At 38.4% G+C, this 144,179-nt stretch overlaps 2 protein-coding genes across 2 annotated transcripts; both read left to right on the forward strand.

Annotated features, from left to right (window-relative positions):
* The first annotated feature begins 2,726 nt into the window (after positions 1–2,726).
* On the forward strand, positions 2,727–76,943 carry LOC108384091 (kelch-like protein 4). The gene is made up of 12 exons (XM_073227768.1): positions 2,727–2,850; positions 6,961–7,019; positions 33,022–33,189; positions 33,561–33,697; positions 45,417–45,613; positions 49,589–49,801; positions 58,639–58,825; positions 61,914–62,138; positions 63,651–63,813; positions 72,015–72,227; positions 75,976–76,147; positions 76,828–76,943. Exons 1-12 carry the CDS (start codon positions 2,761–2,763, stop codon positions 76,885–76,887), a joined length of 1,884 nt encoding a protein of 627 aa, XP_073083869.1. The 5' UTR covers positions 2,727–2,760; the 3' UTR covers positions 76,888–76,943.
* Positions 76,944–118,813: 41,870 nt separating this feature from the next.
* Positions 118,814–123,873, forward strand: LOC140847365 (PWWP domain-containing DNA repair factor 4-like). The gene is given in 4 exon segments (XM_073227534.1): positions 118,814–119,076; positions 122,374–123,009; positions 123,011–123,602; positions 123,604–123,873. Coding segments are annotated over 4 exon segments (1,761 nt in total).
* Positions 123,874–144,179: the final 20,306 nt, after the last annotated feature.

Raw genomic sequence — 144,179 nt, forward strand, 5'->3', positions numbered from 1 at the left:
GTGAATCTATTTATAGGGATTTTATAGATGGGCGTCTAACTGTTCATAGATCGGAGTCTAGCTTATGCCAATGACAATTTATTGACCAGTTAACAAGCCTAGGACCAGAAAGGAGCTGAAGGGACGTTTCTAATAGGCTCATAATGACTGAAAGGTGGCTCTGTCACTGGTAAGAGGGAAAGGAAGAATATTATAATTTATTGTTTTAACTAAGATAAAAATCCTTCCTCTCTTGGCAATAGTTGATGATACATCGTGAACGAACTGAGACTTAATAAAGACTTGAGCAGTTTTTTACCACTTGCTTAGTTTAAGTCCTAGTCGGTCGATGAAAGGAATGTGCCTATCCACAGTTAACTTTCTGAGGAGATTGATAGGTGTAAGAATTTTTTGTGGCTTTTTGTAGATGGGCGTCTAGCTTTTTATAAATGGGCATCTAGCTTGGGCCAATCACATTTTATTGACCAGTGAGAATAGCCTAGGACCAGAAACGAGCTGAAGGGCCGTTTCTAGGAGGCTCATAATGGCCGAAGGGCGGCTCTCTCACTGGTAAGAGGAAATGTAAAAATATTTTAATTCAGTGGTTTAACTAAGATAAAAGTCCTTCCTCTCTTGGCAATAGTTGATCATACCGGGTGAATGAGCTGATACTTACTGAAGACTTGAGGAGTTTTTTTTCCCGCTTGCTTAGTTTAAGTCCTAGTATGTTGATGAAAGGAAAGTACCGATCTACACTTGAGCTTCTGAGGAGATTGATGGGCATAAAGCTTTTTGTAGGGCTTTTTGTAGATGGCCATCTAGCTTATGGTAATCACACTTTATTGAACAATGAGAATAGCCTAGGACCAAAAACGAGCTGAAGAGGCATTTTTTACCAGGTCCCTAACGGCAGAAATGCGGCTCTGTCACCGGTTAGAGGGAACGTAAAAATATTATAATTCATTGGTTTAAGATCAAAATCCTTCCTCACTTGGCAATAGTTGATGATACCGGGTGAATGAACTGATAACTTAATAAAGACTTGAGCAGGTTTTTTACTGATTGGTTAGTTTAAGACTTAGTAGGTCAACAAAAGTAAAGTGCAGGTCCACACTTAAGTTTCTGAGGAGATTGATGGGTGTGATGCTATTTATAGGGCTTTTTAAAGATGGGCGTCTAGCTTTTCATAGATAGGCATCTAGCTTATGCCAATCACATTTTATTGACCAATGAGAAAAGCCTAGGGCCAGAAAAACGATGAAGGGTCGTTTCTAGCAGTGTCGTATTGGCTGAAAGGCGGCTCTGTCACTGGTAAGAGGGAAAGTAAAAATATTATAATTTATTGCTTTAACTAAGATAAAAATCCTTCCTCTCTTGGCAATAGTTGATGATACAGGGTTAATGAACTGGTATTTAATAAACACTTGAGCATATTTTTAACTGTTTGCTTAGTTTAAGTCCTAGTAGGTCGACGAAAGGAAGGTGCCGATCCACAATGTGAGGAGATTGATGGGCTTAAAGCTTTTTATAAAGGGATAAAGTAATACACGGAAAACCTTTTTATGACATTTGCAGAATGCGGAGGAATCTCGGGACCAAATTAAAAAAAAGAATTCACATAAGTTACACCAGGTCAAGACAGACACCAATGTCTGAGGAGAATTTTCCCGAAACTAAACCTAGAAGATGGAGATTTTGTTACAGATAAAATTAAAACTCCTTGATGCTGAAAATCTGTCTGTATTAAGCTAGGAACACATAAAGTTTAGCTATAGTCCTCAGAGAGAAAAATAAATGTCATGAATGTGTAACTGGACTTTTGCTTCTTTGTTTCCTTTTATTACCTTTTGTTTTTCCATGGTGTCTTAAAAAAACTCCCGAAAAATACTGATCATAGGAATTTCACAAAATGTCCTCTAAAGTTAGCTTTTAAAATGCCTGTAATAATTCCAGTAGGAAAAATTGAGAATGGGAAGAAAATTACTTTGCTCAACCCTAAATCTCTTTATATATGTGATGATATTGCTATACCAAAGGCTCCTGAGCCAAGATAATATTCTTAAAAATATTTTTAAACGTGTGAGTGTAACTGGCATTGGTGGTGAATGATTGCCTTTATTGTTCCCTTAAGTGTAGAAAATTAAATCTATTTTAAAACTCTATTTGTATAAGATGAAATATATGGATGAGCCAAATTATAAAGTTCATAATTGTTTAGTTTGTCTAAAGGTTTCCTTAAAATCAGTTAAAATCTTTATAGCTAAAATTTTCTAATGCAGTTGTAAGTAGGCCTCTATAGCTTTCTTGTGAGGTGTTTGTTTGGTTCTCTCTTTAACATCTATATAGATAGGGTGTTTCTTTTTAGACCACGTGCTGTTTTTAATAACTTTCATATTTTTCCTGAGGCATTATACTCTATACCATAAGAAACAGAAGTGCCAGTAATTGCTACATTTTGTAATTGATAAAGAGAAATTCTCGAGAGTAGAATTTCAAACAAATGTAGTTGACTTGCAGATGCCATAGTGTGAAGAAAATTTTCGTCACTGTTTTTGACTACACAGTGTGAGAAACTTACCAACAAAGGTGAAATACTTCCTCTTCTATTGTAGTGTGTCCTTTTTATCAAGTCTTTCTACTTAGAACACATGTAATTTTAGTTTCTATAACAGATATCTTTTGAAATTTTAGGAGATTTGTTAAACAAATAAATCTTACAGTTCTTATGTTTCTTGAGGCAGATTTTTAATATTCTTCTGTTGGCATTGGAGTATCATTAGAATGAGCTTCCAAACGAACTCAACCAATGGCAAGGTTAAAGGTTCGAGAAGACGACGAAGAGAAAGCTCTTCCCTTACAGATGAAGAAGAGGTACTGTGGTCTCTGGACCTAAAATATCATTTTCCTCTTCCATTGTCTATGGCACTTGAGATTACACGCATTATAGTGTTATCTTTATTTATATTACAAGAGTAATATTCAACCAGACCCAGGGAGGGTGGGAGTGGATAGGCAATGCCATATCAGGATCTCAAAGCACAGCTGGAAAAGAGAGAAGAGAGTTACATATTTATTAAAAGAGCACATAGAAAATGGTTGGGAATTGAAACAATTGTTTGGGGATAACTGGCTAATTATTTCAGAAAATAAAAGTAGAACCTAACCTCACACCATTTATGCACTAATTGCCACTGAATTAAAGACAACTTTAAAAAACAAATCAAATATTATAAGGATAAGTAGAAAAATATTTATATACTTTTTAGATAGAGGAGACCTTCTTATGCAAGACAATAATTCCAAAAGCCATAAACAAAAATAATTTGTTTTAAAAAATATATGTGTATGGCAAAAGGGAGTATCATTCAAGTCAAAAGAAAAGTGAATTTGAGAAATTGACTGCAACACAAAACAAAGTGTTTTCATTGTAAATATTTATCATAATAAATATTCAAAAGTCACCTACAAATTATTATCGATAAAACAACCAATCGTATGTCAAATGGGTGGAAATATAAACAAGCAGTTCATAGTAGAGGGAATGAAGATAAAAAACACCAAGAATGCTAAACTCCTCTAATAATAAACAGGAAAATTAAAACAACGGTAAAATAACTTTTTTCTCCATCATATTGATAAAAAATGTCAAATAACTGGTAAAAGAAGATGAATTCGAGCAAAATTACATGAGTTTAAATAATAGCTGTGATCTTAGGCCGGTTAAATTTATTTCTGATTCTGTTTCTTCATTTATAAATATGGAGATGATAATGTTTCCACATTTCAGAACTATTTTGTAATTGATTATGCCAAAATTGTGTGCCATAGTTTCTGGCATTATAAGTCTTAAATAAATGTTAACTATTGTGATTCTTGTATTGTCATAATTATTGATAACAATGTTACTAGGACATATATTACTTAACATTTTGGGGAAATAATCCAGCATTGTTTCTGAAACTATAAACTCACATCCCCTTTGAGTCTCATTCTGGAGAGTTTACCTGAACAAATATATTATCTCTATGAAGGAGACTTGACTAAGGTATTTATTTCCATGTAGTTGCAATAGTAAAACTTGATGTGCCCATGAGATCTATCAGTAGGAAAATGAGGCAATAATATGGTATTGTGGCAATGGAATATGACCAAGCTACTGAAAAGGATATGGTAAATTTATATGTAAGTACTTGAAAGAATGTCCTCAATGTTTTGTTAAGAAGGGAATAAACCCAGTGTTAATAACATATATAGTATGATCACACATTTGTATAAATCAAAATCAAATATCTATATGTATATGCTTATATAAGGAAAAGAAAAAGTATGAAAGCAGAGGTGTCAAGTTATTGACAATAGTTATCTTGGGGGATGGGATGATAGGATGACAGGGAACCTGTTGACTTGACTTTAGGCATTTCGGGCCTTTTACGACTTGAGAGGCAGCTCTATGAGAGCAGGATCTGATGTCTTATTCACTGCTGTATATTCAGGGCCCAGTAATAAATATTTGTAGGTGAATAAGGAAACAAAGTTTAAATTGTCATAAGGGTATACAGAACCTCTGCAATACAAATTGTATCTTAGTGTTTTATAAGACATTTAGTACTATAAAATATATGTTACTATTGTAGTCATAGCTCTGGCAATAACTTTGACCTGTTTATGACTTCTGAGCCTGTTTCTACATCTCTCAAGCGTACTGTCTTACCTTCTGCAGATGTGTAAAATACCACCTGATAGGCATAGTCCTGTATATCAATCATCTGATAAATGAGCAACAATTACAGTAAAATAAACGTGTGAGTGTAAGTGGCGTTGGTGGTGAATGATTGCCTTTATTGTTCCCTTAAATGTAGAAAATTATATCTATTTTAAAACTCTATTTGTATAAGATGAAACATATGGATGAGTCAAATTATAAAGTTCATAATTGTTTAGTTTGTCTAAAGGTTTCCTTAAAATCAGTTAAAATCTTTATAGCTAAAATTTTCTAATGCAGTTGTAAGTAGGCCTCTATAGCTTTCTTGTGAGGTGTTTGGTTCTCTCTTTAACATCTATATAGATAGGGTGTTTCTTTTTAGACCACGTGCTGTTTTTAATAACTTTTTCTAATTTTAAGTTCATTCTTAATTAAAATTGAAACAGGGCATGTGGGTCAATAACCCTCCCTTGTTTTCTTTTTCCATTTTAGCAACCACCTATATGTTATGCATTCTGTGGTAATTCTTCCTACCAATGGAAGGGCTTAGGCCATTGTATTTGGGGCGTTGGAGTTACCAAATGTTTTCATATCTTTTTTCTCATTTGCACCTCATACAAATTCTGTCATTTACTCCACTTTATAAAATGGAAAACTGAAATTCTGAAAAGTAAATTGCTCAAAGCCTCACACATAATAGTTGTTCCTGAAAGTACTCTGAGAAGCATAATTTACAAGATTATCAGTGAAACTGCTTGCTAACAATCCCTGCTTAGGAAGTCTAGAAATGGTTTGTGGTTTGTAGCATCATATGCCTAAATAATTCTTTTTTACTTTCTCTTTTCTTAAATGAATGTGCTCATAATCCACTTTGAAGTGAGTGGACATAACAGGGGGTAGTGCAGATTTCTTGATTCTCATTTATGATTACATAAATATATAAAACAAAACCTTAATCCAAGAGGATGTAAAAATATGAAATTGTGCCTCTTGTAGTTTTAGACAGTGCAACCACATTGAAGGGAATTAATATATTTTCGTGAGGGAAATGTTTTCCATATCAAGATATAAATTTCTGTGGAACTTACTAACTGTAATCCCATAGATTTGGGCAGTGAGCGGTCACCTTGTCAGAAAGGTACAGCTGACAGCTCCATTTACACACATTCCTGACAGAAGCAGATAAGAAACATAGTCTCTCTCCATTGCGATTTCTATGTATTGTCAATGCTCTATTTTGTGTAGGTCATTTTTTGTACTTGTTACTATGGTTTGCCTTTCCTGTTTCCAACAAATGGAAGTGTGAAAGAAGCTTCTTTTCTTTACTTCCTGACAGTATAACAATACCTGGCTAGTGTAGGTAGCAATTGGACACCAACTCCAAACCTTCAAAAATTCCATTCACAACCAAAGCTACATTCTTTTTCAATTCAATGACTCTCTACAACATGGAGAAACAATGTATTTCCATAAATGTTTGTAAATACTTAAAAATTGGCATTCAAAATGGAAATCAATATTTAGGAACTCCTGAAAACACTCGCACGTACTGCGCGCACACACAAACACACACACGTAGAGAAAACAAGAAATTGGGAGAATTATATTTTACTATAAGGTTAGAATTTAGTGTTTTTAAAATTTAAAAATTTAGCATTATAATATAGTTTAGAATCAAGAAAAAGGAAGACCTGTAAGATGAATTACAAAAAGAGTTAATAGTAATATTACCACAGTGAAGACTGGTAGGTGAGGTATGTAAGTTGTAGTAATGAACATTTTTAGACATTAAAATGTTTTCCCAATGCACACATTTCTCAACATGGAAAATTTCAAGATTCAGTTATTTTTTATTGACCTATGTGCACCAAATCATGTGAGACTTATGGAAACTATGTTTTTCTTTCCTTGTTTCCCTGTCTTTCATTTTGGCATATTTGGCATATTATGGCATTTGTATTTGAGTTTATCAGAAGCTTACATCTTAGCATGATGAATGAGGTAAGGTAAAAATATATTCAGATTACGTGAGAAAAGTCTCAAAGACTTTAAAAGTGTTCAAAAAACAGGTATGAAAATAACCACTGAGACTCTTAGAAAGTTTTTTGAAGTGGTTGTGAATTTTTTCAGAGTTATATACATCTTTAACATTTGTAAAGGGTGGTGTGTGTGTGTGTGTGTGTGTGTGTGTGTGTGTGTGTGTGTGTGTGTGTGTGTGTGTAAAGGGTGCTAGGGTAAAGGTAAAGATTGTTATTCAGTTGTCTTTTTCTCTCTCTTAGAATTCAGGACGAAAGACACTTAAGCTCCTGGAAGAAGAGAAAAACTCAGCAAAATTCGGGTATGTGAATCCTTTAAGAGCTCTATTCCCATCTAGAGGCTTATATCCAGACTTTATTTCCCGTTTGCCATCTCGGATCCCTCTCGACCCTATCCATTATCACCTTGATATCTGTGTTTCTGGCCCCATCATGGCAGCCTGACCTTGAATAGTGCTATTGCTTGAACAGTTAACGTTGGTGTTGTTGATCTCAGGCCATTTCAGAAGAGCAATTAAGCCAGCCAAATTGTTCACCTGTAAGTATCTAAGTCTCTCCATTACAATCTAATGGTTAGACTATTTAATGTAACCTCTTCTTTACTCTGAAAGGTTTGAAGAATTGTACATTGCATATATGTGTTTCCACTTCCATGGGAAGCAGATTAATATGGTAAAATGAGACCAGAGGTCATGCTTTCTTTGAGCGTGGGATCAAGTCATGATTTTGTGTTCTGGGATGTTATGTGACTGGGTTGTCTACTTCAGGGCCTACCAGAAATAATTGTAACAGTCAATTCGAGGCAGCAGGGCATAGCTGTAAATACCATGGCCTCCAAAGTTGGACTTTGAAATGCTGAAAATCCTGCTTGAAATCCTGGCTCTACATTACACGTAGTGTTACTTTGGAAAACTTACTTAACTTCTTTGTCCTTCAGTTTCCCATCTTTATAGTGGAGATGACATTTGTACCTGATAGGGAACCAGTTCTGCTGTGTCCAAGGTCCTTGCTTCCCATTACACCATGCTGAGCATAACTTGTGTTGAAGCTCATTGAGATGGACAAAGTAATAGGAGTTTAAAAACATCTACAGAATGAGAAAAAGTGTAGTGGTCAAAAAGAGTGAATAAATAAAATATGCTTAAGAAAACTCACCTTGCCACTTCCCTGAGGTAAACCAGCTATTTGAAAAAAGTCCTTGTTTTAAACTTTGTTTACAACAAAAACGAAAGTGAATATCTGTCAAACCTTAGCAGGCAGGAAATGCCAAAGATGTTGACCTTCCCCTGGAAATATGTGACTTACATTGTTGGCTGTGTAAATCTGGGACTTTTGTAGGAAGGACATGAGCATATCTTAGTTATCATGATGCTCCATAAGTATCCAGGTTTAAATCATGCGAGACTTCATGGATTATAGTCAGACTTGGCAGAGCTGGTAAATTAAAGAGAGTGTGAACTTCTGAAAAAATATTCGATTTACCCACCTACTGAAACTTAGTTTCTAAGGTAAGTGTAAGCACAAATAAACAAGAAAAATATGTTTATGTAACTGCAGAACATCAAAACCACTGACCTAGTCAAAGAAGAAAACCAAATGTTGATTTTAAAAATCTAAAACAAAAACAAAAGGAAATGTGTTACTATTTATTACTGGTATTGCATTGATGAAACTGGTTAAGGGAATCTTCTTAATTTTTAAAACTGAGCCCTGACTGTTTATGAACATTTTGACCATAACTTCTGGCCAAATTAATCACCCAAGTTCATCTGTTATGGTAGTGTGACGGGCATCTGCAGTATTCCGCCACTCGTGCTGCCATAATAGCTGTTTCCCCAATCCCTGAACTTCTTTCTCATTACAGTACATGGGCATACCACCCACTGTGTTGATCAAGACAGAAATCTAGAAGGCTTCCTTGATTCCCTTGGTTCTTTATTGCCCATAATGAATTCATCACCAATTCTGTGGGTTTTACCTCTGAAACATCTATCTTTACTCTGGCCTCTTCTTCACATCTCTGCTGCCGCCAACATAGTCCAAGCCACTATCATCTCTAGCCTGGACTGTCCCAGTGGTCTTTTATATGGTCTCCCTGCTTCTGTGCTTCCTCTCCTGACCTCCTCTGATCCATTGTCCAAATAATAGAGAGATCTTTTAATCAGACCAAGTTACCACCTTGCCTACAAGTGGTTTTCCATTGCAATTAGAATAAATTGATGGGAATTTACATTTCAAAATATCAAAATACTCCATGTTTCTTATTTTTAAATAGTTAAATGGATATTCCCAGTCATTCTCTACACAGGTGTCCATTGTTAACTTTTTGTATATATCTGTCACGAAATTCAAATATATCTTATTTCTGAGTAATTTTGGGGATTTTATTCTAATTTGGCCATTGGTTCTCTTCCTTGATATTAATATGGTTACCCATTTTCAGGTGTTACTTATCTACTCAGATGCTGTCTCTAATTAATTTCCAAACAAATAAGCACTTTATTTTGTGTGGCCATTTAAAAGAAAAGCAAATATACACCCCAAACAACAAAGTCTTGAGGAAAGATATACAAATTAGGCAATTCAGACCACAAAAAAGCACACTGGGCTCAATCAATTCTTAAAGTGGTCTTATGTTGGGTGGGCTAGAGGATTCCCAAATCATAATTTTTAAAAAGTCTTTGATAGGTCCTAAATTACCAAATTGGAGAAAACTGTGTTTTTTATTGTTAAATGTTATCAGGCAATACAACATCTGCATGAACAAATTCTATGTATAATAATTAAGAAATAGTAGCTACCCAGAGTAATTCATTTTTAGAGAAATAGCTGCTGAACCCCAAAGGGTTTTTGATGGAATGAGTCCAGTAACTTAGAATAAGCTAGGAATAAGCTAATCTGGTAGACCCTTCACGTTGGACTATAAATAGATGTACTCATTCATACTTAACTGGTATTTCAGAATAAAATATTATGGAATCAACAAGCTATTAGGAGCAAGACATAAGTATTTTCACTCTGTGTAAAATCATGGTGCATTTGTACCCTTACAACAGTATGTGAATCTGCTTGCTTTGCCTCAGGAAAGGCAGAGTGGAATAGGTTTAGAAAGTATGAATATACATAGTTAATTGATGCGGGAGCTATTTATAAAAATAATTTTTAATTGATAATTTTAACTCTACCAAAATAAAATTGGAAAGAGAATACATATCAATTGAAAATATTAAAGTGCAGGAAAAGAAAGATTACTTCTTGCTAAAAAGAGTGCTGAATGATTTAGGACAATTTTATCTTAATTGGTGCTTCGGAGTGTATTAGTTGATGAGAATTTTTCCTTCAAACTAGGTTATACAGATTTACACTATAAAAGTTTTATAGATCATTAGATATGTCTATTAATGGTTTATTATGTGAATCTGGTGTTAGTTTTCATCCATATCCTTTAAGGTTAATCTCCTGAAGGAGAGACATGCCCACCCTACCTGCCACTGCCACAGAAAAAATCCTCAGATTACTCTTTCAGGGTTTATAGTAACTTAATTGGATACTGGATCAGATATGAATGTAATAGTTATAAGGAAGGATATATAAAAGTATAGTTAATGGGCATAAAATTAAAGGAGATTTGTCCTGTGCCCTATGACCCTGCTTCACTCTTTCCAGGTGCGGTTTCTGCCAATATTGCAGATGGGCAGCATTCTGCCATGCTCGCTAAGGATTCTTTCAGTTACCAAAGGGTAGCCACTACAATGCCTGTGAAATCAATTGCCTTATACCTTGGGTGAACTTCACTGCTCACTTTATTCAGACATGGCAGAGACCAAGAACTTAAGACCAGGACAACGATGACACTAATTACTCTGAGGCTCACGACTTTATATTTAAAGAGTCTAATTTATATACCATCTGAGAGCTTACCTGGCATTTGATCTACTACTTGTTTGAAGCCTGCTGAGCAGGGGATCATACTCTGTAAGCATATTTATAACAACCTTGCCTTTTAATATTCTTCCTGTATCTTAAAGGGGGAGCAGGTTAGAATAAGACACATGGACACCTAGGTGTTTTGAGGTGAAGAGGGTCAGGTTACAAGGCCTGCGGGCTTTAAGCTGGTATTCAGGTATGTGCTGGCCTTCACATTCCCTCTGACTTGATCCAAAGCAACACTCAAGAGTGGCTCAGCTATTCATTACTCATGGAATTTAATAGTCATGTAGGTAGTCCATAAATTAATCTCTTACTACATTAATGCTTATTTTATGGTATCATCAAAGTTATGTTATTCTGTCAGGATAATATAATTAATGTATGGCCTCACTGGACTAGTCTTTCGTCAAAAGTAGCAACTATTGGTCCATTTATGATGAAGAGGTTTGTGTTTTTCTAATTAATAGAGTATTTTCAGAGCGATTTTAGGTTTGCAGAAAAATTGAAAGTTCCCATCGTCAGTACCACAGAGTCTTGATTACTGACTATAATAAGAATTCAAGTCAATTTAGGGGCAGTTCAATGAATTTGTTGTTCTTCCATATTGTATTGGGTATTTTGTATCTTTCACTTTTCATATAAACCTTAGAATTAGTTTATCAATAGACATAAAACAATTTGTTGGGATTTTGCTTGGGGTTGCACTGAATTTATAGAGGAAGTTGGGAAGAGCTGATAGCTTTGCAATGTTGAGTCTTCCTATCTATATGGAATATGGAATCTGTCTATTCATTTAGATATTCTTTGATGTCCTTCATCAGAATGTAGTCATCTTCATCATACAGATCTTGTACATACTTTGTTAGATTTATACCTGTGTACTTCTGAGTACTTTGGTGCTAATGGCAATAGTATTGTATTTTAAACTCAAATTGCTCATTGTTTGCTTCTAAACAATTGACTTCTGTATAAAGCAATTGACTTCTGTATGTTAACCTGTGATCCTGCAGCCTTGCTTTAATCACTTACTAGTTCCAGGAGATGTTTTTGTCGATATTTTGGGATTTTTCTGCATAGACAAACACGTCATCTATGAAAAAAGACAGTTCTATTTCTCTTTTCCCAATATATATACCCTCTGTTTCCTTTTCTTATTGCCCTAGCTAGGATTTTCTATTTAGTATTGACTAGAAGTGGTGAGGTGGTTCATCCTTGCCTTATTCCCAATATAGGGAAACAAGACCTAGTTTCTCATCATTAAGAATAATGTATGCTGTGCTGCTTTGCTTAAAAATAATGTATGCTATGCTTGTAGACATTCTTTATCAGGTTGAAGATGCTCCCCCATTCTTATTCTGATGAGTTTCTTTTTACCAGAATGAATGGTGTTAGGTTTTGTCAAATGCTCTTTAGGCATCTATTGATAAGCTGTGATCATATGGTTTTCTTCTTCAGGTCATGATGAACTGCATTATTTATTTGCCTATGTGGAATAAATCATACTTGATCATAGTGTGCATTTCTTTTTATACATTGTTGGACTCAGTTTGGTAGTATTTCATGAAGGATTTTAACATCTATGTTCATGAGAGATACTAATTTATAGTTTTCCTTTCTTGTAATGAATCTATCTGGTTTTAATATTAGGGCAATACTGGCCTCATGAAATAAATAAGAAAGCATTCCCTTTGTTTCTATTTTCTGGAAGAGATTGCAGAAAAGTGGTATAATTTCCTTTTAAAAAAATATTTGGAAGAATTCACCAGTGACCTCACCTTGTTCTGTTCCTTTCTGTTTTGAAAGTTTACGCATTTTTCATTCAGTTTCTTTGACACATATAGACTTATTCAGGTATCTATTTCTCCTTGAATGAGTTTGTTTCAGCACATTACGTTTTCCAAAGAAATGGTCATTTCATGTAAGTCATCAAATTCGTATTTTATGACCAATAAGTGCTAATAATATTGTTTTATTATCTTTTTAATGTCCATAGAATCATTATTGATGGCCTTTCTTTCATTTCTTACATTAGTAATTTATGTCTTCTCTCCTTTTTTCTTATTTAATCTGGCTAGAGGTTTATCAGTTTCATTGATCTTCTTAAGAACAGGCTTTTGGTTTTCTTGATTTTCTTTATTGAATTCCCACTTCAAGTTCATTGTTATCTTCTCCAATTTTTACTAATTTTTCCTTTTGTGCTGCTTATTTTTTATTTAACATATGCTTCTTTTCTAGTTTCTTGAAGTGGAAACTTAGGTTATTGATTTTAGATCTTTCACCTTTTCTAATATATACATTTAATGCTGGAGATTCTGTCTAAGCACTGCTTTCACTGCATGCAACAAATTATGGTAAGTTATGTTTTAGTTGATTTAGTAAAAAATATTTTTAAACTTCCCTTGAGACTTCTTCTTTGACCCATGTGGTATTTAGAGTGGTGTTGTTTAACCTCAGGATATTTTAGGGCTTTTCAAGCTACCATTCTTTTATTGATTTCTAGTTTATTTCCACTGTGGTTTAAGAGGACACATTCTATGATTTCTATTCTCTTCAGTTTGTTCGGGTATATTTTATGGCTCAGATTGTGATCTGTTTTGGTGACATTCCATGTGAGCTTGTTGAACAGAATGTATCTGCTATTGCTAGTTGAAAGTCTATATGTGTTAATTAGATCCAGTTGATTGATGGAGTTGTTCAACTGTCTTTACTGATTTTCTGCCTATTGGAGCTGTCAATCATTAATATAGGAGGGTAGAAGTCTTAAGCTATAATAGTGGATTCATCTGTTTTTCATTGCAGTTCTGTGAGGTTTTGCCTCATGAATTTTGATGATCTGTTGTTAGACACATTGGCATCAAGGTTTGTTATAGCCTATTAGTGAAGTGACTCCCTTATAATTATGCAATGCCCCTCTTTAGCCCTGACAATTTTCCTTGTTTTGAAGTCTGCTGTCTGAAATTAATATAAGCAACTTTCTTTTGATTAGTGTTAGCAGATCTCTTCCCTTTACTTTTAAGCCATATGTTTTTACATTTAAAGTGGGTTTCTTATAAACAAAATAGAGTTGGGTCTTGTTTTTGATCCATTCTGATAGTCTCTATCTTTTGATGTTTTTTAGACCACTGACATTTAAAGTGATTCCTGAAAGTTGGACTACTATCCACCTTTTTTTTATTGTTTTCTATTAATTGTTCTTGTTCTTCTTCTCTTTTTTGGTTTTTCACTCTTTTCCTGCCTTCTTTGCTTTTAATTGAGCATTGTACGTCACCCCATTTTCTCTCTAGTCAGCATGCCAGTTATCTTTCCTTTTTTCCTTTTTTACATTTTTTAGTTACACCTCAAGGCTGCCCTTGAGTTTGCAGTATACATTGACAGCTAATCAAAGTCCTTTTTCAAATACAGTACACTTCTTGGTTAGTGCAAGTACTTTATAGAAAGTATTCTTAATTCCTCCCACCAGTCCATTGTGCCATTTCTGTCATTCGTTTTGTGTATCCACAAGCTTTAATTACTAAACAGTTTTTTGCTGTGCTTATTTTGAGCAAACTGCTATCTGTTAGAGTAATTAAGTACAAGGAAGATAAGGATTTTATTTTACCTTATTATTTTTGAATGCTCTTCATTTCTTTATATATTTGAGTTTCTAACCTATACTATTTTCCTTCTTCCTGAATAATTTATTTTAACATTATATGGAAGGCAGGTGCACTGGTGACAACTTCTCTCTTTTGTTTTTGCCTGAAAAAGTCTATTTCCATTTTATTGTGAAGGAAAATTTTTGTGGATACAATATTCTAGGTGGATGGCGTTTTTTCTTTTATTTTCCAAAACTTTTTCCAACACTTTCCACTTTTTTCTTGATTGCACAGTTTCTGAAGATAACTCCATTGTAATTCTTATCCTTGCTTCTCTGTAAGTAAGGCTTTCCCCCAACCCTGGCTTCCTTAAGGAATTTCCCTTTGTCTTTTATTTTCTCCAGTTTGAATATAATATGCCTGGATGTTGATATTTTTGGTATTTATCCTGCCTGGTATTTTAGGAGCTTACTGGATCTGTGGTTAGATATATATTTTTAATTTTGGGAACTTGTAGGATTATTGCCTCAAGTGTTTTTGCCTGCTTGCCCTTCCTTCCTCTTCCCTTCTCTCTTTCCCTTTTCCTTACTTCTTTCCTCCCTTCCTTTCATTCATTCACCTATTTCGGCATTCCCACTATGCCCACTTTACAACTTTTTCAATTGTCTTTTGAGGTTCTGTTCTGTCTTTGTTGTTCTTCTCTTCTCTTTGCATTTCAGTTTTGGAAGATTTTATTTAATTTTATTCAGGCTCATCGATTCTTTCCTTGTCTGTGGTCTATTCTATTGATCAGTCATCAGAGGCATTCTTCTTCTGTTACAGTGCTTTTGATTTCTGGAATTTCCTCTTGATTATTTCTCAGAGCTTCTGTCCTTCTTCTTGCATTACCTGTCTGTTTCCTGACTTGTCTCCACCTTTTACTTTAGAGCCTTTAACATATTAATCATGGTTGTTTTAAAACCCTGGTCTGAATCTGTGAGCCATATTTGAATATGGATCTCACGTTTGCTATATCTCTTCAAACTGTGATTTTTTTTGTCTTTTCGTATATCTTGTAATTTTTTGTTGAAAGCTGGGCATGGTATACTGGGTAAAAATAACTTGGGTAAAAAAACCGTTTAGTGTGAGGTTTTATGTTTATCTGGCTAGAAGTTAGAATCTGCACTGTTTGCTGTAGCAGTAGGTTTCAGAGACTTAAACTTCCTCAAATGTTCTTGTTTTTGTTTCTCTTATTGCCGAGTTTCTCAAAAGAGTTCTTTTTAAATAATGTCTGAAACATGCAGTTCTTTCAACTGTATTCTTATGTTATTATACAGGAGCTTTACTGATGTCATAAGATATGGGGAAAGGAGGAGGAAAATGGAGGAAGCATTTTATTATCCTACGAGTAGGTATAAGTGTTTTAGTGAACTTGCGCCCCTGAGCTGTAACCTTTTAGGTGCTTCTTAGTCACTAATGCCCCCCTTAGGTGAGATGGGAAGGCTAGCGGGGGCTGGAAGTGAGTATTTCCCTTCTCCCATACTAAAGGCTGGAATGCCGTGGAGTCAAGTATTTCCCTCCTTTGGATTGGTTTGGCTCTGTAAAACCCCAGCAGATTAGGCGTTTATAAAATAGTTTCCCTTGAGGACAGACTTTGTTAAGAACAGAATGCTCTGGGTATGTTTCAAAAGTGGTACACTTTCCCTGTCTCTTAAGGAAGCAGGAGAGGATTTTTCTCTGATCTTCACTATGAGAACCTGGTGGGACTCCGAGATAAACTAACAAACTCGTGGGATCCTCTTCAGGTTTTAACTCAGACTTGTCCACGCTAAGCCCCCAACACTGTCTCAGTTACAGCTTATATTTTCCTGCCTTGGTACTGGTTCTCGTGGATGTTTGTGCTCCTCAGGTTCTGCTCCTGTGAGTTGTGATTCTCTGTATTGACCTCTCTGGCATTTCCAGTTTTGGAGGCCGTGATTTGCCCTGTGACATCAATTCCATGATGGATCTAAGAAGAGGTGTTGATGTTCAGGTTTTTCTGCTTGTTTTTTGTGGGAATGGAAGTGACAGCTTTAGCCTAAGAATTTTCTACGCTGAACTGGAAACCAAAACTAATTGTGTTTGTTTTGTTTTCTGGTGTGAGCAGTTTCTTTGGTTTTGCTTAAGTAACCTATGTACCAACAACACCTGACAATTATTGTCTCCAAAGCAACATATCATTTTTCTTCATGATTTTAATAAAATCAGTGTGTATACGCAATACATGAGTACATGTTCGTGTGGTTTTCTCCCACTTTAAAACTGTTATTCTGGTAAACAGAATTACAGATATTTAAGTTATTCCTTAGCTATCTGTCATTCTGCTGTGAGTATTAGCAACTATTTGTTCTTTAGCCAGTGCACCTACCTGCCCCCTGCCTCCAAGTCAAATAGTATGAAACTATAAAAACGTACAAATAGTTGATTACAAATTTATTCAATAACTACAGCTTAGCCTTTGAAGCTCACAGAAACATAATATATGGCAAGTAGAATATATTTCCAAGAGAAATGAGGCCAAAGGTTATAAAATATGTGCCATAAGGAGCTCCCAGTTTTCCAGTGCCTGCACAATTTTCACGTTCATACTAGCAGTGTGTGAGGGTTCCACTTTCTCTACCTCATTGACAGCACTTACATTCCTTTTACTTTTCTTTAAATTATAGCCATCTTCGTAGGTACAAAATGGTGTCTCACTGTGTTTTTGGTTAGCATTTACTTAAAGGCTAATGGTGTTGACCGTCTTTTTGTGTGCTTGTTTTCCATTGGTATGTACTCACTGGAGAACTATCTGTTCAGATCCTTTGCTTTATATGAACTGTGTTGTGTGTCCTTTGGTGTTTAATTGTTAATGTTCTCTATATGCTATAGATACAAGTCCCATATCAGGTACATAGCTTGAAATACTCTATTTTATATGTTGTCTTTTATTTTCTTCATAGTGTCCTCTGGAGGACAAAATGTTTAGTTCAATTTATTAATTGGAGGATGTCCAATTCATTATTTTTTTCTTTTGTTACTCCTAGTTTTGGTATCATATCTAGGAAACCATTATGAAATCCAAGGTAATGAAGATTTATCCTATGTTTTCTTCTAAGAGTTTTATAGTTTTAGCTCTTACATTTAAAATCTTTGATTCATTTTGAGGTTTCCTTTTTCTTTTTGTACATAGTTTAAGGTAAGGGTCCTAATTCATTCTTTTGTATGTAGATACTCATTTTTTCCAGTTGAAGAGACTGTTCTTTCCCCATTGGTTTTGGCACCTTTGTTAAAAATCAATTGACTATAGACGTATAGATTTGTTTTTTGAAATCTCACTTCTATTCCATTGGTCTATGTGTCTCTCCTCATGCACCTACCACACTGTCATGATTACTGTAGCTTTGTAGTAAGATTTGAAAACAGGATTTTGTGCCTGTGAACTTTATTTTTCTTTTACAAGATTGTTTTGACTAGTCAGTGCTGTAACTATTATATATACATTTTAATATCAAATTTTCCATTTCTACAAAAAATATAGATGTAGTGATTTTGACAGGGATGGTACTGAATCTGTAGATTGCTTTGGGAAGTGTTGCCATCCTAAAAATAGTAAGTCTTTCAATCCATGAAAACAAGATATCTTTCCATTTATTTATATCTGTTTCAATTTCTTTCAACAAAACTTACTTTTTATCATTGTGATGAAATACATGTAACATAAAATTTACCACTTAACAAGTTGTATCTGTATAATTCAACAATATTTAGTACATTTATACTGAAACTTCTATCCATCACCAGAACCTTTCATCATCTCAAAATGAAGCCTCTGTACCCACTGAACAACAATGTTGTATCTCCACCACTCAGCCTCTGATAGCTACTGTTTTTTTCCTATGTCTATGAATTTCACTATTCTAGGTACATAAGTGGAATCACAATATTTGTCATTTTGTCTGGCTTATTTCATTTAGCATAATATCTTCAAGATCCATACACGTTATAGCATGTATCAAATTTTCAATCCTTTCTAAGGCTGAACAATATTCCATTGTATTTATATGTCACATTTTGTTTATCTATTCATCATTTGGTGAATATTTGGGTTGTTTCCACATCAGCTGGTAGATATTTGGGTTGTTTACACCTCTTGATTATGGTGAATACTGCTGCCATAAACATTGTTGTACAAATACCTGCTTGAGTCCCTGCTTTCACTCTTTTGGGTATATACCCATAATTGGAATTACTGCAACATACAGTACTCATGTATTGAAAAACTTTTTGAGGAAATGCCTTTCACAGTGGCATCATTTTGCATACTCACCAGCAATGTGCAGGGTTCCAATTTCTCCACATCTTCACCTGTACCTGTTATTTTCTGACTGAGTTTGTTCATTTCATTTCAGGTTTTGTTGTCCTGTTTTTTTAAAATTGGAATATAGTTGTCATACAATATTATATTGGCTTCAGAAGTAAAACAGTAATTTAAGAATTGTATACATTACTAAATGCTCACCATGGTAAGTGTAGTTACTCTCTGTCACTATACCAAGATATTACAACATTATTGGTCTTATATTCTGTGTTGTACTCCCATTTCTGTGACTAATTTATTTTATAATTTGAAGTTTGTACCTCTTTATCCCCTTTACCTATTTCATCAATTGCTTCACCCCCGTCCCCTATGGTAACGACCAGTCTGTTGTTAGTACTCAAGGTTTTATTTCTTTTTGTTTGTTTGTTTTCATTTTTAGATTCCACATGTAAGTGAAATCATATGGCATTTTTGTCTTTCTCTGTCTAACTTATTTCATTTAGTATAATACCCTCTAGGTCTATCCATATTATCATGAATTGCAAGAATTCATTCTTTTTTTATAGCTTTGTTTTATATGTATATGTATATATATAAATCACATCACATCTTCTTTATTCATTCATCTATTAGTGGACATTATGGTTGCTTTCATACCTTGGCTATTATATGATATTGCAATAAGCATAGGTGTGCATATGTCTTTTCATGTTAGTGATTTTGTTTTCTTTGGGTAAATTCCCAGAAGTGGAATTGCTGGGTCATATGGTATTTCTATTTTTACTTTTATGAGGAACCCCCACACTGCTTTCCTTAGTGGCTGCACCAATTTACATTCCTACCAACACTGTAGGAGGGTTTCCTTCTCTCAACATCCTCACCAAAACTTGTTATTTCCCATCTTTTGGATAGTAACCATTCTAACCGCTGTGAGGTGCTCTCATTGTGATTTTGATTTGCATTTTGTTGATGACTAGCAATGTAGAGCATTTTTTCAAGTGCCTGTTGGCCATCTGTATTTCTTCTTGGCAAAAATTTTTAGGTCCTCTGCCCACTTTTTAATGGAATGATTTGTTTTTCCCGTGTTGAGTTGCATGAGTTCTTCTATATTTTGGATATTAACTTTTTACCAGATATATAATTTGCAAATATATTCTCCCATACAGTAGGTTGTTTTTTCATTCTGTTGATGGTTTCCTTTGCTGTGCAGCTTTTTAGCTTGACAAATGAATGAACAGTATTTATGTTTGGGGACTACTTTTTGTAGTCCAGATATTTGTCCAACAGTGTTCATGGCAGCATTATTCACTATAGTGAAAAGGTAGAAACAACTAAATAGCCACCAACTATTGAAGGATAAACAAAATGTGCTATTATATACCTACAATGGAATATTATTCAGCCTGAGAAAGAATTAAAATTCTGTCATATGCTGCAACATTTGTGAATCTTGAAGACATGCTAAGTGAAAAAAGCCAGACAAAAAGGACAAAAAGTAGTCCCACTGGTTTACTTTTGCCTTTGATTCCTTTGCTTAGGAGACATACTCCTTACTAATGTTGATGTTTAAGAGTTTACTACCTATGCTTTCTTCTAGAAGTTTTATGGTTCAGATCAAATATTTATGTCTTTAATCCATTTTAAGTTTACTTTTATACACGGTATAAGATGATGATCCAGGTTCATTCTTTTCCATGTAGCTTTCATTGTTTTCCCAATAGTACTTACTGAAGAGAGTGCCTTTTCCCCACTGTGTACTCTTGCCTCCTCTGTGATAGATTAGTTGACCATATAAATGTGGGTTTATTTCTGGGCTCTCTATTCTGTTCTGTTGATCTATGTGTGTATTTTTGTGTCACTACCATATTGTTTAGATTACTACAGATTTGTACTATAGTTTTAAACCAGGAAACCTCCAGTTTTGTTCTTTCTCAAGATAGCTTTGGCTATTCAGGGGCTTTTGTGGTTCTATACAAATTTTAGGATTATTTGCTCTAGCTCTGTAAAAACTGTCACTGGTGTTTTGATAAGGATTGTATTGAAACTGTAGATTGCTTTGAGAAGGATGACCATTTGAACAATTCTGTAATTCTTCCTATTGATGAGCATGGAATAGCTCTCTCTTTATTTGCATGGTGTATGTTCTTCAATTTCTTTATTCAGTGTCCTGTTATTTTTGGTGTAAAACAAGTTTTTCAATTCGATGGTTAAATTTATTCCTCTGTTTTCTATTATTTTTGATACAAGTATGAATAGGATTGATTACTTAATTTATCTTTCTTTTCATTGTCTGTATATAGAAAACACCAATATCTGCATATTGATTTTTGTATCTTGCAACTGTACTAAATTCATTTATTCTAATAATTTTTTGGTGGAGTCTTTCAGGTTCTCTATATATACTATCATGTCATCTGCAAATACTGACAGTTGTGTTTCTTTAACAAATTGGATGACTTTTATTTCTTTTTCTTGTCTGATTTCAGTGGCTGGGTCTTCTAGTACTATGTTGAATAGAAGTGGGGAGAGTGGACATCTTTGCCTTGTTCCTGATCTTTCAGTTTTTTACCACTGAGTATGTTAGTATAGCTTTGACATGTATGGCCTTTATTATGTTTATATGTGTTCCCTATATACCCACTTTGTTGAGCATATTTATCATGAGTGGATATTGAATTTTGTCAGATGCTTTTTCAACATATATTGATAGGATAATGTTTTTTATCCATCCTCTTGTTCATGTGGTACTTCACACTGATTTATGACTTTTGAAGAAGCTTGCATCTTTGGAATAAATACTACTTGGTCATGGTGAATGATCTTTTTAATATGGGATGGGATAGGTGGTTATTACCTTAGTTGGTGCTTTTCCAGCAGTGGGCTGTGTAGCTAGCAAGGTGTGGTACACAGCAGCCAGTTGCTTCTCTATCAAATTGACCTGGACATCTGCTCCTTTTCATAGTTGTGACCAGGCTCCGGCCAACAGCAGAAGTAGCAGCAATGGCAGAAGCAGCAGCCTTAGGCTCGGGCAACAGGCTGGGGTTGGCCCAGCCAGCAGTGGTGGTGGTGCCTCCACGACCACACGAATGTAGACACATGTCCCTCAGTGCGAGTGCCACTTCTCCCCATTATTTCTTGGGGTGGCCCACCCAAAGGTCGAACCCATTATAACATATTTTGGGTTCAGAGAAATCCTGCCGACTACACCAGGTCTAAGTCTGGGGAGAGGAAATCCTGGGGTAAAATACCTGTAAAAACCGAAATCAGTCAAAGGTAGAAATAAAGTTTAAAATCCGTTTATTGCTCACAAACTGCAGTCCAGGCCATTCTCTCTTTCCTGCTCTAGCAGAAGCAAAACCAGCCCTCTGCCTTACCTCTCAGGTACAGATAAGTTCTCCTTGCCCACGTAAGTTACCCATTGATATGGAGATGAACTCTCCATCCCTGAGGAACGGTGAAAATGCACTAAAGCCATACTTCTCTCCACCACTGAACACGTATTAAAGCGCAAATGTTCTAAAGCCAGACGAGATATTCTGGAAATGTTACAATTTTACCCACAAAAGCATAATCTCTTTTTATCAAGAAATTTATTCACATTGCTTGCAGATTTTTGCTTAAAGAATGCATATTTTGAAGACATTTGAACATTACCCACATTTAAGTTTGTTAGCATGACACACAACGTGTTCCTATTACTAATTGATCATAGTTCCTTTAGATGTATAAAATGGGTAGAAAATCTTTAACTGTATTTTACAATGAAGTGAGAGCAGGCACAAGTACTACTTCAAAAGCAATTATTTAAGAACTAACATTTTTGTGTAACAATTGTCAGTAAAATTCACTATCCATAGTTGTGCTTGCTTTGTTCTGTGGCTTAGTCTCTTTCATTGTATTTTATTTCAAAACCAAAAAGGGGCAGCAAAACCAAAAACTATTCAGAATTCACGGTACTCTAGGTAGCCACACTTCAGTTTCCAGATCTCTCCTGAGAAGAATTTAAAAAATATATTATTTTGTCTTTATTTGATGATACGTAAAGTTTAATTTTATATTTCACAATATATATATCATTTTTACAGTGTCTTTTGAGGCATAAATGAGAATGTATGTTTTTCTTTCTAATCTTTAGATATACATCTAGGTCTAGGACTTGATCCTGATATTGACTTAAAATACTTGGTAGCATGCTTACACTAAGATGAGCAGAACTGTGTCATGCATATTTGCATACACATCAATCTTAACTTCAGTTTTTTTTAATACAACATTAAGGATATACCAAGGAAGCTTGAGAAAGGAGGATGCTAATGAGTCTTTTTACACATAACAAATAGACTTCTGTGATACCAAAAAGGGAAAAAAATGCATGCATTCCTGGGTGATTTACAAACATATTGGAAACAAGTATAGATCTTCACATTTGAAACAGTTCAATGTGTTTTATTTTAAGCTTTAACAGCTTTTCTGCTTATGTTAAATGAAAAACTTGACATCGCAGATTCAGTATATTATGGGAAATGTGGAAAGTGTAACTTAATCATCACAATCTGTCCTGAAGGAATCTTGTACAGGCATGTACCAATACTCAAGGAGTGATCTGGCTCCATTACTTGGAAATGATTACACCAGATCTCATAACTTATTAGTCAGAACTCTATAATTGTTCATTTGTTATTAGTAGCATAAATTTATTATTTGAATAGAAATAGATTTGTATGTAATGGGAAAATTTTGAGTAGAATTACAAATGTAATTCCTATCATAAAAATCAAGATATTTTTTTGAATAGGGTCATACCTCCTTTACTTTACCCACTGAAAACCGCAAAGCCTTAGCGATCACTGCCTAATAATGCTTTCACCAGCTTCAAACCAACTTAGCATAATCAATCTTCACATCTCCCTGTCTCATTATTAAGGATTTATTAACCTCTTTTCAGATACTTTTTGCCCAGCATGATGTAACAAAAACAACAAAGCATGAGGTTCCCTTTAGTTAAATAACTTTCCCCAAATAAACACAACAAACAGAAAAGATCACCAAATTATTTTGATCCTGCTTGTGTTCAAAAGACAATTCTGTATTTCTCTTTCTAGTCTTTACTGTATCTCACTAAATCTCACATGCAGTTGCTACTTGCTGCTCTCACTTTTGTTTCCTGTGTAATCTCTATATGCCAGTCAAGTTAGTCAAATACTGGCCTGAATATGCTGTGCACTTTTCTGCTGCCAGGCCTCTGGCTCAAAATTGCCACTCTTTTACTCAGGCAAGACCTTCATAAGGGGCCTCTCCGCAGCCAGATGCTAACTACTTTCACTCTCCCCGTTTCTTTGTCAAGTCACTGTGAGCTGTAATCTAGAACCGACCTTGAAACTAACACATTACGAGCAGCTTCTTCTTATTGACTCAGTTCCTGACCCCAGATATCCTTTTTCTCGGTTTTCATTGCACTTATCAGATTTGGTAAATGGCCTTTGCTTTTCCTGGTGTTTAACCTCTCTTCATAGTCTACTTTTGATTTGGCTCTTCCTGTGTTCCTTCTAACATCCTAGGGAAATCTAGCTGGGGCAAGTAACAGCAGCTAAAACATTTATAAGCTTTTGTTCACCTTGTTCTCCACTTCTTAAATGCCTTTCTCACTCTTTTCTACTCATCCAGCTCATGTCTATACTTCATGGTTAATAAGCTCGCCTATATTCGTTCTGTATCCTTCTAAGGCTACCTTGGTTTTTGTTTTTTGCCCTTGTTGCTTTCACTGTGACTATGACAGTGATGTTGACAGTGGTCGTGGGGCTGCTTCTGCTGCTGGTGATTATGACATCTAACCTTTAATGAGTATTTCCTATTGCATTTTAAAGCACCTATTTGAATTTGGTACTATTTCACAGATGGAAAGAGTTAAGCAGTAGGGAAGTTTATTAAGTGACTGTCAAGAAATTTAAGTGTTGTGAATGAAACTGAGCATTGATCTGAGCAAAAAGCCTAAGTTCTTAATGACTACACCATGCTGACTCCTCTCAAATTTTATTTTTATAATACAATTAATGTAATATGCAATGATACATTTTTAACATCTGCTATAACTATTTTCATTTACTATAATTCAATACATACAGTTTCTTTCACCAAATTTTCATAACGTCATGCAAAAAATTATCTGACCTTATTTAACATATATGATTTTATATATAGTTTGCATTAGTTTGCTAGGACTGCCACAATAAAATACCACAGACCTTGTGACTTAAAAAACATAAATTTATTTTCTAATAATTCTGGAAACTATAAATCCAAGATCAAATACATGTTAGAGTCCTTAATGTATCATGTATAGTGTATAAATGTATAATGTAAAGAGTCCTAAAAGTATATTATCCTAAACATCAGTAATAAATATGCTTTTGATGCTGGGGTTCTTGTTTGCAGAGTCGAAGAGTGAACTTAGCAAACGCCCAAGGTAGGAGAGCAGGGGTAGAGGCTTTTATTTAGAGATAAAGTTAGAGGACGTAACTCCTGGGTCACATCAGGAGGGGCAAGAGAGTCCGTGGTTGGCTCGTTGTCTAGAGCTCTTATGCGTGATTGAGGATTTTCAGGAATAGGGGTAAAGGGTTAGGGGTGCAGACTGGTCCCAGAATGCTCATCATTTTTGATGAGCAACAGAAGAAATTTGCTGCTCTGATTCTTTCTCAGGATAACAGTTTTCCTCTGGGAGCATGTCAATTAAGACTGCCTGCCCTGCGCTGAAGGTGGACTGGGTTTTTGCCTGTTTGCTAAAGTGTGTTAAGAATCTTACTTCTTAACTTCTTGGGCTCTTTATAGTTGGGCTTGCTTACTAAATTCATCTTTTTACTAGGTTGCAGATTACTTGATTAGCATTAGAGAAGGAAATATAGCACATATGTACACTTAAAATAACCTAGGCCTTTTAGCAGGCTAAGGTAAATTTTACAGTGTCATGATCTAAATTGATACAGTGAAGTCATAGGTTATGCTGAGACATTTCTCTTTATCTGCAGAACACTCAAACATTCCAGGCCAAGTTGCTCCCGGCCTTTTGAGCTTTAACTGATCTCACTGAAGATGTCTATATTCCTAGTCTGGTATCTTTACCCTAGAGAATGAGTGTGACTCTGACTTTGCATAATGCTTAACACAGTTTCGATAGGGACTTCTTGGCATATTGTTACATTGTTCTGACTGTAATTGTCTTGTTCTGCTTTTTCTCTGGAGACTGTCACCCTACTCTGCCTAAACCCATGGTCCCTATCTCACCTTTACAGACGGCCATAAGCTTTGGGTTTAGTGGAAACCTTGTAGACTCTTGCTTTATATTACCTATATATAATATTTCTTTTCAAATAACAATTTCAGTCATTTAAAACAGTGTATCTTAAAATATGATAACCTGTGATTAATTAAAGTATTTATTTTATGCAAAACGATAGATACCTCATTTCTTAAGAGAAAATTCTCTATCTACTCTAGGTTTAGAATGTTGGCTTACACCCAGAATCAAAATATCTGCATGATGGCAAACCTCTCAATATGTACCACAGTTATGTTAGCAAGAGAAAACTTTAAGTTTGTGATTTGTTTCTGAGGTTCATTTTGTCCATTTCCATGACTCCACATGTAGTAAAGTTCAAGCTGCAGTAGCATTAAAATGTACATAAATTAATGCATTCATCAGTCATTTACTGGGTGCCTTCTATTTTCCAGGTAAAGCACATAGGTAAAGCTTTAATAGCTCTCCAAGAAAGAGTCAGTACAAAAATTTTATTTAAGCAATAAGGTTGTCCCCTGGATTTCAGAAAGTAATGTTTCTCTGATGGTCAAGTATCACTAAGTATCAAAAACAAAACAGAAATTAATTTTTTGGGTGCAGCTTTGTATTCCTTCAGTAAGAACATCATCCTTTCTATAATGAGTTTTGAAAACTTATTACATGAAAACATATTATATCCTTCTAATGGAGCACCATTAGAAGGCTGAGTTTCCATTTAACCTCCATGGCTCACTTGAAAAATAGAATGAACTTGTGACAAAAAAAATCAAAAAGGGTTATGAAGCTCTTAGAGAACAGAAATGCATAAATATTAAGTTATACACTCTCTGTTAGCACTTCGTCACTCTGCACTTTTACAACATTTGAACTATGGTGAAAGGCACACTCTCTAATGTAATTGCATTCAGATTTCCAGCTGTGAACTAGGACGCTTCTCTGAGGCTCCCCAAGAATTCTTTACAGAATACACATGTTTTAATTTTTTTAATTTATATTGCCAAGTAGCCTTCTAAATAGGCTGCCAAAATTAACACTCACACTGATTTCTTGAAGATAAAGCCTTCCATTCTTTCTCAAAATAAAATAGTTACAAAATAGTTTTACAGCAAATGGAATCTCAAAGATTTATTTTTCTGATGTCTGTTTTAAAAACTGCTACTCAGGAAAACACAGGAACCTCAAATATTTTACAATGAAATAAAATCAGACAATCTAAGCTTCTGTTATGACAGCACAATGGTTGAATAAGGAGCTCCAGACTCTTGTTCCCCACTGGAAACATGAAGTAAATAATCACAGACTGATTAAAATAGCTTTATGGGAGCTCTGGAAACAAGGCAAAGATATGCAGCAACAAAACAAATGCCCAAGGAAGGAAAAGTCACTTTCAAGTCAGTAGGAAGTTTCATGGCCTTGATGCTTGCTCTTGTACCACCCCCTTCCCATGGTGGCATGGCATAGTTGGAGGAATGCAACTTATTTTTTTTATTTCCCCTTCAAGATACAAGGACAAGAGTTGAACTTGTTTGAAATATTCTGTCCTGTCGCTAAGCTACCTAAGAAACTGATTTCAGTGTTGCCTAAATCATAACTCAGATGAGAATGGCAGCATAGTTTGGATCTGAGGTTGGAAAACACAGGAGAGAGTGGCAGACACCATAGCACATGAAAACTGCAGGGGGGCTGGAGACCTACAGACACCTGGGGGTAACAGATTATGAAGAAAGGAATAAATAGAATATTTAAGGCCTCAAGAAGCAGGGGTGAGACTTAGACAAATTAAGACATGCATAAGCAGCCATGTTCATGAGAGAATGGGGTAAAAAGCACATGTGCAAGCCCACAAAAATTGCATACCCAGAAAAGGCCTGAGAAGTCCTTAAATCTTCATGTTGGGCTGATTAGTGAAAGATATCTCCCACACAAAGCCATTATGCAAAGATTAGGAAAGGTGCCTGTTTTCCCAAAACCCAATTTTAACAAGAGATCACCAGGCAGATAAAGAAACGTGGAAACAGGGCTCATTAAGAAGGAGCAAAATAAACATCCAAAAACTGACTCTAAAGAACCACAGATTTGAGACTTTTTAGATGAAGAATTTAAACAACTATTTTAAATATCCTCAAAGAGCTAAAGGAAAAAACTTAGCAAAAGAACTAAAGGAAATCAGGGAAACAATATATAAACAAAATAAGAATATCAACAAAGAGATAGAAATTATAAAAAAGGGCAAAGAAAAATTGGAGCTGAAAAATATAATTCTTAATTGAAAAGTTCACTAGAAGGCTTCAGCAAGAGACTTGAACCAGCAAAAGAAAGAATCTGTGAACAGAGTATATGAAATTATCAAATCTGAGACATGCCAAGAAAAAATAATGAAAAACAATGAATATATCCTTAGAGACTTGTGTGGCATCATCAGACAGAACAATATATGCATAATGAAATCCCAGACGGAGAAGAGAGAGTACAAGGATCAGAGAGCTTCTTTGAAGAAATAATGGCAGAGAATTACCCAAAGTTGAAGAAAGATATAGATTTAAAATACAAGTAGACAAATGACTCCAAGTAAGATAAACCCAGAGACTCAGATAAGACACATTGTAGTCAAAACATCAAAAGTAAAAGACAGAGCATCTTGAAAGCAGCAAAAAAGAAGTAACTCATCAATATAAGGAATCATCAATCAGTGGTTCCCTCAGCAGAAACTTTGCGGACTGGGATGATAACATTTTTTCCTTTCAGCAGTTTAAATATATCAGCTGAAAATTCTGTATCTGGCAAAACTGTCCCTCAAAAGTGGGGGATAAATTAAGATAGTTCCAGTAAACAAATACTGAGACACTTTATTACCACTAGATTTGTCTAACGAGAACTGTTAAGGGGAGTCCGTCAAGTTGAAATGAAAGGATGCTGGACAGTAGCTTGAAGCCAAACAAAAATACAATGTCCTCAGATAAAGGAAGATGCATGACAAATATAAAAATCAGTATTATTGTAAATATTGGTTCATAACTCTACCTTTTATTCTTCTACAGTATTTGAAAGTCAAATAAACACAATTAGAAATCTATGGGTATGCAGTACATTAAAATGTAATTTGTGGTGTCTGTAACAGAAAGGGAGGAGCATAACAGTTTCTCTATGTGACTGAAGTTAAGTTGGTATCAGATTACAAGATTGTTATGACTTTACAATGTCATATGTAACCTCCATGGTAACCACAAAGAAAACAGCTATAAAACACCACAAATGGAAATGGGGAATCAAAACATTTTACTACAAAAAAATCAAATAAACAAGAAAGAAAGGCAGTGATGGAGTACATGAGGAACAAAAAGTTATTATAACACATACAGAAAACAAAGAACGTAATAGCAATTTTAAGACCTTTTCTATCTGTAATTACTTTAAATATGAATGGATTAAGCTTCCCTATCAAAGGACATGGATTGGCAGAACAGATATTTTTAAAAGATTTTTCAATAGATTATTTTATACTATCTGGAAGAAATTCACTTCAGATTAAGAACAGTCAAGGATGCAATATATATTTCATGTAAATAGCAACCAAAAAAGAGCGGGAGTAGCTATATTGTATCAAACAAAATAGGATAAGTCAAAAGCTATTACAAAAAACAAACGAGATGATACTGATAAAAGGGTATACTTATTTATTAATAAGATATAAGAATTATAAAGATAGAAGCAACAAACACCAGATCTCCTAAATATATGAAACAAACACTGACAGAATTGAAGGGAGAATTAGATGGAGCTACAATGATATTAGATGGAACTATGTAATATTGATACCCCAGTATAAATAATCCAAAGAACAATCAGACATGACTTCAATAAGGAAATAGAGGACTTCAGCAGTACTATAGATTAATTGACCAAACAGACCTACAGAGAACAGTCCACCAAATAATAGAAAAATACAGATTTTTCTCAAGTGCATGTGGGATGTTCCCAAGATTAGCTCGTACTTTGACTGCAAAATTTAATACATTAAAGATTTAAATGATGCAAAGTGCCTTTTCTGATAACAATGACATGAAAACAAAAATTAATAGAAGGAAAATTAGAAAATCCCCCAATATGTGGAAATTTCAAGACACACTTAAACCATCAATAGGCCAAACATAAAATCACAGGTGTAATTAGAAAATATCTTGAGTCAATGGAAATGAAGCCTCAGCATACCAAAACATACAGGATACAGCAAAAGCAGTGCTAAGAAGATAATTTGTAGTTATAAATGCTTACATTAAAAAAGAAAAAGGACGCCAAATAAAAATCTAACTTCATTCCTTATGTTACAAGATTAAATTAAAGATACTTTTGTATCCTTAACCAAATTAGGCTGAAGAACATTCACAGAATAAAATTATTTCCTGGCCAGAACTTCCCAAAACATATTCTTCCTTTACAATATGCCCATTCTAATACATGGTGGAGTATATGTGAGGATATCTAAGATAAATAGACATTTGATGTTTGATTGATTCGGTGTCAATCAAACCATTACCTGAGCAGGGTAAAGATTAGGATAAGTGGGTTGACTGAAACCGAAATGCTTTCCAGTCTGTGGTGACAAGGGATTGTTCCTTTCCAAAACAGATGAAAACAGGCTCATTTTGTAGCAGGCAATTTTAGGATATTCATATCATGCTATCCTGATGATCCATATAGTAGAGTAACTTAAAGTCCCAAAGAAGATTCAGAGGTGAATCATTTATTTGAACTAAACAAAGAGTAATATCACCCTGGACCAATTGTATTTTAAAAAGCACAGGCTGACAGAGATGGGTAAGATTCCTCGAGGGAGGAACAACCTAAGACAGGCACAGTTGCAGGGGGGCCATCAGGTGAGAAATTGGGGATCAACAGAGGTGAGGCTTAGAACCTCAGCTCCCCCCCCCCTGTTTTGAGAGAAATCTTCTGCATCCGTGGATGTTTTGTTGCCCTTGTGTAGCTTGGATTAATACTTAGTCTATAGGCACATACCTGATAATCTACATTTGCCCTCTTACAGCACTAAACTATGTTTTCTACCTTTATCTTGCATCTACCTACCACTTCAGCATTTTATTAAAAATAATAATAATAATAATAATAAGGGAGAAATGTGGGATTCACATATAAATCAAGTATAAAAATCAAACGAATAATCATATTTGACCTGATTGTTTATAGTTCATGATGCGTGATCAAAACCGAAAGTTTCTGTGATGATTGCCCTTGCACTGTTCACCATGTAAGAACCTATTCACTATGTAAGAACTTGTTCACCATGCTTCAGAAGATTGGAGACTGTTGAGAATTAGGCTTGGGGTTGATTAATGATTGTGCATTGAGTCCCCTATACAGAATTTTATTGTTGTTAACAACCATTTGATCAATAAATATGACAGATGCCCTCTCAAAAAATAAATAAATAAAATAAAATAGTCATCTGGGACAGCATCAGAATTTAAGGTACCTGAAATGCAGAGATTTGGTGATGATGAAAGGTGATAATTGTCCTCTCTTTTTACGTACTCTCTAGAGCCAACTTCATCTGTTTTTATGGTTTTATTCGGGGACCCATATGCTTATGGTTTCCAAAGCTGTATTTACAGCTTTGAACATACTCCTCAGTTCTATGCTTAAATTTTAGTTGCCTACCAAAATATCTACCTAAATATTTCAGAGGCTTATAAAAATTTACATGTCCAAAATTAAAATAATCATCTTAATAATCTATTTCTCCTCTGCCCTCTAGATGTCTCTGTTAAAACTTCCTTCTCTCTTCCCCTCCTTATTTATTAGTTAACACATCAATTTTACTCCCTGCATATTTTTAAAACTTTTCTTTTCCATCCCCCCTTGCCACCATTTATCAGGGCCTCATCAACTCACCTGTCTGGAGAATTGTAAATTACCTTACAAACTAAATTAGTGTTTGTGGAGTTTTTACAGTTTTAAGCACCTTATTTCAAGTTTTAATAAGAGGAAATAGGATTATAAAAAGATTCAAACTACTACTGTGGAAGTGGAGTCATAGTTTACAAAGATAAAATGGAATAGGGTGTATCTGATCTCTTGTTTATACACTCCGGTAGGCACCCCTTATATCATTTATAAAAATTGTAATTAAACAATAGTAATTATGTAATTTTTAAAAAAGCACAGGCTGAATTGGGGGTGGGGGAACTTAAAATTAATCTTAACTGGGTGGTTGGAAAATGATGCCTGGAAGCAAGAAAGGTAACAATCAAAGTATCTAAGTGTGTTCATCCAACCATCAAATTTTTAAGTTTCTACTGATTGTAAGCCTCTATGTGCTTGTGTTAGTGTTTAAATTCTGCTGTTGTGTGATGTTGAAAGGACATATAAACAGCTTCCCTTATTGTAAATTCAACAGTTACCATATTTGCCTAAATAGTGAAAAGGTACAACTTCTAGTTAGAAGATGAGTAAGTTTTGGGGATCTAATGTACAGCATGGTAACTATACTTAACAATACTGTATTGGACACTTGAAAATTGCTGAGAGAGTATGTCTTAAATGTTCCTGCCACACACACAAGATAGTAACTATGTGAAGTGTTCGGTGTTCTAACTAAACTTATTGAAATCATATACAATATATATTTTCAAATAATCATATTGCACACCTAAAATTATTCAATGCTATATGTCAATTGTATCCCATTAAATCTGAGAAAAGATATAAAAGATGGAAGTTGTATATTTTCTTAATGGGATTCACATGTAGAGTGTAACCAAACTCTCAGGCTTGAGATTCTTCAAGAAATATTTCTCATATGTTATGAGTACCTTGATAACTTTCAAACTTGAAAAATATTTTAAATCATGCCTACAATTTCATGCCTAATGGCAAAGCTGTGATATCAATAAAAATCAAACAAAGGGTGGTATTTTGAAGTTTATGATTGTTCATATGGCAGTTACCAGTAGCCCTGCAGCTAAACCATACCCCTTTATGGTTCCATGCCACGTATAAATACTAATCATGACACATCACTTTGATGGGAGGTTAGGTAGTAATCACAGTGAAATATTTAAAATCGGAGGGCAAATTTCAATTTTACTTTAATACAATATATTTCTTGTCGTTGATATGTCTAAATTTCCATGGGACATTTGCACTCACATATTCTCACGCTCACCCTCTTTTAGATTAGATACGCAACACCCTGAAAAAATGGATGTCAGCAAATCTGAGGAGGAGTTCCGTGCTGTAAACCATGCAGAGAAAACTCTCCATAAAATAGAGAACTACTGGAAAGAGAAAAGACTGTGTGATGTGATACTCGTTGCTGGAAACATGCGAATCCCAGCCCATCGGTAAGTATCCTTATGCAGACAGAACATTTGGTGAGTGTAACCAAGTATGAATCAACAAAAATCAGTCCATTGATTACAAATTGGAACACTAAGGAAAACGGATGTTTATCTTCCTGTATTGAAAATGCAGTAGCATATTTGATTCATCGCCCTGTGTGATACTTAAAAGAGTCAAGCTAGGGAGAAATTGATGAACCCTTTAAAAGAAAATCATCTCATTTTACCTTTCTAATTCATAGCACTTTAATGAACTGTGAAAGATTTATGCAGAAAACAGAGTTACCAGTGTTACAAACTTACTGTCTGCACTTCATGCTTTTCTGTGAGATTATGGACTAATTTAAATTCCTGTGAAACATTTCTATTTCCAGGTTGGTCCTCAGTGCTATGTCAGATTATTTTGCTGTGATGTTTACTACCAACATGTGTGAAGCCACACAAGAAGAGGTCAAGATGGAAGGAATTGATCCTAATGCACTTAACTCCTTGGTTCAGTATGCTTACACAGGTAAGTGCTTGGTATGTATTAGCTGATTCAGTCCTCACAATAACCCTGCATTATATACCCACAGTACTATTATTCCTACTCTACCAGTGAGAAAACTGAAGGATAGACCAGTTAAGTAACTATCCTAAGGTAGTAAGGGGAAGAATCAGGATTTAAACTCAGTAGTATAAAAGAGAAAGAGGTAAATAATATGCAATAAAAATTTTTTACTGTGAGAGAATAGAGCCAATATACAAGAATATGTGTCTCTCTCTCATGGTGTGGGTACATTCTCATTTGTAAAAATGAGAGGGGAAGTGGGATATTCCAATTCCATATTAGATTTTTAGTCAGTCTCTTCCTTGGAAATAATCATATCATATTTACCCAAACTATAAAATAAAGGTACCCAAGATGAATTTGGGGTCAACAAGTATTTATTTATTCACTCATTCGTGCCAATTTAATTGAGTAATATTTGACAAATAAAATTGTACATACTGAAAAGTATACAATGTAATGATTTGATATGCATATACATTGTTGAACCCTTACCAAAGTCATGAAAATTAAGGCATGGCAAATAGTGAACTATTTTCCATGGTGAGAATGCTTAAGCTATACTCTGAGACAATTTTCAAGAATACAATAACCAATGCCATGTTGCTATCTGTAGACATCACACTGTACATTGGATCCTCACAACTTATTCCTCTTGTAACTGAGTTTGTACCCTTTGTATTTCTTCGTTTCCCCTTTCAGCCTCTGACAACTACCAATCTACTTGTTTCTATAAAATCAGCACTTTTTTTTTAGATTCCACATACAAGTGATATTCTACATTATTTGTCTTTCTCTTTCTGGCTTATTTCACTTAACATAATGCTCTCCAAGTTCATCCATGTTGTCACAAATGCCAGGCTTTCTATCATTTTCATCACTGAATAACATTCCATTGTGTGTGCACACATACACACACACACATATACATACACACATATACAAACCACAGTTTCTTCATCCATTCATCTGTCAAAGGACATTTAGGTTCCATATCTTGGCTATTGTGAGTAATGCTGCAATAAACACAGAGTGCAAATATCTCTTGAAGATCGTGATTTCATTTCCCTTGAATACATAACCAGGAGTGGGATTGCTGGATCATGGGTTAGTTCTATTTTTAAATTTTTGTTCAAGAACCTCCATACTGTGTTCCATAATGGTTGTGCCACTTTACATTCCCACCAACTGTACAAGGGTTTCTTTTTGCTCCAAAGCTTGAGCAACATTGGTTATCTCTTCTCTTTTTGATAACAGCCATCCTAACAGGTGTGAGAGAGTATCTCATGGTTTTGAGTTGCATCTCCCTGGTGTTTGGTGATGCCCGGCACCTTTTCATGTACCTATTGCATCATTTGTATATCTTCTTTGGAAAATGTCCATAGAGGTTCTTTGTCAATTTTTTAATCAATAATTTTCTTTTGTGCTATTGAGTTGTATGAGACCTTAATACATTTTTATTATTAACCTGTTACCAGATATTCAGTTTGAAAATATTTTTCTCATTCTATAGGTCTTCTATTAAATTTATTTTTATTTCCTGTGGTGTGAAAAAGCTTTTTAGTTTAATGTTGTGTCACCTGTTTATTTTAGCTTTTGTTATCTGTATTTTGGTGGCTTACCCAAGAAATCATTTCAAGATTAAGGAGCTTTTATTTTGCTGTTTTCCTATAGTAGTTTTGTGGATTCATTCATTAAGCAATAAATATTCTTAATAACCAGGATAAGTTTCAATGTCTATAGTAGGTGAATCTTTAGATCTGAATCTAAGAATAGTTCATACTTCTCTGGGTCTCATGAGATATGGACAGGGCTCTCCCTTCAAAATCCAGGACAAGAACAACACAGAAAAGTGTGCTGACAGACCGGATTTGTTCACAACATATTTTAGAGGTTGAACCAAATATAGATAATCTATCAGTATGTATTATTCTTTTCTTTATGGTTATACAACCATATGGAATCTATATGAAGGTATTTTAAAAGGCAAACTTACAAAGGAAGAGTTTATAATTTATATAATCCTTCTGAAATATCATACCTTGTAATTTACCTATATTGCTTGGCCAAAACAAATAGGAATATAACTTATCAAAAAAACATAACATTTTCAATAATTCATCAATAGTGGTTGTTCCAAAAATAGCACAGCATACCAATACAGAGGAAATACCTTAAATAGCTATTTATTATATAAATAAATATGTGTTTATTGCAGCATATCAGTACACAGGAAATAGCTTAAGTAGCTCTGATCTCATTTTTAAAAATCCTTTACAGATAGCCTTTACATATATTATCAGAGCCTGCTTTTTATACCTACAAAAGTAACCATATAAGCAGTTGTTTATTTGTAGACTCTGAGCAGCGTTTTCTTTCTTTTGAGACAGTCCAGGTGTCAATTACTGGCAAAATATTTAGGAAAAGTCATCCTTATCAGCTAGTAAATGGAGACTTTAAAAAACAGACGTATAACCTCAATGCTCTTATTTGCCAAGATGTTTTACCACACAAATGACAGCTACCTCTTTGGCCAATTGTATGATCCTTATATAATGATATAATGCTCCTTGAGTCATGATATAGACATGTTTTTTTTTTTTTTTTTTTTTTTTTTTTTTTTTTTTTTATGGTCAATTTATTTTATTTATTTATTTTTTTTTTTTTGAGAGGGCATCTCTCATATTTATTGATCAAATGGTTGTTAACAACAATAAAATTCAGTATAGGGGGGTCAATGCTCAATGTACAATCATTAATCCATCTCAAGCCTAATTCTCGTCAGTCTCCAATCTTCTGAAGCATAACGAACAAGTTCTTACATGGTGAACGAATTCTTACAGAGTGAATAAATTCTTACATGGTGAACAGTACAAGGGCAGTCATCACAGAAACTTTCGGTTTTGATCATGCAATATGACCTATAAACCATCAGGTCAAATATGAATATTCATTTGATTTTTGTACTTGATTTATATGTTGATCCCACATTTCTCCTATTATTATTATTATTTTTATTTTTAATAAAATGCTGAAGTGGTAGGTAGATGCAAGATAAAGGTAGAAAACATAGTTTAGTGCTGTAAGAAGGCAAATGTAGATGATCAGATGATCAGGTGTGTGCCTATGGACTAAGTATTAATCCAGGCTAGACAAGGGCAGCAAGACATCCACGGATGCAGAAGATTTCTCTCAAAGCAGGGGGGGTGAGGTTCTGAGCCTCACCTCTGTTGATCCCCAAATTCTCACCTGATGGCCCCCCTGCGACTGTGCCTGTCTTAGGTTGTTCCTCCCTTGAGGAATCTTACCCGTCTCTGGCTAACCAGTCATCTTCCGGGGCCATACAGGGAAATGTAAAATTGGTAAGTGAGAGAGAAGCCATATTGTTTGCAAAGGTTAGCTTTTTACTTCTTTGCAGATTTATGCCCTGTGGCTTCTATGCCCAGCACTTGTCTCGAGGTATCTTTACCACCTGGAGGAATTATGATACTCGGTAAATTCGATATGAGGCACGAATTCTATTTAAAGTTTGTAATTAGGAAGGAAGAAGAAAAGCTATAGATGTAGCATATGAAGGAAACTTGGGAGGATTGATTATTTCTTTGACATATCTTCTTGTATAGTACCTTAAGTATGTATAGGTTTTAAACTACTAACTAATTTGCACACACATATTGACATAATAGGAATACGGTGACATAAACAAAGCAAATCTATAATTACCAGCCATCTCCAGTGAAGCCAAGAAAACCATTTAGGCACCCTAGGCATTTGTGAAAATTTATCTATGATATGATGGATATTTTCCAACTGTACTTGAACCATCAGACAAATTAAAGCAGCCCATTTCTGGGATCTGTTCACATCCCATATGTTCTTTTAACCATAGATAGTCTATAGTCATGAGATTTTGGGGTGCTACAACTTGCACCCCTCCCAACTCCTGGTTGAGTTCCAACAGTACAGATCCAGTCAAATTCGTTGTCTCACTGTATGCACATGCCAGACTAGACATCTCCCTCCTCCTTCTTATGGCAAGTCCAGGAGATGGTGGGCTGGATGCAGCCACAACCGCAGCATCGTCCGGATCCCTGTGGAGGCTTTTTGATGATCATCCCCCGGCACGAGTCCTCCAGAGAGTGCTGATGCCGGAAGCTCCTCCTCATATCGTATCTTAGTTCATTTTCTGGGTATCCAAGCTAGGCCTTGATCTTCTGCGTAGAAACAAACAGACCCTTTGCCCACACTTTGACATGCCCTCTATACCACTGTGCAGAACTCATTGGAGGTCAGCACACAGTAACTGCTTTTTTTTTTTTTTTTTTTTTTAATTAAGAGAAAGGAATATTATCAGAAAAGAGTACCTCCATGGCTGATCATCTGACACCCTTTAAGTGATCAACATTAAGGATATTTAAAGCATGCGTTGATCTTTGATTTACCAATAGTTTTATCCTGTTAAGGAGTAATCCCCCTTTTCTTTCTTTCTTTCTTTCTTTTTTTTTTTAATTTTTAATCTACACTTACCTGAAGAATACTATGTTTACTATGCTCTCCCCTATATCAGGTCCCCCCTAACAACCACATTACGGTTACTGTCCATCAGCTTAGCAAAATGTTGTAGAGTCACTACTTGTCCTCTCTGTGTTGTGCAGCCCACCCTCCCCTTTCTCCCTCCCCCCATGCATGCTAATCTTAATACCTCCCTTCTTCTTCCCCCCCCCTTATCCCTCCCTGCCCACCCATCCTCCCCAGTTCCTTTCCCTTTGGTACCTGTTAGTCCATTTTTGGGTCCTGTAATTCTGCTGCTGTTTTGTTCCTTCAGTTTTTCCTTTGTTCCTATACTCCTCAGATGAGTGAAATCATTTGGTATTTCTCTTTCTCCGCTTGGCTTATTTCACTGAGCATAATACTCTCCAGCTCCATCCATGTTGCTGCAAATGGTTGGATTTTTCCACTTCTTATGGCTGAGTAGTATTCCATTGTGTATATGTACCACATCTTCTTTATCCATTCATCTACAGATGGACATTTAGGTTGCTTCCAATTCTTGGCTATTGTAAATAGTGCTGCGATAAACATAGGAGTGCATCTGTCTTTCTCAAACTTGATTGCTGCGTTCTTAGGGTAAATTCCTAGGAGTGGAATTCCTGGGTCAAATGGTAGGTCTGTTTTGAGCATTTTGATGCACCTCCATACTGCTTTCCACAATGGTTGAACTAATTTACATTCCCACCAGCAGTGTAGGAGGGTTCCCCTTTCTCCACAGCCTCGCCAACATTTGTTGTTCTTTGTCTTTTGGATGGCAGCTATCCTTACTGGTGTGAGGTGATACCTCATTGTAGTTTTAATTTGCATTTCTCTGATAATTAGCGATGTGGAGCATCTTTTCATGTGTCTCTTGGCCATCTGTATTTCTTTTTTGGAGAACTGTCTGTTCAGTTCCTCTGCCCATTTTTTAATTGGGTTATTTGTTTTTTGTTTGTTGAGGCGTGTGACCTCTTTATATATTCTGGACGTCAAGCCTTTATCAGATCTGTCATTTTCAAATATATTCTCCCATACTGTAGGGTTCCTTTTTGTTCTATTGATGGTGTCTTTCGCTGTACAGAAGCTTTTCAGCTTAATGTAGTCCCACTTGCTCATTTTTGCTGTTGTTTTCCTTGCCCGGGGAGATATGTTCAAGAAGAGATCACTCATGTTTATGTCTAAGAGGTTTTTGCCTATGTTTTTTTCCAAGAGTTTAATGGTTTCATGACTTACATTCAGGTCTTTGATCCATTTTGAGTTTACCTTTGTATATGGGGTTAGACAATGGTCCAGTTTCATTCTCCTACATGTAGCTGTCCAGTTTTGCCAGCACCATCTGTTGAAGAGACTGTCATTTTGCCATTGTATGTCCATGGCTCCTTTATCAAATATTAATTGACCATATATGTTTGGGTTAATTTCTGGGGTCTCTAATCTGTTCCACTGGTCTGTGGCTCTGTTCTTGTGCCAGTACCAAATTGTCTTGATTACTATGGCTTTGTAGTAGAGCTTGAAGTTGGGGAGTGAGATCCCCCCTACTTTATTCTTCTTTTTCAGGATTGCTTTGGCTATTCGGGGTCTTTGGTGTTTCCATATGAATTTTTGAATTATTTGTTCCAATTCATTGAAGAATGTTGCTGGTAATTTGAGAGGGATTGCATCAAATTTGTATATTGCTTTCGGCAGGATGGCCATTTTGACGATATTAATTCTTCCTAGCCATGAGCATGGGATGAGTTTCCATTTATTAGTGTCCCCTTTAATTTCTCTTAAGAGTGACTTGTAGTTTTCAGAGTATAAGTCTTTCACTTCCTTGGTTAGGTTTATTCCTAGGTATTTTATTCTTTTTGATGCAATGGTGAATGGAATTGTTTTCCTGATTTCTCTTTCTATTGATTCATTGTTAGTGTATAGGAAAGCTACAGATTTCTGTGTGTTGATTTTGTATCCTGCAACTTTGCTGTATTCCGATATCAGTTCTAGTAGTTTTGGAGTGGAGTCTTTAGGGTTTTTTATGTACAGTATCATATCATCTGCAAATAGTGACAGTTTAACTTCTTCTTTACCAATCTGGATTCCTTGTATTTCTTTGTTTTGTCTGATTGCCGTGGCTAGGACCTCCAGTACTATGTTAAATAACAGTGGGGAGAGTGGGCATCCCTGTCTGGTTCCTGATCTCAGTGGAAATGCTTTCAGCTTCTCGCTGTTCAGTATAATGCTGGCTGTGGGTTTATCATATATGGCCTTTATTATGTTGAGGTACTTGCCCTCTATTCCCATTTTGCTGAGAGTTTTTATCATGAATGGATGTTGAATTTTGTCAAATGCTTTTTCAGCATCTATGGAGATGATCATGTGGTTTTTGTCTTTCTTTTTGTTGATGTGGTGGATGATGTTGATGGATTTTCGAATGTTGTACCATCCTTGCATCCCTGGGATGAACCCCACTTGGTCATGGTGTATGATCCTTTTGATATACTGTTGAATTCTGTTTGCTAATATTTTATTGAGTATTTTTGCATCTACGTTCATCAGGGATATTGGTCTGTAATTTTCTTTTTTGGTGGGGTCTTTGCCTGGTTTTGGTATTAGGGTGATGTTGGCTTCATAGAATGAGTTTGGGAGTATTCCCTCTTCTTCTATTTTGTGGAACACTTTAAGGAGAATGGGTATTATGTCTTCTCTGTGTGTCTGATAAAATTCCGAGGTAAATCCGTCCGGCCCCGGGGTTTTGTTCTTGGGTAGTTTTTTGATTACTGTTTCAATTTCTTTGCTTGTAATTGGTTTGTTTAACTTTTGTGTTTCTTCCTTGGTCAGTCTTGGGAGGTTGTATTTTTCTAGGAAGTTGTCCATTTCTTCTAGGTTTTCCAGCTTGTTGGCATATAGGTTTTCATAGTAGTCTTTAATAATTCTTTGTATTTCTGTGGAGTCTGTCGTGATTTTTCCATTCTCATTTCTGATTATGTTGATTTGTGTTGACTCTCTTTTTCTCTTAATAAGTTGGGCTAGAGGCTTATCTATTTTGTTTATTTTCTCAAAGAACCAGCTCTTGGTTTCGTTGATTTTTGCTATTGTTTTATTCTTCTCAATTTTGTTTATTTCTTCTCTGATCTTTATTATGTCCCTCCTTCTGCTGACTTTAGGCCTCATTTGTTCTTCTTTTTCCAGTTTTAATAATTGTGATGTTAGACTATTCATTTGGGATTGTTCTTCCTTCTTCAAGTGTGCCTGGATTGCTATATACTTTCCTCTTAAGACTGCTTTCGCTGCATCCCACAGAAGTTGGGGCTTAGTGTTGTTGTTGTCATTTGTTTCTATATATTCCTTGATCTCTATTTTGATTTGTTCATTGATCCATTGATTATTTAGTAGCATGTTGTTAAGCCTCCATGTGTTTGTGAGCCTTTTTGTTTTCTTTGTAGAATTTATTTCTACTTTCATACCTTTGTGGTCTGAAAAATTGGTTGGTAGAATTTCAATATTGTGGAATTTACTGAGGCTCTTTTTGTGAGCTAGTATGTGGTCTATTCTGGAGAATGTTCCATGTGCACTTGAGAAGAATGTATATCCTGTTGCTTTTGGATGTAAAGTTCTATAGATGTCTATTAGGTCCATCTGTTCTAGTGTGTTGTTCAGTGCCTGTGTGTCTTTACTTATTTTCTGCCCGGTGGATCTATCCTTTGGGGTGAGTGGTGTGTTGAAGTCTCCTACAATGAATGCATTGCAGTCTATTTCCCTCTTTAGTTCTGTTAGTATTTGCTTCACATATGCTGGTGCTCCTGTATTGGGTGCATATATATTTAGAATGGTTATATCCTCTTGTTGGACTAAGCCCTTTATCATTATGTAGTGGCCTTCTTTATCTCTTGTTACTTTCTTTGTTTTGAAGTCTATTTTGTCTGATATTAGTACTGCAACCCCTGCTTTCTTCTCACTGTTGTTTGCCTGAAATATGTTTTTCCATCCCTTGACTTTTAGTCTATGCTTATCTTTGGGTTTAAGGTGAGTTTCTTGTAAGCAGCATATAGATGGGTCTTGCTTTTTTATCCATTCTATTACTCTATGTCTTTTGATTGGTGCATTAAGTCCATTTACATTTAGGGTGACTATTGAAAGATATGTACTTATTGCCATTGCAGGCTTTAGATTCGTGGTTACCAAAGGTTCAAGGTTAGCTTCTTTAGTATCTTACTGCCTAACTTAGCTCGCTTATTGAGCTGTTATATACACTGTCTGGAGAGTCTTTTCTTCTCTCCCTTCTTATTCCTCCTCCTCCCTTCTTCATATGTTGTGTGTTTTGTTCTGTGCTCTTTTTAGGGGTGCTCCCATCTAGAGCAGTCCCTGTAGGATGCCCTGTAGAGGTGGTTTGTGGGAAGCAAATTCCCTCAGCTTTTGCTTGTCTGGGAATTGTTTGATCCCACCATCATATTTAAATGATAGTCGTGCTGGATACAGTATCCTTGGTTCAAGGCCCTTCTGTTTCATTGCATTAAGTATATCATGCCATTCTCTTCTGGCCTGTAAGGTTTCTGTTGAGAAGTCTGATGTTAGCCTGATTGGTTTTCCTTTATAGGTGACCTTTTTCTCTCTAGCTGCCTTTAAAACTCTTTCCTTGTCCTTGATCCTTGCCATTTTAATTATTATGTGTCTTGGTGTTGTCCTCCTTGGATCCTTTCTGTTGGGGGTTCTGTATAATTCCATGGTCTGTTCGATTATTTCCTCCCCCAGTTTGGGGAAGTTTTCAGCAATTATTTCTTCAAAGACACTTTCTATCCCTTTTCCTCTTTCTTCCTCTTCTGGTATCCCTATAATACGAATGTTTTTCCTTTTGTATTGGTCACATATTTCTCTTAGTGTTGTTTCATTCCTGGAGATCCTTTTATCTCTCTCTATGTCAGCTTCTATACGTTCCTGTTCTCTGGCTTCTATTCCTTCAATGGCCTCTTGCATCTTATCCATTCTGCTTATAAATCCTTCCAGGGATTGTTTCACTTCTGTGATCTCTTTCCTGACATCTGTGATCTCCTTCCGGACTTCATCCCACTGCTCTTGCATTTTTCTCTGCATCTCATCCCACTGCTCTTGCATTTTTCTCTGCATCTCATCCCATTGCTCTTGCATTTTTTTCTGCATCTCTGTCAGCATGTTCATGATTTTTATTTTGAATTCTTTTTCAGGAGGACTAGTTAGGTCTGTCTCCTTCTCAGGTGTTGTCTCTGTGATCTTTGTCTGCCTGTAGTTTTGCCTTTTCATGGTGATAGAGATAGTCTGCAGAGCTGGTACAAGTGACCGCTGGAAGAGCTTCCCTTCTTGTTGGTTTGTAGCCTTTTCCTGGGAGAATAGCGACCTCTAGTGGCTTGTGCTGGGCAGCTGTGCGCAGACAGGGCTTCTGCTTCCTGCCCAGTTGCTTTGGGGTTTATCTCCACTGTTGCTGTGGGCTTGGCCTGGCTGGGGCTGTTCCTCCAAAATGGTGGAGCCTCGTTAGAGGGGGAGCAGCCAGGAGACTATTTATCTCCGTAAGGGGCCTCTGTGCTCCCTGCTGCCCAGGGGGTTAGAGTGCCCAGAGATCCCCAGATTCCCTGCTTCTGGTCTAAGTGACCTGTCCTGCCCCTTTAAGATTTCCAAAAAGCACTCTCCAAACCAAAACAACAACAGCAACAATGAGAGAGGGAACAGAAAGGAAAAAAAAAAGAAAAAACACGCGATTTTTTTTTTTTTTTCCTCAGGTGCCGGTCCCAGGCACCCGCGCACTGGTCCTGCTGCCCTGTCTCCCTAGCACCAGGGTCCCTGTCCTTTCAAGGCTTCCAAAAAGCACCCACCCACCGGTCCCGCAGGGAAGGAACGCTCAATATTCTTGGTCCTCAGGCACTGGTCCCACGCACCCGCTCACCAGTCCCGCCGCCCTGCCTCCCTAGCACCGGGGTCCCTGTCCCTTCAAGGCTTCCAAAAAGCACTTGGCAAAAAGAGAGAAAAAAAAGGGGAAAAACGCGCGATTTCTTCCGTCCTCAGGTGCTGGTCTCAGGCACCCACCCACCGGTCCCACAGGGAAAAATGCGGGATATTCTTTGTCCTCAGGTGCCGGTCCCAGGCACCCGCTCACCAGTCCCGCCGCCCTGCCTCCCTAGCACCGGGGTCCCTGTCCCTTTTAGGCTTCCAAAAAGCACTCGCAGAAAAGAGAAAAAAAAAAAGGGGGAAAAACGCGCGATTTCCTCTGTCCTCAAGTGCCGGTCTCAGGCACCCGCCCACCGGTCCCGCAGGGAAAAACGGGGGATATTCTTTGTCCTCAGGCGCCGGTCCCAGCCACCCGCTCACCAGTCCCGCCACCGTGCCTCCCTAGCACTGGGGTCCCCGTCCCTTCAAGGCTTCCAAAAAGCGCTTGCCAAAAAGAGAAAAAAAAAGGGGGAAAAACGCGCGACCTCCTCCGTCCTCAGGCACCGGTCTCAGGCACCCGCCCCCAGGTCTCGCAGGGAGAAACGCGGGATATTCTTTGTCCTCCGGCGCCGTTCCCAGGCACCTCCTCACCGGTCCCGCCACCCTGCCTCCCCAGCAACGGGGGCCCGTCCCTCTAAGGCTTCCAAAAAGCGCTCGCCAAAAAAAAAAACTGCTCCGGTTTCTCTCCACCCGCTGGGAGCCGGGGGGAGGGGCGCTCGGGTCCCGCCGGGCTGGGGCTTGTATCTTACCCCCTTCACAAGGCGCTGGGTTCTTGCAGGTGTGGATGTGGTCTGGATGTTGTCCTGTGTCCTGTGGTCTCTATTTTAGGAAGATTTTTCTTTGTTATATTTTCATAGCTCTATGTGTTTTTGGGAGGAGATTTCCACTGCTCTACTCACGCCGCCATCTTGGCTCCCGCCTAGACATGTTTTTAAATAAGGTTTAGATGCAGGTTTAAGATGGTAAAGAAATAACAATTTGCTCTTTGTAATGATAGTATTCACTGTTCATTTGCTACAGTTGTTTTTGATAATCTAGACTGGCTCCCTTCATCCATCTTGTTAATGTTTATACAGATTCCCTAAAAAGATATTTCCTGAGTGGTTGTTGTACATTAGAAAAGACAGCCCTGCTAATGAGAGAATTGAAAAATTTCCAGTTAGCATATGTGTGCCTTATTTCATGGGACATATAATCATTATTTTTTCAAAACATCTAGGTGTTCTGCGATTGACAGAAGATACTACCGAACATTTGCTGGGTGCAGCTTGTCTTCTGCAGCTGACTCAAGTCATTGAAGTCTGCTCCAATTTTCTTACGAAGCAGCTCCATCCTTCAAACTGCTTAGGGATTCTGTCATTTGGAGATGCCTGTGGCTGCACAGAGCTCCTGAGAGTGGCACATAAGTACACAATGGTAAAATCATCTGCTTCAAACTAACTTATATAACACAGTATGTAACTTACGGATTTGTTTACTTATATACATATATGTGTGTATATCTATATATATATGTATATATGTGGGTGTATGTATTTATACATCTATGAATATATATGTGTATATACATAAAACCTTTCAAATGCAAAGATTATAATGTTGGGATAAAATTAAAAAGCAATATAAACATACAATTTGCAAATGACTTGCATCTAATGGTAGCATATGAAAGTATTTGTCTGGTTGAACTGTACTCAAGTTTCTCATTTTTGAAATTAAAAAGGTTTAATTAAATGTCAAAAGCTAAATAAATGGAAATTCTGCCAAACAAGTACATACTTCAAGTAGAACCCATAGTAGATAGGAAAATAAAGTTTCCCTGATGTTTTTACACTATTAGAACTTTAATGTATAAAATCACACAAATTATGATTTCTAATGAAAGTTTAATGTTCAATAAGGAAAAACAAATATTAATAGACCAATATTAACTGGAAGAACTTGAGAACTATCAAAATTAGTAAATGAGCCAATTCTTTTTAATGGACTTCTTATGTCCTAGTAAAAACATATATTTTGGTTAAAAACAATTTTCAGTTCAATCCTTTAACTTACCTAACTTAAGATCTTTTTCAATTCTATTAGTAGAATTGTAATAATTGAACATGTTTGTATGTGTTGATTCTTTGAAAGTTGCATGGGATAAGGCTACATTTATTCAGTTAGATGGCAGTGACATGAAGTACAGATTTCTGTAGGGAGGCAAGAAAAAGTAGAAGATATTAAATTACCATTAATGGTAATATTTCCCTGATGCAAAGAAGAAAATGAATGTTTTAACTTCTGAAGTCACGAACAACACAAGAAATGGATCTTTCTGTGAAAGCCAGTCAAAAGATAAATATTTCAAGCTAAGAAAATTGGTAGTTATTTAAAATTCAAAAATAAAACACAAATATATAAAGAAAGCAATAGAAAATCACACATAAACAGAAACAAATAAAATTAACATTACAGTTTTAGGTTTGAGATGCATTTAAATAAAGAGTATTTTCTAGAGTTTCTATGAAGACCTTAAAATGTTTAAATTTCTAATACTGGAATTCTCAAAATATTTCTTCTAAACCTTCTTCTTTCTTCTTCCCAGCCCTGGTTATTGTTCAGAATTTGAAGTTTCGAACATATTCCTCAAATGTGGATAGCCATATTATAATGGATTGGCATTTTTGACGTGTCTCTTAATTATGCTATTTATATTCCTATATCCTAAATACAGATGCCATATAATCTATAGGAACACCAGTTATATAATTCAAAGGTTAATCCTACACAAAACTAAACAAGAAATCTTCCCTGCTAAATTACCTAAATTCTTGAACTAAGTATTAACAGTTTCCTGTCTGGTACCTTACTCTTGCAGACAAAACATATTCTGATAAACAGCTTGAATTATTTCTGTTGCTCAAAATGAACTTGTCTTCCTTTTCCTATTATGTGACTGAAACTGAGCGTTAGTGCAGGATGTGCATCAAAACACAATACTGCGGTCTCCTTAAATCCCCCTTCTTTAGTTTTTTTAGAAAATAGGTAAAGATCTTGTTGTAATAATGCTTTTGTAATACACTATTGATAGTATAAAATGCAAATAAGTTTAATGTCTTGGAATAATGTTAAACTCCAAGAATTAATTACAGTCCCTTGATTTGTAAACTGAGTAAACAGATTGCCCTCCCTAATGTGAGAGAGCTTCATCCAGAAACTCCCTCACAGACACACTCAAAATAGGATTTCACCAAAAGTCTGGACACTCCACGGCTCAAGGTGAGACGTAAAATTAAGCATCATAATTATATAAGCAGTAGCCGGCATCAGTGAAACCTTCAGCAAGTGTGCTATATTCATTTAATACGTTTTACAACAGTGTGTAGGTGTAGATTTAAAAAAATGAATACGAAACCAAAGGCACAAAAGAAGACTGTTAGGAAGGTTCATGGAGAAGAGTGTTTACCTTGAAATTAGGAGCAAGATAATTCTAATATAAGGCAATTTAGAATTAATCTTGACACACTAAATATTTCTCTACAGTATTGGGTATGGCAGTGCCATATGTAGATACTTTAGACCAACACACGGTTATTTTTTATTTAGATTAATTCACTGTTTTGCCAAACAATCTTCAACAGTCTCATTAGGCAGGCCCTCTGAAGCCACAATCGATTCAAAAAATCTAATTTCTGATTATATCTAAATATGACCCTAATATAAAGCATTTAAATCATTTCTTAGCTTTCTCAAATCGGCCACCTCCCTTCCTTCCTCCTTCACTCCCTCCCTCCCGCCATCTCATTTACTTTCTTTTTTCCTTTTCTTTCATTAGAGACTGGATAGAAAGGAAAAGGAGGTATGGAGTCTTCTATAGTATTGACACTATACTATTCAGAGTGTACATATAGTACCAGTAATGGGCAAGCACAAATTTTGGAGTGCTTTATCTTTTTCTTAACCCTTTTACAAAAATTATGTCACTTATGAAAAGCAGTTTCAGTACCAGACAAAATGAAGTAGACAAAATGAAGGCTTAGGTCTGAATCCATACTTGCCGTTTACTGCACAGGAGATCAAACAGTTCACATAGCCTGTTTTCTCCTCAGAAGAATTCCACCTCCCTCAAAATCTGATTGCTGACAACAGTATTCATGACAGAAACCAGAAAAGTGTGTGACGTACTGTACAAATTTGATGTACTATGAGTTGTAGGAACAGTTCTAGTTCTATTCTTTTGCTATAGGTGAGAGGGTTTTCCTCTGGAGACATGTGTTACAGTAAGATCATCAGGTCTTTCTCAATTGCTTACTTCATTCACAAAAGGGCTCTTGGTCTAAACAAGCAAGTTAACTCAGATTTTATGGAATCAGAGCTTCCTGATGGGTATATCATACTTGATATATTTTTCTACTAGGCTAACTCAGTTGCCCAGTGACAAACTCAGAGTGGAGCTGTGGGAGTGTTTGATTTATCCAGATCTTCCAGTTATTCAGAGGCTGTCTCTGGCTTCTTCTAGAATATCTATTTAGTGGGCTACATAAATTGCTAACCAGACATGTTTATCTCCACTTCAGAAGTATAGTTCATTGCATTGAAAAGGAGATCCTTACTGAGAAAAATGTTGGAAATGATAATTGTGTTGTCACAGAAAATGTATGACCTTATAAATCAGAAAAAATAGAGTTGTGTTTTGAGAGGTAAAAAATGAAACACAGCTGCCTGAAATTTGGACTTGACAAAATACAAGAGAACACCATGACAGAAGGAAAAAATGGAGATATAATATATAAAAATTGAGAGTCCCAGTGTCCCCCAAAAATAATTCCACAGGAGTCCCTTTTAGATTATCCTGAATCTGGAGATTGTTGTCCATTATGAAAGAAACCTTTGCCTTGGTTAATAGAAGATCTGTTTTGCTATAAGCGAAAAGACGTTTTCATCCATTTCGTCCTCTCATCTCAGAGGAATTCAGCATGTTCGACCCTCAAATGCACAGCCAGAGCTACCCCTCCCAGCCCTTCAACATAGTACCCACCTTGAAAATTTTCAGCCTTTCTCTTAAGGTTTCTGACTAGAGACCAACTCAACATCAGTTCTGGAGCCAAAAGCTGTTGTCACCCACAACAGCTGGGAGAGAAAATCAACTCGGCTACTCCCTGCGTGGCCTGTGAAATAGTTAAGGTTTTTCCTTGTATTCCGTAAATATCCCTAGTGGAAGCATTTGGCTCTTCAGCTTCACAAGCACCCCCCACTCCCACCCATGCCTCCTGTCCTAGGCAGTATAAATGCATATGTCTGTCTCTCCGGCCTTTTCTGAAATTTAACAAAGTGAAATGTTTTGATATTTTCATTGTGTTAATCAGTTTCCAAGGTATGAAGTTTCAGTAGAAGACCTTTCTTTTCTAGGAACACTTCATCGAGGTAATAAAGAATGAAGAATTCCTCCTGCTTCCAGCTAATGATCTTTGCAGTCTTCTGCACAGTGATGACATTAATGTGCCTGATGAAGATACCATTTTCAATGCTGTCATGCAGTGGGTGGATTATGATGTGCAGGCGAGGCAGCAAGACCTGGCAATGCTGCTTTCTTACATAAGACTGCCCTTGCTTCCACCACAGGTAGGGACATCTACCCAGGTAGAGCAAACTCTCCTTCTGAACTACCACTAGGCATTAATCCATTCCTTCATTGCCTAGTTTTATTTTATTCAGAGGATTTCTGATAATTGGAGTGTACAGGATTTTTGAAGGACATATGCAACCCTCAATAAGCAATATTTATGATGAAGGCAGAGAAAACAAGGATTTATTTTGAAACCCTACTGGTAATCTCTGAATGTCAGTATAACCATTAGCTTCCGTTTCCTGTCACACCAAAGGGGGCTTGTAACAACCAGGAAAAATAACTAGGTTAACTCTTTGTCTTTTTCTGCCCACCTTCTAGGCAAGGTGATGATAATTGGTACAGTATAATGTCAGAGGAGACTAGGAAGGAGTTAGATTCGGGATAATCACTACTGACATGGGTGATTAGCTGCTGTGATTGAAAGCATACTAGAATAGTTGGATGCACTAGACCGTCATTATAACAGCATCTTCTTCGTGCATGCTGAAGGATTATCCTAAAAATGATTCTAAAATCAAACACCCTTGGATAAGATTCAGGATTGACCCATCTCATATTGAATTTTAGTGTGTGGTGTTTAGGGAGGGCAGAATACAGTCCCACTACATAATTCCACCATTAGTGAAAACCATACTTTTTTCTCTGTACCAAATTGATCAATAGTAGATATCCTTTATGTATCATATATATGACTATATTGCACACTTCATATAGAGCCTGTGGCTGAAGTCCTGAAACATCATCCACATTGGGAGGAGGGACCTTATCTGGACCTAGTGGATCAGTAGTGTCATAGACACTAAAAAATTCATTGATTTTCAACAAATTTACTAATTAAATGTTAACATTGACAAACAGAATGCTAATTTGCTGATGATTTCTCTACATTTTTTAAAATTTTGTATTAAGATATGATTGATATACACTCTTATGAAGGTTTCACATGAAAAAACAATGTGGTTACTACATTTACCCATATTATCAAGTCCCCACCCATACCCCAATATAGTCACTGTCCATCAGTGCAGCAAGTTGCCAAAGATCCACTATGTCCCTTCTCTGTAATACACTGTTCTCCCCGTGATCCCCCATACCATGTGTACTAAGCATAATACCCCTCAGTCCCCTGCCCTCTCCCTTCCTATCCACCCTCCTACACCCATTCCCTTTGGTAACCACTAGGCCATGCTTGGAGTCTCTGAGTCTGCTGCCATTTTGTTCCTTCAGTTTTGCCTCATTGTTATACTCCACAAATGAGGGAAATCATTTGGCATTTGTCTTTCTCTGCCTGGTTAATTTCACTGAGCATAATGTCCTCCAGCTCCATCCATGTTGTTGCAAATGGCAGGATTTGTTTATTTCTTATGTCTGAATAATATTCCATTGTGTATATGGAATATTCTTCTTTATCCATTCATCTACTGATGGACACTTAGGTTGCTTCCATATCTTGGCTATTGTAAAAAGCGCTGCAATAAACATAGGGGTGCATATGTCTTTTTGAATCTGAGAAGTTGTATTCTTTGGGTATATTCCGAGGACTGGGATTCCAGGGTCAAATGGTATTTCTATTTTTAGCTTTTGAGGAACCTCCATATTGCTTTCCACAATGGTTGAACTAGCTTACATTCCCACCAGCAGGGTAGGAGGGTTCCCATTTCTCCACATCCTTGCCAACATTTGTTGTTCTTAGTCTTTTTGATGCTGGCCACCCTTACTGGTGGAGATGATATCTTATTGTGGTTTTAATTTGCATTTCCCTGGTGATTAGTGATTTGGAGCATCTTTTCATGTGTCTGTTGGCCATCTGAATTTCTTCTTTGGAGAACTGTCTCTTCATATCCTCTGTTCATTTGTTAATTGGGTTATTTGCTTTTTGGGTGTTGAGGCATGTAAGTTCTTTATATGTTTTGGATGTTAACCACTTGTCGGATATGTCATTTACAAATATATTCTCCCATACTGGATGATGCCATTTTTTTTTTGATGATGCCTTTGCCATGCAAAAACTTTTCAGTTTGATGTAGTCCCATGAGTTCGTTTTTGCTTTTGTTTCCCTTTCTCAAGGAGATGGGTTCAGGAAGAATTTGCTCATGCTTATATTCAGGAGATGTTTGCCTATGTTGTCTTCTAAGTGTTTTATTGTTTCATGACTTACTTCAAGTCTTTAATCCATTTTGAGTTTACTTTTGTGTATGGGGTGAAATAATAATCCAGTTTCATTCTCTTGCATGTAGCTGTCCAGTTTTGCCAACACCAGCTGTTGAAGAGGCTATCATTTCCCCATTGTATGTCCATGACTCCTTTATCATATATTAATTGACCATATATGGTGGGGTTTATATCAGTGTTCTCTAGTCTGTTCCATTGGTCTATGGGTCTGTTCTTGTGCCAGTACCAAACTCTCTTGATTCCTGTGGCTTTGTAGTAGAGCTGGAAGTTGGGGAGCGTAATTCCCCCTGCTTTATTTTTCCTTCTCAGGATTGCTTTGGCTATTCAAGATCTTTTGTGGTTCCATATGAATTTTAGGATGATTTTCTCTAGTTTGTTGAAGAGTCCTGTTGGTATTTTGATAGGAATTGTATTGAATCTGTAGATTGCTTTAGGCAGGATGGCCATTTTGACAATATTAATTCTTCTTATCCATGAGCATGGGATTGGTATATTCTTTAATTTCTCTCATGGGTGTCTTGTAGTTTTCAGAGCATAGGTCTTTCACTTCCTTGGTTGGGTTTATTCCTAGGGGTTTTATTCTTTTTGATGCAATTGTGAATGGAATTGTTTTCCTGATTTCTTTCTCTGCTAGTTCATTGGTACTGTGTAGGAATGCCACAGATTTCTGTGTATTAATTTTGTATCCTGCAATTTTGCTGAATTCAGATATTAGATCTAATAGTTTTGGAGTGGATTCTTTCGGGTGTTGTATGTACATTATCATGTCATCTGCAAACAGGGACAGTTTAATTTATTCCTTGCCAATCTTGATGCCTTTTATTTCTTTGTGTTGTCTGATTGCCATGACTAGGACCTCCAGTACTATGCTGAATAGAAGTGGGGAGATTGGACATCCTTGTCTTGTTCCCGATCTTAAAGGAAAAGCTTTCAGCTTTTCACTGTTAAGTATAATGTTGGCTGTGGGTTTGTCATATATGGCCTTGACTATGTTGAGGTACTTGCCCTCTATACCCATTTTGTTGAGAGTTTTTATCATGAATGGATGTTGAATTTTGTCAAATACTTTTTCAGCATCTACGGAGATGATTATGTGGTTTTTGTCCTTCTTTTTGTTGATGTAGTGGATGATGTTGATGGATTTTCAAATATTGTACCATCCTTGCATCTGTGGCATAAATCCTACTTGATCCTGATCCATGATCTTTTTTATGTATTTTTGAATTCGGTTTGCTAATATTTTATTGAGTATTTTTGCATCTATGTTCATCAGGGATATTGGTCTGTCATTTTCTTTTTTTGTGGTGTCTTTGCCTGGTTTTGGTATTAGAGTGATGCTGGCCTCATAGAATCAGTTTGGAAGTATTCCCTCCTCATTCCCTCCTCTTCTACTTTTTGGAAAACTTTAAGGATATTGGGTATTAGGTCTTCACTTATGTTTGGTAAAATTCAGTGGTGAAGCCATCTGGTCGAGGAGTTTTGTTCTTAGGTAGGTTTTTGATTACCATTTAAATTTTGTTGCTGGTAATCGGTCTGTTCAGATTTTCTGTTTCTTTCTTGGTCAGCTTTGGAAGGTTGTATTTTTCTAGCAAGTTGTCCATTTCTTCTAGGTTATCCAGTTTGTTAACATATAATTTTTCATAGTATTCTCTAATAATTCTTTGTGTTTCTGTGGTGTCCATAGTGATTTTTCCTTTCTCATTTCTGATTCTGTTTATGTGTGTAGAATCTCTTTTTTTCTAGATAAGTCTGGCTAGAGGGTTATCCATTTTGTTTATTTTCTCAAAGAGCCAGCTCTTGCTTTCATTGATTCTTTCTATTTTATTCTTCTCAATGTTATTTATTTCTGTTCTAATCTTTTTTTAAGGTGAAGAAATTTACTAGCCAATTTTTTTGTTATCATTAATCTGCAATTACATGAAGATCATTATGTTTACTAGGCTCCCCCCTTCGCCAAGTCCCCCACACACACCCCATTACAGTCACTGTCCATTAGCATAGTAAGATGCTGTAGAATCATTACTTGTCTTCACTGTGTTGCACAGCCCTCCCTGCTCTAATCTTTATTATGTACCTCCCTCTACTGACTTTGGGCCTCATTTGTTTTTCTGTTTTCTAGTTTCCTTAATTGTTAGTTTAGACTGCTTATATGAGATTGCTTTTCTTTCTTGAGGTAAGCCTGTATTGCAATATACTTTCCTCTTAGCACAGCCTTGGCTACGTCCTACAGATTTTGCGGTGTTTAATTATTGCTGTCATTTGTCTCCACATATTGCTTGATCTCTGTTTTTATTTGGTCATTGATCCATTGGTTGTTTAGGAGCATGTGTGAAGCCTCCATGTGTTTGAGAGATTTTTCATTTTCTTTGCATAATTTATTTCTAGTTTTATAGCTTTGTGATCTGAGACATTGGTTGGTACAATTTCAATCTTTTTGAATTTACTGAGGCTCTTTTTGTGGCCTAATATATGATCTATTCTTGAAAATGTTCCATGTGCACTTGAGAAGAATGTGTATTCTGTTGCTTTTGGGTGTAGAGTTCTGTAGATATCTGTTAGGTCCATTTGTTCTATTATGTTGTTCAGTGCCTCTGTCTCCTTACTTATCTTCTGTCTGGTTGATCTGTCCTTCACAGTGAGTGGAGTGTTGAAGTCTCCTAGAATGAATGCATTGCTTTCTATTTCCCCTTTGAATTCTGTTAGTATTTGTTTCACATATGTGGGTGCTCCTGTGTTGGGAGCATAGATATTTATAATGGTTATATCTTCTTGTTGGATTGATCCCTTTATTATTATGTAATGTCCTTCTTTGTCTCTTGTTACTTTCTGTGTTTTGATGTGCATTTTGTCTGATACAAGTACTGCAACTCCTGCTTTTTTCTCTGTTAGTTGCATGAAATATTTTTTTCCATCCCTTCACTTTTAGTCTGTGTATGTCTTTGGGTTTAAAGTGAGTCTCATGCAAGCAGCATATAGATGGGTCCTGTTTTTTTATCCATTCAGTGACTCTATGTCTTTTTGGTGCATTCAGTCCATTTACATTTAGGGTGATTATCGATAGGTATGTACTTATTGCCATTGCAGGCTTTAGATTCATGGTTATCAAAGGTTCAAGGTTAATTACCTTACTATCTAAGAGTCTAACTTAACTCACTTAAAATGCTGTTACAAACACAATCTAAAGGTTCTTTTCTTTTTCTCCTCCTTTTCCTTCCTCCTCCATTCTTTATATATTAGGTATCATATTCTGTATTCTTTGTCTATTGCTTGATTGACTTTGGGGCTAGTTAATTTAATTTTTCATTTGCCTAGTAATTAGCTGTTCTACTTTCTTTACTGTGGTTTTATTTCCTCTGGTGACAGCTATTAAACCTTAAGAACACTTACATCTATAGCAGTCCCTACAAAATAGACTGTAGAGATGGTTTGTGGGAGGTAAATTCACTCAGCTTTTGCTTATCTGGAAATTGTTTAATCCCCCCTTCAAATTTAAATGATAATCTTGCTGGATAAAGTAATTTTGGTTCCAGGCCCTTCTACTTCATTGCATTAAATACATCATGCTACTCCCTTCTGGCCTATACAGTTTCTGCTGAGAAGTCTGATGTTAACCTGATGGACTTTCCTTTGTATGTGATCTTATTTCTCTCTTTGGCTGCTTTTAATAGTCTGTCCTTATCCTTGATCTTTGCCAAGTTTGTTGCTATATGTCTTGTTGTCTCCCTTGGGTCCCTTATGTTGGGAGATCTGTGAATTTCCATGGCCTGAGAGACTATCTTCTCCCCCAGATTGGGGAAGTTTTCAGCAACTACCTCCTCAAAGACACTTTCTATCCCTTTCTCTCTCTTTTTTTCTTCTTGTATCCCTATAATATGAATATTTTTCCATTTGGATTGGTCACACAGTTCTCTCAAAATTCTTTCATTCTTACAGATCCTTTTTTCTCTCTGTGCCTCAGCTTCTTTGTATTCCTCTTCTCTAGTTTCTATTTCATTTATCGTCTCCTCCACCATATCCAATCTGCTGTTAATACCCTCCATCATGCTCTTCAGTGATTTGATCTCCAACCTGAATTCATTCCTGAGTTCTTGGATATCTTTCTGTACCTCCATTAGCATGTTGATGATTTTTATTTTGAACTCCCTTTCTCTGGAGTTATATTAATTTTTCTCTGGACTGGGTTCCTTTGGTGTTTCATATTTGTATATGGCGCCCTCTAGTGTCCAGAAGTTCTACTTTGGAGCTGCTCAGCCCCTGAAGCAATGTGGGGTGTTGCAGGGGAGTGGTACTGGTGCCTGGGGGGAGGAAAAAGCCGTTCCCTGCTTCCTGGCTGCTATGCCTGTCTCCACTGCCTTAACCAGTGGGCCGAGTACACAGGTATAAGCTTTTGTCCCAGAGCAGCTGGATATGGATCCCTGCTTTCCACAAGCAGCTGAAATCTCAGTCTCTCCAGGAATTCTGCCTGTTTTAGCTTTCCAACCCAGTAATCATGCGAGTATCATGAAAGCACCATGAAATGTAGGTTTGTGCACCCAAAGCAGATCTCCAGAGCTAGGTATTCAGCAGTCCCAGGCCTTCCACTCCCTCCCTGCTCCATTTCTTTTCCTCCCGCTGGTGAGCTGGGGTGGGAGAAGGGCTTGGGTGCTGCCGTGCCACAGGTTTGGTATGTTACCCTGTTCCGTGAGGTCTGCTCTTTTCTCCGGGTGTACGCAGTCTGGTGCCATCCTCTTTCCTGTTGCTCTCTCAGGATTAGTTGTGACAACTATATTTTCTAATTGTATAGAGTTGTAGGAGGAAGCCTCTGTCTCTCCTCTCATGCCACCATCTTTAATCGGGATCTTCCAGTTTCTCTACATTTTTAAAAACATTTTAGCTGTAAGTTAAATTCCATGGAACTCTAGTAAGCTTGAGAACCTATTGATGTGGAATGGAAAACATTAACTGTTCTCCTAGGTATAACAAATTGTTCAAAGGGCAAGACAATAGTCACACCAAAAAGAGAAACATTAAAGTATACATGTAATCTTAGACCCAAGGTTCAGCATCTACGGAAATTTTATGTTGATGCTCTTATGTGTGTTACTCTCATGAGAAGGTCTATACAATTATACAGATTTTCTAAGTCAGTGCTTCTCAAAATGTCCATGGACCAGCTGCATGTCATTTTCTGGAAGCTTGTTAGAAACTCAGTTTCTGACTCCTACCACATACATACTGAAACACTTTCTGGGTACAGGGAGAAGGAATTTGTGTTTTAACAAGTTCTCCAAATGGTTCTTAGGTATGTAAACACTTGATATGCACTGGTGTAAAGGATCAGACCCATTTGACTCTACACTGCTTTAAGTCAATATGACATTCTTTCAGCAAAGTGCTTAGTTTGGACTTCTCTTACTTTACTAGAAGGTGGGTACATTTCCAGCCAATATAACCAGTGATACCTTGGCCTCCCACCCCTGAGCAGGCCTTAGAGCCTACAATGTGGTCTCCTACGGACTTTTGCTGCTGATGGCAGTGGTGGGTAATGGCATACAGAATATAGACTTTCCAAAATAATTTTGAAAGTGACCTTAAACAAATATTCTAGATATGAAATATATGAAGTGAATGGTATATTCTAGACATGAAGTATATGAAGTGAATGGTAGTAAAACGTTGGAGAATATTTTTGGAAGAAAAAAAATTACACAGCCCAATTTACAAATGTGTTTTCAGCAGTGTATGCATTAGAAACTGCCTAGGGTTTCACCAGCCAAGTAAAAATAGTTATCCATTCGAAATTATAGGTAAAGTGAGAACAGAGGTGAGATTAAGCAGTGTGGAACAGGAACCTTCAGGGAAATTTTTGGGAGTGAAATTAGCAACTTCATTACAACAATCTTATACTCTTCTCAATACCCTGTGATACTGTGGACCCCAAACCCCAAGGACCCAATCTAAATGATGCTTGATAAATTCTGAAACAAACGTAATTCCTCAGCTCATCTCAGGAAAAATACTCTACCTAATGTTTATCCCATTCTGTTAGGGTCTTACTGTCTGTCAGGCAGTGATGGTTTGGCCAGAAAGGACTGGCCATTTACTCTTGCTGATGTGTTGCCTTTTTGCTAACACATGTAATTCACTGATGTACACATGTACATGCGTACAGATAAAAAGCTCCTGTTTTCAGAATACCTTATAAAAGTGATTTGATGATAAAGATGTGACACCCTGCGGGCAGTGCTGTTTCATTTTCACTGGGCATGTTGGTATTCCCTCCTCTACATCTAGCATAAAGGTGGCTGCTTGTCCGGCTACATGCAGTAGACTAGGAGATGCTTGCTTTGTGTACATACACGCAGTCCTTCACTTTGACTGCTTTAAGAAACACATATCCTGAGTGCTTTTCTCTTTCACTCCTTGAGAGTGAATGTGTATGCATTGCAAAGATGGGTAATATGTCAAATCTGCAGAGTCCTTTAGCTACTACATGGAGAGCTTTAGTCACTTCAAATCATCAGTGAACACAAAGTATGTCACTAAGCAACTTAAAATATTAAATGATAGCATTTCTACATTTGAATTAGCTCGAGTTTTCTCCAATGTTCTCTAAATGAATATGTTCTTTCTAATCGTGGGCTCCTCATTTCATATACTGTGAATTATTACTTTTCAGTTACTGGCGGGTCTTGAAGACAGACCCGTGTTCACTACTGATCTGCAGAGCCAAAAACTCCTGATAGAAGCTATGAAGTATCATCTCTTCCCTGAAAGAAGACACATGCTGCAAAGCCCTCAGACCAAGCCTAGAAAATCTACTGTGGGGGCGCTTTATGCTGTGGGAGGCATGGATGCTATGAGAGGTAGCAGGAACAAGCTAATTAATTGAAAATATCATTTTAAAGAGAGGATATATTCTTAACACCCTCACAATTATGATGGTGGTATTAAAGCCGTATTTAAATATTGGCATCTAAAGCTAATTTTAGGCTTCTTTATGTAATTTTGTGACTTTTTTTCTTATGGAATTTAACCCTTTTATTAGTGTTGGCTAAACTCGGAACAGGTACTTTTGTAGCAGCAATTCTTAAATATGAGCATTTGCTCTGCAGTGTAATATATTTTCAAGGAAAACTTATATAAGGTTTATCATAAGTGGAAGGGACAAGGTCCTCCAAATTTGCTTTTTGTCAGAAATCGAAGAGTGGCCTCTAACTCCTTCATGTCAGTTTCCTGTTAGGTACTCAAAGGCTAGTTACAGAGGATCTTGAAATAAGGATAATAAGATCAGTAGTTAAAACCTGGAATAAAGTAATGATTTTATGTAAGAATTTTATCAAAGGGAATAAGGAAACGTTTCTGAAGCCATCATCTTTACTTTGAACTGTTCTTAGAACCTATTTCTCTGTAGTTCTGCCCTTTTTACACATAAGTCGGTAGAACTATGTTTGCCAAAACAGTGGAATGAGGATTTTGTAATTAAGAGTTGACTGTTTAGGAAATAAAATCAAACTACTTAATACTTGGCAAGTCGTATGTAGAAATTTCATTGGACACCTTGTAGAAAATGATGCAAACTTCAAAGTTTTGTGCTACTAGAAACTGATCCTTTCTTTTGATATGTGTAGTTATAATTTTAATATGGAAATTGAAGGTGATACAGGAAGTAATGCCAATTAATCACAAATCTATAAAACAAGAGCTTGCAAATATAATTGTTTCCAAAGTAGTAGAGTAACCTCACAAAACTAGTATTCTTCAGAAAAGAACAAATACAATGAAATCTTATAATTAATTTCAGGTCTGGCAACTTGTTATTTTATTGCATTTTATTGAATAGAATGAGTATTAACAGCATGTTGAAATGTGTTTTGTTTGATATTTAAGTTAAAGAGTTACTAAATGCAAAATGCAATTACAGTCATTCTTAATTTCTGATTTAAAAAAAAGAACCTAACTTGCAATGTGAGAAGTGGAAAATGTTTATGTTTGTTTGGTTTTGCATTTGTTTTCTTTTTTTATTGTTACAAAACATGGTAATAAGTATTTACAACTCATCAGTTTCTGAAAATGTGTCAAATGTGACTCTACAGTCCCTTGACTCTATTACCACAGTTTTATATGGAAGAAAGGAAGTCCATGATTCTGAAACTTTTTGTGTACATACAGCATGGAGACATAAAAGGCCCTGTGGGAAGTTGCAGCCAACTAAAATAGTAGTAAAGCTACTCATTTGAGTATCTGATCCTTGATTGGTGTTTTGCAAACATCATTTCTAATCCTTACAATAAGGCTACAAGGTAGATTTATTATCTAATTTTGCAGATGAAGAAACTATAAGTTTCTTCAGTTTAGATAGCCAAGCCAAGGACAAATACCTAGAAATACTAGAAACGGAATTCTCACTCAAATCCTATGTTCCTTTTTGCTATGTTGCCACTATTTTAGAAGAGAGAGCAACAACATCAAAACTGATTTCCCTCTTTGAGGGTTTTAGAATCTGCTGAAGAACTGGCATGAGCACTTAGGAACAAAAAAGGAAAAAGGAAAAAGACCTAAGTATATCAAAACCATTACTGAGGTAGCATTTATTTACGAAAATCAGTATTACATTTTAGAATGTACCAATTTTCACTCCTTCATAAAACTTTAAATAAGAATTTCTGCAGATATGCCTGTTCTTAGTGTGTTGTTACAATTACCTTTCTTTTTAAGATATTTTTTGAACTTACACCTTTTGATGTTTAGGAAAAAGTCAGTGCTTCCTCAGTCTTCAATTTCCTCACTGACTCATGCAAGTAACTTGGAATTAGTTGCTCAATACAGATATCACACAAGTAGCTGGGGCTAACTATCACTCCTACCATTTAAAATAATCATCAGAAACTGTAAGCATAATCACGGAGTAAAAATTTGTAAATGGCCAAATGGTAAACTTTGGGCTTTTGTACATACAACATAATCAATGGCTTTTCATTTATTAAAAACAATGAACTCTCAGAGATGGTATGGCAAGAAACAAATTATTCATTTTTAGATCATTTTAAACATAGAGGAAATCACTAAGCTGTCTTAGGTATGCTTTATATTTGAATAATAATACTTCCATTTTCCACCTTGGTTATTAGTTAGAAACATCCCTGTTGTACAAAATCAACTTTTAGTAAAATTTAGCAGGCATTGTGAATGACTGGCAAAAAGTACTGCCTACAGAAATGATAACTTATTATGAAGTAATGACAATTTTGATGGCAGTGGTGACAATATACTATGGTAGTAAACTTGGAATTTCAGTAACTGAATAGAAAATGAAATATTAACACATAAAGGAGGTAATAATTCAATGTCATATTTTAATACTAATACTAATAATTAATTTTATTCTTAATTATAATCCTTTGAGTCACCATCATGAAACATTCTTTGAATCAACACGAAAGACCCATTTAAAAGGGATTTTCATTCCTGCACCTTAAGTCGTTTGCATTTTAGATTAGCTTACACGCACCCCAAGCTGAATTTTAAAAAGGGCCCAAATTAATATATTGAATGGTATAATTATATGTATAATATATTGAATGAATAAGTAATTAAAACCATAGTGAATGTGTAAATAAGTCAGTGATAGATTCCAAGACAATTTTTTGTGTTTGCCACCTGTGTTAGTACTACCAGTAGCATAGCATAGCCAAAGAAGCCATCATGAGCACGTAAGCCATGTATTTGTAAATAAACTATTTCATTCTGAAATGTATTTAGATCCAGGAGTGGTAAAATGTTCCTCTTGTCTTGCCTGCCAAGTTGGAGAATCATCTGGTCTACTTACTTTACTTTGAGTTGCAATTACTGATTCTATGCTATAAATTATCAGTACAGAAATAAAGTGTGAATGGTGCCAATTCAACACTTTTATCTATGTGTTTTTTAACTTTTCAATATCCCCTTTTACAGGTACCCCTACAGTTGAAAAATATGACCTCAGGACCAATAGCTGGCAACACTGTGGCACCATGAGTAACCTTAGGGTTCAGTTTGGGGTTGCAGTTATTAATAATAAGCTGTATGTCCTCGGAGGAGGAAATGATTTTAAAACTTTAAACATTGTGGAATGTTTTGATCCAGATAGTAAAATCTGGACTGTGATGCCTCCCATGTTAACAGCGAGATATGCCTTAGGTAAGAGCTTAGTTTTACGTCGTTTCTAAAGAATGTGTAGTTGTTAATAGAGCTTTTTAAAAATTAGTTTCTAAAGAATGTATAGTTAGTAGGGATTTTTAAAAATTCAGTTCAGCTGCACATTATTGGAATTTAGCCAAACCCTTAGTCAAAATGTCTCCAACATGCTGAAAAGTTTAAGCAAATTGTGAAACCCTGTCAAACTCTTCTCTTCTTTCAGATGTCAGACTTGTCAATTTTATCTCCCTTTTAGTGATATTTTAACAAGGCCTGCTTTAAGAGAGATAAAAACGTTTGGAAGGAATATATTGTTGAGGAATATAAAACTACACCTGGATTTTTTTTTTCTAAGCTCAGTTTAGAGGAAAGAGCACATGATGTTGGAGATACATTGTGTTTCTAGTTACATGAATTGTGACCCTTCCCAGAACATCAAATTTGTATGTCAGCAAAGGCCTTAGGATGCAGATCCAAGGCAGGGATATTGAGGAAATTGTAGAGCAGCTCTAGGTTATACCTTAGCCAGAAGTTGCCAAAAAATTGAAGAAAGGTGTAGTAAAAACCTCTGGAATAGTGAGGAACTTTGATTCTCCTGAACATTTGACAGAGTACATCTTTCTGCATGCTAGACTACTTTGTTTAAAAAGAAGAATAATTACCTTAGTAAGTCAATTAAGAACTGACTTATACACAGTTAAAAAGTGGCAGATCAAGGTCTGGTATTGTTAACCCCAAATTACCTAATACAGTGTCTATGCCAAATGATAGACTATATAATTATGCAGCTCAGTTGTGTCAGTGTGATTCCTTGACATAGTTGAGAAAACATAACATAGAGAAATAAGAGCAAGTTTTAAAAATCTCATTGATATCACTAAAGAGGTAAGAGAGGTGATGAGGATATACCACTGAGACACTGACTGAGATGGTGAAGAAGGTGGGGGGGACCAATTATTTGAATTCCCAGAAAAGATAAGCAGCAGTTAGAAAGGGGTTATTCATAGTATCTAAAGGAAGACACTTCTGACTAAACCTCAAAAAGCCCTGTCTATTTCATTACCCCATGGGGATCTCTTTTTTAATCCCTATAATAAAGAGCAGGGTTCAAAAAGACCTACCACAGATAGCCTACAATTTTAAAATTTATCTAAGATTCAGTATCATATTTCATCTACCCCTTACATTCAAAACCTAGCCTTGAAATTATGCCAGAAAAAATCAGCTTCCCTTTTCAATGATATCCCTATTAAAGTATCTCTCACTACCTCCTTTGACTTCAGTGTTACAACAGTGATACCCTTTCACAATACAGTAACTATGGCCTGAAAGTTTCCTAGGATTAATAGACTATATTTACTTTCATATCAAGATCAGTAAATTATTTATGTGTACACAAAGCCATTTAAGAAACAAAAAAAAAATTGTTAGCCCATCAGTTGTTTTAAGAATGAAACAGTATCCCTTATCTGTCCTGTACCTTCGTGAGCCCTCATGCTATTTTTATCCTTTAAGGTGTAGCAACACTCAAAGGACCAATGTATGCTGTTGGTGGTCATGATGGGTCGAATATTCTAAACTCTGTAGAAAGATGGGACCCTGAGGGACGTGATTGGACTTATGTGGCCAGTATGTCAAGTCCTAGAAGCAGAGTTAGCGTTGTTGCATTGAATGGCAAGTGAGTAAACCCAAACCTGCATGCGCTTTGTTCCCAGGTCATGTGATACAGCACTTTCTTGATGGGCTCCATCAGTGAGTAAGCATTCCCAGTGACCAAGACATTCTATTTATGAGTCATAAAAGGCCTTTGTTGGAACCCTCCCTTCACTATGACAGAAAACACTTTTCTAAAATGAACATTTAAATTAAATATTCTGTAGTCTCTTGTCGCTCAAGTGTGGTTCTGGGACCAGCAGCATTAGCATTACCTGAGATCTACTTAGATATGTTGGTTTGATATCTTATTCTGGGTGATGCTTACATGAGTGTATACACATGTTAAAATTCACCAAGCTATACATTAAGATTTGTGCATTTCATTGTATGTCCCTCAATAAAAATTCATGACAAAAAAGAAATGCTGAATCCCAGCCCCACCCTAAGTAAACCTCCTGAATCAGAATCAGTATTTTACCAACATCCTCAAGTGACTTGTGTGCAAAGTAAACTTGAAAAGCACTTTTGTAGGTAAACCTGTTTCAATTTTGCCCTCAAGAAGCTACCACTTTTGACATTATGACTTATTTTTTAGTATCAAAACTTTGGTCTCTGTAATAGGGAAGTCTTTTTGTTCTTTACTACTCACTCTCTCCTGAGAGTACAGGATTCCCAACTCTAGAATTACGTCTAGTACCGTCTTTCTGAATCTTTCCCTCTGGTGATCACTTGCCTATCAGAGAAAGCTAATATATTAAAGTCCTATGGTATTAGAGGTTGCAAAGAGCCTGAATGGTTACTTCTTCCAAGTAATTATGTACTTTCTGACAAGGGACCTTTGGAGACAATGACTATCATATAGGAAGCTCTTGAATGATAAGAATTTCAGACACCAGGGTATATCAGTGGCAGGAGATAGTCTTCTGTGTCCATATTTACCATGTATAAAGCCAATACTTTGTTATATAACTGATCTCAGTAGAAATTTCAACACAGATGATTTTTAGCACCTGTGTATGAAGTAGGAAATGTCTATAGTTAAGAGAAAACCCAGGCTTATCATGTCTTAGAGCGTAAAAGACTCCTAACTGTCATTATCTCTGGTCTGACCTGAATGATATCAGGGGACTCAGTGGCCATCTCGTAACACTTGCAAAATAGGCTGAAATAATTAAATTTGACTAAGTTTGTTTTGCTGACTCACAAAACAAATGGGCTCATAACTGAGCATGAAGTGTAGTTACAGACATATGGTTTAGTAAATGTTTATCTTGTTTATTGATGCAGGACTCAATTTAAGTTAGATTTAAAATGCTGCTCATCAAAATAATTAGCATTGTAAAGTTTATCAGAGAACTGCCATTGAAAATGTATCTCCCTAGGAATAATTCCAGTTTCTTGGTTCTATCCTATTTCCTTAGTTATTTAAGTTACTGTTTTGTTAGTGGCAATTTTTTTATATTAAATAAAGCAGTTCATAAAGACAATGGGGGCATTAAATATTGTGGTGTGGTAGGTGGGACAGAGGCTTCCTCCTAAAACTGCATATAATGGGAAAATATAATTAAAACAACTAATTCTGAAAGAGCAGCAGAAAAGAAGGCTGCGGTAGACTGCATACACCTGGAGAAAGAACAGACCTCATGGAACAGGGTAAAGAGCCATATCCATGACCCACCGGGACCCAAGCCCTTCCCCAACTTCAGCTCACCGGCATGAGGAAGAGAAACAGAGCAGGGAGGAAGTGGAGGCATGGGACTGCTGAACACCTAGCTCTGAGATCTTTTCTGGGAGCACAAACCTACACTGCATGGTGCTCTGGTGATTAGGGGGATTGGAAAGCAAAGACAGGCAGAATACCTGGAGAGACTGAGATTCCAGATGCTTGTGAAAAAACAGATATATATCCAGCTGCTCAGGGACAAAAACAAGGAGAGACATCCTAATGGTGAGAGGGCTGCTAAAGGGGCAATGATTGCACAGAGATTACTGCCCAGGAGAAAGAACAGGTAGACAGAATTGTCCAGGTGCAGTATACCTAGCACCAAGAGAACTTCCACAATTGTCAGGCATTCTAGCCCCCTGGCTGGATATGCAGCTCCAAGGCCCCATCCGTGATACATAGCCTCCTGCACTTCCTCCAGGAAGCCCACACTTCACTCGCAAACCAGCAAACCCTGCTTTGGCATCAGGCGAGCCAGAGGGAAGCCCCACATACAGCAGCTACAAACGCAAAGCATAGAGGCTTATACCTGTGTGCTCTGCCCACTGGTTCTGGCAGTGGAGACAGGGATAGTAGCCGGGAAGCAGGAAGCCACTCTTTCCAACCACCAGGCACCAACACTGCTCCCCTGCGACACCCAACATTACTTCAGGGACTGAGCAGCTCCAGAGTGAAGAGCTTCTGGACACTAGAGGGCACAACATACAAATGTGAAACATCAAAGGAACCTGGTTCAAAGCAGAATCCAACATACACCACAGAAACAGTCAAATGAAACTGATCTCATCAATATTCCTGAAAGTGATTTCAAAATAAAAATCATAAACATGTTCATGGAGGTACAGAAAAATATTCACTAACTCAGGAATGAATTCCAGTCAGAGATCCAATCATTACCAAACAGTATCAGAAATGAAACATACAATGGAAGGTTTTAAAAGCAGATTAGATACAGTGGAGTAGACAATAAATGAAATAGAAATTAGAGAACATGAATACAAAGAAGCTGAGGCACAGAATGAAAAAAGGATCTCTAAGAATGAAAGAATATTGAGACAACTGTGTGACCAATCCAAGTGGAACAGTATTCAAGTTATAGTGGTACCAGAAGAAGAAGAAGAAGAGAGAGAAAGGGATAGAATGTGTCTTTGAGGTGGTAATTGCTGAAAACTTGCCCAATCTGGGGAAGGAAATACTCTCAAGTCATGGAGGTGCACAGATCTCCCAACACAAGGGATCCAAGGAAGACAACACCAAGAAATATAATAATAAAAATTGCAAAGGATCAAGGATAAGGACAGACTATTAAAAGCAGCCAAAGAGAGAAATACTATAAGATCACATACAAAGGAAAGCCCATCAGGCTATCATCAGACTTCTCAGCAGAAAACATACAGTTCAGAAGGGAGTGGCATGATATATTTAATGCAATGAAGGAGAAGGACCTCATACCAAGAATACTTTACCCAGCAAGATTACCATTTAAATTTGAATGAGGGATTAAACAATTTCCAGATAAGCAAAAGCTGAGAGAATTTACCTCCCACAAACCACATCTACAGTATATTTTGGAGGGACTTCTATAGATGGAAGTGTTCCTAAGGTTTAATAGCTGTCACCAGATGTAATAAAACCACAGTAAAGAAAGAACTGTTAATTACTAATCAAATGAAAAATTAAATCAACTACCTACTAAGTCAATCAAGGGATAGACAAAGAGTGCAGAACATGATTCCTAATATATGGAGAATATAGGAGGAATACGAAGAAGGAGAAAAAAAGAACTTTTAGGTTTTGTTTGTAATAGCATACTAATTGAATTATGTTAAACTCTTAGATAGTGAGGAAGTTAACCTTGAACTTTCAGTAACCACAAATCTAAAGTCTGCAATGGCAATAAGTACATACCTATCAATAATCGCCCTAAATGGCAATGGTCTGAATGCACCAATCAAAAGACATAGTCACTGAATGGATAAAAATACAAGACCCAGCTATATGCTGCCTACAAGAGACTCACTTTAAACCCAAAGACATACACAGACTAAAAATGAAGAGATGGAAAAAGATATTTCAAACAACTAATAGGGAGAAAAAGGCAGGAGTTGCAGTACTTGTATTAGACAAAATAGACTTCAAAACAAAGAAAGTGACAAGAGACAAAGACTGACATTGCATAACGATAAAGGGTGCACCCCAACAAGAAGATATAACCATTATAAATATCTATACAACCAACACAGGAGCACCTACATATGTGAAACAAATACTAACTGAATTAAAAGGGGAAATAGAATGCAATGCATTCATTCTAGGAGACTTCAACACTCCGCTCACTCCAAAGGACAGATCAACCAGGCAGAAAATAAGTAAGGACACAGAGGCACTGAACAACACATTAGAACAGATGGACCTAACAGACATCTAGAGAACTCTACACCCAAAAGCAGCAGAATACACATTACTCTCATGTCCACAGGGAACATTTTCAAGAATAGATCATATATTAGGCCACAAAAAGAGCCTCGGTAAATTCAAAAAGATTGAAATTGTACCCCCCAGTTTCTCAGACCACAAAGCTATGAAACTAGAAATAAATTATGCAAAGAAAACAAAAAAATCCCACAAACACATGGATGCTTCACAACATTCTCCTAAATAACCAATGGATCAATGACCAAATAAAAACAGAGATCAAGCAATATATGGAGACAAATGACAACAATAATTCAACACCGCAATATCCGTTGGACTCAGCAAAGGCCATGCAAAGATAGAGGTATATTGTAGTACAGGCCTCCTTCTGGAATAAAGAACAATCCCATATGAACACTCTAAACACACAAATAATGAAAGTAGAAGAAGAACAAATGAGATCCAAAGTCAGTACAAGGAGGGATATAATAAACATTAGAGCAGGAATAAATAAAATTGAGAAGAATAAAACAATAAAAACAATCAATGAAGGGAAGAGCTGGTTCTTCAAGAAAATGAACAAAATAGATAAATCCCTAGCCAGATTTATCAAGAAAAGAAGAGAGTCTACATGCATAAACAGAATCAGAAATGAGAAAGGAAAAATCACTATGGACACCACAGAAATACAAAGAATCATTAGAAAATACTATGAAAAATTTTATGCAAATAAACAGGATATCCTAGAAGAAATGGCCAAATTTCTAGAAAAACACAAACTTCCAAGGCTGACCCAGAAAGAAACAGAAAATCTGAACAGACCAGCAATGAAATTGAATTGGTAATCAAAAAATTACCTAAGAACAAAACCCCTAGACAAGATGGCTTCACCGCTGAATTTTATCAAACATAAGTGAAGACCTAATATACATCCTCTTTAATGTTTTCCATAAAGAAGAAAAAGATGAAATACTTCCAAACTCATTCTATGAGGCCAGCATCACTCTAATACCAAAACCAGGCAAAGACACCACAAAAAAAGAAAATGACAGACCAATATCCCTGATGAACACAGATGCAAAAATACTCAACAAAATATTAGCAAACTGAATTCAAAAATACATGAAAAAGATCATCCACCATTACCAACTAGAATTTATTCCAGGGAAGCAAGGACGGTACAATATAAGAAAATCCATCAACATCATCCTCCACATCAACAAAATGAAGGACAAAAAACACATGAACATCTCCATAGATGCCAAAGAAGCATTTGACAAAATTCAATATCGATTCATGATAAAAACTCTGAACAAAATGTGTATAGAGGTCAAGTACCTCAACATAATAAAGGCCATATATGACAAACCCACAGCCAACATCATACTTAACAGTGAGAATCTGAATGCCTTTCTTTTAAGATCAGGAACAAGACAAGAATGCCCACTCTGTCCACTTCTATTCAACATAATTCTGGAGGTCTTTGCAGCAGCAATTAGACAACACAAAGAAATAAGGACATCCAGATTGGAAAGGAAGACGTTAAACTGTCATTGTTTGCAGATGACATGGCATTGCACATAGAAAACCCTAAAGAATCCACTCCAGAATTATCACATCTAATATTTGAATTTGGCAAAGATGCAGGATACAAAATTAATACACAGCAATCTGTGTCATTCCTATACACTAACAATGAACTAGGAGAGAGAAATTAGGAAACAATTCTATTCACAATTGCATCAAAAAGAATAAAATACCTAGAAATAAACCTAACCAAGGAAGTGAAAGACCTATACTCTTAATACTACAAGACACTCATAAGAGAAATTAAAGAAGATACCAATGAATGGAAACACTTCCCGTGCTCATGGATAAGAAGAATTAATATTGTTAAAATGGCCATCCTGCCTAAATCCATCTACAGATTCAATGCAATTCCTATCAAAATACCAACAGCATTCTTCAAGGAACTAGAGCAGATCATTCTAAAATTAATATGAAACCAGTAAAGACTCCAAATAGCCAAAGCAGTCCTGAGAAGGAAGAATAAATTGGTGGAGATTACGCTTCCCAACTTCAAACTCTCCTACAAAGCCAAAGTAATCAAGACAATTTGGTACTGGCACAAGTACAGAACAATAGAACCAATGGAACAGACTAGAGAGCCCAGATATAAACCCAAGCATACATGGTCAATTAATGTATAATAAAGGAGCTATGGACATCCAATGGGGAAATGACAGCCTCTTCAACAACTGGTGTTAGTAAAACTGAACAGGTACGTGTAAGAGAATGAAACTGGATTATTGTTTAACCCCATACACAAATCTAAACTCAAAATCGATCAAAGACCTGTATGTAAGTCATGAAACCATAAAACTTTTAGAAGGCAACATAGGCAAAAATCTCCAGAGTATAAACATAAACAACTTCTTCCTGAATGCATCTCATCGAACAAGGGAAACAAAATCTAAAATGAACACGTGGGACTACATCAAACTAAAAGGCTTCTGTACGGCAAAGGACACCATCAACAGAACAAAAAGGCATCCTACACAATGGGAGAATATATTTGTAAATGACATATCCAACAAGGAGTTAACATCCAAAATAAATAAAGAACTCACATGCCTCAACAACCAAAAACCAAATAACCCATTAAAAAATGGGCAGAGGAGCTGAACGGACAGTTCTCCAAAGAAGAAATTCAGATGGCCAACAAACACATGAAAAGATGCCCCACATCACTAATCATCAGGGAAATACAAATTAAAACCACAGTGAAATATCTCCTCACACCAGTTAGGATGGCCTGTATCAAAAAAATGAAGAACAACAAATGATGGCGAAGATGCAGAGAAAGGGGAACCCTCCTACACTGCTGGTGGGAATGTAAGCTAGTTCAACCATTATGGAAAGCAATATGTATCCTCAAAAAACTAAAAATAGAAATATCATTTGACCCGGGAATCCCAGTCCAAAGAATTCACCCAAAGAATACAAGTTCTCAGACCAAAAAGACGTATGCACCCCTATGTGTATCGCAGCACTATTTACAATAGCCAAGTTATGGAAGCAACCTAAGTGTCCACCAGTAGATGAATGGATAAAGATGTGATACATATACACAAGGAATCCTATTCAGCCATAGGAAAGAAACAAATCCCATTTGCAACAACATGTGAGGAGCTGGAGGATATTATGCTCAGTGAAATAAGCCAGGTAGAGAAAGACAGGTACCAAATGATTTCCCTCATTTGTGGAGTATAACAGTGAAGTAAAATTGAATGAACAAAACAGCAGCAGACTCACAGACTCCAAGAAGGGACTAGGGGTTATCAAAGTGGAGTGGTGTGGGAGGGCATGTGGAGAGGGAGGGAAAAGGGTACTGAGGTGTGTTATGTTTAGTGCATATGGTGTGGGGGGCTTCATGGAGAAGACAGTGTAGCACAGAGAGGGCAAATAATGAATCTGTGACATCTTACTACACTGATGGATAGTGACTGCAATGGTGTATGGGTGGACACTTGATAATTGGGTGAATGTAGTAACCACATTGTTTTTCATCTGAAACATTCATAAGAGTGTATATCAATAATACCTTAATAACAAAAAATTTTTTAAATGACGATAGGGATTCCAGGGCCAGGCAGTTTTATCTAGCTAAAATTATAAGATTGCTAGAGTTGGTCTTTGGCAGCACCTAACTTTTTTTTTTAATTCCCAATTTTATTAAACCATAATTGACAAACACTGCCAATGCTTCTGATATCTCCCTTCTTTCTCTGTGTTTCATTTCCCATGGAATACTTTAATCTACCAAGTCAAAGTAACTTTCACAAAAATGATAAAGGAGAGAGGTTTGGATTAAGGTGGACCTTACCAAGTGCCTTCAAAAAGTATCCATTCACAGAGTCAGACCATCAGCTACAAAATACTACCAGAGAAGAATATATATTCAGAAACTTTAAATGCTTTGTGCAAAGCTCTTTCACTTTTATTCTATGCACAAATTGGAAATACAATCTCTCTCCCTCTCTGTATGTGTATACACATACACACACTTGTGTCTTTTTTTCTAGGATATATGCTATTGGTGGATGTGATGGACGTTCCTGCCTCAAATCAATGGAACGCTTTAACCCACACACTGACAGATGGAGTCCGTGTGCTTCTATGTCTAATAGATGTGGAGATGTGGGAGCTGCAACACACAATGGGTTGTTATATGTTGTTGGGGGTCATGAGTCCTCTCCTTCTACCCAATACACCGGCTTTTCTAACCTTGTGGAACGGTAAAATATTTTTATTTACTTATGCATGTATTTATTCGTTGTTTTTCTTTTTTTCAGAAATGATAAAGATTTTCAGCCTACCAGAAAGATTTTTAGGCTTCCAAATAAGTGATAATCCTATCGGGGGATTAATCCTTTGTAAAATTGCACACTTACTATTAGACTCAAAATATTTTGGAGAAATCCTCCTTAAGTGTCTCAGATCCATTAAGAAATATATTAAAAGAATATGCTGCTTTGTTTGATAGTCAACTTTTAAAATAATAAGACAGAAGGGATGTAGTAATAAAGAAATTTTATGCCCACCTGTATCACACTACCCATTCACCAGGTCAATTAAAAATAACTTTATTGTTTCAAAAATCAAATCAACCTTCAAAAGATGAAGACTTACCACCGCAAAATATACAGAAAGAATTCCCAGAGATATTATGTTCTGAACAATGACTCTATTGTGTTAAGTATTTTATTTTCCAAGGGTAACTTTTTTGAATGGGAAACACTTATTTGTGTGACATGTTTAAAATAAGTAAATCCTATGACTTTGCAGTTACACCATTCATACTCCTTTTCGAGATAGAAAAATATGCAAATATAATAGTTAAATAATATTAACTAAGACCAAATGACAAATTTACAGTCAGTAAGGTTATCAAAATTCAGAAGACAGAGATCAGTGCAGGATGGTGTCCTCAAGGGAAATTTATGCAAGAGGTAAAGTTTGTAATTTGTATGTATACAAACAAATGGAGGGAATTTCAGTTCAAGGAAAAACCACAATGAAAACTGTGGAAATAAACGAGAAAGCTTTGTAGATAAGATCAGAGATTTTAGGTTGAAATGTCATTTGCAACTTCAAGTAGGACAAACCTAGAGAGACCCACACAGAGACAGTGTAAGCAAACTGTGGAATATCAAAAATAAGGAGACAGTCTTGAAAACAGCACGAGAAAACAATTTGTGACTTAGAAGAAGGGGTATGAAGAAAACCAACTGATAGAGCCTGGAGAAAAGCCAGTTCTTAAGAACACTAAGAGATTATTCTTTTCAAATAATGAATTGCACCAATCAAGGGAAGTCTAAGTTCCAGTCCCAGGACTACTATTTACAAGTTATGTGAATTTGATGCTGTTATTTTATATGTCTAAACATCAGTTTCTTCATGTGAAAAATGGGAATAATTGTAGCATCAACCTCCTTGGGGACAAAATAATCAATGTTAGGGTACAAGATAATCAATGTTAGTGCTCTTAGTACATTTCCTGGCACCCATTAAGTACTCAGTAGATGTTAGTTCATGATACTGTTTTTGTTTGTATTATTTTTGTGAACAATATTATTGTTACTACTATCGTTATCCCCTTATTGGCATTTTCCTTCAAAAAACCTTGAGAAAATGGCTAGTGCTGAAGTATAATTTTCAGAAAGTTGTGACTTTCATACAAATATAAAATTTACATGTGTCAAGGATTTTATGTGATTAATTAATGAAGCAAGCCCGTAAGATGCTAAAACTAGTTCAGAGTCTTTGAAGAAAAGATGTATAGATAATTTAGGAATGCTGGAACAAATTGCTAATAGAGGCAAATGTGGTTAATATCCTATAGGAAATAAAATGTAATCTTTGAGCATCATCATTTCTACATGGTGGACATTAATTCTGTGTTGGGCAAAATTCATTTGTATTGTTATGGACAAGTATCACAAGAAAACTCAATTTTCTGCAAGTTAACCTCCACATCTACAGAGTTATAAAATAGCTTTGTCAGTAGAAAGTCAATCAAAGGTGCATATTCTGTGGAATCAGATAATCCTCATTTCTATTTCTTAGACTATTTTTCTTTTCTTTTTCTTTTTTTAAATTAAGGTAGCATAGATACACAATCTTCTGAAGGTTTCACATGAGCAACATTGTGGTTTCAACGTTCAGCCATATTATCAAGTCCCCAGCACACCCCATTGCAATCACTGTTAGACAATTTTTCTAAGACTATTTTTTACTAAAAAATTGTTAGCCTACTGAGTACCTCGTGAGTCTCATCCACTTATTTAAGATAATCCTATAAATTAAAGGTTTCTAAATCTATCACATAAACTTATGTTGGTTGGCTCAGGGATTACTATTACCATAATGTTGATGAGAAAATTGAGGCAAAGAAGTCAAGCAAATTATCCCTAGTTATTCTTCTAAGTGGAAGAAAAAGTTCAGAACTGATTCCCTTTGCTACAGCCTCCATTTTATTTCCGCTAGACTACAGATACTTTTATCCAAAGTAAGGAGAGAAGGAAAGGCAAAAAAGAAACAAAAAGGGAGAGGCGTAATGCTATTTTAATTTGAAAGTGATATAGTGGCTAATTATTTTTAAATAACTGCTTCTGTGTGTCGTTACAGATGGTAACCATATTGCCAGTTCTTTCCTCAAAAGATTCAACATTCTCCAAAACACTTTTGTTAACCAAACAGTGTCCAGATAATATTAAGAGCCAAAATTTTTTAGCATTATTATGCACATGTATAAAAGTCTTGGGTTTGGGTGCAAGTCTTTAAGGAAACCCTGTGAGCTCTGGTTCACCACTCATACGTGTGTGTACTCTGTTAGCTGAGTGAAGCATCAATTAATGGCAACTGTGTTGAAGATTCAGCTTAGCTAAAGCATACAGCTATGAGATTTTCTGTTTCTGGGTTTTATTGTAATATCAGAACTCGAGGTGATATGCTTTGTGACACTCAGATATATGTACTGGATATTGAGGTTATGTTAATTACTGCTGATTTTTGGATATTATTAAAAATATTCCTAGATGTGTGCGGCCAAGTTCAAATGGAAAGCTAGGATCAGATAATTTATAATATGATTAGAGTGATAAAAACAGAAATTAGATAGGTATTAGAATTATAAGGAAATTAGTAGAAGGTAATACATGAAAATCTCTTTCATGAAATAAATCTTTTTCATTCTGTTTTTCAAATAGGCCAACATAAAATCAGAGAGTATTTCCATGTATAATTATATGGGTTTTCTTTTAGTCACTCCTTTTAGATTTTGGTATTGCATATTTTGTGAATAGGCTTTAAATTTTAGGAAATAATTATTCCTGGAGAAGCTTTTAATTCGTATTACTAACTGAACTGCCTTTTATTTGCTTACAGAAGAGGCTTAGGGATAAGGAGTAACTTCAGATAAAAATAAATGGAAAATAATCCTAGGCTCCTGTAAAGATAAATAGGAACTCCCAGAGGGGAAAAGACAGGATAAGACTATAATCATTCTAACTACAAATAGTACGAAAACCAGGACACTACATTATATATATCAAAAAGGCAATTATATCCAGATTTACTTAGATGTGAGCTCTTGTATAAACAAGATCATGTATAACTTTGGTAAATTACGAATAAGATAATAGAAAAACAAAAGCTCTCCAGTCAGTACACTGAGTGAGAGAAGGGGCATTTTTCATAGAATGTTAAGATGCTAATATGTGAGATTTGCTCATAGAGAATCTGAGTACAGTTCAAAGAAATGCATAGTATTTTGCAAAGGAAATACGTTTTTGATATGCTTCACGTGAACTCTGGTGGCAGAAGAGAATTTCATCATGTACTGATCCTTAACATTTAGTAGACTACATTTGATATTTATAAGGTATTTTTAATTCCTTAGATAAATACACATTTTATTAATGTCTATATTTTTAATTTTAACACTATTGGACTTTTCTCTGTTGTCTTCCTAAACATCTTAAGGTACAATCCAAAAACTGATTCGTGGTCAACTGTGGCGCCTCTGAGTGTTCCTCGAGAAGCTGTTGCTTTATGCCCCCTTGGAGACAGGCTCTATGTGGTTGGAGGATATGATGGACAAAGTTATTTGAATACTGTTGAGTCATATGATGCCCAGACAGATGAATGGAAAGAGGTACTCACTGAAAGTAATAAGATTGGTATATTTCAGATTTTAATAAATGATTGGAATTAATTGGATTACCTACTTCTCTAGGGGCTATCCAGATTTTCTTAGAAGATTTTGTAGTGCATGCTTTATGTGTGCCATAGAGAATTACTAGTTGATCTAGTTGATCATTAACAGGATCCAATAGTACTTACATGGAAGAGAGCAGAACATTCCTTTGACTTCATGGACTCATTCTCCTCACAGGAAAGTGAATATATTCAATAATTTAAGAGCTTTACTGTCTGGCTGAATTTCTATGTATTTATTACGATTTGTGAGTCAAAGAGCAATGTCCTCATCCACAAATGTCTGCTCCTCTTTTTGGCTGTTGCCCAAAAGAAAAACAACAAAATGAAGGATGAATATTATTAGCTGTAATTTCTGAAAGGAGAAAATTATCGGAGAGGTGAAACTTCTTCAATATCACCTGCTCCTCAAATTCAGGTCTGCATCATTCCAAAGATATGTACATTCTTTCCACCACACTGGATTGTGATCTGGCCTGTATTTCCCCTTACTTTTATGCAAGATGAAGGTTGGACCAGAATAGCTAAGGACTTTTTCAATTCCAGCGTGCCATATTATGTTAAAGACAGACTTCATTCAAACTGTATTTCTTTCCTTGTTTTTATTTTCTGTGTTAGGAAGCTCCTCTCAACATTGGAAGAGGGAGTTCACGTGTGGTGATGGTGAAGCTCCCATAACGGCTTCTTTATCAAAGGGAAAGAAAGTGGATACTTTCAAAACATAAAGTAGGAAGAAGAGAAGAATGTTCTTTCCTTCACATAGTAAACAAAGATGAAAATTCATGTGTTATTTTAATATGAAGTTATAATTGCTCTTGTTTGTGAAGCCAGAACAAGTTTTCAAGAATAAATTACATATAGCTGTTAAGTGTGTTAGGTGTATGTGTTGTCTGTCACACCTCATACTAAAAATGGAAATCCATCCCGCAGGTAGATTGTGTCCAGAGTTATGCCAGTTAGGCAAGCAGAGATTGAATACCATCTTAATGGTCCAGTTGGGCTTGCTTCATTTTGATCAGGTATTGACTAGTAGGAGAGAGATGTTGCCCAAGGTTACTGCTACACAGCTGTACTTTATTTAAAATCATGCTTGGACCACTATGGCTTAGCTGGGTTTCCAAAATCTGAGCAGATATGAGCGGTGAGAATGGACAGCTTCAGAGACTCAAGGCACTAAAACAACCCTGTGCTTGCCTCAGTCAAGCCTCATCGGGTAAAGGAGTTACAGAGGCAGGCCCCTTGCTACCTTGGCATAGAGCAGATGAGCTATCAGGCAGGTTTTAACTAACAAGGATAAGAGAGTTATTAATTTCTTCTTTCAACAAGTGGCACATTTAGACACTATGCTCTGATTGGAAAGAAAATGTTAATTCTTGATTTTTCTGTAATCACTACTACCTTGCTCAGGATCCCCCACTCTGCAGCCCTCAGTTTGTATCATGACTCTCCAGACAACACCATCAGCTACTTTCCCTGTATTTCCACAGGGCATGCAGAGACTTGTAAATACCTTCTACACAACACTGAGCTGAAGAAAATTGTGGGGCACTAAACTTGGGTCGTCTCTCTGCCTGACTATGCCACCCATCAACTTGACTTGGCTGTGGTTGCTGACAGACCTGTTTTGATATGGAGGGAACACTGAATGAAAGTCTCCTCCAGGAGACCCAAATAGGATACAGAACAAATACTTCTCTGATTTCAGATTTTCCCTTCAGCTCTCTAACAAGGCTCCTACCCTGTGATCTTAGCCGAGGAAAAGAGAAAAGATCATAAAACATGTTTCCTCAGCTGTCATCATTCTTTGCTCCTTCTCCTATCACAGTCATCTGAGACGGAGGCACAGGCGTTCCAGTCACCTTTGCTCTTTGTAATGGAATTCCTTTAAATCATATTCCCCTTCCTGGGGACACTAAGCCCCAACCTGAATGATGGAAGGGGTATCTCCTCTCTAGTCTGTGAAAGATACCACATGAAATTCCTATTTCACCAACCTGGCTCTCCATATCTCAAAGAAAACTTAAAAAGTTTTTATGGTTCTTTTTTCTTGACAATATTTTCTTTTCAAGATTATTGCCTGCTATAGACTAGGAAAAAATTTTATTCCACATGGTGAAAATTTAATACTGACATCCTCTTCTTTTTTTGTATTCCTGTTATAACCCTAATCCCCTCGCTTACACACACACACACACAGCACACACAATGAGGAAAATAGGCACATCTAGAAAATTAGACTCTCCTACATGAATAAATGTTAAAAGGTTAAAAGGTAAATGCACATTAATAGTCTTCAAAAGTGTAGTATACCTGTATCATAAACACTTATGAAGGATCTACTATGTCTTAGGCCCTAATGATAAACACAAAAACGAGGGCTAAATTTATTAAATCTACCAAATCCAGGTCTATTCATTTCTATTATATTCTAGGTGATGGAGAATCAATTTGATGTCCTGTCCTCTACAAAGGCCACCTGAATTTTCCAAGTTCACGTTCCATCTAAGGTCATGCAGACCCTCATTAAAAAAGCCCAGTTCCATATGCTAAATTTGGTATCTGAGGGGTTAAATAATCCTGTATAGATATAACTAATTAGACCTTACCTGAATCGGTATACACACAGAGGTACCAGCAATCAGAGCACAACCAGTCTTGTTTAAAAATAGGCCTGAAAATACAAAATCAGGAGATCTTTAAGGAAAGAGATGGCAGCAAAATGGCAGCATAGGAGTTTCTATCACCTCAACCTCCATCAAATTGAACAACTATCCATGCATGAAAACACCCTCCTAAAAGCAGACTGCAAGTGAGGAATGACAGCACGTGGGTGAAGCACAGAAGTAAGAAGGACACATTGGGGAGGGAGAAAAGATGGGTTCACACTTACCGTCCCACCAAGCCCAGGCAGCCCAGTGTGGGGAGACACCTTCCTGCTGAGGCAAGGAGAGTATAGTGAGCACCCAGTGATACCATGGGCCCTACAGAGGACCCAGCCCAGCACCAGGATGACTCCTGTGGCTCTAGATGGCTCCCTATGGGATCCTGGGAACCCAGGCCTCTCACCCAGCACTTAGGGGCTCCAGAAACCACAAGCAGCTCAGCAGCCTCAAACGGCATCGTTGGCACCAGGAGCCCAGCAAGCTACTATAAGCCTAGACCCTGGCTCACTCTAGTGCCTGCCTACTCAGTGGCCTTGGGCAGCTCACATAGCTCTGAGCAGCTTCCAAGGAAGCACTTCTGGTGGCTGATCACATACCAATGTCCTGTTAACTTCCTCCTTTGCCAATCCCAGCAGCCTCAGGTGGATCCCATGGATCCAGGTTCCCTGAAGGCTCCCAGGAACCCAGGAATACATGTCACCCCATTGTCTACTGGCAACAATGGCCCCAAGTGCTGTCCCTGGCACAAAGTTCCAGGTGGCCTCCTGTGAACCCAGTCCTAAGCTCATTCTGATGTCTGCCTACTCCAGTGTCCCACACAGCTTCCAGGACAGGGCTCCCAGAACACTACCACAAACCCAGGCCAAGTGCTCCATCTGGTGCCTGCCTACTCCAGTGGCTCTGGACACCTCTCATAGTTCTAGGTGGCTTCAACCACAGGGATCCCAGTGGGCCCCTGGGAACCCAGCCTCTGACAGTTCTGGTGGTCCCTGGTGGCACCAGGATCCCAGCGGGCTCCCAAGAACCCAACCATCTCCCCTCACCCTGGCACCTGCCAGCTCCAGTGATCCCAAGGTGGCTCCTGCTGCAACAGATGGCTTCTCTGGCACCAGGTTCCCAGTAAGTCACTGTGACTCCAGACCCCCAGCTACTCACAGCTCCTGCTGGCTCCAGTGGTCACAGGCAGCTCCCATGGACCCAGGCAGCTTCTGTAGCCCTAGGCTTCCAGCAGGCTCCCACAAAGCTAAGGTCCATCCCACACTGGTGCCTGCTAGCCCTAGCAGCCTTAGGAAGGTCCTGTGGTTCCAGGCAACTGCCTCAAGTCCAGGTTCTCAGAGGGCCCCTGAAAACTCAGGCTTCCCACCCACCAGGGACTGGCCAGCTCCAGCAACCCCAGGTGGCTAGTGGTCACAGGTGATTTCACAGCTCCAGGAAGCTTCCTCAGTTCCAGGCTCTTAGAACACTTATGTGAACTGAGGCCCCCAGGCCACTCTGATACCCGAAAGCTCCCACAGTCCCAGGCTGCTATACTCATCCCCAGATCCCAGCCCACCATGGCACCAGCTGGCTTCCCTGGCACCATGTTCCTGACAGGCTCCCATGAATGCAGACTCCCAGCTCACCCCAGCACCTGCCAGCTCTTTCTGTCTCAGAGGCTCCTGTGGCCTCATGTCCCCAGATGATGCCTGTAATCCAGGCTCCAGCAAGGCACCTGTGAACACAGGTACCCAGCAGGACCCAGTCCCAGGCATTTAACCCATCCCAGCACCAGGACACTCAAGGACTCCAGCAAGGAGGAGAGAACACCTCTAAATCAATCGTATGAGGCCAGCATTACCCTGAATCCAAAGGCATAAAAGAACACTAAGGAAAAGAAAAATACAGGTCAACATGCCTAGTGAATATAGATGCAGAAAATATCAGAGGTCTAAAATGTGAGGCAAACATTGACAGGATTCAAGGGAGAAATATGCACATCTATCAAAATAGTAGGAGACTTCAATACCTCAGCTTCATTAATGGATAGAACAACCAGACAGAAGATCAGAAAGTATGTAGAGGGCTTGTACAGCATTACAGACCAATTCGACTTAACAGATATGTACAGAACATTCCGTCAACAAAAAGAGAAAACATTTTTCTCAAGTGCTCATGGAATATTCTACAGAATAGACCAAATATTAGACTATAAGACAAGTATTAATACATTTAATAAAGCTTAACATCTTAAAAAATATCTTTACCTAGTGCAAGGAAATGAAATTAAAAATCAATGACATAAAGAAAAGTGGAAGTTTCATAAATACATGGAAATTAAACAATATACTGTTTAACTATTAATGGTTCAAAGAAGAAATCAAAAAGGAAATTAGAAAACATATTGGAATAAATGAAAATGAAAGCACAACATACCAAAATTTATAGGATGGAGAGAAAGTAGTGCTAAGAGAAAATCAAAAGCTGTCAATACTTTCACTAAAAAAGAGGAAAAGATCTCAAATAAACAACCTAACATTATGCTAGGAAAAGGAGAACAAACTGAACCCAAAGTCAGAAAGAAGAAGGAAATAATACAGGTTCAAACAGAGATGTACAAAATAGAGCATTGCAAAACAATATAGAACATCAAATAAACCAGGAATTCATTTCTCACAAAGATCAACAAAATCAATAAAGCTTTAGCAACATTGATTAAGAAAAAAGAGAGATTCAAATTATAATCAGAAATGAAAATCAGAAAATTACCTCTGGTTTTAAAGAAAAAAAAGGATTATAAGAAAATTCTATGAATAATTATATACAAAAAATTGTATCAACTAGATAAAATGAACAAATTACTATAAATACACAACCTACAAACATTGATTCATGAAAAACTAGAAACTATGTACAGGCCTATATTTAGAAAGGAGATTAAAAAAGAAATAAAAAATCTACCAACAAGAAAAATCCAGGATCTGGTAGCTGAATTGGCAAATTCTACCAAACATTTAAAGAAAAAGTAACATTTATCTTGAAATTTTTGCAAAAAATTAAAAATGGGTTAACAGTTTCAAACTTGTAAGGCCTGCATTACCCAGATACCAAAACCAGAAAAAGGGCACTGCCAAGAAAATTATAAATATTAATGAAAATTAATGCAGAAAGTCTAAAAATAGTAGCAAAGTGAATTCAGCAGCATATTATAAAGGTTATACACCATGACCAATTAGGATTTAGTCCTGGAAAACAAGGATGGCTTAACATACAAAAATCAAGGTAGTATACCACATTAAAAGAATGAAGACAAAAACACATGATCATCTCAGTGCATACAGAAAAACCATTTGTCAAAACTCCACATCCTTTCATGATAAAAACAATTCAACAAAGTAAGGATAGGCTGGAACTACTTCAACATAGGCCATGTATAAATAACTCACAGCAGGCATCACACTTTGGTGAAATCCTGAGAGCTTTTCCCCTAAGTTCAGGAATAAGACAAGGGTGTCCACTTCCCCAAATCTATTCAGCGATTAACTTCAGATTTTTGAAAGCTCTACACAGAGCAATTAGGCATGAGAAATTAATAAAAGAAATCCAAATTTCAGAGGAAGAAGTATAATGTTCTCTATTCACAGATGACATACCTTATATGCAGAAAACCCTAAAGATCACACACACAAATGCTAGAACTAATAAACAAATTCAGCAAAGTTGCAGAATACAAAATCAATGTATTTAATTCGGTTAGGTTGACATACACTGTCAATTAATAATCCAAATTAGATGATTTAGCTCCATTTACAATAAAACAATAAAATACTTGGGAATAAACTTAACGAAGGGGGCAAAAAAATTGTACATTTGAAACTATAAAATGTTTGTGGAAATAAATTAAGGAAGTCATAAACAAATTGAAAGGCATCCCATATCCATGGGTTGGGAGATTTAGTATTGTGAAGAAACGCTACTACGTAATGGATTCCACAGATTCAATGAAATTCTCATCAAAATCACAATGACATTTTTTGCATAAATAGAACATCCCATCATGAAATTCATATGGAATCTCAAAGGACCCAGAATATGTAAAACAATTCAGCAATTCCATTTCTGGATATTTATCCAAAGAAAAGGAAAACACCAATTCAAAGAGCTATATGCAACCCTATGTTCGCTGCAACATTATTTAGAACAGGAAAGATACAGAAGCATCTTAAATCTTCATCAATATATGAAGGGATAAAGAAGAATTGGTTTCAGGGAGGGAGAAAAAGATGGTGGAATAGAAAGGTAAGGTGGAAACCTCCTCCCAAATACACATAAAAGAAGAAAATACAGCAAAGACAATTAAACCTGAAAATGACCTGAGGACTGCAGAACAGACCACCTACACCTGGGGAAGGAGACAAGACCACACAGAAAAGGGTAAAGTGGCAGAGCCATGACTAAGCTGGACCCAAGCCCTATCCCCAACATAGCGCACAGGCAGCAGGAAGAGGAACAGAGCGGGAAGGGGACAGGGGCCCAGAAACGCTGCACACCTGGCCCTGGAGATCTGCCCTGGGAACATGAGTACCCATTACTTTGGGTTCTGGTGATTAGCAGGGCTGGACACCAGGGACAGCAAAAACACTCTGGGAGACTGAGACTCCAGCGACTTGGGGAGGACAGGCACTCTCTGCCGGTCCTGAGACCCGAAGCAGAGGCAGCAGTTTGAAAGACTTGTCAGCAGTGGGAGGGGTGCCAGAGGGGTGAGGGTTGGATGGAATACTCTCATCAGGAGAAAGGACAGGTGGACAATACCTCCCCAGCCCTCCCTCTGCCCAACAGGTAAGGAACTCTTGGGAGCCCAAGACACTCCATCTCCCTCACTGGCACCATAGCCCTGAGGCTCCTCCCAGAATGAACTGTCAGTGATCCAACCCACTCAGCCCAGCAGCAGCAGCACCAGAATTTGCTGCCTGGCAGGCAGAGGGAGACTGTCCCAGCTTCCCTGCCCCATTTCAGCCCAAACAGGGAGTTGCCTGCAGAAGCCAGCTCCAAGCGCTCCTTCCTCTGTACAGGTGTCCCAGCCTGGTGGTGCATGTCCTGCCCTTGCCCAGAGGCTCACATTGGCCTGCCAACCCCATTAACCCTGAAGCTCTGCCATAGTGGCAGGGCAGGAAGAGGGCACACAACCCGCAGCAATCCCAGTAAAGGCTTCTGCTTGGATCACAAAGGCAGCTGAGGCAAACTGCCAGTGCTGCAGAAAGAAAGGGGGCCCCACCCACTGTGCACCAACATCAGCAGGGACTCCAGAAAAATAGAACCAGGCACTGGAGAGTAAAGAGTCTTGAGCATCTGTGCACCATAGGGTACCTCCTTCATAAAGCTGTCACTCTATAGGGCAAGAAGCATAGCAGATTCATGTAATACAAAGGAAGAAACACAGAAACACTGACTCAATGAGGAGGCAGAGGAATATGTTCCAAACAAAACCACAGGACAAGTCACCCGAAAGAGGGCTAAGTGAAATAGAAATCGCTACCCTTCTTGATGAAGATTTCAAAGTAAAAGTCATAAACATGCTCATTGATTTACAGAAAAAAGTACAAGATCTCAGGGAGGACTTCTGCAAAGAGATAGAAGAGCTACTGAGAGCTGAAGAATACAGTAACAGAAATGAAATATACAATGGAGGGACTTAAGTGTAGATTACAACAAGTAGAGGAGACAATCAGTGAGATGGAAATTAGAACAGGAGCACAACCAAACTGAGGAACAGAGGGGAAAACGAATCCCTAGGAATGAAAGAATGATAAGAGATATGTAACCCGTACAAATGAAACAATATTCACATAACAGGGATATCAGAAGGAGAAGAGAAAGACAAAGGAATAGAAAGTCTCTTTGAGGAAATAATTTTTGAAAAATTCCCCAATCTAGGGAAAGAAAAAGACAATCATATCATGGAAGTACAAAGAGTGCCTAACAAAAGGAACCCCAGCAAGACAACACCAAGACATATAATAATTAAAATGGCAAGACGAAGAATAAGGGGGAGAGTATTGAAAGCAGCCAGAGAGAGAAAAAAAGATTACTTATAAAGGAAACCCCAGGAGGCTATCAGCAGACTTGTCAACAGAAACTCTACATGCCAGAAGGGAGTGACATGAAATATTTAATGTACTGAGACAGAATAAGAGAGGAGCTACAAAAACAACCAGGAAACAATAAAGTGGCAACAAGTACATACCTATCAGTAATTACCTTACATGTAAATAGGCTGAATGTACCAGTCAAAAGACAGAGTGGCAGAATGAATAAAGAAACAAGACCCATCTATATGCTGCATATAAGATGCTCATTTCAGACCCTAAGACTTACACAGACTAAAAGTGAAGGGATGGAAAAAGATATTCCATGTAAAAAAGAAGGAGTGGCAGTACTTAGACAAAATAGATTTCAACAAAAAGAAAGTAACAAGAGACAAAGAGGACATTACATAATGACAAAGGTGTGAGTCCAACATGGGGCTATAACCATCATAAAAGTCTATGCAACCAGCATAGGAGCTCCTAAACATGTAAAACAATAACAAAATTAAAGGGGGAAGTAGACTGAAACATATCCATTTTAGGAGACTTTAACACACCACTCACATCAGTAGCATATCAACCAGAGAGAAAATAAACAAGGGAACACAGGCACTGAACAATAAATTGAATCAGGTGGACTTAACATGTATCTAAAAAACACTCCACCTAAGAGCAGCAGGATACACATTTTTCTCAAGTGTGCATGCAATGTTCTGCAGAATAAATCACATACTAGGTCACAAAAGAGCCTCAATAAACTAAAAAAGATTGAACTAGTATCAAGCAGCTTCTCAGACAACAGTGGTGCAAAACTGATTGGGAACAAAACAAGGATGCCCTCTCTCTCCACTTTTATTCAACATACTTCTGGTGGTCTTCACCACAGCAATCAGACAACACAAAGAAATAAAGGGCATCCAGATTTGTAAGGAAGTTAAAACTGTCGCTCTTTGCAGATGACATGATATTGCACATAAAAAACGCTAAAGAATCCACTCCCAAACTACTAGACCTAATAACTGAATTCAGCAAAGTGGCAGGATACAAAATTCATACACAGAGATCTGTTGCATTCTTATATACTAACGATGAACTATAGCAGAAAGAGAAATCAGGAAAATAGTTCCACTCACAATTGCATCAAAAAGAATAAAATACCTAAGAATAAATCTAACCAAGGAAGTGAAAGACCTATACACTGCAAACTAAAAGACACTCATATTTTTAGGTATTTTTTGTCCGTTTATTTAATACTGTATTAAAAATGAATGAAAACACTTAGAATTTCTCTTTGTCAAAAGTTTTACAAAGTAATAAATCTTTGCAGTTGCCTATCTGAAATGTTACACCAAATGAGCAAAATGTAGAGATTCACAACATTCATACATCATTAGTTCACTGGAAAACGACATTCTCAGCATTTGTTAAATCAACTGCATTAGATAACAATGCTGCCAATTCGATTTTCCTAGTTGATTGTCACCTGCAAAATGATTTACAGTGCTACTGACAAGAACAACATGAGCTTTTCTACACCTTAGCATGTTCTTCTGTCATGTTGTTAAGTAAAATAAAAATAGTAAATTTGTTAATGTTTTATTTATTTTTTTGAAAGATCATGTTTTATATTTATTTAGTTTTTTCTAAGATATCATTGACATAGTCTTATGAAAGTTTACAAGAAAAACAATGTGGTTATTACATTCCTCCTTATTATGGAGTCCCCCCCAACATACCCCATTGCACTCACTGTCCATCAGGGTAGTAAGATGCCACAGAGTTCCTATTTGTCTTCTCTGAGCTACATTGTCTTCTGCGTGACCCCACACACACTACGTGCACCAATCATGATACCCCACAATCCCCTTCTCCCTTCATCCCCACCCATCCTTCCCTACCCCTCCACTTTTGTAACCACTAGTCCCTTCTTGGAGTCTGTGAGTCTGCTGCTGTTTTGTTCATTCAGGTTTGCTTCAATGTTATAGTTCACAAATGAGGGAAATCATTTGGTATTTGTTTTTCTCTGCCTGGCTTATTTCACTGAGCATAATACCCTCTAGCTCCATCCATGTTGTTGCAAATGGTAGGATTTGTTTTCTTCCTATGGCTGAATAATATTCCATTGTGTATATGCACCACATCATCTTTACCCATTCATCTACTGATGCACACTTAGGTTGCTTCCATATTTTGGCTATTGTAAATAGTGCTGCGATAAACATAGGGGTGCATGTATCTTTTTGAATCTGAGAAGTGTTTTCATTGGGTAAATTCCTAGGAGTCGAATTCCCAGGTCAAAGGGTATTTCTATTTTTAGTTTTTTGAAGAACCTCCATACTGATTTCCACAATGCTTGAACTAATTTACATTCCCACCAACAGTATAGGAGGATTCCCCTGTATCCGCATTGCTGCCAGAATTTGTTGTTCCTTGTCTTTTGGATGATGGCCATCTTAACTGGTGTGAAGTGGTATCTCATTGTGGTTTTAATTTGAATTTTTCTCATGATTATCGATGTGGAGAATCTTTTCATGTGACTTTTGGTCATCTGAATTTCTTCTTTGGACAAGTGTCTATTTAGATCCTCTGCCCATTTTTTAATTGGATTATTTGCTTTTTGTTTGTTGAGGCATGTGCACTCTTTATATATTATGGATGTCAACCCCTTATCGGATATGTCATTTATGAATATATTCTCCCATACTGTAGGATGCATTTTTGTTCGACTTGTGTTGTTCTTTGTTGTACAGAAGGTTTTTAGTTTGATATGGGCCTCGGTGAATTTTTTTATTGTTTTATTCTTCTCTATGTTATTTATTTCTTCTCTTAACCTTAGTTTGTCCCTCCTTCTACTAACTTTAGGTTTCATTTGTTCCTCTTTTTCTAGTTTCTTTAATTGTGTGTTTAGACTCTTTATTTGGGAATGTTCTTGTTTATGGAGGTAAGCTCTATTGCTATGTACTTCCTTCTTAGAACTGTTTTCACAGCATCCCACGGATTTCAGTCTTGTTGAATGCTTGTCTTCATTTGTCTCCATGTATTGCTTGATTTCTGTTTTAATTTGTTCATTAACCAATGATTATTTAGAGGTATGTTGTTTAGCCTCCATGTGTTTGTAGGATTTTTTTATTTCCTTCACCTGGGGAATCTGGTGCTGTCTCTGGGCAGATAGCATCAGAATTGAGTTCCCAGGCACCCTACTGGTGTTCAAGAATTTCTTGGTGTTTTGAGTGGGAAGACTCCCTCCCCCATCACACACTACTTGGAATTGGGTCCAGGAAGCTGAAAGGAGTTGTGGAAAACAGTGCCTTAATTAATAAATAAAAGAGACCCTAGATAGTTCTCCTTCTGCCATGTGGGGGCTCCATGGGAAGAAGTCAGTCTGTAACCTGGAAGAACACAACCATACTAGCACCCTGATCTGAAACACCTAGTCTTCATAACTGAAAAATAAATGTCTGTTGTTGATAAGTCACCTAGCCTATGGTATTCCCTTATAATAACCTGGATCAATTCAGACATCTACAAAGACTCAGTCATGAAGAAATAGAATGTCTGAACAGAACCATAATTCATAAGGAGGTTGAATCACTGATCAAAAACCTACCAACAAGGAAAAGCTCAGGATCAAAAGTTAAGTAGAGAATTCTACCAAACATTTAAAGAAGAGTTAACACCAAGCCTTCTCACATTCTTTAAGAACTTTGAAGTGGAGGGAACAATTCTAAACTCATTTTATGAAGCAGGTGTTAACCTGATACTAAACCCAGATAAAAATACCAGAGGAACACAGACTAACAGCTTTGATGAATGTTGCTGCAAAAACCAATACAATACTAGCAAAACAATTCAACAACACACTAATAGGATCAAACACCATGCCCACGTAGGAGTTATTCCTGAAATGCATGGATGGAATGACTTATGAAAATCAATTAATGCAATACACTACATTAACAAAATAAAGGGTAAAAACTACATGATCATCTCAATTGATGCAGTAAAGGCATTTAACACAATTCAAAATGAAGCAAGCCCACTGGACCATTAAGAAGATGGTATTCAATGTCTGCTTGCCTAACTAGGCATAACTCTGGACACGATCTTCCTGTGGGATCATCCAGTTGTGACTGGGGCATTAGCAAGCAGGGCTGTGAGAAGTCCTTTGATTTTTTCTTTTTCCCACTGGCTCACACTCCAGTTCAACTTGAGCTCTGGGGATAAAAGTTTACATGACTCTACTTCTGTACTAATTTGGATATGGTATGCATTTAAAGATCCAACGGAGTTCTGTGTATGTGGTGTTTTTATCTTTTTACAGCCACTATTTCTCCATCTTTACCCTTAGAACTGAAGATGTCTGTAGCCCTCTATTTAAAGATAATGGCAGGGATAAGAAGCAAACAGGGGGGAAATACATATCTTGGCTGTTAGGAAAATAAATATGAAAAAGTCAACTCAAACTTCACTTCACATAATTTAAAGCCACACTCTTTATAACTATAACAAATAGATATTTTTAACCCAAATTGTCAAAGTACAAATATCTTTGCACAATTTATGTAGTTCCTTTTTAAAACTTAGAAGGCAGTAGTACATTTTATAAGCATCTCTCCGTATTTTATTTGCTGGTTTCACATATGAGAATACCAAGCTTGTTTAAAAGAACATGTTGAATGGATTCTAAAATAATAGTACATTTATTTGAAAAGTTACTTTTGAAGTATTTTCAATATTTCATTTTAAATATTTTTATAGCATAAATAGAAGTAAGAATGTAAAGGTAAAGTACTACACAACTTAGCCTTTTTTGTTGTTTTTAATTTAAAAAGCATTTTTGTAGGCACACATCCTTAATGTTTTCTTCTGTATGAATACAACAACAGGAAAGCATGTATTGGTACATAAAATATAATTATAGAATTAAGTGTGGACATTTGGTGTTTCCATGTGTTAATATTAAAGAACATCTTGCCAATTTTACTGTACTTTAAGAACTGTTTTTGAAAACTTGTTTAACTTTATTGTAGGTGTTCACAGAGTTTGCAGAAGTGTTTGAGGAGAATATTACTTTCTATACAAGTGAGGCCCTGATGCTCTTAAAGCTGAGGTCACAGTTTATATCAATGTGAAAAATATTTGCTATTTTTTATATAGATTGTATATATGAAATGACAATAATATTTTACTAGTAACATCTCTCCAGACTAAATATTAAAGATTAACAAATCTCTCTGTGCTTTGGAAGATGGTCCTGTACAAGAGTGTGTTTGAACATTTTAACATACTGCGATCGGCATAACAAATTACGTCAGTGACCTATTTTCTGTTTCTGTTTTTTAGCCTCAATACAGTAAAGGATTTCTTTTTGGTAAATGTGAGGTATTATGTAGCTATTTGAGATACTGTTTGAATAAGAGAAAGATATTTTACTAAAAATGAGGCTTTATGTTTTCAGCTTTAAATGTTCTCTTTTATATTAGTTACTTTCCAGATATTAGAGTAGTTTTCTTAAAATGAAAAATGTTTTTTAACTTCTGACTCTTAACTTAAAAATTTTCAATGCTTTAATAACATTTCATACCTTGGCTACTATCAGTTTCCCTTAAACATTTTAACATTTTAAAGTAATGAGGCTAAGCCTGGACTATTGGATTTCCATTTATAGTATGAGGTGTGACAGACAACACATACACTTAACACACTTAACAGCTATGTATAATTTATGCTTGAAAACTTGTTCTGGCTTCACAAACGAGAGCAATCATAACTACATATAAAAATGACACAAGAATTTTCAACTTTGATTACTAAGTGAAGGAAAAACATTCTTCTCTTCTTCCTACTCCATTTCTTGAAAGTATCCAATTTCTTTCCCTTTGATAAAGATGGCTTTATGGTATCTTCATCACCACCACACATGCACCCACTCTTCCAATGTTGACAGGAACTTCCTAACCCAGAAAATAAAAACAAAGAAAGAAATGCTGTTTGAATAAACTCTGTATTTAACATAATATGGCACGCTGGAATTGAAAAAGTCCTTAGCTATTCTGGTTCAACCTTCATCTTGCATAAAAGTAAGGGGAAATACAGGCGAGGTCACAGTCCAGGTTGGTGTTAAGAATTTACATATCTTTGGAATGATGCAGACCTCAATTTGAGGAGAAGGTGATATTGAAGAAGTTTCACCTCTCTGATAATTTTCTCCTTTGAAAAATTACAACTAATAATACTCATCCTTCATTTTGTTGTTTACTTTTGGGCACAAGTCAAAACGAGGAGAAGACATTTGTGGATGATGGCATTGCTCTTTGACTTCCAAATCATACTATATACATAGAAAGTCAACCAGAGAGTAAAGCTTTTAAATTATTGAATATATTGACTTCTCTGTGAATGGAATGAGTCCATGAAGTCAAAGGGATGTTCTGCCCTCTTCCATATAAGTACTATTGGATATCCTGCTAATGATCAACTAGATCAACTAGTAATTTTCTAGTTGGAATTGAAAAAGTCCTTAGCTATTCTGGTCCAACCTTCATCTTGCATAAAAGTAAGGGGAAATATAGGCGAGATCAAAGTAAAGCATGCACTACAAAATCTTCTAAGAGAATCTGGATAGCCCCTAGAAAAGTAGGTAATCCAATTAATTCCAAACATTTATTTTGAAATCTCTTATTAAAATCTGAAATATACCAATCTTATTACTTTCAGTGAGTACCTCTCTCCATTCATCTTTCTGGGCATCATATGACTCAACAGTATTCAAATATGTATGTCCATCATACCCTCCAACCACATAGAGCCTGTCTCCAAGGGAACATATAGCACTACCAAGTCGAGGAACACTCAGAGGCGCCACAGTTGACCAGAACTCAGTTTTTGGATCATACCTTAAGAGGTTTAGGAATACAACAGAGAAAAGTCCAATAGTGTTAAAATTAAATACATAGACATTAATAAAATGTGTATTTATTAAGGAGTTAAAAATACCTTATAAATATCAAATGCAGTCTTCTAAATGTTAAGGATCAGTACAGAGATTCTCTTCTGCCATGAGAGATCACTGAAAGCACATCAAAATTGTATTTCGTTTCCAAAATACTATGCATTTCTTTGATCTGTACTCAGATACTCTATGAGCAAATCTCACATATTAGCATCTTAACATTCTATGAAAAATGCCTCTTCTCTCAGTGTGCTGATTGGAGAGCTTTTGTTTTTGTATTATCTTATTCATTATTTACCACAGTTATACACGATCCTGTTTATACGAGAGCTCACATTTTAGGCAAATCTGAATGTAATTGCCTTTTTGTTATATATAATGTAGTATCCTGGTTTTCATACTATTTGTAGTTATATGATTATAATCTTATCCTATCTTTTTCCCCTCTGCGAGTTCCTATTTATCTTCACAGGAGCCTAGGGTTATTTTCCATTTATTTCTACCTGAAGTTAACTCCTTGTCCCCAAGCTTCTTCTGTAAGCAAATTAAAGGCTGTTTGGTAAGTAATATTAGTTAAAATCTTCTCCAGGAATTATTTCTTAAAATTTGAAGCCTTTTCAAAAAATATGCAATACTAAAATCTAAAAGGAGTGACTAAAAGAAAACACAACAATTATACATGGAAATGCTCTCTGATTTTATGTTGACCTATTTGAAAAACCCAATGAAAAAGATTTATTTTATGAAAAAGATTTTCATGTGTTACCTTCTACTAATTTCCTTATAATTCTAATACCTATCTAATTTCTGCTTTTATGGCTTTAAACATATTATATAGTATTTGGTCCTAGCTTTCCATTTGAACTTGGCCGCACACATCTAGGAATATTTTTAATAATATCCAAAAATCAGCAGTAATTAACATAACCTCAATATCCAGTACATATATCTGAGTGTCACAAAGCATATCACCTCGAGTTCTGATATTACAATAAAACCCAGAAACAGAAAATCTCATAGCTGTATGCTTTAGCTAAGCTGAATCTTCAACACAGTTGCTACTAATTGATGCTTCACTCAGCTAACAGAGTACACACACGTATGAGTGGTGAACCAGAGCTCACAGGGTTTCCTTAAAGACTTGCACCCAAACCCAAGACTTTTATACATGTGCATAATAATGCTAAAAATTTTTGGCTCTTAATATTATCTGGACACTGTTTGGTTAACAAAAGTGTTTTGGAGAATGTTGAATCTTTTGAGGAAAGAACTGGCAATATGGTTACCATCTGTAACGACACACAGAAGCAGTTATTTAAAAATAATTAGCCACTATATCACTTTCAAATTAAAATAGCATTACGCCTCTCCCTTTTTGTTTCTTTTTTGCCTTTCCTTCTCTCCTTACTTTGGATAAAAGTATCTGTAGTCTAGCGGAAATAAAATGGAGGCTGTAGCAAAGGGAATGAGTTCCGAACTTTTTCTTCCACTTAGAAGAATAACTAGGGATAATTTGCTTGACTTCTTTGCCTCAATTTTCTCATCAACATTATGGTAATAGTAATCCCTGAGCCAACCAACATAAGTTTATGTGATAGATTTAGAAACCTTTAATTTGTATGATTATCTTAAATAATTGGATGAGACTCCCAAGGTACTGGGTAGGCCAACAATTTTTTAGTAAAAGATAGTCTTAGAAAAATTATCTGACAACGATTGCAATGGGGTGTGCTGGGGACTTGATAATATGGCTGAACGTTGAAACCACAATGTTGCTCATGTGAAACCTTCAGAAGATTGCGCATCAATACCTTAATTAAAAAAAAGAAAAAGAGAAGCCAGGGTAAGATGGCTGTGCCCTGTTTTTCGGTGTGAGGCAGTGGCGACGGCGGCGGGTCAGGGATTCTGGTTTCGTGGGCACCTGAGCTCTAGCTCCCCGCAGTGAGCGCGCGTACTTGGTCCCTAGGCGAGAGCCGGCTCTTCGTCTGGGAGATGCGTTTGTCCCGCGCTCGGGGGCGCTCTGGGAGTTCATGCTGCGCTGGAGGCTCCCGGCCGCCGCTCTAATCGCCTTGTGCCGCCGCAGCGCCGGTTCCGTCGCCCGCGGTGAGCCTCCCCCGATCCCCTCTTTGCCCCTGGGGGCGATGACCGGGGAGAAGAGCCGCTCACTGCGGAGGGATCACAAGCCCAGCAGGGAAGAGGGAGACCTGCTGGAGCCCGGGGATGAGGAAGCGGCGGCTGCCCTCGGCGGCACCTTTACCGGAGGCAGGACTGGCACTGGAGGCAGCGGCAAGGGAGGCAAAGCCTGTCATAAGATCTTCAGTAACCATCACCACCGGCTGCAGCTGAAGACAGCTCCGGTCTCCTCCAACCCCCCCGGCTTAGAATCTCACCCCCCCTCCCCCGTGTTGAGAGAAATCTTCTGCATCCGTGGATGTTTTAATGCCCTTGTCTAGCTCGGATTAGCACATAGTCTACAGGCACACACATGATCATCTACAATGGCTCTCTTACAACACTAAACTATGTTTTCTACCTTTATCTTGCATCTACCTACCACTTCAGCAGTTTATTAAAAATAATACTAATAATAATAATAATAAAGGGAGAAATGTGGGATCCACATATAAATCAAGTATAAAAACCAAACGAATATTCATACTTGACCTGATTGTTTATAGTTCATAATGCGTGATCAGACCGAAAGTTTCTGTGATGACAGCCCTTGTACTGTTCACCATGTAAGAACTTACTCACTATGTAAGAATTCGTTCACTATGTAAGAACTTGTTCGTTATGCTTCAGAAGATTGGAGACTGAAGAGAACTAGGCTTGAGGTGGATTAATGATTGTGCATTGAGCATTGACCCCCCTATACAGAATTTTATTGTTGTTAACAACCATTTGATCAATAAATATGAGAGATGCCCTCTCAAAAAATATATATATATATACATATTATATGTGTAATCATTTGACACCTTAATGATCCTAAGTACTTCTTATGTAAAACAGCTACGAGTGCTGTGATTTGTTTTTAAAAATTTTTACACTTCTTGTTGAAATATATATGCATATAAATGTATCTATATCTATATCTAAAACACTCCTGCACCATTAACATAAATTAAATGTCTTAATGAAGCCCTTTTAAACTTGTCATCTTATATTCAAGGTGACATTTATAACTATTCCTTCAAGCTTTGTTTTCATAAAATGTAAACTATATAACATTATGTATAGTTCAGTATTCTGAATGTTTGTTCAATGTAATGAACTAGAAGGAGTGCAGTTTTCTGTAGATGAATGAACCAAATGGTAACCATTAAACAGTTGCATTTATATGTTGCAATACATTTCAGAAGGAGCGTTCAAACTGCAGGGAATAAGGTACCTCCCCTGGACCTTAGTGCAATTCATTGTGGTGCTATTTGTTTTTACCTGAATCTTTTCTTCAATGGAAAATGTTTGTTACTAATCTTCCTTCTGTAGAATCTCTAGTTTTTTTCCTAAACTTGACTTTGAAAGTCCTTTTTGTGTTCATGATAAGGTATGGTTAGCATGCTTAAAGATATTCCTTTTCCACATCTCAACACTTTAAAAAAATTTCAAATTTTTAAACTTGCTTCCTAGTTAACTGCACATCATTCTGATTATTTTGTTTTTAGTGAAATATGGATGCATTCGTGTCACTTTTAACAACCACCATTTTTTTGGACATCCCTCCATACTTAATGCTTTCAAAGTAGAGTAAAATCATTTTATATGCTAACAGAATATATTGTATAGATAGATATCACTGATCTCCTAAAAACTGATTTCTGAACAAAAAGTTATGATCAAAGTGTTAGAATATCAATTTTCTTCATGATACCTATACGTTGAGGTAAAACTCCCAGTTAATGATTCCCTGTTTTAAATGACTGCCACAAGACTATTAACGAATCCTAAAAATAAAAATCTATTTCAAAATTATGTTAAATCCAGAACAATGGATTCAAAATGGAAAGTGGTTAACCATTTACATGTACAGTCTGAATGTCTTTTCCCATAGACTCAGAAAGAAACAAACTATCTTCTACATTTATATGCACATTGTTTTATAAGAATGTATTGTGTTACCAAATACAGCAAACCTTTAAGAGTTTCTCATGTATGTTTACAGTTTTTTTTTTCAGTTTCTGGCTCTGAACAATTGTAGCTTGTTGAAGAATCTTGGGTAACATTTAATGTTTAGATAACATAATTGTACATTAAGCTTAAAAAGAATACTCTTCTGCAATGGGGTATGTGGGGGGAACTTGGTGATGGGGGACTATAGTAAACATAATGTTCCTCATGTAATTGTAGATTAATGATACCAAAATAAAAAATAAAAGCAAACAAACAAAAAACATAACAAAACAAACAAAAGGAATACTCTTTAAATCAACACTTGTTAACATTCCCTCTTTAACAACTTTTATGACCCAGTTTAGACAATTGTGTGCTCACCACTAATACACAGAAACAATATAATCATCCTATCTTATGGCCAATGAATAGGCAGTGTTTCTTCTTACTAATATGGAAAACATGCTTTAACTCGATGTCAAAATCCACAGATGGCACTGCCAATAATGTGTTTACCACTAGTAGGCAAAAGCTCTATGACAATCCTTCCTAACGGTAAGCATGGAGGAAATATTCCTTCTTAACAATATTCGAAACATGTTTTAATTCTTGATCATTTCAATATGCACACAGATGGCCCCTCCAATAGTGCTGGCCCTTCTGTTCCTTGACCTAGCCTCCAACAATAATTTTGCCCTCTTCCCAGTGGTAGCTGCTCACTTACATAGTCATACCCCGGATTCTGTCATTCCCCAAAATGGCAACATCTACATAATATTGATAAGAGCAAAGACTTATATAGGAACTGTGTGTTAGGTACTGCTCTAAACTATTTTAAATAAACTTATTATGTATGATCTCATTTAATCCTCAAAATGACTCTACGAGGTAGGTACTCTTATTGTGACCCCTTTCATAGGTGAGAAACTGGGGTACAGAGATGAAAATGTGTCCCTGCTTTCACAGCTAGCACTGGTCAACCACAACTGGACCCCAAACATTACGGTTCCAGAGTCCAGGCTCTTGACCGCTATACTACTATGCTGCATTTTTTTCCCTGCATTTTTCACCAACATCCAACCTCTACCTCCCTGTTTGTAGTTCACTCCCTTTCTTACTACAGTTCACTACTCTGTCAGGATTAGCATCCATTAATCCTGCAGTCTTTCACCTTCCCCAGCCCTGACTCTCACACCCTCCCGTTTCCTCCTCCCCAGCTTCAATTCCATGGTCAATCGTTACACCTACGCCCTTGCACAAGACCCTTGCCCCCTTTTCACTTTGTCAGTCTGCATGGCTAAACCCTGGAAAATTCAGCTCTCCAGCTGCTCTGCCACAGCCATGCAAGAGTGGTCTCACTTTACATTTATGATCACTATGACACTAACCTCAGCCGGGCCCCTAATGCTCCGTGGCAATGCTATTTCCTTAGTTCATTCACTGGTCCTCTCTCAGGACACAATTCCAGGCCTTCTTCCCTGCCCCCAAAAGGCAACACCTCCTCCTCCACCACCCTAACTCCTAACTGGTGGCCTCACTATTTCACTAAATAAACAGAAGCATTCTGAGCAGAACATTCGGTCTCCCATCGCTACATCTTCCACACAACTTAACCCCTCTGCGCCCATGGAATCTACCTTCTCTCCTGTATTTTTGCATGAGTTACTCCTACTTGAGACTTTGACACAGTACATTAACTAATTTTAAAGCGAAGGCTGATACCAACAGCTAGTTTTTCTTCTTGTTCCTGGAGTTCCTGCATATCTGTATCCCACTCCTGAAGGAAAGGCTCTAAGTGCTGAGCATATTTGAGATGAAGATTCTGCCTGTAAAACATAATAATGAGCACTGTCATGCTTCATAAAGGTATGAAAAAATTAGCCTTACTCAAAACAAAACTGCTTTGACACACTTTACACCATAACAGGAGAAGTCAGTGACAGCGGAGTTGCAGCTGAAATAGTCTCATGGGAAACAGAAAGCTTAAATGAATGATTTACCCTTATTCCAAAAGTATCATTCCTAACTGAATAATGCTATCTCACAAGCTTCACCATTTGAAAACTAATGAGGATTTACTGCACTCTAAGTTTTGCAGAAAAGTTCATTTTCTCTAAGAGCAGTTTACTTTTCATTTCTTCTTACTGATAACATATGTTCTGATATGGTAAGTAGACCAGTGAGGATACTATATCTATTTATCATAGATTTCCAAAAAGGAATATTTCACTTAAGCATTTCCCCTCTGTGGCACAAAAAAGCCTTTGAAAAAAACAAAGAGGAGTGGGCACAATTCACCTAAAATGTACAAATTATTTACAATATAAGGTTAACATTTTCCACAGTTGAATACAGTTAACTATCACAGGAACAATGTTTATTTAAGACCTTTACCTTAGGTTCAGCCAGTGTAGGTCTAGACTGAACATAAATTAATTTTATAGGAAGAAAGCTCAATTGGTATTTGAAAGGGAAGGAAGGTCATCCTTATGGGCTTCTAGGAAAAATATCTCAATTCATTCAAGGAGTGAGGTTCCAGAACTAAAGAGTTTATCTGCTTAGAAAAAAAATCAAGCAATATATATTTTTCACTGGAAAATGCAATATAATAGTATCTGTCTTAAGTAATTTGTACCAATGAATGCTAAAAACTGATACAAAAGTCCTCGTGGCTCAAAAACACCAACTTTACCTTCATTCTTGTTGCATTTTTGAAACCTGCTCAATTTTTTTGTTAGCGGTTTTGATAGAAGCTTTAGCAATCATTTCAAACTTTCTTCTCTTTGCATGCAAAGCCTGCTTAATTTCAACTATATAGGAAATAGATATTCATTAAAAGTTAATGTTGAAAATTATTTTGCTCCCATATTTTCAAATCAATGTGGGTACATGTTGCCTCAGCAATATACAAAGACATTTAAAATTCATAACACAGGCATTGTAAGTGTCAAATCACCATGCTGTACAACTGAAAATAATATAACATTGTATGATATAATATTGTATAAAAATTATTATGCTCCAAATACTAAAAAAATTAATAAAATTTATAATATGGTCACCATTTCAAAAAGCAAGATTTACTATCTTCTGTAAAATACTTGCAAAACCTGTATCCCAATTCTAATTTCTCTATCTGCAGATCACCTTTTAATTTAGAGATAACAAAAAGGGCATAATAATCAAAATATTTTCCATTGGCAAGATGTATATAAAGGATCTCAAAGACAAACTTTAATTTCCCTTGGGAGAAAACAGTTGAGAGGCAAATTTTTCGAAAATTATAAAATATCCTGCAACTCAGGGACATGTTTAGATGGATTAATGGATTACTACTAGAGCACATCTGGTCAAATGCATAAAAGTATTTTCTTAAACATATCCCTCAAAAGGATAAAAAAGTAAGAAAAATCCTATCACACACTGAGAAAATTATTTCTCAAGCAATCTTGGGAGTGATGCTTTTAACAAAAAGGGCATTTCACTAAAAGAGACAAAAGCCATGGTTGCTAAAGGTCCAGTTTAAACAAATAAATTCAAGAACGTTCAAAAAATACTTTCACAGAGGTTTTTACGTAGCACTTTTATCCCTAAGTGCTGCATTTCATAACATTTTAATACTTCAAATTAAGCTTTGCAAAACAGATGATTTGATTGTATGGACCTATGACCAACAGCTGTTTACCAGTAATCATGAAGGATCTGCACTGTAACAAAAATATTTCATACTTACAGAATCCACCCACAATAAGCAGTTTATCAGATACTCACAAAACAAGCTCTGTTTTCTCAGAACCAAATAGAGCAAAGCTTTCAAATCATACTTTCTTGTAAGGATGGTCTGTATCAAAGCACCACCAACTGACTCTGACTCTTTGTTCAGTGTATTGTCCACGGATAGTATAACTGACACCTGACAGAACAATATAAAATTTAGGATTTGGTGGATCTGATTATACTTCTCTCACTAGCTGGGAGAGTCGCCTTTAATTTTCCACTACACAGTTTACTAAAGTAAAAAATCACAACAGAGAGCTACCTTGGAGGATTCGATTTACACATCTACTCCATAGAAAGGAACTTTGGAAAGTCATGACAAGTAACTAAATTAAGAGAATTTAAAATTGACATCGAAAATTGATATCTCACCTCATCTGTGCACCAAAAAGGGGGCACGCTTTTCTCATCAACATTCTTACACAGTACATTAAATGTACATGTGCATAAAATAATACCATCATTCTGACCTCATCGTTGTTAGTACCGTTTTCACTTTCCACATCAACAATTCAAAAGGTGAGTAAGGAAACCTATGAACTCAAATCACACTAAATGCTTGTATGAAACCCTGTATATGAGAAAAAGGCATTAAAACCAGTCCTGTAGCCCACTACTTAACAATTCCATCTATAAAATTTGTATGGTTTAAACAATTGTTTTTAACCACACACATCACCTAAACATACCTCCAAGAATTTCCAGATCCTTCTGTGCTTCATCCCTGTGGAGAAGTGACATCAAATATAATTAAGTAACGACATGAAAAAAAGGTGGTACTTGTTTTGCAAGAAATTGTGTCTTTCTAGGATTTTACAGAGAAAACTTCTTCTGTGAGCCACGTTGAGTTGAATCTAGCAGGTGAAAATACTGTACAAACATTACCCTGTATCTTCTTCCTCATCTGTATCCTCAAAAGGCCTTTTTGCCCATGTTCATCAGTTACTGGAGAGTTCCCTGCATTGACATAAAAGTGGAAAACATTATAAAATGAAGCAGGGCATGGTGGTCAGTTTTCATGGAAGAATATCTCCCTTGTGGAGGCTTTTAGGCTTTTTGCAGACGTTTCTAAAGCAGATGTGTGAAAGGAACCATAAGTGTGCAGGTCAGATGAAAAAGGATAAGAGACCAGGGCCGTGTTACTGGAGACACTGTTAAAAGCATTTTCAGGGTTGATGTCAGAGTAAACCACGTAGCACACCTGCGATATTTTTTAGAAAGAACGACTGTGACCCGCAAGAAAAGCTGCTTCTGTAATCAGTTCTTGTAATCAAGAAGCTTCTGCACAGCTTCTGTGATCCTGGCCGGGAATGGGAGGATAAGGTGGGAGACCTCCAGTACATGAAGCTGCTTTCCACACACATGGATTTTGCTGTTTACTATGTGGAGGAAACAGAAGCAATGACGCCAGGACCACCGTCCCTGCGCTGCGTGCTGTACCGGCAAAGGTGTCAGATAGATGGTACCTTCGGGGACATCCTCTAGCCCCGTGAGCTCTCTCCAATCTTGCATGCCAGAGTCAGAGGCTGCCATGTCCTCAGCCTCCCTCGAGGCCTTCTCAGCTTTCTCCAGATGCTTCCTCCCACCCGGCATCATCTGGAGGTATCTTCTGCAGTAGAGACAACTTGTTCTGCACCTTGTGGGCACAAGCAAGCACACATTAAAGGAATGGGGACACGGTCAGTGCGCGATGCCGGGCATCGGCCCGGGGTGCAAATCAGACTGTGCATGTCCTCATGGCTCCTCTTGGACCAGGAGTGGACAAAGCAGATGTTGACAGCAGCCCCTTCCCCCAGCCCCCTACCCACTCCCTGAGGCTGTGAAGGAGGGCTGGCACCTGACCCGGGACATCTGAGTATCAGGCCCCTGTGCCAGATTCTTGCCCCTGCGCTGGGACTGAGGTCGCCCCTGCCCCTCGGTCCCCAAAGGACAGAGAGCCGGTCTGGGGGCCCGACCGTAGCCATGACAGAAATAAGCGTCCCTCCATATGGGTGGGGTATAAACGGTGCTCTCCTGCCTGGGGGCAGTCAGGTCGGAGGGCTTCCCCGCATGCCACCGTCCGGACCCCAGGACGACCTCTGGGGACCGAAGTGTCCCACAAGACGGCCGGTCACGAGAGACAAACACGGTCGGCCCCACCGCACCTGCCATGCACAGAATGCAGGAATGTCGGACACGTGCCACACCCTGCCGGCCCTGCCCTCAGGGGCCTCATCCTGCTCTGTTGGGGCCTCAGAGGACTCTGTGGGGACAGCGCCTCAGAGGTCAGCCTGGCCACCCCCGCTCCACACCCTGATCCGCTCACGCCTACTGAGACCATGCCCCCCACCCCCCGACATGGCCACGCAGTGTCACCTGCCCACCTCCATAGCCACCTGGCCTCGCTGAGGAGCCTTCTGGGTCTGCCCCCGCCACACACACCCCACCCCGGGCCTCCCCCACACCCCGATCCCCGGCCCTCTGTCTCTCCATCCTTCCCTCCGTCCCTCCCGCCCGCACCGCAACCTCGGAGACATTCGTCTGAGGGCCTCGCGTCAGCCAGGAGCCAGCCGCTCGCCTGCGAGGGAGCGTAGCCTTTTGGCCGGCCCAGTGCGAATGCTGGAGGCGGGGCCTCTGCCGAGCCACGCACCCTGGAGGGACCAGCCTGCCGGTGCTGGGCAGAAGCTGGGAGCCCGGGCCAGGGAGATTCCGGTTCCTCTTTCAGGGACGTCTCACAGGTCGTCTTTTTGGAAAATCACAGAAGTAATTGGGAGTGTGGAGCAGGTGCTACAGCCTCCACCTTCCCAATGAAGGAGGATCTACCAATTCCAGTCAATCTGCTCCTGGGGTCCTTTCCACCCACCCCTGCCCCTCGCAGAGGAACAGCCATCCTCCCGAGTGTTCTCTGTAAACCACGTCCCTCCGTTTTCCAGGTGTTTGTAAAGGCACATGTATGCATTCGTAAATATGGCTGCTTGCTATTGTCTTGTCTGGGCATTACAGTAAATTGGATCACGTTCTGTGCAGTTTTCTGCCACTTCCTTTTTTCCACTCAACACTGTGTCACTAACAGGACCTACATTATTCCACGTAGCCATAGTGCTTCTGTCATCCCTGCTGTAGTACATGCCACTGTGGAACCACTCCTCAATTCACTAACCCATTTTCTTGTCCGTGGACATCTGGATACCTCCCACTTTAGAGGCCTTGACCAAAGCAGTGATGCTATGAATATGCTAATGTCTGGCACACGTGCATATATGCTTTGCAGCTTCTAAAGCAGTCAAGGAGCTTTAAGGAGCTTAAAGGACTTTAGGCCTCTATTGCTAGGTAACAGGCTAGGTGAGTATTGGGTACAGCCATATTGTTTCCAGCTTAAGACTCCACCAGCAGCTTGAGCTCTGATTGTTCCATATACTCACCAGTAGTAGGGATAATTAGATATCTTAACATTGCCATTTTAGTGAGTGTAAAATCACATGGGTGTTGGGGGAGGATCCTCTTTTCCATTTCTCCAGAGCTCCTTTTTATGCTGATCGGCCATTTCAGTGTCCATCTCCATGACGTACCTATGTGGGTGTCATGACCATTTTGCAGTTGGGCAGGGTGAAATTCCTCACACCTTTGTGGAAGCATTACATATATTCCAGATATGAGTCTTTCGAATAGCATTCTCCTTTGCCTTTTTATTTTCACCTTTATTTTTTTTTCTTTCCTTTTTTATTCAAGTATCATTGACATACAATCTTATGATGGCTTCACATACACAACACAGTGGATCAACATTCACCCATATTATCAAGTCCTCAACCCTTCCACTGTCTATCAACTAGCAAGATGTTACAGAGTCACTAATTGCATTCTCCGTGTTGTCTTCTTTAATTTCTCTCATTAGTGTTTTGTAGTTTCCGAGTATAGGTCTTTTGCTTCCTTGGTTAGGTTTATTCCTAAATATTTTATTCTTTTTGATGCAAATGTGAATGGAATTGTTTTCCTGATTTCTCTTTCTGCTTGTTCATCGTTAGTGTATTGGAATGCAAAAGGTTTCTGTGTACTAATTTTGTATCCTGCAACTTTGCTGAATTCAGATATTAGTTCTAGTAGTTTTGGAGTGGATTCTTTGGGGTTTTTTATGTGTAATATCATATCATCTGCAAAGAGTGACAGTTTAACTTCCTCTCTACCCATCTGGATGCCTTTTATTTCTTTGTTTTGTCTGATTGCTGTGGAGAGGACCTCCAGAAGTATGTTGAATAAAAGTGGGGAGAGTGGGCCCTCTTGTCTTGTTCCCAATCTTAAAGAAAAGGCTTTCAGCTTTTCGCTGTTAAGTATGATGTTGGCTGTGGGTTTGTCATATATGGTCTTCATTATGTTAACCCTAAGGTTTTCATAAAAGTTTTCCCCTATGTTATATGTTATGCTGCAATTTTGAATTTCGTTCATGTGGAGTTGTCTTTTGTGCTTGCTCTCGGGTATAGACCCAATTCAGCTTTTCCTCCCATGGAAAACAATTACTGTACCATCCTCATTCACTGAATGGGGTACTGCTCCCCGACTACCAGCTGCACCAAGTCTGTCATATGTCAAGTTGTTGTATGTCCCCCATTCTGCTTCTCTAGCCTGTTCTACCAGTCAACTTATTTACCCTGTGCCAAAACCACACACTGTAATAAAATGAAGATTCCAAGTCAGATCTGTCAAACTCTGAATCCTCAGACATTAGCCTACACTATGATGCCAAAGACCCCTTAGTGATTCCCCAGCACCCCCACGAGAGGGTCTACCTTACACTTGAGGACCCTTAGCCTCTCACCTCATTCAACTTCCCTTTTGTCCTCTCCATCCTGAGCTACTTGCAGTTTCCTCAAGTGCACCACTGCTGTTTCGTGCCACTGAGCCTTTGAACAAGCTCAGCCGACTTCTTGGTTCAACTCTTGGTTGGCACTCTTTCCTTTGCCTACCACTGTGACTTGTGCAGCCCCTCTCCTCTCATGGCGCTGTATTAACCAATCATCTGTGTACTAAGAGGAATGTACTATTTTGCCCCAGTTTGACCATGCTGGAAATCCATATAATTCTATCAAGCAGATTTAAAATTCATAATTCAAATTAATCACTGTGTACGCCTGCTTCTTTATAATTTAAGAGACTGGGGATCAAAGGGTGCAAATGTTTACCCAAGCTCACAGAGCTCCCCAGTAGATCTGGGGTCAGACCTCTGGTATTTTGACCCACTGCTCTCCCCTGACCCTCCCCTGTCACTGTTCTGTCTTACTTGGCTGCTCAGGAAATAAAGCACATCTTCAGCTGTGAATCATGATCACTAGTGGTGTTTGCATCTTCCAGTAACACAGAGAATGCTTCATAGAGTGTGACTGTAGACACTGAAGTCTCTTGTAAAGTTGTCATTTCCACTGTAAATTTCCAAACCCGCTACCCGAGGGAGGTACTACCTTTGCCATTCTGGAGTGCAACAAACGTTACGAAACGATGGAAGTTACGAAGCCCATGAAAGAGTTCATGCAGACCAGGCCAGATGAACAGAAAAAGGGGCCGTCCTCGATAGAACACAGATCAGTAGTTTGACAACCTGAAAGTAGCGCGCATCCGAATTTTCAGGAATATTCTAATTCTTTGTCTGGAATGAGGACAGGGATCTGGATTTGTAAAAAGCAACACCAGGGATTTGGATAATTAATAAAGGTAATGTGTAAGGTGCGTGCTGTGGCAGGTCCTGTATCTACCTAACCATTCTGTCCCTCCCCCTTCCATCCTTACTAACAGAGCCTTGACCCCTTTGCACAGAGAGGTGGGCACATGACCCAGTTCAGCCCCTGGGATGGACATGATACATGTCCCAGATGATGCTGGTGGCATTTCTGGGAACGCTTCATGAACTGACTCCCCCCTTTGAACTTTCCCCTTTGTCCTGCTGGGAATACAGATACAATGCTTGTGATCGTGGAGGCAAGAGCCAGGTTTAGGGGTGGAGAGGCAGGAAGGGGAGAACTTGGCTCCTTGAGCTGTAGTATCAGCCCTGAATTGTCTCTTCTGCCCATGTGTTAACTGGAATACATGAAACCCCTGTTTGTCTAAGCCTCTATATGAAGTGCACTCAAATGCAATTCATAATAATAGAGCAGAGCATAACCGAAATTTATTTTCACCCGGCTTGCTTCAAGTATGGTGGACTATCACTGTAACGTTTAAACCCGAACATGTTTAATGAATCAAAACTCGTTCATTTATTTCTCCTGCAACACTACCGGGAAAGTGAACAGGTCCTCTTAGTGGGCTTTATCCATGCACTCCGACAGGCAGGGACCCCGGCTGTTGGAAACTCTGCCACCTCCAACGTGGGTCTTCTATGAGCACCCCGAAGGTGGCCTGCCTTGCAGTTTGCTAGAAGGGGGAAAGAGCACGGAGATGCACTAGGTGTGAGGGGTTTAATGACCTTGGCCTGGCAGTGGCACACGTCATTTCCGCTGATATCCCATTGTCTAGGTTTCAGTCACATGGTCACACCTAACAGCAAGGAAAGCTGGGAAATGATGCCTAGATGGGGGCCCAGGAAGAGAGGGGAACAAGGATTTAAGTGAGGAGTTAGGAGTCCCTGGGTCTATGCCTTCCCAAAATTAATGTAAAACTTGACTTTGGTGGTGGGTCTTTTTAAAGAGAAACTCACAGAAATGCTCTAAGCATGAACTGAAAAATCCAGCAAAAGATTAAGCAAGGTCTTGCCATTAATGAACTGTGAGACGTTGGGTGAATTGCTTGACTTCTCCAAGCAGCTTTCTTGCTATCTTAAATGCATAATTACAGTATTTGCCTCATAATGTTTTGGATGAAATGAAGTGAAATAACACATAAAAGCTCTTATAGGCACTCAATAAAGTAGAGCCAGCATTCAGTCATTAATAGTAGTACAATTATATTAATGTTTATGCTTAATCATATCAAATCATAGGCATGATTATACTATAATAATTATTGTATGGTCATTATTATGGCCACTGTTTTAGCCACTGGTGTACAATTTCCTAAATACCAAGCACAGAATGGAAACTAGGGCCTCCTGTACATGTCATAGCGTGAAAAATTAGTGTTTCCATCACTAGGAACTACACACAATATTTTATTAATAAATGTGTATTTGGGATGGGACATGCAACATGTATTTCAAATGTAAGATTTACTTAGAATATGTCACATGCCACAGGGCATTCTTATTCTTTAAGGCAATATTTCTACAAAAGAAGATGACAGATATTTGAATAAAAGGAAGACGCTGCGTGAAGTCTGGCTGACCACTCTCTCTTGTTTTTCTTTCCCCTCCCTCTGTCCATCTGTCCTCCTTTGGCTTCCATAGCTGCCTATTCCTCCTTCTATCCTCTTCCATTCTGGCAACTCCTCAGTACCTTCGCTTGCTCCTTCTCATCAAATGAACCCTCACATGATGGCTTTCCTCAGGACTTGGTTCTCTTCTCAGTTTTCACCTTTTCCCTAACATTTCCTTATAAGCCCATGGTTTCAATTAGCACTTGCATCACAGTTTCACAACATGTGGCACTTGGTTCCACACACTTTATCAGGAACACGGGAAGGAGAGTGTTAAAATCCGGATTCCTTGGCTCTATCCAAGTCCTTCCCAATCAACTCAGTGGGTGGACCCTGGGAATGTGCCCTGAGAATTAAATAAATCCTCCAGATTGCTCTCAACCCCACTAAAGTTGGAACCACTGCATCTGTCAAGGAGGGCCTGGCTGACATTGACAATGGCAGCTCAACATCGCCATCTGGTGGCTTCCTGACACCATTGCCTTAGTTTTGCAAGCGCAGCCCATGGATGTTGGGAAACTATTAAAAATCCGAAAAAAAGGAAAGAAATAGGAACCGAGGACATTAATGGAGAATCTGATCCAGGAATAACCAAGATTGAGTTATAACACCTTTTGACTTTTCTAACACCAAAGTTGACCTTGTCTGTATTTAACTTTTAAGGGGGAATCAAATTGAGGCCTTTCGATTCTCATTCAACTGCCAGAAAACCCAGGTGTTGAATGATCACTGTCTGTAGATCATTACACCAGGCTTTGATTTCTCACAGGGGTACCCAGAGGATTTAAATGAATTTTCAAGCTGTCCTTCCAGAAGCTAGCCAATGAGGAGCATTCCACTTTCCAAAAATAGTTTAATATGGAGCACTCTTAGTTAACTTAAATTCTACTGTTAAGTCTCTCGTTTAGTCATAAAAGTGATAAATGCCCACAGCGAAATAATTTTTATAAAAAAATATTTTTGGAGGAGATAAAACCCATGCTTCATTCCACTACTCAGACATGCTGTACAATTTGACATGGGGGGAATATTCTTCTCCCTCCCTCTCTATCCCTTCCCCCTACAGTATTTTTTAATTTTTGATATTTCAGATTTTTTTACCTGCCTTAATTTGCTGCCAGCTCTATAATATTCTTTCCCCTGTTTTTACTCATGCATTTTGCTTCTTTCAGCCAGGACTTGGGAGCAAAGCTTCAATATTTCATTCAGTCTGATCGCACTTTCACACTGCCTACTTCAAGTAATAGGTTAATGCTAAGCCAACAGTTGGTGTTTTACTTCAAATGCTCTTCCATGTAATGCTCAGCATCACATTGGCTCTTGCAAGCACACCAACATAACTGGGTGACGGGTGATGGATGATGACCACTCAGTGGGGTAAGAACAGTCTCTTCGACAAGGGCCTCTGGGACAACTGTACATCCACACGCAAATGAATAACATGGGACAACAGGGTCACACCATACACAAAATGTCACTCACTCAAAATGGACCCAAACACCTAAATGTAAGAGCTAAAATTCTAAAACTCCTGGAAGGAAACAGGAGAAAAGCTCCATGACCTTGGACTGAGCAATGATTTCTTAAATATTAGCCCAAAAGCAAAAGCGACAAAAGAAAAAATTAGACAAATTTGCCTTGATCATGCAAAATGAAAATCTTTTTTGCATTAAAAGACACAACCAAGGGACCCAGGGGGAGAAAAGGTCTCCCACAAAGTGGGAGAAAACATTGGCAAATTGAATATCCAGTGAGAGTCTAGTACCCAGGATATATATTAAGAGGCCTTACAACTCCAAACTAGTGACCAAAACACCCAGTAAAAATTGGTAAATTGGTACACATTACTCCAAAGAAGATAAATAGGCATCTATCACATGATAATATGCTCAAGACCATGAGGCATTAAGAAATGCAAATCAAAACTACAATAGTAGGTGTGTTTTTGAAACATTTGGATTTCTAAAACTTTTAAAAAGGAAAATAACAAATTGTTGTTGAGAATGTGGAGGAATCAGAAGCCTTTATACGTTGCTGGCGGGGATAACAAGTGGGACAGGACACTGTTGAAAACAGTTTGGTGAATCCTCAAACACTTAAACCTAAAATTAGCATAGGATGCAGCAATTCTGCTCCTGGAGATATACACCCCCAAATTTAAAACAGGCATGCAAAAACCCTTGAACATGTAGGTTCACAGTAACACTATTCAAAACAGCCAAAGGTGGAAGCAACACAATTTTCTATCAACAGATGAGTGAATAAACATAAGGTGGAATACCCATGTGATGGAATACTACACAGGCATGAACAGGAATGCTACAATGTGGATGAACTTTGTAATCATAATTCTAAGTGAAACAGGCCAGACACAAAAGGTTAAATATGGTGCCATATGAAATGTTCAGAGCAAGCCAACGCATAAAGACAGAAGGTAGATTAGGGGTTGGGAGGTAGGTGGGAATGAGGAGGGACTTCTTAGTGGGTATAAGATTTCCTTTAGAACTTACGGAAATGTTTTGCAGGAAGATACAGGTGGTAGTTTCACAATAATGTGAATTTAGTTGATGCCACTGAAAAGCATGCTTTAAATTGGTCAGTTTTATGGATGTCAATCTCAATTCAATAAAGCTTCTTTAAATAAAAAAAGAATAACACTTTTTGGACCTCTGTAATAAAATATTCAAGTATTTTGGAAAAAATGGAGCAAGTAATTTTAATGTATTCATTTAAAACAATACTAAGCCCATTATTGCTTACATGTAAACATGCTTTGTGAAAAAATTGTGATATTTTTGAAAACAAAGAGTATTGAAAGTGTGGCATAGTTTTACATTGTTACAAACCTATTCAATAGCCACAGGAAGAGGAAAAATCTGGATTTTTTTACCTGCTTCTCCATTCCACCTCTTAACAATCTGTTGTTTCAATGGAAGGAAACCAAGCAATCCGGATTCACTGATACTGAGTACGGGAAAGGAAGCCATCACTGGTCCCCCAACAGGTACTGAGGGACCACCCACCGGGACCACCCACCCACCCAGGGTTCCAGGAATGAGCACTAGGCACTGCTGAAGCCCAGTGTTCTTTCATGACGCTCTCAAATCAACCCTCTGAGAGCAGAGGCACTGTTCATCGATCTGACAAAAATGGAGACGAAGCAACAGGGACCTCAGGGCACAGTGTGAAAGGCACACAGCTGAGGAGAGGCAGAGTCAAGACTCAAGCCCACATCCGTCTTTCAGAAAGCCTCTCTGATTTGAAAAGATTGACCATGAATGCACCCCACTATTTGCCCTTCCCAGAAACTACATAGGCTAGATGATGGGTCTTGATACCTCTCTCCCTTCCCTCCACCCTGAGAACCTGTTGAAAACCTTCATTCAGTTGGCACACAGTTACAGAAAAGTCCACCTTGCCCTTCTCCAGTGGATTACATGCAGAATGGGAGGGCACTGTCTTGCTCTCGAGTCTGAAGTCCAGGTTTGTGCTGGGTCTGGCTGAAACCATCACCTCATGAGAGCTGGTTTGGGGCATCACTTGCCAAATCACCGTCCAATGACATCATGTTGGTGGCTTGAAATCGGCCATGACGGGGGTATTTACATCGTGGAAATAGGAAATCCCTGGAAATCAGAACTGCGCTGTCCCCTCCCGAGGCCCTGTTTCCCAGTACATCATGGCCTATGGCTGACCACAGAAGGCCCTCCTGGAGCTCATTAAACAGGAGGAAGAGCTGCATCATAGGGCAGCTCTGTTCCCGAAATGTGGATGACCATGAGAGAGGAGGTATGCGCTGTGTGACCTCACAAAAGAGCACAGAGTTTCTCTGAGCATAGAATTCATTAGCAGTGTGGTCCTGCCACAGCCTGAGTTTCGGGTTTGCTTTCCTCTGACATCCATGTGCTTTGTCCTAACACATTTTCTCCTCTCTGGGTCATTGTAAATTGACAGAGAGAACCTAGCACAAATGCACCTGGTCTCATGTGTCCTGGCAGGTTGAAAGGAAGCACTTAATAGGACCTGGCTCCTGAGAGAGAGAAAGAGAGAGAGAGAGACAGAGGTGTGTGTCTGTGTGTGTGTGTGTGTGTGTGTGTGCGTGTGTGTGTGTGTGTGTGTGTGTGTGTGTGTGTGTGTGTGTGTATGTGGTCTCAAGGGAAAATAGAAGCTGTTAGCTTTTTACTTTCTTTCCTCCATAATCCACTGTGTGAAAACTCCCCTGCCCCCAATGCCTATTCTATGAGAACATTGGGTATTGTCTCTAATGAATGAAATACTTCTATCAATTTCATTCATTTATTCATCCATTCATTCATTCATTGGATTGGCTGGGGTGTAACTGACTGAGCATGAGAACAACATTCTGCATCTGAGGATGTATTAGTACTTCCTGGTTTCCATAGAAAGCTAACGTCAGGGAGAATGTTTTGATGACATTCTGGTTTCCATGACAGCTGGGGTAAGCCATTCTTTCCTGAAGTTAGAAAGATTTAACAAGGATACTTACAGACTGGAGAGATGGAGTAACTGTAGAAACATCGAGACTAGTCGGTGTCTGCTATCAGTATGAGTTTGTGCGCGTGTATGTGGTATGTTGTGCTGCAGTGTGTGGTCTTTGGCTGGACATTAAGAGCTCTGATCCTTCCTGTTTTATAAGGAAGGATGGCAGCTTCTCCTGTGGGGGGCTGAGATGGTTGAATAGCCTTTCATACCCCAGCGCCACTTCAGTGTCCTGAGGTGGCCACTGTTGTGTGAGGGCATAGTCACTTGAGTCCTTGAAAGCGGAGATCCCCAGGTATTTCTCACCGCACACCTCTGCTTACGATGAGGTGCTTAACCCTTAATGATGTAAGTCTACTCAGTTACTCCTACTTATAGTGGAGTTATTATGTGTACGATTTGGTGGAGAAAATTTGAAGTCAGCAAATGAGACAAATGGGTGGGATTGGAAGATCTAATGTTACTTTGTGTAACCCAGGTAATGATACAGTGCTCACCCTGAGTAGCTGACAGACATGAACTAAGGAACATCTCTAAAAGACAAATTCCCTGTTATCACGCCACTAATTATGGTTAGGTGAACAGAATGCAAGTCAGTAAGTGGCTCCTCCTTTATTATGGTAGAGTAGATATGATCAAAGGTTCTGGGTTTTTTGGTTGTATGTTTGGAGTTGAATGCCACTGGTGGTACAGTATTTGTGTGCTTATTGTGTTTCTAAAGAAAAAGACAGTGTTTATAGGACGTACTGTTGCATTCTTCATCAGGGACGTGCCTTCGGAAGAAGCAGGTTCTAGGTGAAGGAGAGCCACACCTCTCAGCTCCAGTCCTGCACGCTGCTGGATGGTACTGAGACCCAGCTGTACCAACCCCATTCTCCATCTACCATCTGACTGCCTGTGAGGCTCAGTCAGTGGGGTCTCCAGAGGGTGACAGGATGTCTGGAAGTGAGACCACTGGCTGTACCATCCTCTCTGTCTGTGCTCCTTTCAGGCTCCCCCCAGTAGTAGAAGTGTGACTTCATCAGAGATAGTCGGTCCTTAAAGTGGATTTTCTCCAAACTCCAAGGGCCCTCTCCATCAGTACCTGCAGAAAGACCAGCGGCAGCAGACTGGTGAACTCTCTCCTAAGAGATCAGAGTCCCAGGCTGCCGGGGACCTCCTCTCAGATCCTGACACTGTGGCATGCGAGCTCCACAGTTTTCCCCATCCTGACTGGGAGGGGTCTTGGGTTTCATGGATCCCTCCCCTGCCCTCCTTTAGGAGCTGCATAGTGTTGGGCAGCCCCCTTTCCTCAGAAGCCAGAGCCCAAGCTCTGAGGTCTCCTCCTCCCAGGAGGTCATGGGTTCTCAACACCACTATATGTTCCCTGGGTGGTCTTTCCAGAATTACAAGTGCATGCTCTTCCTACCGTGGTGCCCTTCTTCTTGTGTCATTGCTCCCCTTTTGCCTTTTTCTGGTCTCTGAATAATTCTATCAAGACCTCTCTAATTAAATTAACAAGAGGACACTGCCTCATAATTATGGGTGTTTTTCTGTCTTTGCTTTTAAGGTCCTTCCTTTTACGTTGGTTTCTAAAAGTTTTATTGTATGAGTGTAGGCTTGCTTGTATGTGTGTTTCCATGTCTGTGTGCATATGTGTGCATGAGAAGAGAGAAAGAAGAGAGAGGAGAAGAGAGAAAGAAGAGAGAGGAGAAGACAGACAGAGGAGAGAGAGAGAGAATTATGCTTGTGCTTTGGCAATCAAATATACCACCTACTATTTTTCTATGTTTTGGAAAATTGGTATTTTTCCTTCATGTGTTCTGCATCTGCTCTCTCTCTTCTTGGATGGCAATTGAGTATCTCTTGTGTGGTTAGGTATATTCATTGCAATACTTTGACCAATACAAGATACACCTCAAAGACTTTTTAAACATATGCGATACATCCTCACTGCATTCTGTGCAATGGTATGTTACCGTTTTGCTCCACGCACTTTCTTTTGGTTCACTTACATCCAATATTTCATTTCATACCTCCTTAGCATCTCTTCGAAGTAAGATTTGGGTGCACGTGGATGTATGAATGTGTTCTCCCTGTAGTGTTTAACAACATGACTTGAAAAATAATGTCTACCTTCACCACCCACTTTCATCCTTGTTCTCTTTTTCCACCCATCCGTTTTTCTCTTCTCAATGGAACTATATCATGACATTTCTGTTTACCCTTCTGGACTTTCTCCTTGCCGTTTACATGCTTTTTGTAACCTAAGATAAAATATATGGCCTTGCTCTCCATGTGAATGTGGGCCTTATGTAAAGCATTTTATTTGTCCTTAATTGGTCTCTAGCCAGACTTTTTTGCCTGAGTTTTTTCCATGTCAGTGCATGAGGGTCTTCATCAGTCTTTGTGCTCAATACATAACATGCCCTCCTTAGTCTTTGCCTCGTGGGTAGCAAGGGCCCGACCTAGGCCCACGGCTGTTGTGATGAGGTACAGGGTGATAACCTATCTTGTGATCAAGGGCACCTCTTTCTCTTTGTGCACCAGGGAAACCAATAGGTTCTGAAATACACATCTCGATCACTCTCCTGGATGTTAGTGATTAAGGAGGTCTCACCTGCAGGAAGGGGGAGGCTGCCCTTGTCTTTCACCCCTAACAGCATGGGTGACTCCATTAGTGTTGTGGAGGATACTGGAGGTCTCCCTGTGGCAGGTAACAGGGACAGGAGGGGTAACGACATCTTGTAAGGAAAAGTTGGCGTGCTGGAGGGGAGGAACCACCTGGGTTTGCAAAAGGAACGGGAGAGAATTCACTCGTTTTAAAATAAGGCCTTGATAAGAAACCTTGGCCTTGCTCATGTTTCTCCTCCTCTGAGTAGATGGCTCTTGAACGTGTTTGTCTGCAAGAGTGGGTGTCGCGACTGCTTATTTGTTAAAGGACAAATTAGGAGGCAGAGCTTTGTAATGTGAAGGCGTATGTGTTTTTAGACTCATAGCTGGTCATTTGTAGGTGAGAAAAAGTCTGATTTTCAAAATTCTCTCTGAGAAAACTGAGGGCAGCTCATGATTTTTCAGTTTGTGATGTCTGCCGCTTCAATATTTGTGCGAAAACAACCCGCATCTCCAAGCAGGTGTGACGTCTTTGAATCTATGAAACTAGTGAAGGGGAAAGGCTTAAAAGGCATGGGTTCTCACTCAGCTGTTTCATGATGGAATTCAAACCCAACAATGTCTTATGAAAGAAAAAACCACGTGGGAAAGTTTGTGCTGAATTCACTGGGTGCTGAAAAGGTGCAGGCATATATTTTCCTTATAGCTGAAATTACATGAAGTGTGCCTTTATAATAAGAAAGGGAACTGCCAACTCATCCCTTTATGGAAATACATGTCTTGAGGACAGTTCAAAAATCACGAAACCTACAGCTTAAAAGAAGCTCTAATAAATAGCTAGTAATTGTAGGGAAGGGGTGCGTTGGGGTGGAGACGAGAGAGTTCCTGCCCCGCGGGAGGATGGGGGGCGTGGGGGGTGGAGTTGTCATATCAAGAAAAGTGTGCCCTCAGTTTGAGACAACACCTTCAGAGGGTTGCTTTCTTGCCTTTCTACTTCAGAAGTGATTATGGCCCTCACTGGGGAGAGGGGTGAAAGAATAGAGCTTCCAACATAATTCTTCCAAAAATCGTGGCTGTTGATGGGAGAAATAAGTGCTCCTTGTCATCAAGTTCTTTCATTTCTCAACCAAGAAGCAAATGGAATAGAGCAAAAGTTATATCAGGACTTGAAAAATGAAGCTAGCCCATTTGAAGACTTTATGTCTTGATGGCCTGAAATTGCCTATGAAGTGATAGATCGTGGAGTTGAAGTCATAGGTTGTGGGGTTGCTATTTCTACCGTTCCCCTTCTATTTCACTCTCTCTTCTCACTGGGCAGGCACGCTTGATGGGATTGTCAACCAAAACACTGGACACATTTTCACATCTATCCAAGTCCTCCGAGGATTTGGGATTACTTTAAAAGCTAGTTTGGGGCTGTTCAGTATTCTGTTTTTTACACACTGCTTCTGCTGTGCTAAAGAGGGTCAGTATTCACATATCACGATCTCTGCCTCTATATCTATCTATCTATCTATCTATCTATCTATCTATCTATCTATCATCACCTATCTTTCTACCTACCTGTACACGCCTTTAGCGGGAGAGAAGAGAGTAGTACTCCCTACAAGGACAAAACAAGAAAAGAAAACCATCTTCAAGATTATGCACCAACCCTTAATGGAACACATTTGGACAATAGGCCAAAGCATAGGATGAGAGGACCGCTGAATATTTAATATCTTCATTTACCACCCTTCCCTCCTGGTTGTCTCTCTTAAGGATGCATTGCTTTAGTAATTGGAAAAGAATAACTGTAGCGGATACTCTGACTGTCTGCTGAAAGTACTCCCTGGAAGTGTTTCATAGTCGAAAAGATGTGCACAAATGTAAATGCGAGAGACTATTCAAGCAGGTTGTACAACATTTAAAACAATGTTTTAATATCTTATCGAATGTAGGTATAGATGGGGGAAAACTAAGAGTCCTTGCACTCATGGATTTGCAGTAAGTGTTCCTAGGAGACTAGACTACTGAGGCTCAGGACTTTCCCTACTTTATAATTTTAAAATTCATTTTAGATTTCCCACGTGTGTCTTTAAAATAAGGAACTAAGAGGAGCTGAAAAGAACATCTATACTGTAAGCAAAAACATCTGCATGCTTTGCCTGTGTTGAGGTAGAGAGCACGGGTTACATGCATCAATATCAGGCGTCTGATTGGGTCTCTAACATCTGAGAGAGAGAGAACGTGTGTGGCAGGTGTGGGGGGGTGTTTCTTGGGGGTGAGGGTAGCCGTCTCTTTGGGGTTGAGGAGACTCAGGCACTCCTCTTTGCTGTGATGGTCTGGCAGGCCCTGCTGCAGGGCTCAGTCACCTGTTTTTCCTTCTCCCTTTTGTTTTGTGTCCTCATATGACACCTGTGCTCTGAGAGCCAGTACACTGAGTTCTCTAAAGCCATGGATGCAAACCCTGCACAATCGCACACCCTGTTCCAAGACAAAGTTTGTGCAGGTTGTGCCCAAAGTATATGTTATTTAGTCATCATATAGTTCATGTTCTATCTATGAGTATACACATGTGAACAAAGTCACACGCGTATGCATTCATTAGGGAAACAATATTTCATATCACGAGACATATCATTTGAAACTGATAACAGATGAGCTAAACTCTGTAAGTGAATTATAATATGTATTTGTACAATGTATACAGAAAAGTCAAAAGGGCATTTTGGGTGTGGGGAAGAGAGGGATTGAGTGAACAACTGCATCTTCTGCATTGCACACTAACTGTTTGAAATTTATTTACATAAAGTTTTTGAATATGCGGGAAACCACGTTGTAAACAGGTTCACAAAAATGATGTGAAAAATAGGCATTCACACGAAATGGTGACCAAACATGCTCTTGAATGAAGAAATATGGTCCTAAGCAATATGTGCAGGTATACGTGTATATGCATCCACAGGAAATGTGTCAGAAGACCATATGCGGTGTTATAGATATTGAGAGTGAATATCTATAATGGATTGGTTCCTGTCTAATCTCCCTACACATTTTAAATTCTCTGTCAGTCCATATAATGCTACTTCAGAGGCAGACACACAAAAAAAACCCACTAACATTATAGACCTCATTTTGTGTGTCTCTCTCCCCCTCCTCTCTGTCTCTCTCTGTATCTCTGTCTCTGTCTCTGTCTCTCTCTCACACACAAACATTCACATGCTGCGACTATTCGATTGGTGTGTCCAACACAGACGAAGGCTGTCATGAAAACAGTAGTTCCCGTTGTTCTGAAAAATAGGAGGTTTAAGTGACATTTCTAGTTCAGAACAGCATGCATTCCACAACTGGGGAAGGGAAAATGATGAATTAATCTTCATTTCACTGGCTTAATTTCCTATCTGCTTTGGACCTTTTTAGATTAACATTAGAGGTGTGTTGGTCCTGGGTATCCATCTGCATTTGAGGCCATCTGATCCCTGAGAGAACAGTGCACTTGAGAAACACAGGGCAGTGTAAAGGATCTGCCAGAAGAGTGGTTGGAGGGTGCAGATCAAGGGACACAGCTCTCAGAACCACGCCTACCATGATCCACGCAGTGTTTCATAAGACTCTCCACTTTACTAAACACTTCATTTGCAACCGTTTCATGTTGAAACTTGGGGTGTGATTATTTTGCTCCTCTTTCTACAGCCACTTCTTTACACGGATTTGGTGCTGGGAGGGGAAAGCTTTTCATCTTTTTAAATCAAAGTATAGCTGCTATACAGCATTGTATTGGTTTCAAGTATGCAACACAATGATTCAAAAGTGAAATACCTTGTTAAATCCTCAGCCCCGCTAGTGCAGTTGCTATCTGTCTGCACAGAAAAATGAAGAAGTACACATCACAGCCAGTGGCCTGCGCCTGCAGCAGTCCTTATGGAGGGTGATACCAGTAGCCACCATGGTGATCTTCATGAACCTCTGGATTCTAAGCTCATGCTCTTGAACACACCATTGTGCAGACACCCAGTATCTGTAGGCTGGAGATCACCTCTAGCTTCCTTGGGTGCACAGGATGGCCCTAGCACCCTAGGAAGGAAAACCTGAAGCACATCCCTAGGACAAGACCCCAGGAACACAAAAGGCACAGGATGTCCAATAACACAAGTGAGATGCCGGATGTCACACATACCTCCCCGCACAGATGCTCTTTAATATGCAGTAGTAACAAGTAGGGCCAGAAGCAGGGCTTGGAGGGTTATAAAAAACTCCTGGTATCTTCCAAGTTTTTCCCCAAATACTTGCCCTCATATCTACCCATGTATCGGGACAATCAACACACTCTTGTTTATATTTCCCTGTTTTATCTCTTATCACTTCCCACTGGCAAAACATTCTTCTACTTGCACAAAAGGAATTTTTTTTCTGATACATTTCTGGTTTCCCTTTCCCACATTCCAGTGCTCTCTGGTATAGTCTGCTCAAAGCATGAGTTCCAATGTCCCTGAGAGATTCAGGAGGAGAAAGGCCACACAAGCTGGAAAGGTCCTCCACAAAAAGGTGTGGTGAAGAACGTTGGTTTAGGGAAGACCTGCCAGAGCTGTGGGTATGACAGCCAGGCCCCCCAACCGTCATTAGTTACCTCTTGACAGGAAACTCAAATCATGATAGATGCTGAGTATGTCCTCTGCAATTGGAAAGGCCTCCTTTGGCCAGCAAAGGTTATGTCCAGATCCAGGAAAAAGGCACGGTCTCTAGAAGTTCAAATACTCTCAGTGGATGAAAAAATTAAAGTGAAGAGCACAGATATGAAGATCCTAAATGAGTCTCAGATTGAATCCATTACCTCTGCACTAGTGGCCCAGTCAAAGGCCAGTGTCCCACCAGGAGAGGAAGTGGCCTACAGAAGGGCCCTCATGGTGGCACTGTAGATTCTGAATGAAAGAGCCAACTGGGGTCTGACAAGAGCATCAGGTGCTCCAGAGACCACTACGCCGTCTCACAAGGGGCCGCAAAATTGGCCTCGTAAAAAGTGCCGGGAGAGGGGAGAACCAAGATGGCGGTGTGAGTAGAACAGCGGAAATCTCCTCCCAAAATCATATATATTTCTGAAAATACAACAAATACAACTATTCCTAAAAGAGAGACCGGAAGACACAGGACAACAGCCAGACTACACCTACACCTGCGAGAACCCAGCACATCGCGAAGGGGGTAAGATACAAGCTGCGGCCTGGCAGGACCCAAGCGTCCCTCACCCCATCTACCAGTGGGAGGAGAAGAGTCAGAGAGGGGAGGGAGAGGGAGCCCAGGACTGCTAAACACCCAGTCCTAGCCATCTGCACCAGAGCGCAGACACCCAGAGCATGCATGGGGGGCTGGAAACTAGGGAAACAGGAGAGTAAGACCAGTGAGTGGGGTCCCCACAGCCCACGCACCCAGGAAAAGAAAGGAAAGTTCTTTCTGAAAGTCTTAAAGGGACAGGGACCCCACTGCTGGACGGAAGCGTCCAGGGACACTTAGCCCAGCAGCTGGGAATCCCAGGGAACATGGGGTGCCCTAACCCCTTGGGCAGCAGCACAGCTCAGAAGCCCCTCATGGCGATAAACAGCCTCTGACCCATTCTTCTTCCAACGCGGCTCCACCATATTGGAGAAGCAGCCTGAGGCTGGCCATGCCCAGAGCAACCATGGAGCTCCACAGCTGCCAGACAAGATTTAGAAACACTGTCACAACTACCCAAAACAAGCCGCTAGGGGTCACTGTTCTCCCAGGAGAGAAGGCCACAAACCAGCAAGAAGGGACATTCTCTTAGCCAACACATGCGCCAGCTCCTCACAAATACCTCTATCGCCATGAAAAGGCAGAAGAATTTGATACAGACCAAGATCACAGAGGAAAACCTGAGAAGAAGATAGACCTGACCAATCTCCCTGAAAAAGAATTAAAAATAAAGTTTATAACCATGCCAATGGAGCTGCAGAGAAATATGCAAGAGCTAAGGGATGATGTCTGGAAGGAGATTACAGATATGAAACAATCTCTGGAAGGATTTATAAGCAGAATGGATAAGATGCAAGAGGCCATTGATGGAATAGAATCCAGAGAACAGGAATGCATAGAAGCTGATGCAGAGAGAGATAAAAGGATCTCCAGGAATGAAACAATATTAAGAGAACTATGTGACCAACCCAAAAGGAACAATATCCGCATTATAGGGGTACCAGAAGAAGAAGAGAGAGAAAAAGAGATAGAAAGTGTATTTGAAGAAATAATTGCTGAAAACTTCCCCAAACTGGGGAAGGAAATAATCGATCAGACCACGGAAGTGCACAGAACTCCCAACAGAAGGGACCCAAGGAGGACAACACCAAGACACTTAATAATTAAAATGACAAAGATCAAGGACAAGGACAGAGTTTTAAAGGCAGCTAGAGAGAGGAAAAAGGTCACCTACAAAGGAAAACCCATCAGGCTATCATTAGGCTTCTCAACAGAAACATTACAGGCCAGAAGAGAACAGCATGATATATTTAATGCAATGAAAGAGAAGGGCTTTGAACTAAGAATACTGTATCCAGCACGATTATCATTTAAATATGAAGTATGGATTAAACAATTCCCAGACAAGCAAAAGTTGAGGGAATTTGCCTCCCACAAACCACCTCTACAGGGTATTTTAGAGGAACTGCTCTAGAAGGGAGCACTCCTAAGACTAAATAGATGTCACCAGAGAAAGTAAAATCACAGCAAAGAAAGCAGACCAACCAAATACTAACTAAAAGCAAAAAATAAAATCAACTACCCACAAAAGCAGTTAAAGGAAAATCAAAAGAGCACAGAATAAAACAATCAACATATAAGGAATAGAGGAGGAGGAATAAGAAGGGAGAAAAATAAAGAATCACCAGACAGTGTTTAAAATAGCTCAATAAGCAAGTTAAGTTATACAGTAAGATACTAAAGAAGATAACCTTGAACCTTTGGTAACCATGAATCTAAAGCCTGCAATGGCAATATGTACATATCTTTCAATAATCACCCTAAAAGTAAATGGTCTGAATGCATGAATCAAAAGATACAGAGAAATAGAATGGATCAAAAAGCAAGACCCATCTCTATGCTGCTTACGAGAGACTCACCTCAAACCCAAAGACATGCACAGACTAAAAGCCAAGGGATGGAAAAAGATATTTCATGCAAAACAACAGGGAGGAAAAAACAGGTGTTACAGTAGTAACAGACAAAATAGACCTCAAAACAAAGAAAGTAACAAAAGATAAAGGACGTTACATAATGATAATGGGCTAGTCCAACAAGAGGATATAACCATTCTAAATATATATGCATCCAATACAGGAGCACCAATATATGTGAAACAAATACTAACAGAACTAAAGGAGGAAAGAGAATGCAATGCATACATTTTAGGAGGCTTCAACATGCCACTTACTCCAAAGGATAGATCCACCAGACCCAAAATAAGTAAGGACAGAGAGGCACTGAACATCACACTAGAACAGATGGGCCTAATAGACATCTACAGAACTCTACATCCAAATGCCACTATTTACAATAGCCAAGAAATGGAAGCAGCCTAAGTGTCCATCAGTAGATGAATGGATAAAGAAGATGTGGTACATATACACAATGGAATATTATTCAGCCATAAGAACAAAACAAATCCTACCATTTGCAACAACGTGGATGGAGCCAAGAGGGTATAAATAAGTCAGGTGGAGAAAGACAAACACCAAATGATTTCACTCATATGTGGAGTATAGGAACAAAGAAAGACTGAAGGAACAAAACAGCAGCAGAATGACAGAACCTAAGAATGGACCAACAGTTACCAAAGGGAAAGGGACTGGGGAGAATGGGAAGGAAGGGAGGGATAAGAGTGGGGAAAAAGAAAGGGGGTATTATGATTAGCATGTATAATGTATGGAGGGGCATGGGGAGGGCTGTGCAACGCAGAGAAGACAAGTAGTGATTCTACAGCATCTTATTACACTGATGGACAGTACTGTAATGGGGTTTGTGGGGGGGACTTGGTGAAGGGGGGACCCTAGTAAACATAATGTTGTTCAAAAAAAAAAAAAGTGCCAGTAGTCCAAAGGGGACTTACCGAGGAGTCTTAAGAAGAGTGAAAACCCCAAATCACTGCTGGTATGGCCCAGGTGTGAGGATGCCCCACACATTGACAAACCGCGGGTGCACACAGCTATCGCCACATCTCTTCCAATGGAAACGCAAAGTCCTCACAAAGCTCCGGCGTGTGCCCAAACTTCCCATCACTCTTGGAAGATGATCATGAGAAAGCAGGTAAGAAAAAGGGAGGCACTTCAGGAGTTTGGCCCTTGCATTGCACGGTCAAGGAAGAAGGTGCAGATGCTAAAGATGGAGGCGTCCTTCCATCTCTGCCAGCAAGTTTCATCCATACTGTGCCCAGGGCTCTGAAAGAAGAAGCACACCACACCTGCCCAAAGGCCCTGGCTGCCTCGTCTGAATGTTCTATCTTCTCTAGGAATGTTGAGGGCCCTGGAGAGGGTGCCTGGAAGCCAGGCTTGGAAGGTGCGGCAGCATCCTCCAGTGTCCCCAACCTTAGGCTGCGTTACTCCCTCCGTCGGGAAAACAGAAAAAGGAAGCTGCAGGTACCAGAGCCTGAGAAGGCACTGCAAGAACTTCAACCTTTAGTTGACTCACAGGCTGTTAACCCCAACACCGCTACTGAAAAGGACGTCAGCAAGGAAGCGGGACAGCTGACGAGCATGGATTTCCCACAGGAGCCATGTCCCATTGAAGGAGGAATGATGGTCTGGTTTAAATTTCAAAATCACCCATTTTGGCCAGCTGTGGTACAGTGTCAACCAAGCAGAACAGACTGCAAGGGTGCTTTTGATCAAGGCAAACATGCATTGTGAAAAGAATGGCATTCGAGTTCCTCTTTGAAGATTAAAGCATCTGGATTGCAAAGAGAAAGGAATGCTAATGAACAGAGCCAGGAAATTGTACAGGCAGTGTGTGAACTGGTGCTTCTCCCTGATTTCCCACTACAGAGAAGGGCTAGGCCAGGGGTCTTTTGCGGGCTCTTTCCTGGACTCCTATGCTGCTGACATCAGTTACCCAATTAGGAAAGCCATCCACGAGTGGGTTGTGGAGACTGACTTCCCAAAGGTGAATTACGCTGACCTGGAAGATTCTGAGGAGGAGACCTCTCTGGGCTGGAAGATACCCTGCAAGAAAATTTTGCCTGACCTGATGAGGGCTGCTTGGGACTGAGAGAACCAGAAGCTAGTGGACTTCATCGTGAAAAGAAAGGGGGCCGACGACCATCTCCTGGACATCGTAAAAGGTAGGAAAGAGTCCAGGTGGCTGGCATCATTTCTGAATTCAGGCAGGTATGTGATCTGCACTGAAACATACCAAGAGGATGAAGACCAGTTGGATGTCTGTGGTAAGACATTTAGAAGATATCTACAAATAAATAGACAAGACAATGCTGGCTCTGAGAAGAGATGACAAAGTGAGCTTTGTTGTGGAAGTTCTCCTGCCAGAAGCAACCATTTGTTCAATTGCTGCACTTGATGAGTTAGAGTACAAGGAGGCAGAGGAAAGGTACCTGCGAGGGCCACCTGTGCATTACCAGGAAAAAGAACTATTTGATGAAAACATCTTAAAGATAGTGAGAAAGAGATCAGTAACAAGGAGCAAGGCTAAGTAACCGGGCCCAATGGGCCCACACGTCGGCAGGAAGACTTCTCATTTACATCATCAATGAGAAACCCTGTCTGTCTGAAATATGTGCTCCTTCCATTGTCTATGGCATGTAAATACTATACATTCTGGAAATCTGAGGCCTTGGCAATGCACTGAATTCATTTTGGATCCATCACTAGCACTTGTGGGTACCACCGTCATCATTTCCTGCTCCCAAACTCCTCACAAACTGGTTTGTTAAAATATGGCAAACACTTTTACTTCCCTCTACTTACTTTGGATATGTAATTGTTCAGATAGTTTCTTAACATTGCTCTTGACTGTGCTTCACATTTTAGTATGGGAGGCGTATTCTTTTATTACATGAAAAAGCCCTGGGATCAGATGTAAAGCAACAATCGTTTGTAAAATCTAAGGTACATGTTTTACAGAAACATCACATGGATTTCTCACTCTTCTTCTGATGCATCGGTATGAATGATTGTATGCCCTCTTAAGGTGATACCTGAATTTCCCCTGCCGTGCTTAAATTGTTTGGGAAAAGAACCCTGAGAGGTGACACCAATGACAGAGACTTTTTTTCCATATATGACCACTGCCTTCAACGGGTTCTAGGAAAAGCAATCTGGATCAGCTGCAAGGAGTCCACAGGTGGGTGTATGAAAACCTCAGCATGCAGTAAACACTTTGTCAGCCTGTGCAAGACTGTTACCTATACACTTCCCTGAGCTTCCATTTAGGGAAGTAGCTGTCCCTCAGGGGCTGCATTATTTCCTAAAGCAGACAGCAAGGCTTCTGGCTGTCTTCCTAACTAACTGGATCCTCTACACACAGCCATCTGTCCCTATGTGAAGGACAACTAGAGTCATCATATACATAGTTTAGATACTCTGGACCTAGGAGTCCAGGCCAAGGGCCAGGAGCCCATCTAGATGGCATAAACTGTAGGAAAGCGAGCACTTTCGTCTGGACCTGTGTCCCCTAAAAAGAAGTCATTTGTTTCAAACCAAGCGAGCTTTTTATCTCTTTACTTACTCACCAACTAACTCCGACAGGTTCCAACAGTATAAACGCAGACTGGTAAGTCATTCCAGGCTGCTCGATCAGCAGATGGACCGGGACCTGGGAACTGGGAAATGGGTTACCAAAAAGTCTCCACTAAGAGATAAATTCTCAAGCCCATGAATGGTTATCCTAACTTTCGAAACAAGATTTTTTCTTATTTTGAGAAAATAATAAGTTAGAAAAGCTGGTTTACTTTTAAGTAGATGTGAGAATAAACATTAAATGGTTAACATGAAGCTGAGTGCATTTTTATTCTTACAGGGAGTCAGCTATCACTCACAGACCCATGCTATGAGTTCACATAACATGTGGTTTTTTTGTGTTCAAAATGTGTAAAAATTAGCTGCTTTGATGCACAATCAAACCATTGTATCTTTCACCTTGAACCTCTGCTCCATCATACTTCAGATTATACAATTGCATAGCTGGCAAATTGCATAGCTATGCAAATGCATATACATATCTCCACATGCATATATGTGTATGTATGTATGTACGTATCGATATATGCAGTATTTTGGAATTTGGGTGGTCTAGTTGTCATCTTTTAGAGTTCATCGTGAATTTTCTTCACATTCTGAATAAACGTTCACCCTCATGGTCATTTTTGCGATTTTAGAAGAGGGCCTTCCAAACTGTATAAGCTTCAGGCCCAACAGAGGCCTCTTTGGACTCCACCTATAAGAGGTCAAGAGTCCCGGGGCATTTTGCCTGCCCCAATCCACATGACATCCTCACAGTCCTGGCAAGTATTTGGAGACACACCACCTCCATGCTCTATGTGAACCTTACAAGCTGGAGCAACACACTTTAGTCCCTCTGGAAGATCCTGTCTCTCTGAGTCAAATGTATGACTCAACTTCAGCTTTCCCATGGAACCCTATCTATCTCTACGTGCTGACACTGTCTTCACTATGGCATTCATTCAGTCCTTCACAGCACTGGGAATCAGTAGAGCAAGCAAGATGTGGTTTAAGACTCTGCTCTGAGGATAAGTTTCAGGTGCCCCAGAAAGGAGATGACAATCTTGTGACCCAGGTGATAATCTGATTCCTAAGGTGACTGGGATGCACTACTTCACCTTCTTAGTGAGAAATAGTTATCAGTATATGGACTGATGGCCCACATGTGACACCAGGTTTCCCCATATTTGTGAGCTCATGGGTGTCTTGGTTTGGGGAAGAGGGAAAAGACCTGGCTGCATGGAGACGGCATGCACAGCATTTACAGGTCTCTCTGTCCATGTATGCATCTGACAAAGAAAAAGTGGAGCCCCAAGACCTGTCGTGAGGTGATGAACTTGAGAGTATTGATTACCCAGAGTCCCCTGAACCCTCACCTGGGCATTAGCAGCCCTCTGAAGCTGGGCTACTGAAGAGAGGCCTCCTTGTTCTTGGAGGCCCTGCAAAAACCTCTTCCAAAGCAGCTGCTTGAACAGATGTTGCTTCTCTTATTCAACATCCGCCCCTGCTAACTCTCATTGCTAGTGGACCAATAGGTAAGATCACAGCATGAGGAGGGAAATACAGTTTCTGTTTGGATGGGAAATACCTCATGTTCAGAAGAAATGCAGGGCCTGGCTGATGTGTACTTGAGTTAATTGGGATAATATATGTGCCAATGGATTTTGAAGATACTGAATCAGCAAGACAGGACAAAATATAAGCCCACATAGGGAAGGACTTACTGACATGGGCACCCAGAGCTGTGTCTTTGGGTTCCCCCATCCAAGGACTGGCCTAACATGCTCCTAGGCTGGCACCTGAAACTCTGGGAACAGCAGCCTGCAGTAATGGGGATGGATATTCAGGAATTTCCTTAGCAATATAATGAGGAATTGGTCAGGATATCCAGGGAAGTCTGTTAGTGTAAACCATTTATTCTGTGAGCCCGGGACTCTTACCTCTGAATTCTGTTCCCGGGGAAGGTGGAGAAGACACCGTTAAAATAAGGAATGTGATGGTGTCCAGGCGGGGTGGGGGCGGGGGGCACTTGCATAGATTCAGTGTTTGCTCTCTTTTGATTAGGAAAGTGTGTTATAGTGAATAGTTGAACAGAGGAAGAGTGAAAGGCAATGTTAAGTACTCTACGTTTGAATTCATAATCTAATAGAGTTAATTCTCACTATATTTTAAATGGTTCTAGATGTAGCTATGCATAAGCAGTTAAAGTCATAACTACATGTAATTTAAATTATAAGTGAAGTCAGAAATACCTAATTATCTTGAGACCTAGATAAGTAGCTAATTAGAAAAAGCAGGACAAAATGAGAATACCTACATGAAGCCCAAAAGCTGAAATATTGTTTTCTTAAAGTGTAAGTACTTATTTCTTATTTTACATTGGGTTGTTGTCATATATACCTAGTGGAACCTAGGAAATTAATAAATGAGAAATGACTAAAGATAACTAGAGTAACTAGTTGAAAGCAGGATTCTAGAAATCACTTCTCAACACTAACTTTTATTTACTGTTGAAATAATGAATTCGTGCTACAGATAAATCTCTTGAAATGATGAGTTAGTACTACAGAAAAATGGTTTGAAATGAAGAATTAGTACTACAGGAAAGTTGTGCTGCCTAGGCAAGTAGTTCCCCAAAGGTAATTGGAATAACAAACAGAAGCAAGGAACCGGAAACATATTCTTCTCAAATATGATTTTTTAAATTAGTGAGTTAGTTTTACATAACTATGTATCTCTAGATATCTAGCTAAATAGAAATTAGTAGACATAATTAGGAGAGATAAAGACTAGAGGCTGAAAAGCATGCTGTTCTGAACTCTAAATTTTATTTCTTGCTGGAATAAGACATTAATGCTATAGATGACCAATGTTACTTAGGTGAATTGTTAACGTGGGATAACTATAAATAACTAGAATAGCCGTTTGATGCCAAGACATGGCAGATAGGAGTTTTCTGCCTTAATCCCCACCCCTACAGAGAACATTGATTTTGACAGTCACCACAGATGTGAATATCTTTGTGAGAGCTCAGGAGTCCAGCAGACAAGTTCCTGCACACTGTTGGAGTGAAAACTCCAAGACCAAACTCACTCAAGAGGATAAGAAGAAGAGTCTCGACTTCACCTGTGTCACTCCTCACCTAAGGCGGCAGAGCTCAGTGCCAAGAGAGGCTCCCTTAGTCCGTGATTTCCCCCACAAAGGTAAAAGGAAGAGGACGCAAGTGAGGTCTTACTTTCCCCAGCTTCCACAGCTGTGTGGGAGGCTGCTCAAGATGACCACTCCTGTCTCATCACTCACAGAATAGCAAGGTGATCAGCATGGCTGAGGAATTGGGGAGAAGCTCGGGAAACAGCAATCAGGGCCTGGAACTCAACAAAGGGACAGTACTAACCACTTCCCGGTTCATTCTACTAACCCCTTCATGGAATCTGCCAGGAAGCCCTCTGAGAGGTGTTATGGATACCTCACAGGCAGAGTCCCCACGCCCATCCAGTTAGCCCACAGACACCCTCAACACCCTGCATACCCCACACTCACCCCCATCCCCTCCCCCAGTGGTCAGCTCCTGGAGTGCACTCCCAGGGACAGCAAGCGAACGCCTTTACAGACAGCTAGTAAGCACATGCAGAAAGCTGGCCTGACTCTGGGGTTGGAGGAAGGCTCCCAAAATTGAGCATTTCAAGGGAAACAAAGAGGGGTCCTCATCACGCTGCCTGGCTTTGCAGGATTGAGAGAAGGGATACAATCTTAAAAATTCTCTCCCAAAATGGAACAGGAAGTGTGGAGCAGGCTCATCCATAGGAAAGGTTTGTTCTCAAAGCCTCAGGATCCCGAGCCAGACTGACTGGTGAGGATATTTCTCTCCCAAAGTCAGCCAGTAAAGACTGGAGGAGGTGATCGTTTCTTGAAATGTAAAGACAGAAAGGCGAGGCATTATAAAGAACATGGAAAATCAAGGAAACGTGACACAACAAAGAAACACAATAATTTTACCAAAGCCAAAGAAATGGAGAGCTATGAATTCCTGACAACATATTTGAAACAACTGATGTAAGAAAGCTCAGCAAGCTACAAGAGTACAGATGGACACATCAACAAAATCAGGAAAACAGTACACAAACAAAATGGAAGGCCAAAACAGAGAGAGAGAAATCATAAAACAGGACCAAACAAATACAAGGGCTGGAGATGTGAATGAAATGAAAAATGCAACAGAGAAACACAGAAAATAAAACTGAAAAGTTCGATAGAGACCACCAAGAGCAGGCTTCATCAAGCAGAAGAAAGAACCTGAGCATCTGAAGACAGGTCACTGAAAATTTTCCTGCCACAGGAGAAAAAATAAAAAGGAATGTTAAAGAGTGAAGAAAGGCTATGGGGACAGATTCTGAGAAAAAGAGGGCAAAGTAGGAAGGCAAAGAGGAAATCTTCTCCCAAAAACACATAAAACACGAAAATACAGCAAATGCAACCAAATCTGAAAATGGCGTGAAGACTGCAGAAAAGACCTATCTACACCTGGGGAAGAAGAGAAGACCTCACAGAAAAGGGTAAAAAGGCAAAGCCAGATCGAGTGGGACCCAAGCCCTCCCCCACCCCAGCCCACAGGCGGGAGAAAGAGGAACGGAGCAGTGAGTGGGTAGGAGCCCAGGATCGCTGAACACCTGCCCCAGGAGACCTGCTCCAGGAGCACAAGCCCACATTACATGGTGTTCTGGTGATTAGCAGAGTTGGACAACAAAGACAGGTGTAATACATGGGGAGGATGAGATCCCAGCCACTTGCAGAGAACCCACATGCTCCGCTGGTCCTGCTGAGATGAAAGCAGAGCAGGCAGTTTGAAAGACTTCCCAGCAGCAGGAGAGATGCCAGAGGGGCGAGTGCTGGATGGAGATCTCTTCGCAGGAGGAACGGCAGATGGACAATACTTCCCCAGCCTGCCCTCAGCCCAACAGGTCGGGAACTCTCGGGAGCCCCAGATACTACATCCCCATCACTGGCAACACAGTCCCATGGCTCCTCCCTGCATGTGCTGCCAGCAGAAAATCCACTTGGCCCAGCCAGAGTGTCAGACTTTGCTGCCTGGTAGACAGAGGGAAACCCTCCCAGCTTTCTCAGTTCCGTTTCAGCCCAACCAGGGAAGTGCCTGCAGGAGCCAGCCCGAAGAGCTCTTCCTTCCTCCCCATGGGTGTCCAAGCCAGGTGCTTCGAGTCCTGCCTGGGCAGAGTTGCACATTAGCCTGCCCACCCCATTAACCCTGCAGCTCCGCCGTAGCTGCAGGCCAGGCAGACGGTGGCCCCGCTCGCTGCGTGCTAACAGCTGGGGCTCCCACACTGGAAAGTAAAGAGCCTTGAGCTTCTGGGCAACAGAGGGCACCTCCTTCATGAAGATATTACCATTACCCATAGGTCAGGAAACAGCAGCGACATCTAATACAAAGGAAGTAACACACAAACCCTGACAAAATGAGGAGGCACAGGAATACGTTCCAAACAAAACTATAAGACAAGACACCAGAAAGAGGGCCAAATAAGACAGAAGTCACCAATCTTCTTGATAAAGATTTCAATGTAAAAGTCATAAATATGCTCATGGATCAACAGAAAAATATTCAAGTTCTCAGAGAGGACACCAACAAAAAGAAGACCTACAAAAGAGCCAGTCAGAGCTAAAGAATGCAGTATCTGAAATGAAACATTTTACCGTGCAGGGATTTAACAGTAGATTATTATGGGTTGAAGAAGCTATCAATGAAATGGAAATTAGGGAACAGGAAAACAATGCAGCCAAAAAACAGAGAGAAAAGGGGATCTCTATGAATGAAAGAATAATAAGAGATCTGTGTGACCAATCTAACCCAAATGGAACAATATTCACAGAATAGGGGTGCCAGAAGGAGAAGAGGGAGTCAAAGGGATACAAAGTCTCTTTGAGGGAATAACTGTTGAATACTTCCCCAATCTGGGGAAAGAAATAGGCACTCAGGTCACAGAAGTGCAGGAAGCCCCTAACAAAAAGAACCCCAGGAAGACAACACCAAAACATATAATAATTGAAATGGCAAAGATCAAGGATTAGGAGAGAGTATCAAGGATTAGGAGAAAGCAGCCAGAGAAAGAGAAAGGATTACTTATAAAGGAAATCCCATCAGGCTATTAGCAACTTCTCAGCAGAAACTTTACAGGCCAGAAGGGAGGGGCATGATATATTTAGTGTACTAAAGCAGAAGGACCTCCAACCAAGAATCCTGTGCCTGGCAAGATTATCATTTAAATTTGAAGGAGGGACTAAACAGTTTTCATATAAACAAAAGTTGAAGGAATTCGCCACCACTAAGCCAGCCTTACAAAGGGACTGCTGTAGATGGAAATGACCCTAAGGCTAAATAGCTTTCACCAGTGAAAATAAACCCACAGTAAAGGTAGTTGACCAATTAATTACCAAGCAAGTATGAAATTAAAACAAAAGAAGCAAAATCAACTACTTGCAAAATCAGTCAAGGGAAGAAAGAGAGAGAAAGTAAGAGTGAGAGGAAAAAATAGAGAGAGAAAGAGGAAAGAGACAAAGATCCAATGACAACATTAAAGAATTCCACTATATAAAAAAAGAAGAGTATGAGAGGAAAAAAGAACAGAGGAGCCATAAAACAATCAGAAAACAATTAATAAAATGGCAATAAGTACATATCCATGAATAATCACCTTAAATGTAAATAGACTGAATGCACCAATCGAAAGACATAGAGTGGCAGAATGGGTAGAGAAACAAGACCCATCTATATGCTGCCTACAAGAGACTCATTTCATACCCAAAGACATACACAGATTAAAAATGAAGGGGTGGAAAAAAAATGTTTCATGCAAATGATAGGGAGAAAAAAGCAGGAGTTGCAGTACTTAACATCAGACAAAATAGATTTCAAAACAAAGAAAGTAACATGAGGCAAAGAAGGACACTACATAATGACAAAGGGGTCAGTCTAACAAGGGTACATTGCCATTATAAATATCTATGCACCCCACATAGGAGCACCTAAATAGGTAAAACAAATACTAACAGAATTAAGGGGGAAAATAGAATGCAATGCATTCATTTTAGGAGACTTTAACACACCACTCACATCAATAGACAGATCAAACAGGCAGAAAATAAGTAAGGAAACAGAGGTACTGAACAATACATTAGATCAGATGAACTTAACAGATATCTACAGAGCATCCCACCCAAAAGCAGCCGGATACACATTTTTCTCAAGTGTACATGGAATGTTTTCCAGAATAGATGACAATATGATCACAGAGTAGATCATATTGAGGCCACAATAAGAGCCTCAATAAAACCAGAAAGACTGAAAATGTATCAAGCAGCTTCTCAGACCACAATGGTATGAAACTAGAAATAAACTGCACAAAGAAAACACAAAAGCCTACAAACATATGAAGGCTAAACAGCATGCTTCTAAATAATCAGTGGATCAATGACCAAATTAAAACAGAAATCATGCAATACATGGAGACAAGTGAAAACAAAACTCAACAGCTCCAAACCCATGGGATGCAGCAAAGGCAGTTCTAAGAGGGAAGTACATGGCAATACAGGCTAACCTTGAAAAACAAAAAGAATGCCACATAAGCAGTCTACACTCACAATTAAAGAAACTAGAAAAAGAAGAAAAAATGAAGCCCACAGTTAGTAGGAGGATGGACATATTAAATATCAGAGCAGAAGTAAATAATATAGAGAAGGATAAAACAATAGAGAAAAATCAATCAGTGAAACCAGGAGCTGGTTCTTTGAGAAGATAAATTAAATAGACCAACACCTAGCCAGACTAGCCATCAGGAAGAAAAAGAGTGTACACAAATAAATAAAATCAGGAACAAAAAAGGAATAGTGAGAACTTAGGGTCATCAGTGAGATTTCTTTTATTTATCCCCTCACCCCCACAGCTGGCCAGTCCTCATAAACCCTATGAAATGTTTCCTTTATCTGTGTTGATTCTCCTCCCTCCCTCACTGCCATTGCTCTTGTCCTGGCCCATATGACCTGGATCACTGCCACATCCTCCTCACTGGCCTGCCTGTCTCCATTCTCAATGCTCTCCAACCCAGCTCTACTCATTCTTATCAAACACATCTTGCTTAGATGTGGCTTTCCTTATGTTGTTCTTCAGCCCCACAATCTTAAATAACTCTCTATTTCTTGACATATTTAATTTGTCATGTCAGATGGAAGAATGTGTCAGTTTATTCTGTGTTATTCTCAATGGCAGAACTAGGTCCAGTGGCAAAAGTTATAAGGAAGGTTTATTTCAGCTTTTCAAAGGAAATCCTCTGAACAACAAGAGCAGCTTGTATCGCACAGTGAAGCAGCTTGCTCAAGTACTGAGCTTCCTACCCTTGGGGAGATGTATAATCAGGAGCTGGCAACTACCAACATCCAAAAGACAAACAACAACAAATGTTTCCAAGGTTGTGGAGAAAAGGGAACCCTCCTACACTGCTGGTGGGAATGTAAATTACTTCAACCACTGTGGAAAGCAGTATGGAGGTTCCTCAGAATGCTCAAAATAGAAATACAATTTGACCCAGGAATTCCACTCCTAGGAATTTACCCTAAGAATGCAGCAGCCCAGTTTGAAGAAGACATATGCACCCATATTTTTTTTTGAGAGGGCATCTCTCATATTTATTGATCAAATGGTTGTTAACAACAATAAAATTCTGTATAGGGGACTCAATGTACAATCATTAATCAACCCCAAGCCTAATTCTCAACAGTCTCCAATCTTCTGAAGCATAACGAACAAGTTCTTACATAGTGAATAAGTTCTTACATGATGAACAGTGCAAGGGCAGTCATATCACAGAAACTTTCGGTTTTGATCACGCATCATGAACTATAAATAATCTAGTCAGATATGATTATTTGTTTGATTTTTATACTTGATATATATGTGAGTCCCGCATTTATCCCTTATTATTATTATTTTTTTAATAAAATGAAGTGGTAGGCAGATGCAAAATAAAGGTAGAAAACATAATTTAGATGCACCCATATTTTTATTGCAGCACTATTTACAATAACCAAGACATGGAAGCAACCTAACTGTCCATCAGTAGATGAATGGATAAAGAAGAAGTGGTACATATACACAATGGAATATTATTCAGCCATAAGAAGAAAACAAATCCTACCATTTGCAACAACGTGGATGGAACTAGAGTGTATTATGCTCAGTGAAATAAGCCAGGCAGAGAAATACAAGTACCAAATGAATTCCATCATTTGTGGAGTGTAACAATGAAGTATACCTAAAGGAACAAAACAGCAGCACACTCACAGACTCTAAGAAGGGACTAGCGGTTACCAAAGGTGAGGGGGAGGGGGAGGGCGGGTGGGGAGGGAGGCAAAAGGGGATTGAGGAGTATTATGATTAGTAAACATGGTGTGTGGGGCGGTCATGGGGAAGACAGAGTAGTGCAGAGAAGACAAGTAGTGACTCTGTGGCATCTTACTACACTGATAGACAATGACTTCAATGGGGTATGGGGGGAACTTGATAATACCGGCGAATGTAGTAAACACAATATTTTTCATGTGAAACCTTCATAAGAGTGTATATCAATGATACCTTAAAAGAAGTGAAAAAAAAAGTAAGACAAGCCACTTCTTATGCCTTTATCTCCTCATTAGTATTAGCCATCATCCTGGTTTATAGGATTGCTGTTGGGTGTGGGTTGCTGAATGAATATATCTGTTTATGTAATACAGTGACTTTGTACTGATTCAATATATAGTATCCTGGAATTTAGGGGAGAAGGAAGGGACTTTAGAGCTCATTTAGGCCCGCCTTTCCTCATCAGCTCTGCCACTTCTAGCTGTGTGAATTTTGACAAATCATTTAGCCTCTGTATATCTCCATTTTTTTTTTTTTAATAAAACAGAGATAATAGTACCTCACAGGGTAGTTGTTAGCATGTTTAAATGAGGTAATATTTTATAGCATTTAAAATAGTCCCTAACTCAGAAATTGTTTGGTTAGCTATCTTTATTGTGTCAGACCCTGTGGTAAAAGCTTTATATGCAGTTATCTATTTATTATAAGGACCATTCAAGAAAGTTATCATTGTACCATTTCATGAGTAAGGAAAGAAGTGAAGCTCAGTGAAGTTAACAACATACAAGTCATCCAGCCAATAATGCATAGAGTTGTGAGATGAACTATCTGTTAGATTCCACAGCACACACATGTTCTTTCTACTCCAACCTGCTGTTTGTAATTGTATGTGGAATCTGTTAGGCAGGTTTATTGTGAAGATTAGTTGAGCTAATGCATGTAAGGTGCCAAACAGACTGTCCGGACAAGACAGGCTTAATGGCTGTTTGTTGATTTTGATAATCAAGGTGGGTTGGAATATCTGAGGAGAAGGTTCAGACCCAAGATGAGCATATAAAGACAGCAGAGAAAGATGTGACTCTAAAGGATAGCCCCAGGGAGTGTTTTCAGAGTGATGGGTTCCTTTGGAACAGTTCTAAGTCCTGAGTGTGGTGTTGGTCATATGAAACAATATGTGTGTTAAAATTTTCACAGATCCATATAGAAAGCAATTATATATAAAAATTGGTGAAATCCAAATAAAGCCTGTCTTACAGTTTAGAAAAAAAGATGGCAGAGAAGAGGGAGAAGGAAAACACAGAAATGCAATCTGGTTGTAATTTTGACCCATAAGGAAAAAAATCAAGAGAGGAGAATACATATTATCTATATACTTCCACAATATATGTAGCAATAAACTGTCAGCAACCACCAACTAATAGCTCATAATAATTGAGATTCCTATTTAAATCTGGTTCATGGACCATGAGACTAAACACAAGCACAATTTATTATTTGCTAAGTTGGACAAATTTTCTTCTGATTGGCTAGCAGACCCAAATGAGTACAACTTTGAAAAATAGTTCCCAGTAGCACAACTCTTTCTTTCTCTTAAAAAAATTTTTTTAATTAAGGTATTATTGACATACACTCCAATGAAGGTTTCACATGAAAAAACAATGTGGTTACTACATTTACCCATTGTATCAAGTCCCCACCCATACCCCATTGCAGTCACTGTCCATCAGTGTAGCAAGAAGCCACAGATTCACTACTTGCCTTCTCTGTGCTACACTGTTTTCCCTGTGACCCCTCATATCATGTATATTAAACATAATGCGCCTCAATCCCCATATCCCTCCTTCCCGCCTTGCCCTCCCACACCCTCAGCTTTGGTAACAACTAGACCCTTCTTGGAGTCTGTGAGTCTGCTGCTGTTTTGTTCCTTCAGTTCTGCTTTGTTGTTATACTCCACAAATGAAGGAAATCATTTTGGCACTTGTCTTTCTCGGCCTGGCTTATTTCACTGACCATAATATCCTCCAGCTCCATCCACGTTGTTGCAAATGGTAGGATGTTTCCTTTTATTGGCTGAATAGTATTCCATTGTGTATATGTACCACCTTTTCTTTATCCATTCATCTACTGATGGACACTTAGGTTGCTGCCATATCTTGGCTACTGTAAATGGTGCTGCAATAAACATAGGGGTGCTTATGTCTTTTTTAATCAGAGAAATTGTATTCTTTGGGTAAATTCCAAGAATGGGATTCCTGGGTCAAATGGTATTTCTATTTTTATTTTTTGAGGAACCTCCATAATGCTTTCCACAACGGTTGATCTGGCTTACATTCCCACCGGCACTGTAGGAGGGTTCCCCTTTCTCCGCATCCTTGCCAGCATTTGTTGTCCTTAAGTCTTCTCCATGCTGGCCATCCTTACTGGTGTGAGGTGATATCTCATTTTAGTTTTAATTTGCATTTCCCTGATTATTAGTGATGTGGAGCATCTTTTCATGTGTCTCTTGGCCATCTGAGTTTCCTTTTTTTGATCAGGTTATTTGCTTTTTGGGTGTTCAGGGATCTGAGTTCTTTATATATTTTGGATGTTAACCCCTTGTCGGATCTGTCATTTACAAATATACCATTCCATACTCTAGGATGCCTTTGTAGACTTCTTTTGAAATACAGAAAGTAGACTTCCTTTGAAGTACAGAAGCTTTTTAGTTTGATGTAGTCCCATGTGCTCATTTTTGCTTTTGTTTTCCTTGCTCCAGGAGATGAGTTCAGGAAAAATCGCTCATACTTATATTCAGGAGATTTTTGCCTATGTTGTCTTCTAATAGTTTTATGGTTTCATGACTTACATTCAGGTCTTTGATCCATTTCAAGTTCACTTTTGTGTATGGGGTTAGACAATAATCCAGTTTCATTCTCTTGCATGTAGCAGTCCAGTTTTGCCAACACCAGTTGTGGAAGAGGCTGTCATTTCCCTATTGTATATCCGTGGCTCCTTTATTGTATATTAATGGACCATATATGGTTGGATTTATATCTGGGCTCTATAGCCTCCCATTGGCCTATGGTTCTGTTATTATTCCAGTTCCAAATTGTCTTGATTACTGTGGCTTTGTAGTAGAGCTTGAAGTTGGGGACTATAATTCCCCCAACTTTATTCTTCCTTCTCAGGATTGCTTTGGCTATTCAGGGTCTTTTGTGGTTCAATATGAATTTTAGAACTATTTGTTCTAGGTCATTGAAGAATGCTGTTGGTATTGTGATAGAACTTGCATTGAGTATATAGATTGCTTTAGGTAGGAGGGACATTTTGACAGTATTAATTCTTCCTATCCATGAGCATGGGATGTTCCCATTTATTGGTATCTTCTTTAATTTCTCTCATGAATGTCTTGTAGTTTTCAGAGAATAGGTCTTTTCCTTCCTTGGTTAGGTTTATTCCTAGTTATTTTATTCTTTTCGATGCAACTGTGAATGGAATTGTTATCCCGATTTCTCTTTCTGCTAGTTCATCGTTACTGTATAGGAGTGCAACAGATTTCTGTGTATTAATTTTGTATCCTGCAACTTTACTGAATACAGATATTAGATCTAGTAGTTTTGGAGTAGAATCTTTAGGGATTTTTTTTATGTACAATATCATGTCATCTGCAAGCAGGGACATTTTAGCTTCTTCACTGCCAACTGGATGCCTTTTATTTCTTTGTGTTGTCTGATTGCCGGGGCTAGGACCTCCAGAACTATGTTAAATAAAAGTGGGGAGAGTGGGCATCCTTGTTTTGTTCCCAATCTTACAGGAAAGCTTTCAGCTTCTTGCTGTTATGTATAATGCTGGCTGTGGGTTTGTCATATATGACCTTTATTATTTAGAGGTACTTGCCTTTTATACCCATTTCGTTGAGAGTTTTTATCATGAATGGATGTTGAATTTTGTCGAATGCTTTTTCAGCATCAATGGAGATGATCATGTGGTTTTTGTCCTTTTTGTTGATGTGGTGAATGATGTTGATGGATTTTCGAATGTTGTACCATCCTTGCATCCCTGAAATGAATCCCACTTGCTCATGGTGTATGATTCTCTTGATGTATTTTTGAATTTGGTTTGCTAATATTTTGTTGAGTATTCTTGCATCTATGTTCATCAGGGATATTGGTCTGTAATTTTCTTTTTTGGGGGGGTGTCTTTTCCTCGTTTTGGTATTAGAGTGATGTTGGCATCGTAGAATGCATTTGGGAGTATTCCCTCCTCTTCTACTTTTTGGAAAACTTTAAGGAGGACGGGTAGGAGGTCTTCACTAAATGTTTGATAAAATTCAGCAGTGAAAACATCTGGACCAGGGATTTTGTTCTTAGGCAGTTTTTTGATTACCAGTTCAATGTCTTTGCTGGTAATTGGTCTATTCATATTTTCTGTTTCTACCTGGGTCAGCCTTGGAAGGTTGTATTTTTCTAGAAAGTTCTCCATTTCTTCTAGGTTATCAAGTTTGTTAACATAAAATTTTTCATAGTATTCTCTCATAATTCTTCGTATTTTTGTGGTGTCCATAATGATTTTTCCTTTCCCCTTTCTGATTCTGTTTATGTATGTAGACTCTCTTTTTTTCTTGATAAGTCTGGCTAGGGGTTTATCTGTTCTGTTTAACAAAGAACCAGCTCCTGCTTTCATTGATTCTTTCTATTGTTTTATTCTTCTCAATTTTATTTATTTCTGCTTTAATCTTTATTATGTCCCTCCCTCTACTGACACTGAGCCTCGTTTGTTCTTCCTTTTCTACTTTCATTAATTGTGAGTTAAGACTGTTCATTTGGGATTGTTATTCTTTCCTCAGGTAGGCCTGTATTGCAATGTATTTCCCTCTTAGCATGGCCTTCACTGCATCCCACAGATTCTGTGTAATTGAATTATTATTGTCATTTCTCCATATATTGCTTGATCTCTGTTTTCATTTGGTCAATGATCCATTGATTACTTAGGAGCATGTTTTTTTAAGCCACCATGTGTTTGTGGGCTTTTTCATTTTCTTTGTGTATTTATTTCTAGATTCCTACCTTTGTGATCTGAGAAGCTGGCTGGTACAATTTCAATCTATTTGAATTTACTGACCTTCTTTTTGTGGCATAGTAAATGATCTATTCTGGAAAATGTTCCATGTACACTTGAGAAGAATTGTATCCTGTTGCTTTTGGATGGAGTGCTCTGTAGATGTCCATTAGATCCATCTGTTCCAATATGTTGTTCAGTGCCTCTGCGTCTTTACTTACTTTCTGTCTGGTTGATCTGTCCTTTTGAGTGAGTGATGTGTTCAAGTCTCCTAAAATGAATGCATTGCATTCCATTTCCTCCTTTAATTCTGTTCATATTTGTTTCACATATGCAGGTGATCCTGTGTTGGGTGCATAGATAGTTATAATAGTTATATCCTCTTGTTGGACTGACCCCTTTATCATTATGTAATGTCCTTCTTTATCTCTTGTTTCTTTATTTTGAAATCTATTTTGTCTGATACAAGTACTGGACTCTTGCTTTTTTCTCACTATTAGTTGCATGAAATATCTTTTTCCATCCCTTTACTTTCAGTCTGTGTATGTCTTTGGGTTTGAAGTGAGTCTCTTGTAGGCAGCATATAGATGGGTCTTCTTTTTTTATCCATTCAGTAACTCTGTCTTTTGGTTGGTGCAGTCAGAGCATTTACATTTTGGGTGATTATTGATAAGTATGTACTTACTGCCATTGCAGGCTTTAGATTCATGATTACCAAAGGTTCAAGGGTAATTCCTATTTTAACTCACTTCATATGCTATTACAAACACAACCTAAAGGTTCTTCCCCCCCCTTTTTCTTCCTCCTCCATTCTTTGTATGTTATGAATCATATTCTGTACTCTTTGTCTATCTTTTGTGTGACATCTGTTTAGCCTTAGGATTACTTCCATCTGTAGGAGTCCCTCCAAAATGCACTGTAGACGTAGTTTGTGGGAGGTAAATTCTCTCAGCTTTTGCTTATCTGAAAATTGTTTAATCCCCCCTTCAAATTTAAATGATAACCTTTCCGAGTAGAGTATTCTTGCTTCAAGGCCCTTCTGCTTCATTGCATTAAATATATCATGCCACTCCCTTCTGCCCTGTAAGGTTTCTGTTGAGGAGTCTGATGATAGCCTGATGGGTTTCCCTTGGTATGTGATCTTTTTCTCTCTCTAGCTGCTTTTAAAAATCTGTCTTTATCCTTGGTCTTTGCCATTTTAATTAGTATATATCTTGATGTTGTCTTCCTTGCATCCCTTGTGTTGGGAGATCTGTGCACCTCCATGGCTTGAGACATTATCTCCTATGACAGATTGGGGAAGTTTTCAACAATTACCTCCTCAGTGACACTTTCTACCCCTTTTTCTCTCTTCTTCTTCTTCTGGAACCCCTATAATGCAAATATTTTTCCATGTGGATTGGTCACACATTTCTCTCAATATTCTTTCACTCATAGAGATTCTTTTTTCTCTCTGTGCCTCAGCTTCTTTGTATTCCTCTTCTCTAATTTATAATTTTCCATCTCTTCTCCTACATCTATGCTGTGTTTAAATCCCTCCATTATATGTTTCATTTTGGATATGGAATTTCTTAATGATTGGGTCTCCAACTTAATTTCATTCCCGAGTTCTTGAATATTTTTCTGTACCTCCATAAGCATGTTTATAATTTTTATTTTGAACTCTTTTTCAGCAAGATTGGTGAGTTCAGTTTCATTTCACCCTTTTTCTCGTGTTTGCGAGATTTTGGTCCAAACCATGTGCTTTTGACATTCCATTTTTCTGTGTGGTGCCCACTAGTGCCCAGAAACTCCAGTCTCAGAAGCTGCTCAGCTCCTACAGTGACGTTGGGAGTCATAGTGGAGTGGAGCTGGTGCCTGGGGTATGGAAATATCTGTTTCCTGATTCCTGTCTGCGGTGCCTGTTTACAGTTTGTGAGCCGGTGCTGGCATGCCAGGAAGAAGGTGCAGCAGGCTGCGTGTCACATCCAGCGAGCAATCAAAGTACTTTAAGGCTCTAATTTAATCCATAAAATGGGTAAGAGAAGTAATTGAGAGTTGGTGGCGAGATTTCCTCAGGCTAAGTTTTAGTCATTTTGAAGTGAAAAGAAACTGAATGAGAATTTCATTTGCTCTTGGAAACATGTGTCCTTTACTGGAAGACACACACACACACACACACACACACACACACACACACACACACATATACCTTTTGTGTATATTCTATGTCACTGAATTATACCTATATATAATATATATATCTGTATATATATATGATGCATATATGTATATATATGTACATATGTATTCTGTACTCATATGTGTATGTGTATACATATATATATATATATATCTCATTACTAGGTTTCCCTGGTAATGGGCAACTTCCAAATGCTGGCATTCATCTGTCCTGTTTGGCACCCACCAAGTCCCCAAAGTTCAAAACTTATTTCCTAGGTAAGAAGAAGGCAACAGGAACACAGGAATGTCAGAAAGCCTAGGACAATGGTGTCCAAGTCCCACAGCAGGTGTTAGAATTGCTGCCCTGCCTAATTGCTTTTTCAGGTGTACTCACCTGCACTCTGGCTTCTGGCACATCCATGATTCTTGCAAGTTCCTGTCTGAGGGGACAAAATAGGCATCCAATTCTACTGGGCTGGGCAAGAGAAAGCTGACTAGATTTTAACAAATGCATTCCCAAAAACATCCCTGAGGAAGTAAATCACAGAATGACAACCAAGTCTCACTAACTGCTCATTTCTTTTCACTGCTGCCTTTTGCACTTACCTCAAATAGCTTTACATTCAGTCGTCCTGCATTATCCAATGAGACGCCTTTCTCTTTTTTCTCTTTCCTGCAACAAGTGTCTCTCCTGAGTATGTCCTCCCACTTATTGATGCTCTTCTTGGTGCTTTGATGCTGTGTCCACTTCCAGCTAAACACTGTAACTGCCATTTCTTAAGAGGCTGTGTGTTTGTAGAAATGACTCCTACGTCGTCTGCAACAATGTCTGGATCGAAATTGATTGGTTGTTTCCCATGGTGAGGAATTATTTTAACTGGAAGTTCCTCTTCAGTAAAATCTTGACTTAACTCTTGTGGTAGATCAGGCTCCATTTTAACAGCATACTCATGTGATTTTTCAACAATTTGACCAATGTCCAGAGGTCACCAAAGAGATTAGCACATGAATCTTTTGGGCTAATTATTTCTAATGGACAATTTGAAACTTTCTTGATAATTAAAGAAGCAACTTCTTTAACGAAGATGTTGTTTGTGCCTTTCATGTTATCATAAAGTTTTTCATATGTTCCAAATTGTTGTAGGTCATGATTATAAACAGAATCGACCATTTGAGAAATAATTTCTATAGCCATTGGATTTAAAAAGTTTATTTCAGGATCAGCAGTTACAACAGTAATGTTATTTCTGGAAATTTCAGCTGTCACAGATTTTGTCAACTGGGATGCAATTTTATCTAACTCAGGTTTTGATAAGTGTTTAGCATCATTGCTTGAGTTCCTTGGCAACTTTGCTAGTGTAGCCAAGAGCACGGCCAATGTTTCCCTTAAGAATCTGGTATCTACCATAGCCTCTTTTTCAGATGAAGGCTTTTTCTTTAATGTAAGGTCATCAATTATCTTAACTACTTTTTTAAATAACTTGAACAGCTTCCAGAACTAACTCTGAACTTGATGCTTCTTTCTCTACTTGAGGATGAAATTCTGAATTGGAAATTTCCTTCACCATTAAAAATCTTATTATATCAGAGAGGACATTGCCCTTACCCATTAAATCTTTATACACTGAAATATGGGATCCAAAGTGCTTTAAAACACGATTATAAACAGATGTAACCAGTTTTTCAATAGTTACCCTGTCTGCTAATGATAAACTGAGTGATTTTGTGGCTTGTGGTACTTCTGTAATCTGACTTTTAAGGATATATTCTTGGAATGAACTTAAGATTTTTGAGACTATTTTTTGCATTTCAGCACTTAGAAAATTGCTTTTTTTTTTTTTTGGTCCTTATCTGCTTTTGGAAACATAGTTAAAAGTTTTGACAACAAATTTCCAGCAATTTCTTGTATTATGTTCAAAGGTAGTTTTGATGGCTGAGATTGGGGAATCTCAGTGGTTTTGAGAATATCTTAAAGGACATTTTAAACAAAATTTTCAACTTCTGAATGCTGGTGTGGCATTATCTCTCCAGAAAAATAGTTCTGCAACTGATTAAGTGCCACATTGTGTACAATTAGATTAACTATGGTTTTTAACAGGATTTTAGTATGACTGCTGATACAACTTTGAATGCTCTCTTGGGATCCAAATTGTGTCAAGAGATCATTATAAATACTCTGAACCACTAACGAAATAATTTCACCATCTTTAGGATGTAAGGATTCTAAATACTGTAGGATCATATTTTTATCTTCAGAGATCTGTGATATAATTGTATTTACTACATTCATTTGAAGGAAATCTAGTTCTGTGTACAAACTCTCAGATATTTCTGCTTTAGCATTGGCTACTGTTGAGACAATTTTTGATAGAAGAGAAGAAACTATACTTTCTATAAATTCATGAGGTAGCATTATGATATATGGAGACAGTGTCTGACAGACTGTCTCTGCCACCTTATGGACCTTTTTCATAACCTCCTTAGACTCTAGAGGCAAACATGCTGAACCTGGAACATCATGATGAAGTAGTAAGTTTGGCTGATGCTGAAAATTTTCTTCTGATACTACATTTACTAGTTTTCTTGCTAAATTTTCACCATTAGTATTTATGTCCTCACAGATGATGTCCTGGGATCTATATTCCTGCAAAATATTGTATATAGAGGAGTGAACAATCT

Source organism: Manis javanica, chromosome X (genome assembly GCF_040802235.1).
Source record: "Manis javanica isolate MJ-LG chromosome X, MJ_LKY, whole genome shotgun sequence".
Taxonomy (NCBI): domain Eukaryota; kingdom Metazoa; phylum Chordata; class Mammalia; order Pholidota; family Manidae; genus Manis; species Manis javanica.

What these genes read in the sequence shown, in the direction of transcription:
- LOC108384091 (XM_073227768.1), top strand. Translation starts at nt 2,761, where the DNA reads ATGAGCTTCCAAACGAACTCAACCAATGGCAAGGTTAAAGGTTCGAGA. An exon ending in GGTTCAGTATGCTTACACAG is followed by an intron (nt 33,698 to 45,416) that starts GTAAGTGCTTGG and finishes CAAAACATCTAG; the next exon opens with GTGTTCTGCGATTGACAGAA. An exon ending in AACAGCGAGATATGCCTTAG is followed by an intron (nt 62,139 to 63,650) that starts GTAAGAGCTTAG and finishes TTATCCTTTAAG; the next exon opens with GTGTAGCAACACTCAAAGGA.